The sequence below is a fragment of the Solea senegalensis genome, linkage group LG6 (genome assembly GCF_019176455.1).
Source record: "Solea senegalensis isolate Sse05_10M linkage group LG6, IFAPA_SoseM_1, whole genome shotgun sequence".
NCBI classification, from domain to species: domain Eukaryota; kingdom Metazoa; phylum Chordata; class Actinopteri; order Pleuronectiformes; family Soleidae; genus Solea; species Solea senegalensis.
Genome location: NC_058026.1, coordinates 8,166,968 through 8,310,391, shown reverse-complemented (window position 1 = coordinate 8,310,391; position 143,424 = coordinate 8,166,968). Strand labels below are relative to the sequence as shown.

The 143,424-nt window shown below is 41.6% G+C and overlaps 8 protein-coding genes across 16 annotated transcripts in view; 2 read left to right on the top strand and 6 right to left on the bottom strand.

Annotated features, from left to right (window-relative positions):
• The window catches only part of slx4 (SLX4 structure-specific endonuclease subunit homolog (S. cerevisiae)), an 11,890-nt gene extending 3,198 nt beyond the window's left edge, over positions 1-8,692 (bottom strand). For 2 of the 3 annotated variants that reach the window (XM_044027551.1, XM_044027553.1), the window contains exons 1-10: positions 7,808-8,692; positions 7,051-7,249; positions 6,371-6,583; positions 5,972-6,198; positions 5,120-5,418; positions 4,103-4,346; positions 3,655-3,812; positions 2,187-2,333; positions 1,760-1,929; positions 1-1,535 (exon numbers count right to left, since the gene is read on the bottom strand). The exon at positions 1-1,535 is cut by the window's left edge and continues 861 nt beyond it. In XM_044027551.1, coding sequence (XP_043883486.1) covers positions 1-1,535; positions 1,760-1,929; positions 2,187-2,333; positions 3,655-3,812; positions 4,103-4,346; positions 5,120-5,418; positions 5,972-6,198; positions 6,371-6,583; positions 7,051-7,249; positions 7,808-8,267 — 3,652 coding nt within the window. In that variant the 5' untranslated portion in view covers positions 8,268-8,692. The remainder of the gene's footprint in view (positions 1,536-1,759; positions 1,930-2,186; positions 2,334-3,654; positions 3,813-4,102; positions 4,347-5,119; positions 5,419-5,971; positions 6,199-6,370; positions 6,584-7,050; positions 7,250-7,807) is intronic. The other variant, XM_044027552.1, reaches the window with a different exon arrangement.
• Positions 8,693-9,928: 1,236 nt separating this feature from the next.
• Positions 9,929-46,596, bottom strand: crebbpa (CREB binding protein a). Of its 5 annotated transcripts, none has more exons than XM_044028633.1 (31): positions 45,678-46,596; positions 33,193-33,923; positions 30,232-30,396; positions 29,351-29,618; positions 28,840-28,953; positions 27,107-27,367; positions 26,230-26,329; positions 25,946-26,083; positions 25,672-25,789; positions 25,349-25,520; positions 25,121-25,183; positions 24,740-24,861; positions 24,023-24,235; positions 23,360-23,698; positions 22,892-23,068; positions 22,398-22,566; positions 21,581-21,699; positions 21,178-21,417; positions 20,382-20,470; positions 19,315-19,395; positions 19,026-19,082; positions 18,282-18,359; positions 18,117-18,184; positions 17,525-17,675; positions 16,298-16,444; positions 16,071-16,184; positions 15,811-15,976; positions 15,410-15,577; positions 14,449-14,610; positions 13,891-14,172; positions 9,929-13,485 (listed from the first exon to the last, which is right to left on the bottom strand). In XM_044028633.1, the coding sequence occupies exons 1-31, from the start codon at positions 45,763-45,765 to the stop codon at positions 11,230-11,232; spliced, it is 7,416 nt and encodes a 2,471-aa protein (XP_043884568.1). In that variant the 5' UTR covers positions 45,766-46,596; the 3' UTR covers positions 9,929-11,229. The 5 variants fall into 5 exon arrangements, with proteins under 5 accessions (XP_043884568.1, XP_043884569.1, XP_043884571.1 ...); XM_044028634.1 differs by having other exon boundaries at positions 23,360-23,695; XM_044028636.1 differs by having other exon boundaries at positions 23,360-23,671.
• Positions 46,597-47,449: 853 nt separating this feature from the next.
• adcy9 (adenylate cyclase 9) lies at positions 47,450-83,019 on the bottom strand. The gene is made up of 11 exons (XM_044028638.1): positions 80,603-83,019; positions 60,871-61,070; positions 59,505-59,612; positions 59,095-59,369; positions 58,367-58,469; positions 57,382-57,599; positions 56,595-56,754; positions 54,912-55,054; positions 54,275-54,304; positions 52,686-52,962; positions 47,450-52,488 (listed from the first exon to the last, which is right to left on the bottom strand). Exons 1-11 carry the CDS (start codon positions 82,503-82,505, stop codon positions 51,439-51,441), a joined length of 4,467 nt encoding a protein of 1,488 aa, XP_043884573.1. The 5' UTR covers positions 82,506-83,019; the 3' UTR covers positions 47,450-51,438.
• A 5,795-nt stretch (positions 83,020-88,814) lies between these two features.
• LOC122770949 (sarcalumenin-like) lies at positions 88,815-112,434 on the bottom strand. The gene is made up of 9 exons (XM_044028185.1): positions 112,377-112,434; positions 105,997-106,600; positions 105,253-105,608; positions 103,267-103,368; positions 102,501-102,596; positions 101,068-101,184; positions 91,296-91,529; positions 90,366-90,715; positions 88,815-90,053 (listed from the first exon to the last, which is right to left on the bottom strand). The coding sequence occupies exons 1-9, from the start codon at positions 112,432-112,434 to the stop codon at positions 89,553-89,555; spliced, it is 2,418 nt and encodes an 805-aa protein (XP_043884120.1). The 3' UTR covers positions 88,815-89,552.
• A 3,372-nt stretch (positions 112,435-115,806) lies between these two features.
• Positions 115,807-120,582, bottom strand: LOC122771524 (transcription factor AP-4-like). Its single transcript, XM_044029144.1, has 7 exons — positions 120,218-120,582; positions 118,199-118,364; positions 117,937-118,035; positions 117,649-117,819; positions 116,855-117,001; positions 116,590-116,751; positions 115,807-116,016 (listed from the first exon to the last, which is right to left on the bottom strand). Exons 1-7 carry the CDS (start codon positions 120,304-120,306, stop codon positions 115,861-115,863), a joined length of 990 nt encoding a protein of 329 aa, XP_043885079.1. The 5' UTR covers positions 120,307-120,582; the 3' UTR covers positions 115,807-115,860.
• A 3,086-nt stretch (positions 120,583-123,668) lies between these two features.
• mvb12a (multivesicular body subunit 12A) lies at positions 123,669-130,381 on the bottom strand. 2 transcript variants are annotated; one of them, XM_044028283.1, is made up of 10 exons: positions 130,253-130,381; positions 129,176-129,265; positions 127,438-127,521; positions 126,896-126,995; positions 126,616-126,745; positions 126,306-126,446; positions 126,102-126,211; positions 125,957-126,015; positions 125,750-125,815; positions 123,669-124,690 (listed from the first exon to the last, which is right to left on the bottom strand). In XM_044028283.1, exons 2-10 carry the CDS (start codon positions 129,263-129,265, stop codon positions 124,622-124,624), a joined length of 849 nt encoding a protein of 282 aa, XP_043884218.1. In that variant the 5' UTR covers positions 130,253-130,381; the 3' UTR covers positions 123,669-124,621. The 2 variants fall into 2 exon arrangements, with proteins under 2 accessions (XP_043884218.1, XP_043884219.1); XM_044028284.1 differs by lacking the exon at positions 130,253-130,381 and adding an exon at positions 129,468-129,524.
• Positions 130,382-132,096: 1,715 nt separating this feature from the next.
• Positions 132,097-138,595, top strand: LOC122771014 (pre-B-cell leukemia transcription factor 1-like). 2 transcript variants are annotated; one of them, XM_044028281.1, is made up of 7 exons: positions 132,097-132,965; positions 133,627-133,700; positions 136,508-136,770; positions 136,921-137,111; positions 137,201-137,336; positions 137,438-137,594; positions 138,135-138,595. In XM_044028281.1, exons 1-7 carry the CDS (start codon positions 132,781-132,783, stop codon positions 138,140-138,142), a joined length of 1,014 nt encoding a protein of 337 aa, XP_043884216.1. In that variant the 5' UTR covers positions 132,097-132,780; the 3' UTR covers positions 138,143-138,595. The 2 variants fall into 2 exon arrangements, with proteins under 2 accessions (XP_043884216.1, XP_043884217.1); XM_044028282.1 differs by lacking the exon at positions 132,097-132,965 and adding an exon at positions 132,972-133,394 and having other exon boundaries at positions 133,456-133,700.
• Positions 138,596-139,329: 734 nt separating this feature from the next.
• On the top strand, positions 139,330-143,220 carry LOC122771013 (basement membrane-specific heparan sulfate proteoglycan core protein-like). The gene is made up of 8 exons (XM_044028280.1): positions 139,330-139,457; positions 140,431-140,577; positions 140,674-140,808; positions 141,004-141,176; positions 141,266-141,452; positions 142,235-142,414; positions 142,496-142,762; positions 142,866-143,220. The coding sequence occupies exons 1-8, from the start codon at positions 139,409-139,411 to the stop codon at positions 142,868-142,870; spliced, it is 1,143 nt and encodes a 380-aa protein (XP_043884215.1). The 5' UTR covers positions 139,330-139,408; the 3' UTR covers positions 142,871-143,220.
• Positions 143,221-143,424: the final 204 nt, after the last annotated feature.

Below are 143,424 nucleotides of genomic sequence, written 5' to 3'. Positions count from 1 at the left end.
GCTGGACATGCTGCGGTGTATCTTGCTTTAAGGAAGCACTGAGGGGATGAGGCTTATGTTGAGGCATTGAAGACATTTCTCTGTTCTTATGTACGCCAAAACCGCTGGCACTTTTAGGAGAAAAGTTAGGATCCAAACCAGAGCTACAGGGAACGGTTTCTTCCAGGTTCAGCCTAGGAATGCTGCTCTCTGTTGGGCCAGTTTTGCTAGAAACTCGGGTTCCACTGCTTGAGTTGTGTAGACTGTAATGAGATGGTAGAGCGGGAGAGGAAAAAAGAGAGGAGGGCGAGGAAGTGCCGCCTTTAGGGAACAGCTGTGTCCTGCATGTGCTGCTTTTGGTCTGAGTGGAGCTGCTCTTGGTGCATCTTCCAGGATGCACTGGTGTGGACGGGATCAGCCAGGACACTTCCAGAGAACAGTCGACTGGACTCTGATCACAACCTAAACCTGGACGACCATCAGGAGGATCACTAGAACTAAGCTCTATACTACTGGACACTTTATTCTCCTTGATGGTTTCACTAGGTTTTGATATTGACTGAGGTCTGATCTGAGTGAATGTCTGCAGCTTAGCACAAGAAGAATGTGGACTATGGGAACTAAGAACAGCAACATCCACCTCCATCTCATCACTGGAGTCAGACAGAACTATGAGCTCAGGTTCCTTCTTTTTCAGGCATGAATCAGGAGAGGCGGGAACACAAATGCCACACGAGCCTCGGCTTTCTCGTTTCAATGACCGACATTCTTTAGGCACATCCACTTCAACAGCATCTGTTTCCACATCTCCACCACCACCACAGTCCCCCACTTGAGCAGGAGACACACCTGCCACAGGCAGGTTGGATGTACTGGGTGGAGGGCTGGGTGAAAAGTCATCGACAATGCTTGGTGAGAACTGAAGCAATGTTCTGACAGAGAGTTCACCTAAAGGTTTACAGGAGGACGGTTGTTTCTGGGGTTGAGAGGTCTGTGTTTTTGATGGACCAGGTGAAATATTCTCTTCCTCATAGACTCCAAAAGACTCTGAGAAGACGCGATTGTAGCTGGAATCCTGGCTGGGATGTGAATCAAGTTTTGAGTTTGGATTTAGGGGTATCTTACTGATGCCTCTTTGAAATTCTGTCAGTTTTGTGAAGGAGTCTTCCTCATCAGCTAACTTTTTATCTTCCTCCTCCTCTATGCTGTCATTCTCCTCTACCCTCTTTCTCTGAGTGGCGGCAAAGTTGTAGATCTCCTCCAACTCCTCCTCGTTCACTTGTTCCTCACACAACTCTCTCTCGCCAGATGTATCACCGGTTTGACGATCGTCTTCCAACACTCTCTCTTCATCTTTTCCGCCATCGGAATCTGTGCCCTCATCCTCCTCATCCTCATCCTCTTCATTCCACATGGAGCGCAGGAGCTCCATGAAGGCCTGGTCTGTTTGGTCATTGACATCCTCGCCCTGGTTTGCGTAGTCTGCCTCATCCCCTTGAGGTGGCACCTCCTCTCCGTGGAGCTCACAAAGCTGGTGCAGCTCCTGCAAGTCAAATCTGAATGAAACGCAAAAGGAGAAGAATGAGGAATAATTGCAGAAATAAATGCATAATAAAAATCTGGGGTTACTAAAAATGGTTCAACATGAGAGGTCCCTCTTCCACAAAGAAAAACTACAGAAACAAACAACCAATTAAAGAGGAATACATGAGTGAAAAAGCTGGAAGATTAACAATACAGCTCAGCCAGAACAGGAACACCACACACTGAACACTCTCACCTGGATGCCAGCTCTTGTACATGAGGCCGCAGTGAGGATGGGATGGAGCAGTGAGCTGTGTAAAGGTACTGCAGTAGAGCAAACACTGCCTGTCCTGGGACGTCACTCATCAACACCCTCTGAGCTGCAGGCACTCCTTCCTCCTGCACCCCAAAACCACTTTCATGTACCTGACACAGAGAAAACAGCTCGTAAATGACAGAGAACGACATAGGGGGCAAAATAAATGCTCAATTAAATATTTCAGATATTAGATTCAAATAAGAAAGACAGAGGTCAGCTTTATAGTGCATAAATGACTAAAACTTTCAGATCAATTGTGAACAACAATTCATTTATACCCAACTGTTCATCTCTGGTTTGTAGCAGGGCTTCAGTTATGATTGCAACACACATCCACAAACACATACACAGTGATGACTTTTACCATTTCTGCCAGCAGGGGGCAGCGAGCATACACCATGAAGGAATGGGCAAAGTAGACCTCTCCACTGTCAACCTGGAGCTGCACATCGCTGAGCTGAGGGTTGTTCACCATGCTGTTCAGGTCAGATGATAGTCTAGAAACAGCAACCTAGAGAGGAAACACTGGACTCAGTTCACTGTAAAGCACTTTGTGTTGCATTTTATATGTATGAAAAGTGCTATATAAATCAAGACTGATTCAATATATTTTTTGATGAAATTGTAGTATTTGAGGTTGGCCGCAATCTCAAGAATTTCTTCAAGTTCTTGGTCTCATCTCGGTCAGACTTGCTGAGGATTAACTTTATTGTTGAACAAATACAGTACTCTCAGTCAATCTAAACTGTAAATAAACCTCAAACCTGAATATTTAACAAAGGAAAAGTAAGTTATGGCTTTGTCATCAGAATATCCATGTGTGCACAATTATTAGGCAAGTATATGAAAAACTAAAGTCTTCCCATTTCACTTTATTTATCACAGCACCGACTGTAAATCTCACATTTAAGAGGATTCCACAAGTTTTCCATAGGGTTTAGGTCAAGTGAGGAAGGCTGGGGTCATGTCAATATTCTGTCATCTTTAAGGCCTCTGCTGGTAGAGTACTTGGATGCATGTGCTGGAGCGTTGTCCTGCATAAAACATCATGGCCTTCTTGAATGATATAGACTTTATCCTGTACCACTGCTTGAAGAAATGATCTTCTAAAAACTGGCAGTAGGTGTGGAAGTTGATTTTAAGTCCATCTTCAACCCCGAAAAGGTCCAAGTAGTTTATTTTTATAAATAGCAGCCCATACCGGTACCGCACCCCCATCTATTTGACGGCTGACTCTAAGTGGAGCTCTGTGTCCATTAGTGATCCAGGCACTGGCTCATCCAACTGGTCCATCAAGATTCACTCTCATTTCATCTGTCTGAAGTACATTGCATTGCTGGAATATGACGGCCCTGGAGGTTAATGGGTTCCTGGTAGCTTTATGTTTATTTATTCTAATGTCTTTAGCAGTTAATTTGGATCTTCTTTTCTCAACACGTTTCTTATGACTATTTTTATTTACAACAAAATGTTTGACTGTGTGTCATTTTACATTTTTTGACTTTTCAGAGCTTGTTAAATCTCTTTTTGGGCCCATTTTGTCTGAGGTAAAGAAGCTGCCTAATAATTATGCACACCTTGATATACGGTGTTGTTGACTTTAGGTCACACACCTAATAATGTTTAAATCCAATCAGCATTTAAGTTCATATAGCTTGGAGTTGGGAAAAAAATGCACAAAAATGACAATAAGCCCAAAGTACTCGCCTAATAATTGTAGAACACTTCATTCTAACACTTCACACTGTTTGAATGAGAAAGATGTGACAGAGGGAAGATCCTCAATTTCTATGAAAAACAACTACAGCTTTTATGATCAAAACAGGTCTTACTGATTGATGGCTGCCGCGTTTTTTATCTCCTTTATCTCCTCCCTGTGCCGTTTTTGTCAGGAAGTCACTCAGACACAGGTCAGCCTTCTCCTCCTCCTGCTCCAGGACAAAGCCGCTGAGATGAAGGTTTGTGGACTGACTGGTGCTGCTCCGTTTGTCTAAGGAAGACAGACATAATTAAAACTTATGATCAGTTTGGTTTTTACCAAGCCTTAGATGTTTTGTACTCATGATCAATATAAAGCAAGTACTTGATGCATTATTACAACAGCTATACAAAAGAAATGCATTTTATTTAGGAAACCCATGAATGACAATATAATCTAATACATCATTAACAGTTTTCTATGACTCATTGACTCACCATGATGAAAAACTTGTACAGGTCTGCGTCCATTTTTGCATTAAACATGTTTAAATACTACACTGATATTTAATAATATGTAACCTTTAGTGTGGCCTGAGGCAGGGTATCTGCACTGTGTGAGGGTCATGCCGTCTTCTGCCAGCTCCATCAGGTCCCTTAGAGCCTGGCTGCCCACTAGGCGCTGCCCTGTCTCTGGGGTGGAGGTTGCTGTGTGAGTGGAAGATGGCAGGATGGAGGCCCTGGACCCTATGACAGGAGTCCCTTCGCACTCTGGTTGTAGAGACGACTCGGGCTTGTTACCAGCGCTGCAGGAGGCCTCATTAGTCTGAAGGTGGACGAGATTGGTGTTTTTATTTTCTTTATTTAACTCAGCCACTTCTTAAACAAATACTCAACACAACATGAAATTAAATTTCTTATTGTGCCCAAGATTCCTTTAGATATAATTATAATATAAAAGACAATTAATAGTACTTTTTTTAAACATTCAATAAAATGCCCATTTTCCATCAATTTGATTCCTGTTACATGTCATGCATAGTTTTGTGTGATAAACTTAACCACCATCACTAATCTGTATTGGCATCTTGTTCAGATTCACATGAGAGCACAGAGGAATCATTTTACTGGACGAAAGGGTTTATGACATGATCATCTGCCTCTCAACAAAATGAAACCTACACGTCCAAACCTACAGTATCTGCTGACAGCCAGGAGCAGAACAGGCTGCAGAGAAATCCATATCCAGGTGTGTTAAAGAGACGACCTAAAAAGTCAATACTGGAATGCTACTGTTGACATTTGTCCTGGTCATAGTGGGATAATTGAGTCTCCATGTAAGGACACAGATTATGTCAATATCCAGATACCACAGACGTTGCTGTGTTTTGGTTGCACTGATTTTTGTACATGTTTTTTGAACACCTACTGTAATTGTTTTTTTAATGCGAACACTTTGCAAAATATTTCTCTTCCACAGACACTTAAAATTGAGCTGCACAATTTTCGTTCCTTTGCCATGACCAGACGTCGTTTAGTCTTATCTGCATTCTCCATTGAGTTCAAAAACGTGACAGACATAATTGTCACATGCCTCACCTTTGCTGTCTCCCAGGGTGTAATGAGCTCTCTGAGCTCTGGGGTGTAGAAATCAGACAGAGTGGTGGAGTTGCTGTTCAGCAGAGCACTTTTCTGCCAGAGGGAGGCAACAGCGTTCAAACCACACAGCCTGCTCGGGCAGCGGGTCGGCGTTGGGGGAGAAGGCGTCCGGTTACGTAAGAGGAGAGCAGAAACGCGTTCCTGCAGCTTCACCAGGGCCACCTCAGCATCCTGTACAAGGAGGATCGGAGGAGGACGAGGGACAACTCCCCTTTTCTTCTTTCCACGTCCTTTAGCTGCTACAAGAGAAGAAGACGGGGTTTAATATGTTGTCCGACTCAGCTGGACTTGCTTGAGGTCTGTGAAGACACCTGAAAATGCCATGACTTGGAATAAACTGTTATGTCACATCTATAGATTTTTTCTGCAATGAAAGAAAAATTAAACAAGCTGTAGTTCTATTAAAGTTGCATTATTTTGCTTAGTTCACAGATAATAAACACAGTTCTTGAACTCAAAGATTTTGATGTGTTTTGTAATATGAACATAAACCAATGATCAATCTGAACTGAGGAACTTATAGTAAAATGCAAAGTATACAACAATTAAAATAATATTAAAACGTTTTTTTTAGATAAGAATTAATGCCAAGTTTGAATCAATACAGTCCTTATTTTGATATGTATGTATGTATAAACGTGATGTGTCTAAGACAGTGTCAATATGTACAGAAAAAAACTGTTGTATCCTTGCATGTTCAACACTGAGACCTGTCATTTTTCCATCAATATAATAACATTATTGATCAATGTTTTGATGCATACAGATGATGTAGTGATACTACAACTATACCTCCATCTGGCCTCCACTTCAGTGCTGTGGTCACTGCAGTGTGAGAGACAGCAGGCTTGGTGTTTAATTCTCTGTGTGCCTCCTTCTCCTGTTCCAGCAGGGAGGAGGACAGAGCCAGAGCAACCATGGTGTCTTCATCCACAGGATCAGCCTTCTTCCTGGGCTTCTTCTTCACTGGGAGGCCTGGCTTCGAGGGGCCTTTCCTTTTTGTCCCTGCCGCCTGTGCACTATATGGAAAAAAACCCCACAATGGCTAGAATGTAATGTATAAGCTGGAGGACAAGTGGTGAAACATGACATGGCAACATTTTCTCTTGATTAATAAACCTGAAAATAAAAGGTCAAACACTTGGCATGTCATTGTCTTGTGGCTGGACTGAAATAGTGAGGGTGACTCACGCTGTGTTGACAGTGGGGACATTTGGAGTCTCCTTCGCCTGTCTCTGCAAAGCTTGCAGCAGCACCGCTGGAGGTACGCCCATCTCCGAGGAGCAGCGCTTCAGGTGGGTGGAACGACTCTTTTGGGACTTGAATGTCTTACCACAGATGGGACAGTCAGGGATACGAGGAGGAGGAGGAATCAGGCCACTGTTCTCACTGTCATCTAAACACCTACAAAGATGGATGACTCTCACTGTCAATGTGCCAAACAGGATACTTAGAGTGTACAAAGGCATGCGCATCCAAATTAAATAAACACTGGATGCTTGACAGGATGGAAAAAATGTGTCCACACATCAGGTGATGCTCCCAATAACTCCCAATTGAATACTGACTGGGAGACATTTCAGGCCGAAGCCCTTCTTCAGACGATCAGTTGGACCATCTCTTAAGAAATGCTTAGGCCTGACATAATAAAAATACAATTGGGGAGCAGTAACTGGTGTGGAGACACTTCAGCAGTCATCAAGAGCTGGTAGTAAAGAAGGGAAAAGTCACCATAAATCAAGTTAGAATGGAAGAAGCCTCTTGGATGAGATGAAACATCAGCTAAGCACTGAAGATGACAATGACCTGGATGTATGAGAATGTTCACAGATCCCATCAACCACCAATAATAGGAATAAAAACGTCCATACCTGTTGAGATGTTGTGTTCGTCCCTCAGGAGTCATATGAGACAGATCTCTGTAGCAGATCTGACAGAAGAAAAGACCTCCATCTTCCAGGTCGACCATCTCAGCCTGTGCTTCCTCCCTGTCCAGCTCCTGCTGCAGCCGCAGAGCCAGTGCCTCATCACTGTTTATGTGGAGACCAGAGCTGCAAGGTTCTGGAGAATCTGCACAAAGAGAGCAGAGTGAACCCGATTCAAAACACATACAAAAGAGAGCTGCACAATATTAGGAAAAGAATGCAATAACAAAATTTTGATACATAAACAAACATTATGGTGTTAATGTATTTCTTTCGTTGGGTACCATTTGTTGACACTGAGGACAACCATGAAATGGCTGATTTTTTTTCTTTATTTTGAATCAAATAAAAACCACTTCCGTGATTTCTTTGCTCCTCTATGACTGAATATCAGTAGTTTGTGGACAATAACATATGAGTATATTGTCAATTTGTTTGGGAAACACTGGTCAACACTATATTTTATGGATAAAAATACCTGGTAAATAGAGAAAACTATCACCAGACTAAGTGATAGTGTTAGTTAGATAGTGTTGTTACAGCCATAAAAGATACATTTTGGAAAACATAAATATCTTACATTACAGAAGAGAAATCTATAACACTCGATTTACAATTATAAATCGCATATATAATTAGGAGTTACAATACATGTCACAAAGATCACAATTGTATATTGTTACCCAAATCGTTAATTCCTCACCTTGTCTTTGTGGCTGTGGACCGTCTAGGTTCATCTGTTGTCTCATGTCTCTGTGCGTCATCCTCGGAGGACTGGTTTTCTTGAACTGCTGCATTTTGAGGAGAACTTTGTCCTTTGCTGACAGACCTCTTTCAAATCTGGGTCCTGCTGCTGTTGTTGAAGTGGCAGCAGCCAGAGGGTTAGCATCTCTTGAATCACCTCCTGTCTCTCCAATGGCTGCATTTTGGCCTGTTCCAGTGCAGACAGACTGGGTTCCGGTGAAGACAGACTGGGTCCCAGTGACCTTTGAGCCAGAGTCTCCATCCTTCTTGTTTTTCTTTCTTCTCTTGTCGCCTTCACTTGTCTGAGTGGAGGGCTGATGCTCTGCACTCTTTGGCGGCCTGTTCTCACCTGGTTTCCTGCGGACTCGTTTCAGCAACTTAGAACATAGGTCTACAAAATCCTGGTCCGAGTCATCCATTATGGTTCACTTATCCTTGAATAGGAAGGCGAAAGCGACATGTCCTCATTTGTCCAACATGGACCAAGTCAGCTTCAGGGTCCACAAGGGGAACAACTTAAGTCCTTACTCGAAAACACAAACGATATCATTCATTTCACACGCGTGAGTTCTACTGTGATACTATTTCTTGAGAAATTAGCTTTAAACGCGTTTAGTTTGCAGAGAATATCAGGTAGTCAGCTAGTTACTCGGTTTTGTTTTTTTAAAGTATTGGCTCTTCGGTTTCAGTTTTCCGCATCACGACGAGTCTGTTACTGTGGCGACTAATTGTAAAATACAACTATAACGTTGTTTATCGTTAAGCTGGTGAATAAAACGGTCAAGTATCTGACGAGGCTCGGTTTAATTTTAAAAACATCTCACTTCTTCATTTCGCGCTTCCGATCACGTGACGGCGGTTGAACCAATGCGGGGCTGTGCAAAAGGACAGTGGCGTTGCAAGTAAAAGGCTCGTGTTACACAAATTACGTTGACTGTGGTCCTAGACATTCACCAAAAAGAAGAAAGAACATGAATGCATTTAAAATGAAAAATCTGTATATAGAGATGGGGCCAGTTTGTCCAGAGATGTTAAGTAATGCATATGCTCCTAGTGTGTTGCAATGTTTCTGGAAAAACTGGATTTTCTATGCCCGAAAATTATATTGCACTTGGGCTAGTGGCCAAAAGTCGGCGTGAGAACTTGCCATAGTTAGCATTTACTAATATCTGAAGTTTTTATTAGGTACACCTGCTTAAATGCTTTTCAACTTAAATATCGTATCAGCCAATTGGTTATCAGCATCTCAATGATACCAATGAAGACGATAAGATCAAACCGAGAATCAGAATTTTGAACGTGACCTAGTTGTTGCCAGATGTAATGGTCTGAGTATTTCAGAAATTGGTTGGGATTTTCATGCACAAGCAGGGTCCAGATAATTCAGTGAGTAGCAAAAATACCTTGTTGATGCCAGAGGAGAATGATTAGACTGGTTTGAGATGATCAAAAGGCAACAGTAACAACTCATTATAATCAGTGAACCTAATAATGTGGCCAGTGAGTATGTATACCCCTGTATAGTGGAAATAGATTTAATAATTACAAGTCTGTAAGAAATAGCAAAACGTAAATTGTAATGCAATTTCAATTTGTTCCTTATTAATCTTGATGCACATAGTTGATTTCAGCAACTATTTTAGTCGTGATTACTGCAGTGGAGAAGCTTTCCATATTACAGCATGTCAAGGGAGGAAAAAAACAAGATCATGTTGGTCAGAGTAATCATGTTCAAATTGTTCAAATTTTGTACATTTACCATTACTCCTAGACTCAAACATTCGTTATTGTTGTTGCAACAACATCCCTGCAAATAACTGATAACAAAAACTTACAGAATTTACCTTTTTTATGAACTCCGAGAACCTCAGGCAAACTTGCACGCTCTGTCCCACCTGGAGAGCAGACAATCTCTGCCATCTCACAACAAAAATGCTTTAATTAGAAATGTTTCTACAGTGTCTTCAACCCAGACCATTTGTTCTCACACCCGTTGCAAATTTTTCTTCTTACTGTTGCTCAAACAGATGATTAAAGCACTGTGCAGTAGATACAAATAAACATAAACATGAGTGACAGCTCATTATTTAGTCAACAGAGTACTGGAGTTCTGTTGCACACAGTTTATTTAACAATATGGTATATAAGTAAGAAATGAGTCTTTTACCAGTTTATACAGTGATTTCATTCTCTCTTTTCCTTATATTTATAATATTTTGTTTAATAACTTGATTTACAATTGGAGAAAAAGTTAATCCCCCTAATTCAAGTTTCTGCAAGAGAGGAATGAGGGTTGTGGAACATTTAAATTTTCAGGGTGAATCTCAAACATGTCCTTCATCCCTAGACAAAACACAACTTAGTGTAAAATTTAGAGGATAGGGCATCATCTGAGATTTAGCCTACAAACAACCGGTGATCATTCCACCTCAGCTTAGGGGACTGGTCTTTTTCTCACACTCTCTTTACACTTTACAACATTTGTATGACAAAAACGTATGACAAATTCTTTTTTTTAATGTCAAAGCAACAATTTTCTACACCTGCAAGACAGATTTATTAAATTCCAGGCCACTGAGATGTAGGTTGCAGTCCTTGTGTCTTTGTTGGTGAAACCAGGTAAAGCTGTGTTTCTCTTAGTGACTGTGAGGGTTTGTGTCAGTGTCTTCATGTGTGCCTGCATACATGCCTGTGTATACACAACCTGGCGCAGTCCATTTCCTACTTTAATACAAGTGAGTGCTCTTCATACACACAAAGAGAAGGGAGCAGTCTCTGTCCCTGAACGCATCATCATCATGGAGTAATGATACAACACTAGATTACAACTGTTTGAGAACAAAAACCTGGCCCAATTCCCAGACAACTTATTTTACAGTTTCAACACAAAAATGCTTAAAGTCTTTTTCCAAAGGTACAAAATAAAAAGATATGAATATTATAATGAAATTGTACATTTTTGTTTTTTTTAAAAAAAGGAAAAAAAGGGGGGAAAAAATATGTGACAGGCATGAAACATACCAATAACAAACCAAACAAAAATAAACTGATTATTGAACACATTTGGTCACAACCAAAAATATATTCTTTGTGATTTAAATTTCAATAAGAAGCCTCTTGCAAATTCCTCATCATCCTAAAGAGGAAATACCATTCCACAAACAAATTCCAATCCCTTGATGCGTTGACTTTTTTTGTATTTTTCCTTGACCAAAATTTCTCTTTTCTTTTCATATCATAACATGTTTACCAAGTAGAAAAACCACTCTAAAACTGAAAGGAAAGGAACAAAGCTAACAGCATAACAAGTCCAAGGGAAAGGAGGAGTGGAGGATGGGTCCCTGGGAGCGAGACTGTGCTCTTCAGTTCCCAGCAGAAATGCTACAATCCCTCCACAAACTTCTCCAGAGTGTCACCTGTAGCATCTCCCACCATCCCCAAGTCACTGTTCAGGCCCCCTCTACTGGGTGTGTTAAGCTGCGGGAGCATGGCACTCTGTTCTGGTGTCCCCAAGTGTCCCTGCTCCATGGACTGCAGTGAGCCCCCGAGTCCTGGGTGGGGGGAACCCGAGTGTGGTGGAGGTGGGTGTTGCGGTGAAGGTTGTGGCTGATTCTGGACCTGTGGTGAGGGACTGGAATGTGGTGGCTGTGGCTGCTGTTGCGAAGGCGGACAGGGGGACTGGACGGGTGCAGGGGAACGGACCTGGTTGCTGAGGGTGTTGGCGAGTGTGGACTGGCCAGGGAGGTGAGCTCCACCCTGGGGTTGTCCGGCCAGTAAATGTGTCTGGGGGCTCATTGGGTTGGGCTGGGCAGGAGAACCCATCTGCTGCTTGAGGATGGCCTGCTGCTGGGGAAGCTGTTGCTGCTGGAGCATTCGCTGATGAAGCAAAGTCTGGGTGGAATCTATCCCCATTCCAGGCTGGGACATCTGAGACATGGGCGGGAGCTGGCCCATAGGTCCTCCTGCTGCTCCTGGGGCCGTCTGCATGGCTATCTGCTGCTGCTGCTGCTGCTGCATACGGATCTGAGAGTATGTAGCTGCGGTACCCTGCGTCTGTGCTGGGAACTGGCCTTGTGGCATCACTCCTTGTTGTTGTTGTTGTTGTTGTTGCTGCTGTCTTAGGAGTTTCAGACGGTAGAGTTCCTGGATCTGGGGGTTTGTGTTGTGTGCGGTGTTCAGCAGCTGCGCTTGAGCCCCTAATGCTGCCATGCCTTGTGCTGGAGGCTGCTGGGGATGCTGTGAGGGCATCCCTGGCCTCTGCACTGCCCCAACTGACATGGCCATGGCCTGCATTGGGGGCATGCCGGGCTGCTGTTGCTGACCTGCTTGTTGCTGCTGCGGCTGGTTGGCATGATACTTGGCTGTTCGCTGTTTGATGAAAGCAGCCATTAGCTGAGGGTTGGATTTGAGGATGTTTAGAACCTGTTGCTGCTGCTGGGGTGAGCTGGGAGACTTGAGGGTGCGTAGAAGGTCCTGCAGGGCATTGGGGGCTATAGCACCAGGTCTCTGTGGAGTTTGTGGCCGGACACCAGGCTGCTGTGGTATAAGCATCCTCTGGACTTGCTGAGGTTGCTGCCCCGGAGGCATCATGGCTCTCTGCATGGTCATGGCCTGCTGTGGGGTCTGGCCTGGGACAAGGCCTGGCTGTTGAGTCTGAGCTGCCTGCATGGGGCCTGCAGCTCCAGGCCATTGTCCTGGAGCCATTCCAGTTGGCATGACTTGTGGACCCCGGGGCCCAGGCACCATTTGCATGGGTGGCTGCATTGGTCCAGTCATGCGCTGCTGTGGCTGCTGGGGGTTCATGGGCAAGCCATTCATATTGACCCGGTAATTCTGTTGGTTCTGCTGGGCCTGCGCCATCATCTCGATGTGCCGTGCCATCTTGACTGCAGCAAGGGGAGGCTGCTGCTGTAGCTGCTGAGGCGGTTGGGATGGCTGAGGGAGAGGAGACTGCTGCTGGTGTAGAGGGGAGGCCTGGGGCCCAGGTTTGCCCTGGGACACTGGTGCTTGAGGCTGGCCATTGCGAGGTGCACTGGGAAAAGATGGGGACATGACGCCTGTTGAGTTGGGAGTCTGTGGCTGGTTTGAGAGAGGCTGCTGGGGGGTCTGGGGAGTGTTGGGCAGGCCATGGGAAGTGGGAGTACTGGGGGCAGCGGAGGCCGGTGGGGAAGGCAGCGGCATTGTTCTTCCTTGCATGGTCGCCATTCTCCTCCTCATTAGCTGTGCCTGCTGAAGCCTGTGCTGCAGCTGCTGCTGGCGAAGCTTGTGCTTAATATTCAGGCAGAACGGGACGGGACATTTGTTCTCCTGACAGTGCTTTGCATGGTAACAGCATAAAGCAATAAGCTGTTTGCATACGGGACAACCACCGTTGGTTTTGCGCTTGCATCCCTTGGTGTGTTGAACCACTCGCTTCATCTTCTGGCAGGAAGGCAGCGAGCAGTTGGCATTGCGACACTGACAAGCGTGGACCAGGGACTGGATGCAGCGTTGGATACTTAGCCGCCTGCTCTCTTGTGGGCTCTTGGAGGCCTCTCCACTTTGGCTGTTGCTGTCGTCATCCAGGCCGAGTCCCCACTTCACCATCTGATGCTCGTGGCCCTTCGTGTTGTAACAGCTGATGCAAAGATCAAAGTCCTGAAAAAATAAAGAGAAAACAAGGTCATTTAAGAATTTAATTTTATCAATCGCCTTAGGGAAAGTATTCCTCTGCATTTGACCCATCCTAGAATTAGGAGCAGTGGGCTGCCACACCGAGTAGCGCCCGGGGAGCATTGGGGGTTGGGTACCTTGCTCAGGGGTACCCCAGCCCTTTTTTGGGCGGGTGGGGATTTCAACCGGCGACCCTCCAGTTACAAGTCAAGTTCCCTTTCTACTTGGCCACGGGCTGCCCGAGGAGTTTCAAAGTTTGATCATTTATCAGAAATTTAGAAAACTGCATCTTTGATCATTTTATTCCATCCCTGTTTTCATTTTTAAAAAAACAATAGACTTCCACTTAATTACTTACCTAACAAAATAAAAAAAATAGCAGTAACTTACCTCACACACAGTGCAGTGCCAGCGTGTCTCCACATGGTGCTTACACTCGTTACAAGTGTAGACAAAGCGGTCCTGGCCCTGGTTGTGCAACTCAACCAGCATGCACATGGTGCTCCACTTGCACCTCCTGAGGGAGCTAAACTCCCAATGCTTGTCCCTGGCTAGAGTCAGGAAGGCATCACGGCCGTCCATTAGGTCACACGACAGCATAGGGTCTGGGTCAGCAATGGGCGGCAGGGTGTTCACCATAGGAGCAGAGTGGAGGTGAATGACAAAGAACACCTTCAGCAGAAAGTGAAAAAGACACCATTGAGTAAAACAAATACAAAACACAGTGAAACTGGTGTTTCAGAAAAAAATAAATCATTAGTAGCATTAGTATATTATTGATTTCAACCTTTAACTTTTGACTTACTATTCATCAAGGTTTACATTTCAATCAGTTTTGTTAAAACATTAGTTCTTGGGAGCAGGAGTAATAACATGAAATCACATTTGCCAACCTGTGCAGAAGTTTAAATACATTACATCATAAGGCAAAAAGCAATGGATTCTGACCTCTTTGTGCTTCTCCATCGTGGCGTACAGCTTCTGGGATAAATCATTGGCTACATTCGGCATCCCAGGCTTCTTCTTACCAGCTCTGCTCAAACTGCTTTTGTTTTTGTTTGTCTTTTTGTTGTTCTTCTTTTTAGCGTTTTTGCTTTCACCTGGTGTTCCCTGAAGAAAATATGCAATGACAGAATTAAGAAAACAGCTCATTACTGGGGAGCATCGTGATTCACCAAATCCATGATTCAAATTTATTTTCAATTTTAATTTTTTCCCCTCTCGCTTAGTGTAGATGGGTCTGCGATTTTTAGACTTGTCTAGTTTAGTCTAGGATCATTAATTTTACGTCATGTACTAATTTCATTTTTTAATTCCCATTTTGATTGTCAACATGGTGTCATGAGTGATATAATGTCCATTTGCAATGTACCACACTATGGCCTTATTGTCAAATTTAAATAATTTCTTAACAATACGAATGTAACAACCACCAAATAAAGTTGCATGTCTGATGCTACAAAAATGCCTATAGCGCTGGTTATCGCTTTAGCACGAGTTGAATTTTGAGGAAGTTTAGCTACAAATGAGGATGGGTTACACACAGTGTGGTATTCGTTGAACGTTGTAGACAAAATTTTAGTGGTAAGAGGAAACTGGGGTTGTGGTTACATCCTCGATTCCACCTTTGCTTTCGAAGGTCGAGATTGTGACGTCATTTCAATCAATATTCGGTTTAAAATCGAGATTGTGACACCCCTACTTATTAAATAATTACATTTTCTCACCGTGTTGATGACAGACTCAAGTCTGTCAAATACGGGTGAGGATGTCAGTTCTTCATCTAAATTTATCAAAGTCAACTCAAAATCTGGTGAACACAATAGTCATAAATAAAAAAGAGAATCATTCTATAAAAGAACATCTACTCTTGTACCTCATAATCAAATCAACTATGTAAATGTCTAACCTCAGGTGTTTCAGAAGTAGCTGTGTTCTCCTCTTTCTTCCTCTCTTCCTCCTCTTGCTCCAGCTCCTTGATGCTCTCCTCCAGCACGTTGGGCCAGAAGTCGCCTTCAAAATAAGGAAGCTCGTTGGCGCTGGTCAGTCGGTCCTCGGTCGCCTGTTTGAAGATGTCCTGAGAGTACGACAACATTCATTCGTGCTGTTACAAACGTATTTGTATTTCTTGTTAGTGACAGACATGTTAAGAGTGTGGTCTGATTAGAAGTGCTGCAATTCACACACGAACAACGATAAAACCGAACAAGGATCTGAATAGAGACTCTTTAAATCAATACAATACCATCAAAGACGATTTAATAGTTTGAATGTGTATGTAAAAACTAGACCGACTATTTTTCTCCTCACCTTGTAGTCATGCAGGATCCTCTCAGCAAAGGCCTTGTCCAGCATCTTCCTGTACCACTCCTGTAGTCTCTTAGGCTTAGGGATCTTCTGATCAGGAGGATGGCAGTGGAAGATGTAGTCGTCTCCTTCACTTGGAGGGCAGGCCCAGATATGGCCCTGGGCGTACCTGCAGAGACAGCGTAAGGATCAGGACATCTGTTTACCTAGAACTGGATCCTATCACCAAGTTCATTCCTGAGGAATTGATGTGAGGGGCTTACCCAAGCTTCTTGACATATTCTAGATAGCCAATGAGGATTTCATGGTACACTGCTGTTCGTAGAATCCGAGGTCTGAAGAAGTGAATACTGTCAAGGTATGATATGTAAACCCGTCTGCAGGCGTAGAGGGAAAAGTGGATAAAAGACACAGGTTAGATGCAAGCTCAAATGCTATTGTCATTATTGCCATACTGTATACACTGCATGTGTGAATGAGATGTATAGACCTAGTGTTGGGGAAAGGAGACTCGGAGCCATACTCCTGCACGTGCATGCCAAAGAAACAAACGTCCACGCCATCAATCTCCTCAAAGGCAAAAAGTGCTTTGGTTCTGTAGGGAAAGGTCTCAGGCATTTCGCCTGTGTCCACAAACCTGTTGAAATGGACAAATGAGTATTACTCCCTCACAGCCTCTGACAGCTGGTTAAAAGCAGCAGTTTTCATCAATGTCTGATGCAACATTTACACAGTGAAATCTTTGAAAGTGTTGAGGACATTGTACTTGTTGTATTTGCATTCTTGAGTTATGGCCAAAACATGACTGTGAGGTCACTTTGACCGTGACCTTTGAGTCTTAAACATCAAAAAACATTCCCATAAGGTGTTCCTGAGATGGTTTGTGTACCATGGCTGTCAACAGTACAGACGTATTAAACAATTATCACAATGTGTGAAGGGTTAAATTAAGATTTAATTAACAGAAAAAGCTCATCTGACTTTAATAAAAATAAATTGTCTTGAAATTACAATTTGCAGCATTAGGCCAATCAGTATTTCTTCATAACTAGTCTTTTGAGACCTTATGCATATCAGCCATGGTGAACATCAATAAAGATTTTTTATTATTAGTGTTTTCAACATTATTAATGAGTTCTAACTCACAACATCAATCTGCTTTCACTGAGGTGTCTTAACTGTCTACACCAATTATCTTCATTATCTGAGAGATTGGCACTATTATCTGTTCATGTCAAAATGATGTATCCAACATAGACACAAACTATACAAATTGAAAGTCATTGAATCATAAACTTTTGTTCATGTGAACTCTTTTAGAAAAAACTAAATTTATACTTAAGATCTAGATAAACTATAGATATGCAATATAGATAACAAAACAAGCTTTTTGGGGCATAAAGGCTGATGATTTTTTATTACCATTTTTGGCAGTGACACAAAATAAATTTTTTAATTATCTACTTGGCCAAGACGACTCTCACAAGTAGCTGATCTAGGTCTGGGAGGGTTTTCCAGTTTAAACACTTCTACACATACAGTAGCGAGTAAAACAAAAACAAAAAAACAGATTCCTGTTTGAGCGGTGAGTCACACATTATTGATCTCAGAATACTGGGCGAAATTAAGGAGTACAGTTACGTCTATGCCTTTATCAACTGCAAACTCATTTCGTCAACCAGATGACATGTCTTTCTATGATTGCTGATCTCCTCACCTGGCTTTCATGCCTGGTTTGACCTCCACCGTTTTGTCGGAGCTTGCCACCACTCGCACAAACACCTCTCCAGCCTCAGGGTGGTTCTGCCTTTTCAAGTATTTATTCACACGGTCCTCTATGTACATTCCCAATCGAGTCGACTGCAGCCCTACAGTTAAACACAGGAGGAATGTTTCAAAACCATCATTTAATATTAAACTTTATAGTATGACCAAAGAGCAACCAGCAGAAGCCAGAAAGTGCAGACAAAACTGCATTATATAATGATATTATTAGACATGCAACAATTATTGTTTGCATACTATTTCCATTATTTTTAAAGAAAATGTTAAATGAATAGGCTGCTTAGCAGCTCATTGTCATGTATATAATAAAAGACTAGGCTGCAACTAATGATTATTTTCATAATTAATCGAGTACTTGTTTGGTATATAAAATACGTTGATGATGTCGAATGTCTTGTTTTGCCCACCAACCAATATTATTCAATTTTAGTGATTTCTTTGTGGCAAAGAAGCCAGAAAACATTCACTTTCAAGAAGCTGAAAAATCAGAAAGCTTCTTCTAATTATTGAAAAATCTCTCTTACTTTTTGCAGAGAACTTGTTTTCCTTCCGTGTTTTTCCACTCTTTTTCAAACAGTTGTCACAAATGAATCTAGACAGGGAGAGCAAGAGAAGTCAGACATAATGTGAACATCATATGTCTGTAAAAGAAGATGTGTATCTTGGAGAGTCTTAGTTTAACATCTCACCCAGATGGCCAAATGACTTCGTAGTGTAGGACACATATCTGGTGCATTTTGCGTCCACAATCTTTACATTCAACAAACCTGAAAGAGACCACACAAACAAAGACTTGGCATTGTGGAAGCAGTATAAAATCAAAGAGCAAGTACACCAGCCAGTTCCCTGCTCTGACATGGATGACACAAAGTGATCATGCATATAAAGCATCAATGCCAGACACATTGTTAAGTACTTATTTATCATCGTAATTCATGTTTCAGATTATTATTTGTATGAATATTGAGGTCTTCACTACTGAAACAGTAAGCAACACAAATCTCCAAATCAGTCTTCTCCAGTGGTTACACACTTGCAAGCCAGCCAATACAAGTGTGCCTTTGTTGGAAGTTAGGTAAGGATAGTAACCTGCATCTGATTTAACAATGTCACCATGAGAAAGGTAATCGGTTCAAACTTAGGTTCTGTGCTTTGAGTAAGAAAAACTCTCATTGAACACACTGTTTTATGTTCCGCTCAGCAGGTGGCGTTGCTGAGTTGTTCTCGGCCTCAGTGAAACTGAAGTGATTGATCAGAGAGAAACTATGCAGACTGCACTGAATGTACAAAAACAAAGCCAGATGTGGGTGGCAGAAAATAACTTTTAAAGATGTGATTCGGCTCACAAAATTAGGAGACTGATGTAACACAACAGTTCAACAAAAACCTGCTTTGTGTTAGCTTCTTTAATTGTGGGGTTGGTGTCTACTTACGGTTCAGGGTCAAGTATGTCATTCTTCTTCCGTTCAAACTGATCTTTTGATATCATCCTGAAGTGTGCAGAGAGTAAAAGTAAAAGTCAGGGAAGAGTAAAAAATGAACACAAGCTTGGGGATTCCCCTCATCTTATTGTGTGATTGGTCCTAAGGCTAATCAAAACATACAGACATGTTTACCATCATTTGCAGAGAGACTTTTGCTGTGTTTGCTGCCATGACAAGGTTAACAGGCCCGACTGTTTTACCTCCTTTAAAGGGGTAAAACACCACCAAGTCTACTTACGTTTGTGGTTGTGCAGGATCATCTCCGAGGGTCACACTCTCCCCCTGAATCTCATTGAAGCATTTCTCACAGAAATGGTACCTGTGAGAACAAACATGTAATGTTCAGCACATAGAAAACTACAAACGCAGCTAAACAAAAATGTTAATGCAGATGCTTGTGTTCTTTTTCACTGAAATGCAAGGTTTAGCGTTCAGACCGTTGTTTGCCTAATACAACTGTTTACAAAATAACACTTCACTTTTTGAGTTTTATAACAGAGACCAGGGAATCCCTGAGCACCCATTGAGAGAGTAAATGGACTGCGCTGTAAGAGCCTCATGCTGTCAGTCAGGCTGTGTTACACTGCTGCCGCTGTTCTGCTCTGCTCTTTAAGTGCCTCTGCCGTGTGTGAAAAAACGGCTGCAGTTGCACTCTGCATGCAGCAGGGGGTGCAAGGGAACAGAGTGTAAACCGTTATCTGCCCGCTTTTGACTTGGGAGGAAAAGGCAATGATGGGCAATGCTGTTGTGGCCTTCACCAAAGTGTGATATTTTCATCTATCACACGAGACAGTACGCAGCAAAACTGAATGCACTGACTCTCTTGGTAGACACTAAGAGAAAACCAATGCACAGTCTTGCCCTAACATAACTGCAATGCTGCTAGTAGTGTTTGATGCTTTTTTGGGTTTAGCATCTTCAGTGATTCTCTTTACAAGCCTGGGATCCATTGCTGTAACCTGGCTGTTAATATGTGTTGTGAGTAGCAACATTTAGTCATAACACTCGGAGAGGCAGGGCCATTAAATCAGTTCTGTATATGTCAGGATGATTTGGACCACGGTTGCCTGTAGAGCTACAGGATAACAGATCAAAGGCTGTAAGGGGATGGATACTATATTGCAAATAGCTGCATTTATTGTCTACCAAACCACAATAAGCAAATGTCCTTGCAAATGTGTGGTGTGTATGACATGATTTTGTAAGATTTGAATTACTATTTGCACAGTTGAGTTCAAAGCCAACCCGTAGTTAGTAGCAAATAATAGCAAGTGGACGTGCACACACAAGCGCACCCATACATACCTGTTCTGGTAGCTGTAGTATGTTCCTCCAGTAGGTATTGTGCAAAGCTGCTTGCCATAGCAACAGAGAGTTTGAGGAGAGAACTCGTACTGTAGACACAAGTGAGACAACAAAGGAGGTCAAAACATTTCAAAGAAAATCTTTAAAGAAATCCTTCAGGAGTTTAGTATAAAAGGTCAGTATTTTAAGTTTAGTGATTCAAAAAACACAATCACAGGGTGAAAAATAAAACATATGATCATACTTTCTGGCAGTTTTTCGAACCAAACTAAAGAATTTTCAGCAACTTGGCAGCTTGCACTTCACAGCCTCTCAAACCTCCCAACATGAGACAATACAACACCTTCATGTTTTTACTGCAGTGTAACTGTGCAACATATTTGTTATTTTAGAGTGAAATTGACATTTTTAATTTTGATTATCTCTCTCAAATGCAAACGTCGGAGTAAATGATTGTGGGGTTAAATTAACGTATGTTGGATGAATGTGTACGAGTACATGTATGTATATATATGTAATGTATGTGTATATATGTAATGTATGTGTATATATGTAATGTATGTGTATATATATGAATAAATAAATGAATGACTTGAGGTGCACCGTCAGGATACACATTGTATATTCTTACAATGAATGAAAATAAAGTATCTAATCTCATTAATGGCCGACAAGGAATCAAAGCTTTTGCAGTCAGTAAAGGTAGATTTTTGAGGCGTCAAATGTTTTCTTTCAGTTTTTTCTTCTCCACTGAGTGTATCTTTAACTTCCCCATAGTCTGATCCCTCCACCTCACCTTTCTCCCACAGCAGTAGCCCAGGCCCTGCATGACGGGGTCAATCTCTGACTCAAACACCTCTGCCAATTTGGAGCAGTACTTGTAAACACGAGACGTCTTGCGGTTGTAGAGCCAAGCATTGTTGAACATCAGCCAGACGTCATCAACATATTGCCAAGGTTCTTGGTATTGGCCGGTGTCGAGCTTTCGCTTTATTGTAGACAGATCTATCGGGTTCTTAACAATATCAAAGTAGTCCTAGAAAGAGAAGAGGGGATATTGATATTTGTACATCATACCAAAGAACTTCAACAGTGAAACTGAATTATGAAGGTCAAGGCAAGTCTATTTTATTTATATAGCCCATATCCACTGATACGTAAAAAAAGAATATTAGGTGACAAATGTTAACGCTACCTACCGGGATACCAAGAAGCAAAGGGTCTACTGGTTGTCTAAAGGGCAGCGACTCTGGGTCCTGCCGATAGAGCGATTCTAATGTTGGCATCAGAGCCTGACGCAGCTCCTCGGGCTTAAAGACTGAAAAATAAGCAACAAAAAGACAAGTGTTCAATAGTAGCCATCTCTCCCATGAAACTCTCTGTCTCTTTTCCCTGTCCCACCATTTTGGGACAAAAAGCAACTTCTCCTTCACAAACACATCATTGAGTTTCCTTATATATACACACACACCTGCATTGTGGGATGTGTAAGTCATTGCCCATTTCAACTGGAAATTGGAATGGCTCAACAAAACAGGTTTTCCATTTAGTCGGACTAATGCCAACTGTGTGGCAAATGACCAAGAGTTTTGATTACTACTTCAGTATCTTTTCAGTAGTTCATCCCGATTGGCAAGAATATTCCACAAGTAGTCAGACAACCAATTAATTACAGTGCTTAGTGCTAAGCAACTAATAATGTTGCTATACTTGTTTATTATAACAATACAGCTTTCTCGAAGTTCCTATGAAGATCCAATGATGATGTCAGTTGAGGAAAATGGTGCTTCTGTAGAAATTCTGGTAAATAGTGGTGCTACTACTACTGCAGTTTCAGCTAATGAGCAAGTGTGTAAGCCAACTTTTTTTTTTAATTTGGTAACTAAAAATTAGTCATGCCAGTTGGTCTCACAGTTGGCACAGTGTGGGTGTGTTGAACATTACTAATGACAAAACTGAGTGTTGCTTGTTTTGAGTTTGTCAGTTCTTCTTTTTTTGTCTTGGCTTTAAACTCACTTTTCCTCCGTGACTGCGAGGGAGATGAGGTTGTGCTGTTGGCTGCACCCTCTTCCTCTTCTTTGGGTTCTGTCTTCATTTCCGGCTTTTTCTCCTCCACTTCCATAGGCTCTGGCTTCACCTCTGGCTCCTCCTTCTTCACCAGTGTTGAAGCAGAGTCGTCCCCAGTCTACAGAGACACAGGCACGTAACTCATTATGCCATTGTCATGTTATTAAACTTAAAACTCACGTATTTCTGTCATACATTCATGGTGTGAAAGATCTGTAAGTATGCTTTACTTTTCACTTGAGGTAAACTGTGTCTTCTCTTATCCTAATGCTATCTTGTCCACTGATGGAAAGATGGTTTGCTCCGCCCAACTCTTAAAATTAATCAACTCTTTGGAATCGACTACTGCCAATGAGAAATAAGTTCATTGGCTCACATGCTGTTTAACAAGCACTTTCTTTTGAAGCATACGAACACCTTTAGACTATGCAGCCTTGACCCACCTCCATCTTGGGCTCAGTTTTGCCGCCAGCGGCCTCAAACTCCTGTTGGTCGTGGTGCTTCTCTGCTTTGATCTCCTGGATAGGCAAGTCTCCAACATGCTGCGAGTGCAGGTCGGCACTAGCAGCTGAAGCTGGTGTGGGCACTCGGTTATCCAGACTGGCTCCTGGCTGAGACAGCTAAGACAGGATGGAGGATGGAGGCAGAGAGAGAAAGAAATAGAAATATTAGGTATGTGCAATAGCCTCACTGCTTTCTTTCATGCAAGAATGGAGCCAAGACTAAGACGAACACCTCCCATGGTTATTTTTATATCTAACGTTCCCATTGTAATGGATGCTGTGAAGGTGAATTTATGGGAGAGTATATGGATATGGATGGGATGGACTGACATGGTAATCAGAGGGATGGGAGTTTACATAGGTGGGGGGAGTTCAGAATGCAGGGCATGCTTAGGGTCTTAGTCTCACCGGCGTAGTAGGGGGTTGAGGCGGGGGCTGCGTCTGTGCTGCTGTGGGGAGCTCCACCTGGGGTTGGGGCTGAGTGGGGCGGGGTGGGGTAGTGCCCTGGCCTGGGGCAGGGCCAGGGAGGGTGGGGGTGGAGCTGCGACTGGAGGACTGGGTGTGTGGCAGGTTAGTGGCCCCCCCAGCCGTGGAGGCAGAAGAGGCAGCAGGCGCAGGTGTGGAGTGCAAGGGGGTTTGGGAGGAGGCTAGCTGAGGGCCCAGCGAGGGGCCAAGTGCATTCATGGGGAGGTTAGCGTTCTGTTGTTGCTGCTGCTGCTGCTGCTGCTGTTGCTGTTGCTGCTGCTGCTGGAGAGAAGGGGACACACAAAGGGCAGGTGGACACACGCGCGCACACGCATACAAGAAGCAGACAAACACACAGTCATAAGACCAAACAGACAAACAACACCACACACAATTTGGGGATTACAGGGCACCATGTGATTGATATGAGAACAATTTTAGAGCAATTAGTGTGTAGGATGATATGCAAAAGTTACTTGATTTAAGCTCCCAGGAAGCTTGTTGTAATTAACACAACTTTGAGGCATCTTTATAAGCAAAATACAAATAAAGGACTACCTTAAAAGCTAAAAACAACTCCACTCCACTCCTCTCTTCATGTCTCACCTGAGTGACAGCAGCTTGAGCCTGTGGCTGACCCATGCCAGGGCCCACAGTGACATTCATGGTGCCTGTTGCAGTAACTGCAGCAGAACCTGGAAGGAACTGGGTCTGAGTCAAAAACTGTCCCTGGTTGGCTGTCTGACCAACCATGTTGCCACCACCATGTCCGGCCATCATGCCCTGGGCTTGAGGCATTCTGGAGGGAGATAGGCCCATCTACAAGACCAAAAAAAAAGGTGTTACAATGAGCATAGCCACTGAGATTCTTCCAAGGGTTCACTAACAAATGACCAGTGCAAATGACAATACATGTTCAATAAATACTGGCAGAAATTATTTTATATATAAAATCTAAATAAAATTGAGGAGCTTTCATTTCTGCCTTTGACCTCATACAAGTCCTCTTACATGAGGTCTATTCTACAATTCTAAAATATTGACTAATATTTAGTATTAAGTTCAATCATTGAACAATGTTGACACATTTGTTGATAAATGACGGGCAACATGAGAAGAGTAAAATCCTGGGTGATTTAGTATTGTTTTAGATCACAGATGAGTTAAATAATCCAACGGATTCTAAATTTAACAACAAAAAACCCAATTAATTTTTTTCACTAACCATTTTATCACATGACTTATTTTGGGTCTGTGTAAATGCATGCATGCGCTGTAGGCATACACATGTACTGTGATTGTGTGATTGAGTGCCCTTCTCACCGCTGGGACAGAGCTCATGTTCATTTGCTGTGGATGGTTCATAGGTGAAGCAGCTCGTGCTCCAATAGGTGCCTGGGAAATCTGGGCATTAGGCAGAGCCATGTGATTGAACTGGTTGATTCCTGGACAAAAGAACAGGCAACAATGTTTAACAGTGGACACACACAAACACAACACAGTACTGTGGGAGTGGTGAACACTCATAGTTTACCATTTTTTTTTTTTATTTATTTATTATAGCTAAATTATCATTTATGTTTCACCAACAACACTCTTTATTCTATGCCTCGTCTCCCACTCGTCTTTTCTGGCTGCCAAATGTTTCATCAGATTACTCAGTAACTGAGTCAGTATTTACCATGGGCAAAATGTAAGACATACCTTGTGAAACCTGCATGCGATTCATGATCTGATTTGGCATGTTTGGTAGAGGAACAGGTCCATCTATTAAAAATATGAACAAAGATACACATGAAAATGTTAACAAATAACCACCACAAAAAAGCTGCAATTTTTATTTTATATTTTATTTTACGCTAAAGCTGCTTGTTCAATACTATCTGGGTAATGTAAAATTAATTGAAACTGTGTTATGATACTAATGCGTACTCTGTGGCCTTGGGCCCATGGAATTGGGCTGGGCGAGTCCTGGCTGTTGGGTCCCTTGGGCAGCCAATGGTGCCTGGTTGATGATCTGCTTCTGTAACCTAGAGCGCCTCTTCTCCTCCAGTTCCTTTTGGATTTTATAGATTTTCTCAGCCAAGAAATGATAGTACTCATCCTGTGGTGGAAGTAGATTGTTCGGTTACTAAACGTAAAATGTATTATTATTGTGTTTTGTGGCTTTGCTACAGTAAATTACGGCAATATGCTATTTAAGCGTGGCCTTGATAAAATGAGTCAAGTAATTCAGTCTTTAGTTAAAAACCTACCCGGCTGTTAGCCGACTCGTACATGTCTCCCTCCACCTTTCTGGCGTAGGCCACCAGGTTCTCCATTCTTCGGTCCTTTAAAGCTGCCGGGTCAGGGGTCGGGAATATGGCTTGTACTCTGCCACAGAGGAGAAGAAATTAGAGCCATGAACATCTCTGGAAATCACTATAGTTACTTCTGTTTATAATACAAAAACCAGAGGGGTTAGTAAATAAGAAAAGGAAAAAAAAGACTAATTTCAAACTGCAAGATCAGGCAGGATAATGTGCTTACAGTTTGTGTACGAGGTGATTACGCAGATCCTGAGTGACATGCTCATGCCAGGCTTTCCTGGTGCCTGTGGCGGGGACAGGTGCTGCTGTGGGTGTGTTGCCCATTGATCCCACAGCTGATCCATCTGACAGCAGCTGACTGGATGTTGAAAAAGAGTTGCACAGAAGATTAAATAGGGAATAAAATTTCCCATCATTTGCAGTTTTAGTAGAATGAAATTTTGCTAAATTCATAAAACCATCAGATCTACAAATGCAAGCCACTACTTATTGGTGGAGACTGACTTGTTAGTGTTGAGCGTGTTGGGGAGGGAGTCTGAGTGCAGATTTGTCTGTTCTGAAGTGGTCACACCCATGGCCGCACCTCCAAGAGCCATCTGGTTGCCTGTAAAACGGAACAATGTGACCAAAGAGCACTGCCTGATTTCAAAGTAAAACACAGCACATACGTTTTAATTTTGAATGGCCGCCCTGTCTGAACAACAGAAAGCATGTTAAAAAGCCTGTTTGTACAACAAGTTTAAATGATTCCTTTTATGTCTGAACTCAGGATGGGCTTGATTTTAAAATATTTTAAATAGTTGTTGGATTATAAAATAAATGAAATAGTGAGAGCATCGTCTTAAAATACACACAGCATAAGGTGTCACAATCTCCATTGTTAATCGAATATTTAACGAAACAACGTCACAATCTCGACCTTCAAAAGCAAAGGTGGAATTGAGGATTTAACCACACCCCCAGTGTGATGTCCTGCAGACGTGCCAGGGGGAAAACAGTGTTGTGGTTGTAGCCAATGTAGCACAACTACATGTTATCTACTCCTGCTAACCTGAAGCTGATGCCAACCAATAGTAACCATTGTAACTGCTAATTTGGGCGACACTTCGACCAAACATCCAACCCCCTCCCAATTCTCTGAAATCAAAAATGGCAGACCCATCTGTGCTAAAAAAGTTAAAGAATTGAAAAGTGATCTGAAAATCGAAATTCAAATTGATTTACGAATTTTGAGAATCCTGACACCCCTACATGTGCTTCCCTAATCTGATGATATTATAAACTAAAGACACTAATAATTCAGTACTCATGAAGTATGTTCAAGACAAAGCAGTATATAGCATCCACAAAATGGGACTAAACCCCTATTGTGTGGCTTTACCAAGTGCATTGATGGGTCTCATCTGCTGAGAAAGCTGTTGTTGCTGAGTCTGTGCGTTCTGTGGCCCTGCTGTCTGTCCTGGAGCCTGTTGGGCCTGCCCAGTGGCCTGACTGCTGTAGGGTAACCCAAGAGCCGCATAGGCCCTCTGCATGGAGCTGGGGTCTATTGGGGCTGAGGTATTGATGGTGGGAGCACTGGGCTGACCCACACCAACTGAAGACATAGGGTTCTGGAGGCCTGTATTAGGTGAACTCAGCATAGCTGGAGAAAGAAAAAGAAAAACTTATTAGTCCAACACACTCCCTGCAATTGTAGTGACTGTACAGTTAGCAGGTTGCAGTGCTGAACATGTGGCATACTCCATTGCTACACCAGTTAGAACGAATAAACAATATGCAAATTCTGATGTTTTGTGCCAAGCTCAAACAATACAAAAGAAATTTTGGTTGGTAAAAACAGAGCAAAGACACAGGTAAAGCAAAACACATGCATTTCAAAACAAGGACCTCTGGCAAAATGAAGTCATACCATGGCAGTGCATTTAAGGTAAGGCTAAATTATCTGAAAAGCAGTGGACTGAATAAATACATAAATCCCTCCAGGGGACAAAGCATTAGCATATTTTTCCTGGTTCCAGCATCAGTTGAGCTAAAATAGCACTCAGTTTGTGCAAAGACAAAAAACGGTGGAGGTAGAACACAGTAAAACTGTACTCTGTTTGCATTGGCAGGAGACATACAAGCTCCAGCATCATGTTCTTAAACATGGACGCCAAACGGGGACAGAGCAGAACGATCTAAGTGATGAATGCTCTAAGTGATGAAAGACGCAGCGCAGACTAGTGAAATAATTTTAAAAAACAACAAAAATGAGGGAGAAACCTTCACGCAAATCATGGAAATACTCTTGCAACTGATAAAAAGTTACACAGAGAGATGGTGAGGAGCATAAAACATAAAAGACTGTGTGTCCATGGCAACAGTTACATGGTGAGCGTGAAAAACAGAACAGAAAGACACACAGTTTTAATATAAGCAGACCGTATTAAACTCAGCTCTGTTCTGTTCTAGCAAAGAGCCGGCAGCTAATGACTGTGCGGGACATCTCAAGCACATGCTCTCCATTTCCACCCTCTCTCCTTCCATCACACTTCTGTCCCTCCTGTGTGTCAGATTACAAACCCAGCAGGACTACACTTACTCACTGAGTGCTTTTAGCCATTGGGTAGGAGCATATGCCAAGAAATAAACTGCCCGACTTGCATGAATGGCAAAATGTAAACGCAAAGCGCATTAGAACATCTTCGGTTTCAGGACAGAGATATGCAAGTCCAATTATTGGTTGGGAATGCTGAAGCAGCATTTTTCCTTATTATTATTATTATTATTATTATCGTTATCATCATCATCCTCAGTCGCAAACATCGTCAATTTCAACACTATCATTCTGAAGTAAAAATTTGCCATACTGTTCACAATTTTTTCTCTCCAATTTTTAGTTTTTCTGCAACTTTTTCAGGGTACAGAAAAAGCAGGCATGGAAGATTTTTGCACCACGCATGACTCAGCAGTCCCCACTGCATTTCTTTGGGGAATTATCTAGTTTCTACAGCTGGACTGCATGGGCTCAGGAAACAGAATGTCCTGTCAAAACTGTGATAAAGGTTGCTGTGTTTGTCGAACAAACTCAGAGGTTGAGATTTGCGCGACAGTGCACCAATGCCTTGTACTTACGCTGCTGAGTACGCTTGTCACTGGCATTCTTAAGCGGCAGGCAGACGGGACAGTCGTGTCGCGTGCAATTTTTCCAGTGGGAGATAATCTGCCTGGACGACGCACAGTGAGCCACTAGAAAGAAAAACAGAGAGAGAAAAAGTAAGCATCAAGAGATAAATATCATTATGCTGTCAACTTTCTGTAGTAATATCAGGGATGGGCAATATTACCAGAAATCAATATAATGGTTATTAAATATCGTCTTCAACGTGTGAGCTGGTCTACTCATGGTAAATGACTTCACAAAAGATAGTCATGATTATCCAAAAAACCCTGTTAACTAAAACTCAAGAATGCCCTGTATAAACATGATTAAAAGGATAATAAAAGCATAAGGACATAAGCATATGCCAAAAAAGTGAGGCAAAACATGAAAGAGAGCATTGAGAGAAAAGAAACATAACTGACCAAAACATAAAGATTTCGGTTTAGCATTAGAAGCACTGTCCATTCCAAGACTGCAACTTACCCTGGCAGGACTTGCCAGCCTGGCAGTGGGTCATGTGGTTAAGGACGTTCTTCATGGTGCGGCAGTGTGGCAGGGCGCAGGCCCTCACCTCCCCATTAGCCTGCTCCCGTCGCTGGCACTTGTGTGCGTGAAGCAGCAGGACCAGCTGCTGCTGGATCAGCTTGCGCTTCTCTGGGTCAGCTGTTGGTCCTGCTGAAGGCACTGCCACACCGCCACTGCCAGCCAGGGGGAGCATCGCTGCCTGCTGCTGGGGCTGCTGCTGGAGCTGCTGTATGGTTGAAAAGAAAGAGAAAATGTTATGGGGTAAAAAAAAAAAAAATACAGATGTCAATTACTTTTTGCTCAGAAATTGTCAAAACCGGTTGTTAAGATGCCATTTGATGCCATTTACATAAGAGGGTTCTCCATTTATTTTAAAACTTTATCATGAACTTCCATTTTGTTAACACGTACAGTACTACTGTTCTAGTGGCAAATCAGACACTGTATATCGAACCTTTATTATTACATGAAGTAACTTCTTATCAGTTGCCGAAACTTTCAATAAAGTAGAATGTAATAAACAAACTACTTAACTACAATTATACATTAAACAATCACAGTTCAATGCACATCAATCAATGCCAGAGTGGAAACATTTGGCAGTTTCTGAAACAGTTGAATTAAAATAATAATAATGATAATAATAATAACAATAACAATAACAATAACAATAATAATAATAATAATAATAAATAAAGCAGCAATAAATTATAAGCTTGTACTATAATTGTAGAATATAATCAGTCACTACTGGCAAAACTTAGCAGTTCAAGTGTCTTGATGACAGCAAAATGTTAGAATCGGAAAGCAATGTCTGATTATGCATAACAAGCACTAACCATATTTGGCACGCTGGTGACAGCAGCCCCTTTGAGCTCACTGGGGAACGGTGGCAGACTGTTGGCAAGGGCAGCCTTGTTCTGGAGCTGCTGCTGGCCTGGTCCTGCGGCACTCTGACCATAGGCCTGGCTGCCAAATGGACCTCCATTGCTACCAAGGCCCATCTGCAAAACACAAACAAGTTCACAAAAATGTCAATAAAACTATTTTTCACAGGAAAAGAGGTAGAACCCTAATTTTTCAAAGGCTTGACTTAACTTGTTCAAAGCAGTTGTATGTTTAAGGTCTTGATAATTCTAGATATATTCTTGAATGTAGGGGTTATGACATGATGTCATTAAGTTTGCCTATTTCTGTCAACCCAAAGCTGTTTCTGTATTTTGAGAAGACCACATCTTACAGGATTATGATTTTCCTGTGTGATCTTAATCAGCTATCTTCTGCCAAAACAGGACTAATGGCCCAGCTAAAGCACAGCCACTAATTCAATGCCAATTTGTCATGACAAGACCCCTATCAGCCACAGCAGACCCACTGATGCTCTGGCACCATAACACCTCAGCATGACACCAGCTATTGGCAGGATGGACCTTTGTCTCCTTTTTTTTCTTCAACCAAGCACTTGTTTACTTGTTTGTTTTTTTTAATATTACACTTGAGAAAAACAGTTACATTTTTTTTAGGAATGCAGAAAGAAGGTAAGGGGTTAGATAATTGAATTTTACAGTACTGTGCAAACAAGGGCAGCAACAGCTCTGTTGTATTTATGTCTGCAAAATTCTGTGACCATTTGAAAGATACCTCAAACCTTCCTCCTGCAGGGACTTAAACTTGGTGCCCACTTCAAGGGAGAGAGAGACTGCTGCAGAGGCAATTGTCATTAGGTCCCCTGTCTATGACTCAGGGAGCTCTTCAAGAGAAGCTCTTCAAGAGGAGCTCTTCAAGAGGAGCTCTTCAAGAGGAGCTCTTTAATGCGCTGCTAGCACCCAGATAGCAAGACGCATAGAGTAAGGTGCGAGGTTGGAGATGATGCCCAAATGTTCCGAGGAGAATTTTTTTTTGATAGATTTAAACTTAAATCATGTATGAACTTAAATGCATACATGATTGGTACACTAATCCTCGTGTGTGCGCAGCTTTTCATATACCAGTCTTGTAGTATATATGAAAATAAGTACCGGTTTTCATTATGAACTGGTATACCGCCCAGCACTAGTTTGTTACATTCAAGCCAATGTCGAATGATTTTAAACACTGCTGATTAAACCCATGAGCTACATACCACTTTCTGTGTATTTTAGAGAAGCATGGTTTTGTTCTCATGTCACCCACAGGAGGTGACTTCTTTAACATCACAACTGATTTATATTTTAAAACGATGCCCAGCCATCATACAGTGATTCCGACAATACCGTCCGACAATAAACATTTATTAAAAAGGTATTTAAATTAAGAGGAGTTGAAATCTAAATAATACAAACATGCAACATAAATAATTTTTACCTTGTTGGAGTAGAACAAAGTTTTTTCTGTAAGGTGTACAAAATGTGTACAGAAATTACTGTGGAAAGGGAATTAACCATATTACCCACATTCAAGAATAATAACATTACATTACATGTCATTTGGCAGCCGCTTTTATCCAAAGCAACTTACAATAAGTGCATTCAACATAACAGCATACAATATTATGTGAGGTGCCAGGAGAATCTGTGACTGCCATGCTTTACACACTGATCATCTTGCTACTCTGCTGGGAGACCAGACCAGACTCTGACATGCTAGGCCAAGCTGTATCCCCTCAGGCTGTTGACACCGCTCCAACAGACTAGATAAAAAAAGAGCCAGCTGAGACGACCAGACACTGGCAGCCTTTCAACACAGCTGAGCAGGCGAGCGTACACACAAATACACGCTCCCTTCGCTTCACTGCTCCCATTCAACCCACCCTCCCTCCCACTCGGACACACTTCATCTGGTAAGACAGTTGCCACCTATCACCTTGCTGCTTGGCTACCAGGCCAGACTTTTCAGTAGAGCTACAGCCTCTTTCTTCCTCACTGCGCTCGTCCTCTGTCATTATAACTGATTAAGTGGTTTACAATACCTGCCTTCCTCTACATGACTGACAGGGCAAGCAGCCGTCCAATAAGACAGAAAGTGAGGGGGAGTGTTCGCACAAACACAATCACAAAAGGAGCAAGAGGCATGAAGGAGTGACAAAAGCATCTCACTGACAAAGATGTCAAGAAAGAGATTTACAATCTGCGATTAAGGCACAATAGAGGAGGCCACTCACAACTATCAGGTCTTGTGGCTTTCTGCTCTTGAGCTGTTGGTGACATGATAATCACAACAGAACTGAGCTTACAACACACTCAATCACTTTCCTTTTTGAGTAACTTACAGGCAGTGAAATATGGCTTTTTACTGATTTCCTGTGAAACCACAACAGTAGTAAGCATAGATATGAGAAGTCAACGCCGCAATTCTTTATCTCGGTCTCACACCCACAAACACACTTGGAGTCAAGTGTGGCCAAGAGAAATCTTAACAATGAGTGAGCAGCTGACACACATGTTTATATAAATGTACTGTCTTCATTACAGTTTCAACCAATCATAGAATTGAGAATAAGTGAATATTATCTGATTAGCTGAATAATCACTTCAATAATCAAAAGTCAACTGATAAAATTGTTGTTATTTTTGCCCTCATACTGACACATGACCAGGCCGACTACTAGAGGGACTGTTGTTGACAGATGGCTCATGTTCATTTGTGACCACTGTTATGTTTTTTCACTCCAATAAACAAATCCTATAAATTATAAATTGTCAATTATTTACAAATGACTGGATACAGGGCCTTATTCCAAATGATATGATACACTGCAGGCCCAACATCTACAGGCACAAACACTACACAAGACTGTTGATGGAAATGCAGCTGTAACTCACCTTGTTCATGTTGCCTGCTTGTTGGGCTGCACTGAGGGTGGCATGAGCTCCCATCTGCTGCCCTCCTTGGCTTATTGTCTCTGCCAAAGCACTAGCTGGTCCCCCTGGTCCTGTTGTGCCTCCTGGTATCTGTCCTTGATATTGCATGCCTGCTACTCCTGCTCCTCGTCCTCTCCCAGCTCCGGGTCCGAGACCACCGTTCATCACCTGCCCAGCTTGGGGCTGCCCTCCCTGTGTAAGTAGCCCAGCGTGTCCCTGGCTATTGTTAATCATGGCCTGGTTGAAGCTGGCTGTGTTCAAGCCCATTGTTGCAGTATTATTGTTGTTATTCTGTCCTGCTATTCCAGTTGGTGTTCCTGCTTTTTGAGCCTGAGGGGATGGGTGGTTGTTGGGGGAGCCTTGGCCAAGGGGGCTCTTACCCAGCGATGTGCCCAGCTGAGACCCCATACCACCTTGCTGAGGGCCAGCCGAGTTCAGTCCTGTGCCTGCAATACTGGAGGTACTACCAGCTCGAAGGAGCTCCGAGAGCTGCTTGTGCTTGGCGGCAGCATCTGGAACACCGGTGGTTCCACCACCACCAAGGCCAGCAGGGACACCACCTGGCCCGCCAGCTCCAGGACCAGTCCCACCATTTGAAGGCATCCCACCCATCAGGCTTAGATCTCCACCATTGGGGATAAGTTCGTCTGGGAGGTCATTCTCTAAATCATCCCAGGATAGTGATCCCAGATCTAAGAGAGAGAAAAAAAAGATAGAAAAATAAGTTTGTTACAGTGAAAAGGATGCTGATCTACATTTCAATAATGTGTCAGTGGGTGAGGAACAGTTCCCTAAACCATGTGGTCCATGAAATTGGCGCTACACAGTGGCCTTAGACACAGTGTGATAATAAAAGTGCTGCTTCTGGTTGACAAATACAATGTGACAACGGAGACAAATCCAGCAGCACTTGGAGTTCCTGCTGGGTGGTGGAGGATTATTTGTGTCACACAATTGAGAGGTGTGAGCATAATGTCGACTGCCTGTGGAGTCATGGTTTGTTAAAGAAAGTGATTGCAACAGCCCGAAAAATTGAGGTGTGCTCATCAGGGCTGTCCCCAAACACAAAAAACAACCTGTTTGACTAATCAATTGGTGGGACTTAATTAAAACTGTCTGTCTGGGTGCTGTTGTTTGTATTTGTTGTGGTTTGAACTCCATCATTATTTCTGTGAGTATTACCATTTGAATTTAGCCACACTGTGTACAACAATTGTGACCCCAATCACTGAAGTCTCTAGTGTGCCGGGAAAAAAAATATTTTGTGATTGGTTGGCCAACCGGTGTCCTTGCCAGACGTGACTGCAGAGCAAAATCCAATTGCTGGCAGACTCGGCTAGGTTTACCCAGACTAGCATCTCTTCACAGTCAGCATCCATATTACATCAGTCATCTGCAGTGTTTGATTCCTGTTTGACAATTACTAGCCCATTTTGAAATGATTCTCAGTTTTGGTGGGGTCATGTCACATTTGATTTTTAAATTTAACAGTAACAGTGCATTGAAATTTGTTCTCCCTACAATCCTCTGCATTTTAAATGCTCTTTTGTTCTAAATAGATAGATTACATAATTGTGGCTCAATATGTACCACCTGTTAAGTCACCAACGCAGCTGCCACAGTAAATTCCATGCATTTTCCTAAATTTGTTGAATGACTTATATGATAGTAGGTTAACTGTTAACAACTTAGTATAAACAGCATGTCTCTTTTTTTCATAAAAATTTTAAACATAGAACATTAGTGGCACGTACGTATGAGATCCTAATAAAACAACGCTGTTGCTTGAAAAGGAGAGTTTGTCATGGAGGACACTTTGACAATTTCGATGCTAATAGCTGATTGTGAAAAGTAGTGTTCCGCAAGCCTTTAGCCACACTTTCCTCTGCCCGAGTTGTGGTGCTGTGTTCCACCAAAGGTGCAGCTCAGAGGCTGCTACAATGTTCACTGAACCATCAATAGCAGGTTCTTTCTCGTGAAAATGAGCATTCCTTTTTCTTTTCTCATCCACAATGTTAAAGACTGTGCTGAACAGTCTCTCACTTTCTACACTAGTGTTGCTTTCATGCTGTCAGCTAGAAGTTTTTTTTGTCTTTGCAGTGCATCAGTCAAAGTCAGCTGCTTTGTCATCGTGTCTCGTTCTGTTTGTTTTTACATGAACTCAGCATGCTCTTTAGCGTGATGCTTTTGGAGGAGCTTCATTAAGTTTGTAGTGTTGTATTTCGATCTGGCTAGTTAGTCAACATCAGGGCCAATATCCAATATCAATCAGATTGGGGCATCCCTAAACATTTGTGCTTTGGTTGATGTGCACTCTCTGCTGGTATAAGCTGAGGCCACACCGTATGCGAGGACCAGGGAAATGACAGAAGTTAATTAAAGGGGACATATTATACCCCATTTCCCCCATTAAAATAGTTCCCCGGTGTCCTAATGAACATGTCAGTGACGTGCGTTGGTCAAAATACCATACGGATGAAGCACCATAGCAGTTCAATAACCCTGCTAAACCCGCCCCTTTCAGAAAGCTCGGTTTTCGTGCACGGTCCCTTTATATGCAAATGAGACACAGGCAAACACACACCCACTTCTTCCAGGGTGTTTCTGATTTGTCCTCTTTACAGCGCTCACTCGCTCAGATTCTGTTCTCTCCGCTCCATTCGTCCCCCCCTCCCTCCACTAGTTCTCTGACAATATCAACATGGCAGCGTGCGCAGAAAACAGCGAGAGTGCCGTCACAGGAAGAGACGTCCTACATAAGGATCACCGCTGATCGCCAGCAGCGCGCGGCGAGTTGAATAAACTGCCGCTGTATGTGACTGTATCAGACCGGTGACTGTGCTCCGGAGACCTCACCACCGCTGTGCTGTCCCTATGTCTTTTTAACTGATTTTCACAGAGAGTGCAGCACCGCTGATCGTCACCGCTGATCGCCGGGGCGAGCTGCATAAACAGCTGCTGTATGTGACTGTATCAGACTGTGCTCCGGTCATGGAGGATGTACAGAACAAATATTTTTAATTAGGACGTGTCAGAATTGTCAGATATGAGCTCTATGTGACCTTTTCTTAACAATGTGTGTGTTTGTACGTGAAATACATTCGCTGACTAAATACGACGACCACTGGCCGCAGTGACCACTGGCCGCACTCTGATGCAAAGTTTGTGTAAAACACTGTCCACTGTGCAGCCACGAACAGCACACTTGTCCCTCCGCGTTGACATAATACCGCTCTTCCTCCCTCGCCTGCACTCTCGCAGGGACAAGGTGGAGCTAAGGTGGAGCTCTTGAAGTAAACTTACTGGTGGGTGGTAACCCACCAGGGACAGCTGACTGGTTGAGCAGTTGCACACTGCAGCAACTTGAGTTTACAACAATGACACTCCATGTTTGTACAGAATATTGATATAAATGCTCTGGTATCAAAACACCTTTTCAACATCAATCATTTTAGTCACAGTTTAACAACATGTACACAAACACATGCTGGTTCAGCTAAAAAAAAGAGCTGGTGATCCCCACCTTTCTCTCGTAGCAATGCAGCAGCAGTGGTACAGATGACAGTTTATTCTTCTTTCTCTCTAAACCTCAGTCAAGAATTTTATTTTTAATAAATATAATTATTTACTTTTAATAACAGTTTTCTAACAACGGTGTAATGTGCAGCTCTGTCAACTAGGCAATTTTGAGTATCAACTTGTCAATCAATAGCAAAATGATCAGGTAGATCAGGACATTACTAAGTGTGATATTTTTGCATGACAGCGCTACCCACACCTCAAAATTATGATGTTCTCAAATGTCAATACCAAAATGTTAATGATATTTAATATATAGTAGATATGAAAAAAGGACACTAAAACCATTGAATTCGTTTTTGTATATCCTCGAATCAGAGGCCTTAGAGCTTAATTGCGATTAATTGTTTCAGCTCTTAAAGGCCTTTCACTGGTCAACAAATGATGAACATGGCTCTGGTCTTATGTTACAGGATGGGAGAGGTTAAAGCAGAGCAGGCAGAATGAGGCAGTCACTCTCCCATCTGCTGCTGCTGGATATCTTCATTGAGATTCAGTCTGGATCCTAACTTTTAATGAGGGCACTGGGCCTATGCCGAGTAAACACAGCCTTTAGGATCTGCCTTGCTACCCGCTGACTGTCCCGAGCATTGGGTAAAGCAGGTGCTCCACAATGTAGAGGCTTGCTGACCGATTAAAGAATCATCCATCATTTCCTCTCAGCCCTGTCCTTCTAGCCAGCAGTGTCATGAATGCGCATTGAGCAGAGGCAAGTACAGCCGCATGTCTTGTTCGAATTTCTGAATGGACACATACAGACACAAGTAAACAGCGTGTAACCTTGCCCCAAGGCTCCTTGGCTGGAGACCAGTAATGGAAAGCTATGTTTTGGTTAGGCAGTGCCACATGCAGTCAGGGGAACCCCAACCGAGGGGAGGGGTGGGGGTTTACAATTAATGCTTCAGCTTTATGCATGTTTTAAACTTAATTATCCACAATAACTGATTGACTGCCACAGGGCTCTGTAGTATTTCCTGTTATATCCCCCTGTGGCTCCTGTCTGAGTTAGTGGCTATAAATACCTGCAAACACAGCTCTAGCAGTGGTCCACAATGGAGACATCCATCATCTTGCCTTAGGGCTTAGTGTCTGACCCTGAGGGACAGGTGCAATCACATGCAGCCTTTCACTTAATGTTCAGTATCACACTAGGGAGGGGGTTTGGTTTAGGTGTGTGTGTATTAGGGCTGCCACTTTTTGATACCATGTTCAGATATCTGTTCGAACTTGAAAAGCAAAGTTTCAAACTCAAACCTTTATGGCGTGTTTTCACCGGCCCGACTCGCCTCGCCTCACCTTGGCGCGGTTACTTTTCGTTTCCACTAGCGATAGTACCTGGTACTCTTTTTAATACCTGCAATACTATGTGTGACGTTGACAGACTGCCGGCCACTGATTGTTCAGAGTGCTGTCAGGTGCAAGACATCCAACACAAGAATCATGCCGAACAATACTGAACTGTAGGCGAGTTAAAAAGGCTAAACAATCCTAAAAATGTGGGTTAATCTCCAACAATTACCAGGGAAATTTTTTAAATCTCAATATTTAACAGCACTGCGGATCACAATTATGTTCATCATTTCAGTACAGTGACTGTGTAAGTATAATCTGCCTGGGAGAAAATGTAGTTCGCTGGCATGTTCAACATTTTGACAGATGGCTGCCCAAAAACAGCATAAGAAAATTAGTTGGATTTCCAACTAATAATACCAAAAAACTATTGTTAAAAAAACAGCATTAAATCCAGGAAAATGCATTCTATCAATGGCACAGACAAAAGCATTGAGAGACATCTAAGGAAATTACCACACCATTATCATCAAATTACCAATTAGACCATACAAGGTAGAAGAGTCAGTGAGTGAGTGAGCTACCTAATCAAGCAAAAAAGGATTGTGGGTAGTGATACATCACCCAGCTCCCTTTAAATACTCCTTTGCTCCACCTCATTTTTTCTCAGGGTTTTTCTGTTTGTCCAAAGACAAGAGCATAAATGGCTCAATTAGCGTGTGCGTCATGATCTTATGGTGTATTTCCACCGGCTTCTACTTGCCTCGTCACCGCCCAATTAGGTTGCATATCCACTACAAAAAATACCTACTTAATGTGGGCGGAGTCATCATTGCACAGCTGAGTGAAACTGCACTGACTTTGTTTTATACACGACACACACACGAGTGACTAGTGAATTTACACCAGACCCCTGTAGTTGTTGGAGATTAACCCACGTCTTAATGATAGTTAAGTAATTTTAACTTATCTACAAGTCTGTGATGACACTCGCGATCGCCGCCGCTGTCCCTAAATATACCAGACTCCTCTGTTAAATATAGAGATTTCCCTGGTAGTTGTTCGAGATTAACGCATTTTTAGTTTGGCGTTGTTCGACTTGATTTGTGTGTGGGACATTTAACAGGAGTATTGTGTATTTGGCGACTGCTCTGCTGAAAGCCACAATCACATGGCAATTTCATTTACTGAGTCGAGGGCTCTAGGACTGGGCAATATGGATTAAGAATAATATCCCAGTATATACGGATATACCCTCTGATGCAGCCCTCCAAAGTGCTCCTTATTCTCATCCTCATCTATATCTCCCATCTTAATCATCATATATACTATATACAGCAAATCATCCTACAACTGTACTTCTGAATGCACATGACTACATTTTAACGAAAAACAGCCACTGTTCCAAGTACAACGGAGTGACTACAATGTCAATACATCTTAATAAAACATATTTGCACAACTAATGACGGGGGAAAAGGGAGTTTAGGAGGGTGACATATGGTCTTAAATGGAAGACAGGGAGCACGTGTTTGTTCTCTGCCTTAACAACAAAAGGAATCTCTCCAACACAAAAACATCACAGCCACCACAAGCATACAGTATATGCTTCACAACGCACACAAGTATGCAAAGCACAAACACTGTGCTACACACTCCTTACACCAGGCTCTACTGCAAGAGGTAAAGGCCAAAGGTCGGGGTCATAAGGGTACAACTCCCAAAGCACCAGGCATGGCAGTAATGAAAGAGTCTAAGCCAGCTCTTTATCTACAGTAATTTACAGCTAATGATAGTGTTGCCCAGTGCTGTCCCACAGGATCTGTTTTAAGACCCAGTTGTAACTGGCAAAACCTATAAAGACCAGGCGGGGCAAGTTTAATGATTGATCACTGCAGCCATGTGGTGCCTTTGCCATACAGTGCGAGAGGTGTTATAATTTATTGTTATTGTGTCTGTCTGTTGAGAGGCTGTCCAGCTTTTTATTTCTTGTAAACAAGATAAAATAACTTGAATAAAACACAACACCCATGAAGAAAATTAGCTTTGCTACAAATACATGTTCAAACAAATATCCAATTCTGGGTTTTATACATGATCGGTTATGGGTTCTTCAGCCTTACAGTATTAGATATGGTTCAAAAAATACTTGTGATTATGTGTGAATAATGAGAATCACATTATAATTAAAGCTACAACTACGCAGTAGGCCTAGCCACCATTGTCAAACTTGATGACTCAGACTCTAACTCAGGCAACAGGGACTTAAAACAGTTTTGCACAGTATTTATTCAATTTGTGCATGTATGACAGTGCAAACACATTCAGTTGACTGTTGAGTGTGACACTGCGCTGGAGGCTGCTATCGGACGTAGGGCTAGACGATATGGACCAGAGGTTTTTTCTCTTTATTTTTTTAGCTAAATAGCAATATATGACATATATATATATATATCAACAAATGTTTTTCAGTTATGAAATAACAAAAAGACAGTTATACGTCAAAGGTGCCAAATATCACACAGGCCAAATGTCACATGCACTATTATTACTGACAGTTGCCCAGTATCAACCAGTGTTGCCAATTCCTCACTAACGAAAGTCACTATTGGCTGTCCTTGAGGTCACAAAACGATGCCATTGCCTACTTTGCACAATTGGCCATGTATATGTAATTGTGATGGACACTGGAGGAGAGAGGAATAACTTTGTGGAATAGACAAAAAGTGAACGACAAATGAACAAGAAAAACAAGAAAATGATTAACAAGACCAGGACGTTTGCTCTGAGCAGCAGCAGCTGTGCGTGTGTGAAGCCTCTTCTGGTTGCAGACCGGCCGCGATGCGATTTTGTCCCACCCTCATAATTTATTAGTTTATTTGCTTTGCGCTTGATGGCCATGGGAGGGTGCATTATAATTCGCATTTCCGTTCCACCCAGTCTGCAAATACCTTTAGAAAGATATGTGCCTTCACGTCATAGTCTCCATAAGTCTCCAATAACACTTGATTTGGTACTAGTCGCTTTTTTGAAAAAGGGTCAGTAGAGGGTATTGCTGGGCAGGATGACCAAAAATGTATGTCACTAAATTTTTCAAAATTATATCGGTTTCACTGTATTTGATGGTATTTTCATGCAGGACTGGGTGTTAACCTAATTTTCTAGTAATTTAGAGAATAGTTACTGCAATAAATTGGCTTAGAATGACCTATTTTACTGCCATGATGAGTGAATGTTTCATTCTTGTCGTAGGCAGTCCCCCTAGCAAACGCGTATTTGAGTGACATTTGACTTGTCTTTTGTCTTGCAGTGCCAACGTTACCTGCAGACATGGACGACGCAGATCTTAGTTTCATGCATCCTTGATATTTCAGGACATGACGTTTTGTATCCTACACACTCGCCAGTATTGGGGTATATGTAAAAAAAAACATTGGTATGAAACGGTATACCGCCCAGCACTAGTAGAGGGGTCTGACTACTTGCTTCATATAGCAACAAAGTCTTTAAGTTGGCAACACTGAAACTCTTTCAGATAAAAATGCTCCTTGATAAAATAAAATAAAGTATGTTATTGTCCTGTACAACAAAACATACACTGTATACATAGCGACGTAAATAATGTTCAGGTGCTCCTCAGACACAGCGAGCTGCAGGGCTCTCTTGTCACACCCAGGGATTTTAAGAGGCAGCCCGTGGCCAAGTGGAAAGGGAACTTGGAAGCCGGAAGGTTGTCGGTTCAAGTCCCCACCAGGTTGAAAGGGCTGGGGTACCCCTGAGCAAGGTAGCCAATCCCCATTGCTCCCTGGGCGCTACTCAGTGTGGCAGCCCACTGCTCCTAATTCTAGGATGGGTCAAATGCAGAGAAATAATTTCCCTAAGGGGATTAAGAAAGTATATATTCTAGTCATTCTATGTGCCTCCCCCTCTGCAAAAATCCAGCTTTTATCTTTATATAAAACAACATATTCTAAAGAGTACTAAACTCAGTGAGTTTGATGTTGGCAACTGAAACTGCAACTTTACGCTACTACTGCTCAACGAGAGAGAGAAAGCAAACAAGCGAGACCAATATACTGAATGCAGAGGGCGAGAACCATATCGGAGCAGGGAATCAGACACTTAACACATTTTTCTTATCATTCCTCAGAGGTTATTGAGCATTACTAGCTCACCGGTGTCTGTGTCCGTCTCCATGTGTTTGCTACATGCATGACTTATAGTGAGTGGGGGAGGGACGGGTTGTGCTCACTGTTCAGGCTCAGGGAGAAAGTAGGAAAGAGGCAGGCCAGGCTGAATTTGAATGTGAACCAGAGGGAGAGGAGAACTGGCTACTCTTAAAAACTTGATATATCGTCCAGACCCAATTGGAAGTTAACAGAGCCATGTCCATTATGGATGACTTCATGGCAAGAGTTGCCTATTTTGTTTAAGATATGTTGATGTGGTGTCTGCAGTTATTGGGCGTACACTATCCAACAAAAACACCACAGATAGTACATCAAAATACAACAGAGTGAATGGCACACCTGTCAAAGCCTGAGTGGTCCACATCCACTGCAATGGTACTACGGAACTGGCATCATGGCACAGAACGGACTACAAAATTTGACTACTTAACAGCATATATCAGTTGCCACTTGCTAAAATGACAAAGCAAACTAAGTTACACAGGTGGAGGTATTTATTTAGTGGATGTCATGGCAGAGGCAGCACAACAACCGAAAAGGGTTATGGTTTTGTCAGGAGGAGAAAAAGAAATGAAAGCCATAGAGTGATAGAGTAAGAGGCTGGGGTGAATATTGCTTCGGCTATCACTCACTGGGGTGAGCACAAAGAAGTAGAGGGATAGCCGACCAATGACAACCTGGCACTGTTACTGTTGGACTAGTAAGCACACAGTGTTTGCTTGCCAACTTCATCTAGTGCTATTGAGGTGGCTGTGTGTCAGACCATGTTATTGAAGTCATCTATCTTCCATATAATATGCACATGACTACATCATTGCGCAAACAGCAATGTATTACAGTACAATGAGCAAAAGGTCTCACATAAAGCACTATCGTTCACTTGTTGTTTTTTCGGAGTTAGTTTTTGTTTTCTGATATCTTGACACATGAAATGATGCCATCATTTATTTAAAATGCTATAAAATACGCTTCAGAGATTGCCAGTATTGTTGGCTTGTCAACAAATGTATGCGTTATCGTGGCAACAGACAAAACCATTTCAAATAAAACTGTAGGGGGACCCCAAGAGCAAATCCTACAATGTGTTACTTTAAATGCCAAAACTTGATTTGATGGGCTAGTGCCTGTGCTGGAATATTTGAACAATGTGATTTAATTGTTAAGAGGAAACGAAGCAACAGATCCACAATGCAATTCAGCAATGTGTGACGCCGACGCATTAAAAGAGAATCAGTGTTTCAGTTAACGTTTCCACTATGTATGCAAGTCCAAAATCACACGCAACACAACCAGAGCAACAGAGAATGCTTTTCCTGTCTGAGGGAATGGCAGGTCTGTGACAACTTTGACTCTTTTACACGTGTCCTTTTGTTTAAAGAGCAAGTCAGTCATTAGGATCATGATGTGTTCTTTCCTTTATCCCTGAATTGCCAGGCAGGAAAATAAGGAGTTACTAAGCAGGACAACAGAGACATAGTAACACTAACCCAGTGAAGCTCATTTTAACTTCATCAGCCTTGTGTCGGATGCAAAAAAAAAGAAAGCCTGTTGGTTAGAGTGTTGTACAATTTGCACTCCCATGGACCTGAGTTGCAATGTAGCTCACAGAGAAAGAGCATTATATGATTCTCTGTTTTGCATTGTTTACAAATTAAACAAATGTTTCTTGTAGCATCTGATGTAACAATTCAAATGTTTCTACCATTATTACAGCAGAATCAACGGTTTAAGAAATTAGTCCATTAAAAATTTTAATGTGAATAAGTCAATATGCAACTCTCTCTTAATAGATATTTTGACAATAAATTTACAGGATTTCACTTGGTGCTTCTGATAGAAAGATAGAGTGAATGTGCAAGAGGGAAGAGTGCTGCTCACAGCTCTTCATTGAGGCAAGGACTCACAACACAAAGTTATACGCCATGTTTCCATCATGATACAGGTCAGTGTTGGTGCAGTTCGGTTTGGTCCAGTATGGTTTGAAAGGGTAAAGGCCCTGAGTCAGGCTTGGGTTTTCAAGAAAGGTACCTTCACTTGGTAAATGCTGTGTGGGCTGTGTCCGACAGCCATGTCAGCAAGATATGTTGTGTAAGGAGGACATCCAGCAACTTTGTATGAGAATAAACTGTGGGTGTTGAAGAAACACTGGTCGCAAGGGAGTTACATTGTTCTGTCGCCCAATCAGCTGACTGTCAGAGCCAGCCTTGCTCCTTCCAGACTGTACCATACCATAAACTCTTGGAGTTTCAGTTTCAGGACCCTATGGTTGGGGTCTGTTATTTTGACTGCTGTTAGTGCCAAAGTGAATGAAATTCCTATCCACACAGAAACAGAAATGTTTTCTTTGTTTTACGTGAATCCACCCAAAGATATGTGACAGGGAATGCAAGCGAGAGAGATGGAATTATGACATCATAATTTTTCCAAAGTAGTGCATTGGTTGTCTACAGGAAAAAAACGATGTAATAAAAAGTTAAGTCGATTAACCTAGACTAATTTTCATGTGGACAGCCGTAAAGACTCATTTGTCAAGCAGCCAAGAAGCTCATATTGCCTAATAATAGATCATCTATCAGAATATGTTATGTCTTAAGAAAGGTGTTTCAAAAAGGTTATGGCTTACTTAAGCCCTCTCAATGGCGACTAATACCGAACACAGAAGTAAAATTTCAAAGAACTGCAGCTATGTTAAACATTAGTGTGATTTTGGAGACAACTTTACAATAATTATGTAAGGGAGACCACATCATGAATGTTATGCATGTGTCACACCAGTTTTGCTACCCTCCTGACTCTCTGCAGAACAACGTGCCAGCTTCCAACATAGGACTAATGATTACTTCTTCTTTCAGAACCAAGCACAAACTTTACAGAACAGTTGGCTTGCACAAATACATACTGTATCCTCAAATTGACGTAAAGTACGATGTGCTGAAAGTGAAGCAGGCTGGATGAATAAACCCAAGCTCCACTAAAGCAGGGACTGTCAAAGAAATACGTTGCTTTTGGAATGAGGTCGTTTTAGTGGCTATTGTTTATGCTACCGTTTGTTAGTTGTGCTAAACTGCATTGTTTTTTTTAGATCGTGGAGGTGGAAGCAAGACTCTAATTAAACCAGCTTTAATACACACCCAAAAGAAGTGTGCCTAATGCATAAGCATTTGAGTGTTCGGGGTAGGTCTTTGAAATGACATGCTCACCACAGAACCAGACCACAACACTGCAACGAAACCACACCACCTACAACCAACAAACTGAAACGATAACCCTCAACTGTGCAGCACGGTGGCCAATGGATTAAAGAAACAACGTCGCAAGGGGATGTAAAGCACATTGTAAATAAATAATGCTGGTGTTTACATGTGCAGACAGTGTAGAGGCCTTTACCTTGTCCATCAGACGTTGACAGGGCAGGTGAATTCAGCTTCGGCCGCTTAGAGCTGGGAGGTCCGACGTCCAGCAGGTTTTCAGCCATGGTTATCTTGTCCGACTTGTTATTTATGCTGATGCAATTATGATTTCCTTAGGACATGGAAGTCGTTCTGTAGACCCGAACCTTACCGACTAGCACATTAGCGAGTTGACAGCCTGCTAACGTTAACTAACTGGCTAATAGCTAGCTAATTGCCTGCTACTAGCTAAGTTAACTGTTAGCGTTAGCTACTCCTTGCTGCGAGAGTCTGTTTCTTTCAAAAGAGATGCAATAGCGCCCCGCTTCGCCACCGCCATTCACCCCATGATAATCCAACACCCAACACCCACATCATTATTGTTAAATGCCGCAGAATAAAATATTCCCCATGTAAAACCCGAACTTCAAAAGACAATCCGGTAACATCTGGTGTATTTCTGCACTGCGGGGGGGAGTCGTTATGTCTATATGTACAAAGTGCCCATTATGCGTGACGTAAAATTTCTTCATGCAAAAATCGCGCGAAGCACCACAAAAATACACAACTGCACAAAAACGTCGTATTTTTGCAGATCACTTCGAAAGTCAGGGTCTAGTCTTCGCCTGTCCACGGTAAACAATACTGCTCCCAAACGGCGACAGGGGCTGAATCGCCGCACTCTGAAGGGGAAATCAGATATACGGAGCGTTTCTGCCCAACGACCACCGATCCAATTCCCGTTTTTTCCTCGCAAAATGTCTCCGACGCGATGTTTCGATTTCCTTTTCAGGGGAAGGACGCTCTCATACCGCAGAAATTATGTTCGATTTCTACGTTAAAGCCAGTGTTGGACCGAAATCCCAATTCCGAGCCACGACAAGATGGCGGCTGTTGATTCCTTCGATACAAAAAAGTTTTTTTTTTCTTTTCCAGATCGGCTGTGGAGGGGGAGGGGCCGCACAATCACGCCCTACGTGAAAACACCACTTCTGTTAACCACTGGGGGCGCTACTGTACTGTCACAGATCCGACCTGTACAGTCAGTGATGTGGAAATTATTACAATTCACATAGGAAATTATATATATATTTATAAGCTCCCAAATATAACCAAAACAATATGTACACAATACAGTGCTAAATGAAAAAAATATTTAGTCAAAACAAAATAATCAAATTCAATAATTATGGCAAGCACATTACAAAAGTAGGATTCTTATCATTGAGATTGAAGTAACTTAATTTACTTATTTCCTTTTGAATCACATTACTGATTATTATTTTAGTGCATTCTATTTTTAGATAACACTTCTCAAATTTCTTTTTGTTTGCTGCTAAAAAGGAATAAATACAGATATCTCCATGAAGTTATTCCCTTGTTTAGGTTCCAGCAAAGACTTTTTTGTCATAATATGCTGAAGATTATCACTCAGTTTGCTGGCTGATCTGACTTCCATCCTCCTAACATTGAGGGAAATTCAGTCTGATCATCTGGCTGATGTGCATATACAGTTTCACAATGCACTTGAACTTGTTTTCTGCTTTGAGATTTATTTCTCTCATACTGGAAAGAAAAAGAGAGTAATAAAATAATAACACTCAAAAAGACACACATTGAATCCGTTTGATAATATGTGTCTCTTTTCATTGTTTTTTTCTGGCAAAATCTGACTCATGCACATGTATAAAAAAAAAATCATATGTGACATAAAATGACTGCATATGTACAAACACTGAGTGCTTTGTGCAAATGTGTACAGATTATGATCATGTGTTGATAAATGATACATGGGTAATGTGCACAAAACATACATAATACATTTCATCCATGAACTTAAAGCAAATACACAACAATTTAAAATCAAACAACTGTCGTCTAACTTCTGCCCCAGTGTAATTAGAAACACAGATGAATTGACTTAAAAATCTGTCAGTGACACAAGGTGGAGCTGTCACCATCAAATGAAATGACTCATTTTCTGTGATTCCTTTGACACGTGCCAATTAAACACATTCTGAGACAAAATGAGACACACTCAATTACTTTACTAATTGCTTTCTTTTCTTACTTTTTTTTGTCATTGGAGCACAGCATGGACTTCTATGGGCACTTCTGTCCCTCTGCTAGACGTAAAATACATACAAACACATCTGCCACGACACTGTGAGAAGTAGGACACACTGAAATTCAGACAACTTAAGTGATTTGAGGAATTCTGTTTTGGCTATGCATGCTTTATGTGTGATATACTCTGAGTGTAGGGACAGAATTACACTGAAATTAAATTAAAGGCGGCGAGTATGGTGCAAAGTCAAGCTACAGACATAGTGTGTCCAGCAAAGACGAAGAAAATTGTTCATTCCCATGCAAAAAAAAAGACCAAAAAGATCATACCTCTTCTTCTCCGACTGCATCACAGATCACAGAGCCGGCAGTGTTCACTTTCATATTTTTATTTATACGCGTGTACAGATGTGTGCTATTGGAGAGGTGGTGCAAGATGTGGATGAATATAGTGCAATAGCCAAAAAGGATAATCTTGTGATGTAATGTGTGCCTGTGTTGGGAGGGAGGGGGGCAAAAAATTTGCTTTTACAATTGATACATTATATTCTAATTTGTGTGCTGTTGTATATTAAGATTGGCCAACATGAGCACGATGACAATATTCAGATCAAGAGTAGAGCAAAATATGTGCTTGTTATCGAATATTATTTTGTAATGTGCTTTTCTAAGGGCAGTGCCAACAGCCACATCTTTGGATTTACAGGATATATATATATATATGTATATGTATATTCAATTCACTTCTTAAACCTTATGGCAGCTCTTCTTTGTGTTTTCTGTCACACTCCAAACTGTTTTTTTTGCAGTTGTCTCACTTTACTAACACAACGTTGCTAATGTCTCCATCTGTCTTGACATATAACACATCACTTCCTGTGTGCAGCGCAGGAATGTCGCCAGGCAACACGAGATCGAAACACTCACACAGAAGAGAGTCGTATGAAGTTGACAGACTTCATCTGTATTGTGTGATCTCGTGTGATGGTTTGAATGTAACAGACATTGATTTATTTTTTTAAAAATATACAAACTATGTTTTTTTTTTAAAGATGCGGTGGTGATTCACTTGCAGTTCATTAAATGATAATTTTACATAATTTCAAGGCTTTACTCCCTTTCACATACAACTCTGTGCATGTAATTCCCTTTCATATATAGCAGTGACAGCAAAAGCACAGTTCATCAATGGTCATGTGGTTGATTGATTTCCTTTTGCAACAGTGATCTCTTATGGTTTACCAACTTGGCGTAAAAGTTAAATATTTTCACTCTCTCTCACTCACACACACACACAAAGTAAAAAGGAAAAGGAGTTCTTTCAGGAGAGAAGACAAAGCATGAAGTGATAACAGAGAATTAAAGAGGTGCCAAGTATTTTGAGGGGAACACCACTGTAAAGATCAGGCAGCCTAATGGACAAAATTAAGGAGGTTGGAAAAAGATGAACAGATGGAATTTTGTCCAGAAAATGCAGCAAAACCTGCAACAATGAGCAGGATTTCATCATACAAACAATCATAATCTATCCTCATTATGACAAAAGCATGATTAAAAAAAAAACAACAACTTTCTGAAAACCAAAGTACTAAAAAAAAAAATACAGTCATAATTTTAGGCACCACAAAACAATCCGCTAGTTGAGGTTGCACTGCACCTATAGATCACTCAATTAAAGTGGCAAAATTTAAGTGTATTGTTACAGTAGAGGCTCCTCTAAGTGAAGAGGCCATGACAGGATCAATGTTTGAAGTCCCACCACTTCAACAACAAATCACACGGCTAAAGGCAGACAATACTGAACGACTGAAAACCTCTACAACAATGAACTGACAGATGCTTGTTTTTATTCAGCAAAGAAGGCCAAGAAGGTTATCTACACAGTATACTGCTGCTGCAGTCGATGCCTTAACCGAAGGCAACGCAGACCAGCCCACAATTTACCAAGAACTACACCGTGATTGTCCCTCACAGACCTGAAATATCTCACCCCACTGTAGATTTTAAAAGGATAAGTCTGGTGACATTCTTTATTTTTATGCCTTGAAAAGACCTAAAACTAACCATGAGTCTTTATCAGTCTGTGTTGACTCCTTCATAGAACAAACGGGGGGTGTTCTATGAAGCTGCCCCGCTGCCGTGAATACACACTACCGGAGCAAATCCGCCGCTGAAAATATGACATTTAAAAATAGTCCCCAACAAATACACTGCTCGCTGCCCTGTGGCCACAACGTCCACAACTTCCCAGACACATTTGTTGTGTGTTATTTATGTCATCAACTCCATTTCCTGCTATGTTTTTATACATTATTGGTTTTGGTCTTTTCATGGAATTTCATTAGACGTTTTTATTACAAGTTTTTATCCCTTGATGGAGTTTTTAATGCAAACACAGTCCAATGCAGTGGCTCTGACCCAATGAAAAAGCACACACTGGACCAGTACTTTGGTTGAAAAGAAAAAAAAAATACATGCACAAAAGCAGAAAAGTGGATTATAGTGCAGGATTGGTTTGAGAAGTTTCCAATTTAACCAACATCAACCTACGTTGATCACAATTGCCATATGGGTTTTCTTATTTGTTATTGTTTTTTTTGGGACAAACCTACATTTTTACAACCACCTTTCAGGCCTATGTGGGGTGAGTGTTTCTTACTGAAATGTAGAGCATTAGTTCAGGTTTAGGTTTATTAGGTATATTTAAAGTGCCTTACTGGTTTCTGTGAAGTGATGTCACTTTTTTTTTTTGTAACTCTAAAATCATTTGTTCTAAATCTATATTCCCTTATATGATTTGATTTTGCGCTTTTGATTGCACTTGTTGTGAAAGACAAGAACTCAAGAACTGAAAATCTTCAAAGCCTTCTCATGGTAATAACTACCAAATACAAGTGGTCGAGAAAACACTGTGCAAGACCTGTGCTTAAAATGTGCATTTAGCTGCTACACACAAACTAAAATCTATGCAGCCTGCTTTGTAGCATTAGACTCAAGCACAAATGAATAATGTATTAAGCCCTCGTGTCAAAGCAGTCAAAGCAGAATACATAAATTAACACTGCTTCATGTGAGTCCCTCATCTTCCCTTAGTTCCCTGCTAAGCCCGTCATGCTGCACTGGCACTTATATAGAATCTAGACTTATTTTCCCTTATGTAAGGTCAAGACTGATCAAGTTAAAACAAATGATATGGCACAACAATAATGATTTTTTTTTTTAAAGAAATACTTGCATTGAAGATAAGAGCATGGAGTAAGAAACCACAGCACGTTCTGTGGCCTAAGATTGTTAAAACTTTGTTCAGCATTCATATTTGTTTGTTCACTGCTCTAGTCCTGAAGGCACTTGATAACAAAAATGAATACAAAAAAAAACAAAACAAAACAAACCATCATCAACAACACCAACAAATCTTCTTTTCCCTCTTGTTTCCTGTCAGCCGGTTCCCCATAATAAACTGTGCTCAACACAGGCTGAACCTACCCCAACACTCAGGTAACGTTCCCATTTAAGATGTTAGTAGCCATTTTCACAGTTGACATAGCCACGGTTGGTGTTGATATGACTCTTCTTCATCCATCTACAGAAGACACTTGCCTAATGGGAGGGACATCCTGCCCATACCTGCAATCAGGCCTGGAGAGACAGCAGCTGAGGGAGTCAAGACAGGGGAAGGAAAGAGGAAGGGATCAGAGACGAGCATAAAACTCCTCATTGAGTTTCGTCAGCTCATTGACCTCCTCATCCTCCTCCTCCTCCTGAAGAGCGAGGGGAGCATGCTGCCCCCGGGGGGTCATTTGTGCGGCACCAGGTTCTGTGCCTAGTTCAGAGCAGGGAGTGGAGTGAAGGTCTGTGGCAGAGGACTGTCCAGGGAGGTTTGGAGCGTCCCTATATCCTTCCTCCCCCATCCCTGTGGACTTAGCTTGGACAGGCTCAGACCCTGCTCCTGATGGCCTTCCAGCACTTTGGAGTTGAGGAGGGTGTGTGGATAGAGAGAGGGAAGGAGGAGGAGAAGAGGGAGGAAGAGCTGCTACCTGGGCAACAGATCCTGTAGTCTTATTGGCTGGCAATGCTGCGAATGAGGGTCCGAGTCCAATGGCCTCCTCCATGTGATCTTGACATATACTTCCCCCACTTTTTGGGTATAAATAGGTCCTCATTTGACCTTTGCCTTTAACATTCACGGTACCTCTATAGTCAAACTCTAAACCCATAGTGCTGAGCAGAGCGTGGCTCTCCTCACTCACCTGCACCCGACACTCCACACCAGTGGAGTCCATGCGGCTGGCAATGTTTACCGTATCTCCCCAGATGTCATAGAGCAGCTTGGTGGTGCCTATCACCCCTGCCGTCAGCGGCCCATGGTTATATCCAATACGGAGCTTGAAACCAAAACCTAGCATGTTCTTGTTGAAGTCATCCAGGACGCCCATCATCTCCAGGGCAAAGTTGAAAAGTGCCCTCAGGTGACCGTGGGGAGAGTCATCGTCGCTCTCAGCCGGCTGCCGGACATTCAGCCCCGACGCTGCCATGTACGTGGCCCCAATTGTCTTGATTTTTTCCACACTTTCGAATTCAGGTTTGCGAAGGAGCTCATCGAAGTCTCCGATGAGCTCGTTGAGGACGCGGTAGCACTCTTTTCCACCTTCGTAACTCTCTTCATAGAACTCACTGAAGTTTACAATACTGGCAAAGATCACACCCACGCTGTCGTGGTTCTTGGAGTAGCTCTGCGTGACCTGAAAACACAAAAAGAGAGCTATTTTAACAATTGAATGTGTGTAGTACTTAGCAAATATTTCTCTGTTAGGGTTAGGGTTAGGATGAGAAATGATACATTGCTCAAGGTTTGCACCTTTGTATCCTTTATTAAAGAACTGAACAGAGAATATATGCATGGTAAGTTTCTTATTGCTGCTTAAACAACAGTGAAAACCTTGAGCTGGTCAGCGACGTGAATGGGGATGATGTTTCCCAGTAACCACTCAGCCTGGTCTCGCATCATCTGAATCTTGGAGCGGTGTTTGTCAGCCTCCACGTTGCCATGGTAATGGAGACGGTAGCTGACCTCGAACTCGCGGTTGAGGAACCAGACCAGGAGAAGGAGCAGGAAGAAGGCCAGGACAGCCTCTGGGAGCAAAAGGTCAAGAGGGCGTGGTGGAGGGTCAGGGCCCAGTTCTGAAGCACCGTCACTTGATGTGGAGATGTTCAGTCTGAGGGAGGGGACCGGCAAAGAATGAGACAGCAATCAGAGTCATGTGGGAATAAATAAATAATATGAACATGACGTCACAGGAGCAGGAGGAGATGCAGGTTTCTCCAGTGGCCTCAATAAATCAGACTAAATGTTTACAAATGTCTGACTAGATCGGAACTTTTATACTATTTATTTCACTCATCTGTGGTTGCTTTCAATCAGTGACACTGGCGTGGAAGGTGGACGAGGGACAAAATTATGATCTTCCGTTTGTAAACGCAGTCTTGTTATGCAAGCAAAGCAACAAACAGAACAATATACAATGCCCGGCCAAAGAAAAGTCACATACTTAAACTGTTAGTGTCTACTGTACAAGCATGTGTTACTTCACAATCAGGTTTAGCAACTGTACCAACAAGGAGGTCAGCTGACCATATGAATGACCAGTTTTTTTTTAGGCATATTCATGATGATGCCAAGAATCATCAGGTTCAAACTGTGAAAGAATGGCTCAGGGAGCATGAGGCATCAATCTCACACATGGATTGGTCGCCACAGAGTCCAGACTCTGCTGAAACTCTCCATTCATAAAGTGCAAGAAGTTCAGTAGCTAATTACAATCAACCGCAGTTATCTCACGTTTCAAATCCTATTACTTTGCAATTTTCTACAGCTTTTAAGAGCTTTTTTTATGAACTTGTCTTTTAGATTTATTTTCTTATTTCAAAGCCAAAGAAGCACAATAAGCCTAAGAGGTAACATGATGTCTACTTCAGAAATATTAATACAACAGCATTTGCTCTTTGCAGGAGTTCCAGTTAAGTCGCCTTCTTGTCTTCATACAGGCTGTGATTTAGGGTTGAGGACATGAATCTTAGAATCTTAGTGTGTGCCACACAGCAATCACCAGCTGTTAACTGCATGCGATTAATGCAATAAAAAAAAACGTGTTGTGGTCAGCCCTTAATTAATTGTAATAGCGCTGACAGCTCTCATCACTATTAATAAACAATGATCATTACACTGTGTATTATTACACTTATACACAGTGTACAAGCCTTCTTAATTTAAGAACCTGTAATGGCTGTAATGATATTGACTAGAATTTCCTCTGACTGCAACATAAACTCAAGGCACAAAGACTGTGGCCTCAATAAGAAGAAGAAAAATTGCAGGAAAACTTTTGGTTTTAATAAAACTTTCCAGGCTGAGTAAATGCCACATAACTACAGGTATAGTTATGAAAAATATAAAGGCGAGGCAGCGCTCATGTTAACCCTTTAAATGTCACTCATCCATCAACCGTCTGTTTCCACGGAAACACTCACCCATGAACCTGCAAGCTGTTATTACCGAAACTGAAAGAGAGAAGAGCGGTGTCAGTAAGGAGAAACCGTTGGTGATGCAAACACAAAGACACACACTATATATATATCATTTTAAGACTTCAGGTGGGTGGAGGTATGTCATAATGAACCATGTGAGAAAAATTCATTCATTTCTAAAAAAAACAAAAACATATTAAGGACAAAGAGTAGAATATATTAAATGTACAAGCCAAACACAAGCCTGTTTTTGCACATTAGTATGTCTTTAAGTTCAACATTTCCCACATGCATCTAGATACGAGATGACTTTAAGTCGTACTCCGACCTGTTTGCACCCGGTCTGCTTTACTAACGCAATGTTGCGTTAGAGGTACCGTGAATGTTAAAGGCAAAGGAGAAGCTGTGTTTTCGTCTGGTAATTGTCACAAATACCATTTTGAAATGGCAATGAAACCAAATCTAAGCCATGCAGGAGTGAAAAATGAAATGAAATCTGCCTTTCTTTCACATCTGGAATCAAATAACATAACAGACAGAATCTGTTTGTCACAGGTGGGGGTTTTGAACCTAAGCATGCTCCTGCCCTTAAATTTCTATGTACTGTACATACAAACAACACGTGTTGAGTCACCTGTACCTGTGTAAAGGGCTGTACAACAGCAGCAGCAGAGCAACTCCAGTAACAGTGGCCAGGACTGAACGCATCCAGAAACTAAGTTGACAGAAGTTACAATACTGGATGATGGCCAGGATGGTGGCGCAGCACAGGAACATGGTCACCTGGAGGGGACAAAAAAGAAAAATTCAAAGTGACTAAGAAACAAAGGGAACGATAAACAAATGTGTTGAAGCTGTCGTGTGTTAACCTTTCAGTAAAAGTTGAGCTTCGAGCAGGGAGTGAGATCTGACTCGTATATGTATTTGTATTCAGATAAAATCTCACTTTAGACCTTGGTGCTTTGACATGTTAGTTGTAGATATGGTTAACTCAGGGTTGGAAGATTACTTTTTGCACCGCTGCTCACCAAGTTCCCCCCCCAGCACTGTTATTGGGGTTTTAACGTGTTCAAAACGTCCAGAAAACAGCATGTCTAATTAACAATTCTCCATGAGAGTACAGCTTTGATCTGTACGCCCAGGAGAGAAAACTGAGAGGGTGGATGATTGAGACGGAGCACGGTAGAAGAGAAGTCGATAGAAAAAACACGAGGTGATAGAATCCTTGAAAAACAAGATATCAAAACACTGCACATCTTGCAAGCAGCCGTTGGCTCAGCGCTGTAAGGCGAGAGTCAATCTTATGGAGTTATGGCCTCGACTCAAAACAGCGTAACAAGAATACACTGCAAAGCATGGCTGCTCTCAATCTTCTCAAATGCAGGATTCATAGAAGGAGAAATGTCAACATTTCGGGTGCCAAGGTCCACAGGCAAAGCCGTCTGAAACCTCTGAGCTGTTTTCCTTCTACAGTTCCTATCAGCGCTAATGCCAGCTAATGGCTCTGCTAGATCTCTGGCTTCAGAGCCACCACGGGCAAGGTTTCAAATCGCCCAACTCCTCTCTGCTTACTTTAGCTTAGAGATATCTGTGAGGGCAAACTATTATAGCTTGGTATTAACACTGCCACAGTTAGCAGTAGTAGCCACTACAACAGCGCAGTTGTACTAAGAATCGGAGTTCTAGTAGTTGTGTTCAGTTGCATTTAGTTTTATTTTGAGATATAACGTTGTAAGAGAGATTTAAAGACTGCTTCAACACATCAACCAACAACAGCTGAGGTTAAAAAAAAAAAAAACACCCCAAAAACAAATACAAATGATCAATTTTCTGATGAAAAGATGAAGGGAATATAAGAGATTATGAAATGATTTCTACTCTGCTGGAGATGTGCTGTATTTAAATGTATAATAATACATTCTATAATTTTCTAATAATTTATTTACAATGTCTATGTGAGGAGAGAGGGCCGCCCCTGGCTCTGAGCCTTCATGAATATTAAGTTAACCAAAAGCTGGACACAGTATATAGTATATACAGTATAGTATAACAGTATGGATGTATTACCCACAACTCTGTTGTTTCATTTATCTGGTTTTACTTAGTTAAGACAAACACATTAAGATAAGATCTTGTTGTATCTAAGAAATAGATACAACGTTCAGTCAGATCAGACTCAATCTGGACTGGGCACTGTGAGCATGTGCCACAGTACTCTCTTCCCCAGCTCAAATCCAGAAATTATAGAAGAACCCAATATGCACAAAACGCACAGAATGTGGCAAAATTCAGGCCGGGTACATTTCTTTGGACTGAAGTTTACCTGGAGGGGCAGGTGGATGCTGTAGGTGAGGTGGGATAAGACCGAGACTGCTGGTAGGGACACTAACACGGCCCCGATCACATGACGGGGAACCCATCCAGAGACCACTAGGAGCAGGATACGGGTACAGTGCATCACCTCCTCCAAATAGAAGGCCATACTGCAAGAGAGGAGAGGAAATCATACTATGTCCTCACCTCTCGCTTACTTTGTCACCATGTTTATGAAAGAAAAAAAACTTCAGCAGATTCTCATCTGTCCTAAATGAATACACACCACTAATAAACAACTTAAGCTGCTCTATAACCAGCTGCAATGCAAAGATTTATAGTCCATTTAGGCCTGGCAATGACAGAATATTAATTCATTTTGAAATAGTTTCCACACACCACAAAATAAATCACAGACAGCAATTGCCAGGTAAATCTGACAAGGTATATTAAGCCAATGTGGTGTATGAGCCAACAAACACATACGATTATTATCATCATTATTATTATTATTATTACTACCGTTATTTTGATTTCAATGGGGAGTGCTACACATTGCTACACAGTGCTACATGATGGTCTATCAGTGATGTCCCATATTGCACCACTGGGGCCCAGTTAAATCCAATTACAGCACAGGCTTAACCATTCAGCCAGGAAAAATGCATCTGTGGAAAAGTAATTATGTTTAAAGTTTGAGGCAATAAATATGTTGTTGCATAAATATGTCTGTCTGAAACCTCTCCAACACACAGCAGCAAAACCACAAACGCAAAGTCCATCTCAGGCCTCCTCACCGTATGGACAGCACCAGGGAGGCCAACTCCAACAAGCCTGCCAGGGGAGCCAGGACCAGGGCAGCAGGAGCTGGAGGGCCCACAGTGGCTGGGCTCACGAGAGGTGGCAGGAAGCAGGCCAGGGTCAGGGCCAAGAAGACAAAACAGCTGAGGAGAACGTCCAAGAAAGAACTGAAGGTGGAGCTTGCAAATGTTTGCACCTGAGCCTGTTTTTTCACCTGGAGGGGAAGAGGGGTCATATTTTAACAGCACTTGTATGTCTACATAGATATGCAGAAAGAAAAATGGACCAAATGGAAACTATGTACAGGTGTTCTTCCAACTCTCTCTCAGATTTTGGCGAGTGGAATTTCCGTAACAACCACATTTTGGAGATTACATTGCGTCCTTGTTTTCCTATTTTCAGTGTGGCTGTAATATCTACCAAATTTGCAAAGTTTATCAACAACCCCATTAAGTATATAAAAAAAAACTCTTTAAATTTCTTCATAAACTAATATTTCATCTGAAGCCACTGATTTATTATCATATTTAGTTTTACTCTTTTATTTGTAAGACCTGGGTTTAAAAAAAGTCACAAAGCTCGGTTTGCAGCCACAACACAGTGGTTTGTCAGGCTTGTAGTAATACTGGTGTAACAGCAGAGGGCCGCACGGCTGTGAGGTCAAAGCCCGGCCAACTGGACCTGGTCCCAGGTGTGTGAAAGTGTGGCAGCTAATGTGGCATAACATTTAAGAAAAAAGGAGGGAGATACGCAGAGAAAGCAACAAGAATTATGTCCTCATTTATTTACAAATATGCATACAAACAATGGCTAAGAGCTTTAAATGTGTGACTATGATGTGATTTGAATCCATGTGGCGTTTTTTCCCATTCATGTACTTAACAAACATCAGCACATGGATGGGAAAATCCTGAGCACTTCTCTTGCTTTCACACACCAGTGTGTGTCTGTGTGTGTGTATGTGTGTGTGTATGTGTGTACCTCTTCCTTGTAGCTGCTGCGATATGCCATTTCCAGAGGTCTCTCTAAGAAATTGAGGCTGATCTTGTTGATGGGTGGCTTGAAAAAGTAATCCTTCATCAGACTGTGAACCAGAAAAAAGACAACATGTCTGCAGGTAAATGCATGTGATTTAACTTTTGGAGATCAAACAAACTAAAACTAAAAGATAATAACAAAATGCACAAACATTTTCATTGCATTCATTCTTTTAATGAAGGTCAGGTTACTGAGGTCCAAAGCTTCGTTGGAAGTAAAGTCTCTTTCTTGGGTGAACCAGCTAAAGAAAGGTGATTAACACCATTCCCATTGCCAGTGGCTGGTCTACCATGTGGTGTTTCTTGGTTGGGGTCACAGTTCACGCACAGCTATCCTTGCGTCAGCTGTGCGTGAACTGTGATGTCAGTTTGGAGGAGGACGACAACAACAACACAGTGTTGAATTTAGGGCTCGGAATGAGCTTTCCCTGTTTCAAAGACCAGCGACCGCCACTGATCTGAGTGCATGCTGGAATACTGTAAGCTCCAGCACTGCAATCCTAAACATGATAGGGGGGTTTAGAAAAATGAGTGGATACACACCCTGAGTAGAGAGGTTTATGTGAAATGGATGCCTGCCAAAGTAACTTTGGCGCCTTCTCGCCCTAATCCTACATGATCTGTCACGGGGCACAATCTGCCATAAACCTCAACCTTTAACTCTATGCTCACCTGTCCTCCCTGATAACATCCACAAAGTGGGCGTCGCTCTTTTCTCTGAAGTTCTTGGCACGCAGCTGGATGAGGGCGGAGTGGTCTATACCTGGACCCGCTGCCCCCGTGCCCCCAGTCATGCCTAGACTGGTGCCAGTTCCTGTGCTGGTGCTGGTCTTCTTCTCTTTCTCCTGGAGCATGTCACACAGGGAGCTCTGGCTTGCCTGCACTGGGTCTTCCAGTGGAGGACTCAGGAGACCATTGGCCGCCCTGGGGCTGTGACCCGGGATGAACTAGGGGAGAAAACAAAGAGGGAAATGAGTCAGGACATAGAGGAGGACAAGGAAAAGGACAAGGACAAGTTGAATAGTTCATTGACTACTCCTTGAGGAGTGCTTGTCAAGTGCACTTAAGCATGTGTGCTGTACCTTTGCACTACTAGTCTTGCGCTCCTCCTGGCAGCCATTCAACACAGCCACATCATCACCCTGCTCTGTTCCCACAGACAAGGCCACACTACGGGGCACACAGGGAGGCTGGAGAGGAGACGACAGTGACAGGTCACTATATTTAGGATACATCCACACTAACAACAACAACAACAACAACAACAACAACAACAACAAAACAAATCCGGCTCCAGAGATGCCTGCTGTCCACACTACAATGACATTTAAGAGCCCAGAAATCAGCTGTGAACAAAAGGCTCTCCAAAAACGTACTTTCTCTTTCAGTTTCACCCCATCATTGATCTTGTAAGAGCAGCCTTGTTGTTTCTTGTTAGTGACTCTTTTTGAAAGTAAGCAGAGGAGAGAATCTGCCCATGTGACGTGTTCATGAACGGTCATGTGGTGCATGTTTTCAGGTGTGTTACTGGTCATGATGTCACCCATAAGAATCTGAACTCCTGTTTCGAAGTGTCCAGAATCGCAATCTGACTGGCATCTGCAAAATTTAGAGGCATGACCTGCAACCAGACTCCTATTGGACGATACCAGCTGTCAATCACAGTGGTGTCCACTCATATGTGTCATATTTTATCATCTATTTTCCCCTAAATGGGAACAAAATTCACAAAGTTGACGTCATATTCTATTAAAGAAGACCCGAAACTAGCCACTGATGCCATACATGTATCATGGAAATGTTTACTGACATTGTAAATCAAGTGAGAAGTAGCCCCCAAATGGTTATTGAGTCTATTGCTACTTCTGGCTTGACTTCAGCGAGGATACTGGAAAGACCACATTCATTTGTTTTTATGCAGTCTATGGTATGGTCACTGATGTAAAGCTCAAATGGTTTTTGCATGAATACACCAGTTTCAAATTAATACGTAGTGGTACTGTTGTTGCCTCATGAAACCACAACCTTTTCCATTATTAAGTCACTCAGAAATAAAAAAAAATAACTGCATGCTTGAGCATAAGTTAAAAAGTAATGAAAAATTACACATGAAAAGCTACACAAGCGCACTATTATTGTCCTTATGTTGTACTGTGTGCAGTGGTAGAGCGAGTTGCCTTTCAACTCGAAGGTTGTGGGTTTGATTCCCATTACAGCTGGTCTTGGGCAAGGCACTTAGCTGGGCTGCATGAATAGGTGAATGGCAAAAACTGTAGTGCAAAGCTGCTACAAGACCCTTTACTAAAGTTTTCAGTGTGTATGTTTCTATGTGCTCACTCATAAAAAGAACATACAAAGTGGATGTGAGTTTGACTTACATGCCCATGTAGCCACACAGAAAATAGGGACCAGTGCAACAGTAATCATCGTTTTTAACCTTTAACTTACCACAATCCTGTCTGGTGGTTGGAGAGACAAGAGGGGCTCTGCAGCCTGTGCCCCACCAGGGATGAGGTCTGGTGTGTGTGGCTGAGGACAGGAGGACAGGCCGACCCTTCCAGTGTCTCCACCCGGCAGTCCCACCTGAGAACATTCACACTGCGCATTGTGCTCCGACTTCCTCCCTGAGATCAGGTACGTCTGCAGCCCTGCAGAGAGCAGAGACAAAATGGCCAGAATGTAAACAGTGTCCGCCATCTTTGCTAACAGGAGAAAGTGTCAGTGGTGGGCTCGTAACAAAGAAAAGAATGAAGATATATCTCAAATGATCAAATGAAAACTAATTTAGTTCCCGATCCCATATCTAACTTGAAATACCAAAAATGAAATGAATTCACAAGATTTTCCGACAGCCCCTCACTCACCAGTCCTTTGGTCTACCGCCCTTAGTTTCTGCACACTCATGCTTACAAGTAGTTGGTAGTGCAACACTGTGTGTTTGACCAACCGTGTTTGCTCAGAGCTCTCGCTGTGTCCACACTGCCATAGGACCAACAAGGAAATACACAAACACTGGATTAAAGAGGTGGCCCATCGCCAGCCGCTATCAGCCTGACAAAACACACAGTAACCTGTGGAGCTGTCCGCTTTGATCAAACACACTCACATTTTTGTCTGACTCGAGGCACACATGTGGGCAATAAAGGAATGTCAAGGACTTTTTATGGGTTTACTGCGACCAACTAATTGCTCATATATCTTACATTTCATGTCATGTGCACAATGTATTCAGAGAAGAAAATGCCTCATTTGGCATCCAGGGCTTCATTGACATCATGTGTTCCTACAAAACAACGACGATTTGCAACACTACAAAATAATTGACTGGATTATCACTTCTTTTAAACTCTGTTCCCTTTAATGTGTGAGATCAGGTCAATTGTCTGTTTTTATTCAACACAAACAGGAAAAATGAGTATAACGGCGTGTCAGCATATGTATATAAGTGTGTATGAAGGCATCACATCTGATGATGAGGTGTAAGCACCTCAAAATATGAAGACCTATTATACTTATTACGTAACTAGTTTAAAACAAGTTTATTTTGCCTCTTATAATACAGTAATGCAAGTCCTTTCTCAGTGTGTAGTGACAAAAACGATCAACATTTTCAACATTTTATAGGGCAGGAAAGGTTGGAGCTAGTGATACGACAGCGAGCAGGTACTGTCAGCATTTATTCTGAGATCTTTTGTCTCAGGGCCTCCTTAAAAATAGAGCCCTCACCTCTCTGTGAGCCCAACATGGTTCAGAGAAAAAGTTTCAAAGTCTTTATCCGTCAAATACATCACAAACACCAACACTTTCTTTACCCATTTTTATTGTGAAAGCATTTCTGTTCCCTCAATCCATTCTTTTTTTTTTTTTGTCGTGAAATATTTGAAGGAGGAGTAAAAGCATGACTTCAGACCATATCCTGGTATTTACTGTAGTTGAGTACAAAGGCGTATTTAAAAGTATATTTTATGGCATTTTTCAAAGCGGCAGCTCCACAGCAGACACGCAGCAGGCACACTCCCTGTGTAAACAACAGAGGTGCAGCAGAAATGCAACCCATACACACTCCACACGCACCCAGTTTGACCCCGGCTTTAGCATTTGTCCTCCTTGAGCAACACAATGGTGTTGAGCTGGAGATACAGAGTTTAAGGTACAAAAGATAACGACATCACTAAGAAAAGTGGGGCGTTGGGGGAGGAAGAGCCCGATAACACTTTGGAGGTCACTAAGTTTAGCATGCCTCACATAACACACATTCCCCATCATCTTCCATTTTGGCTTTCTAACTTTATCAACAGCCTCCTCTAAACTCTAAACTCTAAACTCTACACTCGACAACCAACAGGCCTCGAAATATGCGGACGTTTAAAGGCTCGAGAAACAAAATGTGCAGTTTCCTAACATTCCAGCGACGAAAGCGAATATGTGTACGCTCCAGGACAAAGGTTTGAGGTTTGTCAGCTTCCTTCCAGGTACAATGAAGTGCCACATGCATCTTCTGTGTGATAATTCTCGCTCGAGGCAAAACAACACCATTAATCCAATTCAACTGAGCTACTGTATGTGTGTTTGTGTGTCTTTGCATATTGATAGGACAGCACTCTAGGAAAGAAAGTGACAGCACTCTGAAGACTCAATATGGCTTTTATTGATATATTGATACCAGCTGGTTGGAGAGGAGAGAGTTCACCTGAGGACGACTTCTATATATATGACAACTGCTACTGCAACCACTACTATTACTACTAGCACCACAGCTATTACTACAACTATTAGTGTACTGCCTCGCTTTATCTCAGTACCTCCTCAACGTGGGCGGAGTCATCACTGCACCGCTGCATGAAACTGTCGTGACTTTGTTTTATACGTGACACACACACAAACTGGTGACTAGTGACTTGTAAAACAGTTATTTTCGATGTATTAAATCATTAGAATCAGTTAATTAAAAAAGATTTGTTCAGTTCTTTGTCCATGACTAGAGCACAGACTCCCCAGACACTGAACTGGAATACAGCGGCAGAATTTGTGATGCAACTCGTCGCTCGCGATCGCAGGCTTTCAGCAGTGCTGTTGCTAAATACACCAGACTCCTCTTGCTAAATACAAATCGGTGAAGTAGTCCGTGTATAAGTGAGGAGATTTTAGACATTTTCCTTGCTAAATGTTGGAGATTAACCCACCTTTTCAGGATTGTTAAATCTTTTTCAACTGATCTACAGTTCGGTGTTGTACGGTTTGATTCTTGTGCCTCTCCCAGTGACGGCACTCTGACCAATCAGTGCACGACGGTCTGACGACATCACACATAGTGTCGGCTCAGCTCGCTTGGAACCTGTTATAGGTCACATCTTGTTCTCAGTTTTTATTTTATTATATTTTTATTTCATTTAACAAAAATGTTTTTTTCAATTTTAGTTTTCATTATTTTTGTTTGCTTTCGTTAACTACAATAACCTTGCACAAGATTTTTTGACAAAGTTACTTATTCATGGCTATTTGGACGTGAAGAGGATTTCAACAAATGCCATTAAAAGGTGTTTCAGACAAAAATTACAAAATTATGTACTAAAATCTTTCTTTCTGACATTCCCACTGGATGGTTTTCCGTGAGCTGCCAACATTTTCAACATAAGCAGCGCTGTATTAGACTAACTACATATAAGAAACTTAAGATGAGGTTGAACATTAGACCTGATGTAAAATGAGTATATGCTCTATCACTTAATATACAAGACACAGAAGAGACATCAGACAGGTGTGTATTCATGTTCACGTATATATTTGTGTCAGTGCAGAATAAAATCACTCCCAGTAATGACCTTAACTAAATACATACTCAACCCAAGTTTCACCCCAATTCATGAGACAGTCTGCACTTTAGCAGTTATAATCACATCGCTGCTCAACCACACAAGTGCATCAAATAGCATATCAGAACCTTCTAACCCTACAAATCCAATTATGGCACAGTCTCTCTCTCTCTCTCTCTCACTCACTCACTCACTCACTAGTGATCTCATCCTCTCACACAGACACACATGCACTGTCATTATTTCATTACCTCTATTATGTAAGTCTACCTATTTTCCATGTCATATAAAAAGTGTTTCTATTTGTACCGTCTCTTTACTAATGTATTGACAAGATGCAAGTGATCCATATGCACAAAGTCATATGAATATATATATATATATATATATATATATATATATATACATATATATATATATACATATATATATATATACATATATGTATAAATTATATATATGTATATAAATATACATATATTTATTGAACATACAGTACAAAATACAAGGTCATTCTTCAGGTTTTAAACATTTTCATAAAAAAACAGAACATAGGAACACAACCCTCTCAACCCCCTGACAAAATAGGTGAATAAGAATAAATAACTATAAACTATATGAAAAGATGGATAAAGAAATGGAAGATGGAGGAATCTACTGCACTGAGCCAAAAATGGCTAGGACTGGGTCAGGTGGAATGGTCTTATGATATATAGTCAAGAATAAGGTTCTCAGTCATAATCTTCTTCAGTAGTTAGCTGTGGGCAACTCAAGCAAGTCCAGTCACTAACTACAGAAGAAGGGACCAGAAAGACGAGGTTTGGACAAGACCAAACTGATGGGTAGGGGTTGAATTTTCTGGGTAAATGTCGTGGCTTTAGAATAGTGAAATCTGTGGACCTTTAAATTGAACCAAGGAGAGTCTGGAGTTGATGGAGCTACTGTGAATTTGATCAAGAATCCTCTCCCAAGCTGTTTCTGAAATTTCAATGTTAGGTTCCTGTTTCCAATCTTTTTGCAATTATTCAATAGGGACCACTATAAAAGACAGCAGTGTACTGTACAATGAAGAGACTGAGCCTCTGGAGAACTGGACTGAGCTGTAGAAAACTATGCAATATGCCATGTTTGTGCAAACGTGATCAAAACGTGCCCTGAGTTCATACACGACCAACATCCACCAAAAGGGCAAAGGATACACTGTCCAGGAAATATGAAGCTTCTGTCTGCCTCATACACACTGATCTGTTTCTTACACACACACACACATAGCATTTTCTACGCGTGTGACTCATCCTATGTAGTGCACTGCTGTGCCAACGTCTTCGCCCCCATATGAGTGAGTCTGAATGAATGAATGAACAGAGGGAAGGATGGATGGAGAGGAAGCAAAGCTGACTCGTCAAATTCCACATACACACCTGAAGACCATGATCACATGTGAACACACCCCAAAATGACGTACCACGCGCTCCCACCTTCCTGACACGCTGACACACATACACATGGACTCAGGGTGAGATGACTCGTGAGAGAGCTTAACGATTTTGCTGATTTCATTTTAAAAAAGTGTTTTTTTTTCAATTATGTGATTATGTGATTCAGTTTTTATTCAATATTTTAATGCATGAAAAAGTGAAGATATTCCATTTATAATTACTGAAGCAGCATCAACCCTATGTCAGATGAGCTGCACAACATAGATCTTAAATTTGGGCCTTTGGAAAAAGTGTCTACTACATACAAACCCTGACACGTCCACCACACATACATCGCTGCAGAACTGTAACAACAAACACAAATTCAAACTCAGGGCCCTGAAGAGCCATGCTGCTCTATGAGCGTCTGGGTGGACATTTCAGATATTCTCCAGAGTGTAGATCCCAATCCGGACTTTGCAGTTCCTGACAAATGCCCTGTGACCTGATGGCGGCTTCCAACCACATGATCAAAACTGTCCCCAGTGACCCAGAGGTCACAAGCTTCCCTCTGATCCCACAGACAGAGCAGTGAACATGGGCATTTACTCAAAACCAGTTACACATCTGAATGTCTGGAGTCAACCTCATGACTGAACTAGAAAATGACATGAGAAGGACAGACAGGGACTAAACTTCCCTTTCTCTCTCTTCAAGCTTCATCTAACCTTCTCTCACATTCTTCACTTCCATCAGTCAGAAAATAAACAACTCCAGTACTAAAAATAGAGATCAGCATGTTTTTCCTTTTCTCAGATTTGGCCTTCCTGCTGTGCCCAACTATCTCTAACCTTCATCTTTTACTTTCTCTTTTTTGTCTCACCAAAACCTTGCATCTCCTGCCACCTCTCACTAACTCTCTTCATATCTGGCCGCTCTGTCTTATCTCTGCCGTCTCTGTTCTTTCAATTTTCAGCCATCTTCCTTCCACTTCCTCCCACCCACTACCCTCTGGTTTTCTCCCTGGTCAGTGGTAGGTCTTGACTACAGGCCTCATGACTCCATATTTGGACACACTGATGGAGCTCAGGGATGAGCCTCTCACACGCTCTCATACGATCCTCCTTCGAAATAACCTCTCATTCCTCCCTGCCTCACATCCATCCATCCTTCCCTCCCTCCCCCCTTTCCCCTCTCTTGTGCCATCATTTCAGTCCTCACTCTCTCTCTCTGTTTTCCCTCTACCTTATTTATCTGTCTTTTTTTGTAACTCAGACTCAGGGAAACTCAGTGGAGCATCTATAAGCTGCCTGGGGAATCAGTAATCATCACATAATGTAAATGTAACCATGGGTTTGTGGGTTTTGGTCAAAAACAATATCTTTGTCACATTAGCCTTAGAAAAAAGTCAAATATGAAAGAACTTGTTGTGAGTGGAACCAGTGACAAACCAGCGGGAGAGTGAAACACAATAAGAAACAAGGGCAATTAGTGGTAAACAGTTGTCTAAAAGTAAATAACATGACATGAACTGGAACCAGGATCCAATAACTACATGCTGATAACCAGATTTTATAATGTCAACAGATAAAATCTTCTGCTAATCTGTCTAATAAAGACAAGAGGGTGAAAAAAATACATGTCCCCTTTTTTCAAACGTTTGCATCTATATATCTGTGGCTTTACTCTCAGAAGGTCCGGTAAGTCTGTGTGTGTGTGTGTGTGTGTGTGTGTGACATGTGGAGCAGCGGGTTGACAAGAGCAATGACGCACTCCAACTATCACTGCGTCACTCTCATAAACACACACGCTCACAGCTGTTAACAAGGCATTTTAGCGTCTCACTTCACACAGGCTCTGGGTTTCTCTCCGGGAGGCCGTTGCTCAATGGCAGAGGACAAGTCCTTGAACAAGAAATGACCAGCCTTGGTCCTGCCGCAAAGGGGACACTCATGACGACTGGCGTGTCACTTTGTTTTACACGTGTTCACACCCTCGGACAAATATTAACTCTGACCATATCATCATTTAGCAGTGCACCCAGCTAGCACAGCTAGTAAAGCCAATAAGGAGTTAACATAACGCCTTAACTATGTTAACATAATTATAGCAACCTACCTAGGTCTACTCACCAGCTCTGTGGATACATTTGCTAACTTAACTTGTAAAGTTAATAATTAACACTGCATAAACTTAGCTGATGCTACTTAGCTCCAGCTGACTGTGATTGTTTCTCTCTCTCTTCGACTTGTACAGGATCAGATTTATGTACTAAAATACATTTTTTTAAATTAACTTTATTGCCTCTATTTGAAAAATCTCATACAACGAAAGGGAACAGTCTTGAGATGGGGCTACAATATTCCGATCCTATAGAAATAACACAAAAACAGAGCACACATATGAATAAAGAAAGAAAGAAAGAAAGAAAGTTAAATAATTAAGAAGCAAGATGTGAAAAATAAACAACATCACATATCCATACAATTCTTAGAAGGTTAGGGTGCAAGGTCCAAGATCCTGGTCAGGATGTTGAATTACTGGAGACCATTATCTCAAAAGAAATTGGCACATTTAGCTGTAACTGGGCTTTAAGTATTTCATGATGTGTAAATGTGATTTACTTTCAGTCTCCACCGTACAATCGTAGGAGGATTAGGTTTCATCCGATTAATGGTAATCATTTTACTTGCTGTCATCAACGAAACATGCAATACATTATTTTCCTAACAAGAAAAACAACATATGTTAAATGGTTGGTAGCACTTTTCTAGTCTTGCTGACTACTTGATTTGCCATTCACTCACACTTTCTATGTGCAGTGCATTTTCTATTATAGCCAGTCACACGCTGTCAGCACAGCAGGGGGTTGTGTCTTGCCCAAGGACACACTGGCATGTAGCCTAGTGGAACTGGGAATTGAACCCACAACCTCTGAGTTTGAAAGACAACACACTCTACCACTGACAAAACTGCAGGGTTTAATTTAAGTCATACAGTTGTTGCATAGAGTGATTCATTCTGGTGTATAGCATGGATTAAGGGCCAATGACAATACATTATGATGATGTCAGTTTCATACTGACTTTGTTTTAAAACAATACAGATAATTACAAAATGATAACTACTCTCATACATTTAAAGATTAAATTACACGTTTTAACGGGCGTGGAACAATAAAATATGTGATGATTAAATTGCACCCTTTGTGATTTGCTAATTGCCTTGTTACAATTTGTGATTTTGATTTGAAAACAATTAAGTGTTTAGCCCTATATGGATCAACAGCGGCGCTTGTCAATCAGTCTCTCGCTCTCTCTCTCTCACACACACACACACACACACACAAACCTCCCCCCGCTGCCCGATGATAAACTGTGGGAAATCCTTGGGAAAGGGTTATGACTAGAAAACATGCTCCTTCTTCTTTCTCCCTCCATGTCTTCTTCCCTCTAATGTCACACAGTTCTCTCTTTCCACAGATCACCAGGGACCAATGCTTTACAGGCTTCTTTTTTTTCATAATGGGACTTAACTGCTTTCACTGCCTGGAAATGCAGGGATATCTGCACGTTAAAGCCAGAGTGAGGTGTTACTGCCACGTAATTGATTAGTGTTTCATATAGACACTGATCAGATCAGCCACAAGATTTACTTTTTTTTTTCCACAGTTCTGGAATGAACTTTTTCAAAACAGGCCACAGATATTCACAGATCAGGCACAATAATAAAGACAGTAACCAGTTTTAATGTTGAGGCAGATCGGTGTGTATTTCACTTGAAACCAAAAAAGAGCTGTAGTAACTTTCAATGCATTTTTCTAAACAAATGTCTGCTACATGTTTAAATGTTTACATGCACAGTTTAATCGAGCTAAGGCCAGAGTCTGACTCAGACAGCCAACTGGGCTAGCCTACTTAACTTAGCCTACGATGGATTGTGCCGTTTTGTACCAGCTGTGCATGTTAATGGTGATCCAAATTAAATAGATCATGGCTCTTGTGGTTGCTGTGTTGTCCAAAGAAGTGTATATGTCGCCTCCTTCTACTTCCAGGTCTAAGACCGGAGAGGAAATTATGAACGTCATGTCTGACTCCAGTCCGACTAAGCATACATGCAAGAGTAATCAGACTATGAATCGTACTATCCAGGTATGTTAGTTCAACTAAGACTAGTTCGATATTAGGCGGACTTTTAAAATGCACACATTGTCAGGGAAATGAGTTCACACAATGCTGAGAATATCCAGTTCTTTAAGGTGACACAGCATACAATCGTCTCCATATTAACTCATTCTTCTGTGTGCCAGCTTCTTTTTTGCTTTCCACTAAAACAACTTACAGCAAATCAAATCGCAAACCAGGATATCTGTCACAAAATTCACACTTTGATGATTCCACCCAAAAGTTTTGTGTTTGAAAACTTAGCATAAATGATTCATATTTACCATTCAACACGGAGACAGTCCAATGTAATGTAGTTGAAACCGATGTTCAAAATACAAAAACACACAACCAGCTGCTGTTGCCACACTGACACACACAGCTGTCATTAAAGTGGAATTTGAAGGAGATGCCATTTTGCACACATTCACAGAAAACACAACTGCCAAGTAAACAGAAGACACTCATGTGAAATATGCATGGCCCGGTGTGCTCAATTCTAAAATGTCTTGAACCACACACCCACACACAATCAAGTTTATACCTATTGTTATTATAGAGTTACGCATTAAATACAGGCAGGTTTATTAGTAACAGTCTAGTAGGTGTGTCAGAAAGGCCTTTGTTCCCTGAAAGTAAATTACAAGGATTTTTTCCGACATTTGCTGACCAGTCATGTGCAAGACAAAGGCTGAGCTCAAAGTTTCGAAATCTTGCCCACTTCACTGCACATTTGGTGGCCTGAGCTACTGATTTCCATGTGTGTTTTCCAAACCTGTCCTCACACACACACACACACTGAGACAAACGTCAAACCCACACTTGTTTGTCTTCCTCTGTTCTCCATGCTATGAATTGAAAGTTATATTATCTCTAAAAGCACTGACAGAACACAGGATTTTGATTGTATTGTCATATTCTCATTGTATTTATCCAAGCCAGCTTAATCAATGACTACATGATGATTCAAATATTATTTAAGTATTTGCGCATTTCCTTGCCAGACCTAAAACTTTGGGTGGCAACTCAGAGCGAAGTGCAAGTCATCCTCCTGTGTGTAATAAAAATGAATGTGAGACGTGAGTGAATCCACTGTAATGAGTCACTTTTCAGTAAATCATTACATGACTTCATCATGAGTGCAAAGAATATGTACGTGTGTGTGTTCAATAGAGGCAGCATCCACGTACATGTATAGACTGGAAGTAATGTGCCCAAACAGTGTTATGTAATACTCAGCTTTCCATGAAACGCATTGTGCTATTTTTGGTAGAACTTGTGCGAGTGTGTGTGAAACAAATTTTTGACTCCAGACCAGTTAACTGGGGCTGTCTGGTTGGTCAGTGACTTAGAATAGAATGAGGTTTAAGTCAGGCAAATTCTGTTTGTGGTAAGTCTTTCGGATATTAATGCAAGTCTACGCTATAAACCGTTTATGAGGTCAAATAGGAAGTGGAAATAGATTGAATAGCCAGACGTCTCCACTAGTTGCAAAAAGAAGTCAGTTTAAATGAAAATCTTGCCACACAATTTATTACATCAGTAAAAAATATTTCTGAGAAGTTAATGGTCTCAATTGCTTTGATGTTGATTTGGTAAATGATGTAGTATGGCAAACATAAGTGTGACTGACAGCTGGTTTTGTCCAGTAGGACTCTGGTCGCAGGTGACACCTGTAAACTTCCACTAGCAAAACGTCGCCATGGTGTTGATGATCGTGACCACTTCACTACACTCACCAGCCACTTTATAAGCAGTACGTACACAGAATACCTGCCGCCACCATATGATTTCGACAACAACAGTAATCTCTTTCTACATCTGGGTGAAAAGACCGAGGAGGAAATGTTGATGCATGCGCAGAACGCCAAGTCTGAAGCGTATACATGCAGGAGTAATAGGACTATGAATCACATTATCCAGATATGTTAGTCCGACTAAGATTAGCTCGATTAAACAATCGTGTTTATATGACATTAAGAAAACAGAACTAAAATCGGACTTTTAACCCACTGAATTACTGTTTCCTATAATTTTGTCCATATTCCTAGACAAACCCCTCTGACCTCTACCATCAACAAGGCATATTCACTAAATGGATACTGCATTTACTCTTTTTCTGGCCATTCAATAAACCCTAGATGTTGTTGTGTGTGAAAATCCCAGTGAATGTGCAGTTTCTGAAATACTCTAGCCTGTCTGGCAAACTCAAACTCACTAAACACACCTTTCTTCCTATTGTCTTTCTGACAATGTCTTCACAACTCAACGGACTGCGTTGCCCCCAAGTGACTGGCTGATAAGATATGCTTTACCAAGTATATGGACAGCTGTACCTAATAAAGTGGCAGTGAGTGCATAAGTATGTCTTCAAATGAACTGCGACAACATGTGTTTATGCACACGCCTCTAATCAGACTAGGACAGGGCTGGGCATGCTTATCAATTATGAACACACACACTCACACAGGGTTGACTCAACACATTCTTTGGCAACAGGAATGACAAACTCGCAGTGTGAAACATGTGGCGTGGTTAAATAGACAGTAAATGGGATGGCAGTGCAAATGCTTCAAGACTAGTGACTCAGGTGTGATTACAGGTGTATTAGGAGAGCGAGACCAAGACAGAGCACAACCGGATTACTATTTAGACTTTTCTGTAGCAGTACTGCTTATAATTGCTGCGCTCCTCTCCTACATTTTTCGTACCATATCTTTTCTCAAGAAAATACATACTGCAATACTATAACATAATCAGGATGCACCCCCTACAAGACTATAATGTTAATAGTTCTATATCCACACGTGTAGTCGTAGTACAACAATAGAAAATCAGGTGGATCTACTCTAGAAGTTTGTTTGTGTCTTGGTGTGAAAGAGCCATTATTTACTCCATCGATTACATTAAAGGTGAATTTAACATTGTGGCAAGAACAATATGAATATGAAAGTAAGGGGTTAAGTGTATGTAATATGTTTAGCAATTTTGATACTGATGTCCCATTAAACAGAAGCAGCAGCATCAGCAATAACCCACTGGAACTGTGTGCAGTGCAGGGTTTTTCCTGTTCTCTGCGTCCTTCGGTCTCAAACTGCCACACTTTTATCTTGGCTGCCACAGAACACAACATACAGTACAAAAAAAGACCCCATTAGTGTCTCTCAGTAACACACGTAATGACAAAACAATGTTTCCCAACACTGTCATAGATTTTGGTGAATCTTTCAGGTATGTTTCAGCCAATGTGTCATTTAAAGTCAGACTGACAGTGGAGAGACAGTGAGAGATAGAACATGAACCTGGTTCTCTTTAACTGCCTGCCATGACTGTAGGATGAGACGAAAACAAACTAAACAACAGTCTTATTGATCAACACTCAAACAATCTGTTACATTTAAATGCGATTTAGAAGAGATCAACATTTTAGGTTCCTCTTCTACCTCTTACTACCGTAGGGGAACCAAAAGTGAGAAGAATCTGGTCTCAGATTACCTTGTGTGTAGGGGAGGACAGGGCAGGATGGCTGTGTTGGCCACTCCCCTGTAGCCAATGAAACTTCATTGAAGCTTTTTTTTTTTAACACCTGATTAGGGTCTGATTGGTTACAGCTGTGTTGGCCACTCCCATGTAACCAATGAAACTTCACACCTGGTGATGGTGATGACTCAATAGAAACTAGGTCATAACAGCAGCATTCACAGGAGGTATGCAGTGGTCAAGAAGGAGCATAAGCCTGAATAGTGGCGTTCACATAATGTAGGTGCACGCCCACTCTGCAGGTAAAGTTCAATGAGCTTGATTCAGGCTACCATTGGCAGCCAGTGAAGTTTGATGAGTGGAATGACATGTCTGCTTTTAGGTTGGTTTTAAGACCAGCCACACAGCTGTGTTCTTGATTATATGCAGTGGTTTCACTGGAAACGAGAAGAAGGTCATTACAATAGTTGAGGTGGGGGATGACCATGGCCTGTACCAAGACTGGGTTTTCGTCTTGAGTCAAGTTCAAGTAAGAACTGTTTTCTAATGTTGTACAGTGTGGAGCCACATGTCTGGACATGGTCACCATGAGACTATATCTTGGAGAGGTTTAGCAGAAGCAAGATCCATGTTGCTATGTCTGCAAGACAAGCTGAGATCAGCACTTAGACTGAGATAAAGCTGTGTGTCAACAGCATTGCAAGGGTATGAGAAACCATGTGAGCAGATGAATGCACCCAAGGAAGAAGTGTAAAAAGTATAGAGGAGGGGCCCCAGTACTGCGCCTTGGGGGACTCCAGTGGGAAGCAGTTGCGAGGCTGTAAAGGAGCACCCTGTGAGGTAAGATCTGAACCAGAATGGAGCAGTGTCTGAGATGACCATGTCAGACAGATAACAGGATGTATCAAAGTATCATACAAATGTATGAATCCCTATTAAAATCGTCTCATGTCTCCTTACTGTGAATGTGTATCATGCCCGGATTTCTGTTTTCACATGGAAACTTGCACTGTGACGATTCTGGACAGCATTTTCTTGTCATTCTATTATCATACATATAGGGCTGCATATTTCAAAATAATTGACATTTGACCAAATTCTACAGTACTGCAGGAATTCAGGCTCAAAGAAAAAGTTTGGTTTGTTGAAAAAAACAGAAAAAAGTATATCTTGATGACCATATTGTGCAGCTCTAATACACACAGTCAGCCAGACTCACAGTGAGAAACACAGACCAGCTACTACTACCTACACTAGTGATGACAGTTAACCTTGAACCTTACAGTGACAGTAAATCTGTAAATCAGTGAGGTAAAAATAGCTCCATGATGGGTCACAGACCTGAAAACAAGCCTCCTCCAAACTTTATACAGAGCATCATAGCTCTCTCACAAATGCACTATGACAGACTGATTTGTTTTCAACATCTGTGTCTGTTTAAGTCACACAGACTTAAATCAGTCATTTTGTTTAATATATTATCTTAATTATAAAACCACATCGCAGCTCTATGACTGAAGATCTGAAGAGGTGATGCATAATGTAATGTAATGCAGCAGAGAGAAAGGACACTTAAGCTGTGTTTTCATCATGGAACAGTCTGGTTTGGTACGGTATGGTGCAGTTTGGTTGGCGTTTTGCGACAGAACTTCCTTTACATGATAGGCTTGGTACGTAGCGTGACGTTGTACCAGTGTACCCGACAACGAACAACGACATCGAACACAACACAACAGGCAACAACACAGCAGCTAATTTTTTTCTGCTTAGTTTGTGGCTGTTTGTCTCAAAAATACACCAAACTTTGTATGAGAATAGACTGCAGGTGTTGAAGAAACACCAGTCGCAAGGGAGTCTCGGGTCTAGCTCTACCCTACATACCATTACTCTCGTACTCCAAGGAAAGGGAACCCGCAAAAGGAAATGGTTGAGCCAGTTATTTTGGTACTATTACTAATGCAAAAGCAAAAAAATGCATACCATTCCAAACCCTACCATTCCACTCAGTGGAAACACGCCATTAAACGCATGGAGCATTGATCAGCATTAAAAAACGCTGATCAGAAGATGTCTTGCTGAGAAAGTGGTCTCTAACCAACGTGAAACCATGTGGTTTTTGTGATTGGATCAGATCGCATTCAGTACGCATTACGACTGTTCAGACCTGTAGCTCGATACGGCCACAAGGACGGATGTTAATGGGGTCCACACTTCCAATTATTATTTACTGTAGTGTTCCAGTAAGATAGCGAGTCACATGGATGTAACTCAGCCATTGCTCATTTTATTATATACACACACCAGTGTTTTATACGGTGACACGTCAACATGGTGTCTGTGAGGAAAAGTCTGAACAGTACAAGGCTGATGAGAAACTAGATAACAGACGTCCAGACAACCTGAGTCAAAGTCGTAAATGTATAAACATGATGTGAATGAATGAGGGATTCTTAACTCTGTGCCTTGACCTACTAGTTTAATACACAAACTTGTGATTGCATTTCCATTACGTCTGGTACTCAGATCAGGGTCAGTGGACTTCTGCTAGTTTATTATGCTGACTTAGATGATGAATTTACTTTACGTGACTCCAAAGGATATTTTCACTGTCAGGAACTTGTCAATCAATAGACAAAAAAGTGCTCAATCAAGTCAGACTTGATTAATCAGCCCAAGGGCATGAACTTCACACTACACCACACTGCAATGTGTTGGTTTCTACATACAAACAAGAATTACCATCTTGTGATTGATTATCACCGCCAACTAGTCAAATTCCAGCGAAAAACGTTCAAAATATCTTGTTGAGTTCTGGATTATGGTTGAAACAATGGCAGACCTGCAAACATGTACTCAATTTATCATTCTAAAATATGCAAAAACGCTGATGACTCCTGAGTTCTACCAGTTGTCACAACCGAGCATGACTGAAAAATGTGTAAAATCAGAGCTACCTTAACTATTTGACTACCAACTATTGTGTTCGGACGGAAGATCAGGAACACACAACGTGAAACAAAACACATCTGAAGTAAATCTGACTCCCCAGATTTTGAATTGTAAAAGCCTTTGAGTTTTCCATATTTCCATATCTAATTTTCACTTTTCACATTTTCAATTTGTATTTTTAAATGTTAAAAATACGATTCAACATGAGCAGATTTCTGTGGAAATAATTTACAGGCTTTTAAAATTCATCATCTGGTGAGACAGACTTAACATGACTGTCGCCAGCACAGAAAATGAATATAGGCAGGATATAAAGACCAGCTAAACAAACACCAAGGGTAGAAAAGCCACCACCTGCACTGAAATATGTGCTTGTGAATAAGAGAGGATGGAGGGTATGCAAGAGTTGGGCAGGGGGGCAAGCAGCAGCCAGAGACCCAGGTGATTCAGAAGTGATCTGCATCCATACTGACATGCCGTATAAAGACATATATCACATCCACCCACAGGTATACCAAGCATGTGCATACTAGTAAGAACTGGATACTTTTCTCCTCTGTAGTTGTTTGCCCACTTTCAGAAAGTACAACTAATGAGAAACAAGAGAAAAAATTCAGCGCAGGGATATCTGCCAACAACACGCTGGAAGTGAAACTGAAAGTAAGGTATCAGAGCTTTTCTTCCACAACTGATGGTCTCACCAAGGCCAATAAGAACCTATCACAGACTGAATGAGCTCAACTGCATCGTTATTTCTAAAGGTCTCACAATTCTTAAACTAAAACAATGTCAAGGTACTGTGGACAGCAGGCATATGGCAGTAAAGCAATGCAGAATCTATACATTTTCAAATGGAAATGCAGTAGTATGTATGTAGCTGCCACAGTGAGAGCACCAAACTCATCAGTTACCACATCAAATCCAGACAATTTACCTCTGAACAAGGTACCCAATCCCCATTGATTGGAATAATTGGGCACTCTCAATTAACCTCAGCCGCAAGGGCTACATCCAGTGTCCACCCAGTGCCGGTCCCAAGCCTGATCACATAGAAGAAGAATTTAATTTTATTAATAAATAGGGAAAGTATTCCTCTGCATTTGACCCATCCTAATAGTAGGAGCAGTAGGCAGTAGAGCATGCTAAACAGTTTGAAAACACACAGCTCAGACACAACGTAATTAATAAACTCATCTGTAATAGACTTCTGTGAGACTTTGTTATTTAAATTCCTCACTGCATAAATGCATAATTCACTCATTTGTCAACAAAGCTATGACTCATCCCTTCCATGTACTGCACCTTGATGGGAGACTTGTTTGCCACCATATTATCCTTCCACTATCGCTCTAGAGCAAATCCTCGTCCAAAGGCAGACCAACAGCTCTAAAGCAGTGTTACACAACAGACCATATGCACAGGCCTGGGTGACAGGTGAGAGTCTGAGGCATTAAATGTGATAACATAACCAGGATAATGAAAAGCAGAGGGGGGCACATGGCGTGTCAAAGGGACAAGGCAGTGAGAGCAAGGTGAAAAATGAAACTGGTGCATTAGCATTATTCGGCCTTTCACTCATGTTAAAACTAAGCAAAGCAAAAGACAAGAGGAACAATCGGCATATACGGCATATACTGTCCGAACTTAAGCTTTTTCTAACTTCAGCGCAACTTCTTTTCTAATCAAATAATTGACTGGTGATTTTGAGTTTCAGATAGAGGAGAAGAGGATGGAAAGAGATAGAGATGTATTGTTTTATCAATGTGCATTTTACTATACAGTATAGGCCATGGAGTGTAAAAGAAGTTAGACATGACAGTGGGTTTAGTTATAAGGTATCTACACAAAGGCTGAAATGTCACATGAAACTAGTGAAGAGTGTCCAGCAAACAACAGAACAATTCACAAACTGTGAATTGAGCCACTTTCTTGAAATATGTCTATGGAGGCTCTCAGTTATCCAGGTCATCATAACCTTGTCTTCAAGAACACTGAAGCAAGTCCAGAGGCCGACTATCTAGACTTCTGAGGGAGCTTGAAACATTTTTTTAAAGTAAAAAAAAAAGGTTTTCTGTTGGTATGACCTATCCCTGACAAACGGTTATAATTATAAAACAAATATGTATTCCTCTTACTATTTAACTATTCACAAACCTGTAATACTGCAAGCTTCCCCATTAGGACTGTTACATCACTAACTATTATGATAATTATCACTGTCATGTATCTCCAGAAACCTGTCAAACCCCATTTGTCTTTGCCACAGAAACAAATATTCAAAAGGTCGCCTCTTGCTCTGAGCAGGAAACTGTGAGCCTCTGTTTCAGCGGGGAAACTAGATGCTACTCTCCCCCTTTTCTCTCCCTCAACAAAAGCTGCATGTCAATCTCTCACTCTGTTGCTGTTCACCAGTCTGTAAATAGAGAGTGATGGCACCATTTAGAGCCAAGTGTGAATGCACTCTGACATAAGGCCTGACAATAGAACAGACAGTCTCTGTTTGCAAGTGACCTAAGTTCAGGCGGCCCGCGAGGAATTCCCTACTGGCAAGATTAGCTCCATTGATGCTGAGTATTGAGCCAGACTAAGTGTGTATGTGTGTTTGTGTTAAGACAGAGACACCATTTGGACAGAGAGTTGACTTAACCCACAGCAAAGAAAAGCAAGCAAACGTTGGTATTTTAGTTACGGTACCCATCTCTGTTTTCTTTTTATTGTACTAAATGTCCTATTATGTGTGCTTCTTCTTTTAAAAAAAAAAGTTCTCTCTTGAGTAAGGAATATGTTAACTGCATGAATTACTTAACACCACTAAAACAAATTCCTTTATTGCCACTTAGCAAACGATGTGCGCCGGGACTGAGAGTAGACTGCGGTGTCAAATTTCCACCCACATTTTCAAGCAACTGTCAATCTATTCTCTGCACCATCACACTACTATTCTTCAAGTGATGGGAGCAATATGGTGATCAGCTGTTCAATCCAATGGAATCCATAACAATACCTGCCTCAGCACAGTAAAGCCGGGCAGCCCTCCTCTTATCAACTGTGATCTCTAGCTCCAACAACAAGCCACAAACAGAGACAGCGGGACAAACAGCCCATGGAGGTTATAGCCTTAGAACTGGACTAAGAATATATGATATAATATAATATAATATAAGGACTATATGAGACACAATCATATATCATAGCTATCCATGTAGTGTGGGTATATACGTTCTATGCTATCCTTGTGCCAGAGCTGTCCATGAGTAGGCAAGTCCCCAGCAAGCATCTCTTAGGACAGGGGCCAGATTTGATAATGTGAAGAGATCCGGAGGTCAGTGGTCCCTTCAGACCTTTTTTAACTTTTAATTTTCATTGTCACAATTATCATTCTTAAATGGCAATGTAACCGAAAAAAACAAAAAAACAATTTTCTTTCACATCATGGAGTCAAATAAAATAATGACATAATGTGAGATGAGTGCATTAATCTGTCCCTCACAGGTGGGTTTTAAAGCCGGGACTCTGGGTTCTAGATGCAACTTTATTAGCTGATATAAAGGGGGTGACACGTGACTGAGGCCGATTTCCTGTTTGACTCCACCCCGGGCTATAAATAATACATACAAAGCCGGAGCTGCGGGCCGTACACAATCTGACCGAGGGCTGGACTTTGGACATGCCTGTCATCATAGTTGAATACAACCTACTTTCTGTCCACTACATAATAATAAATTCATTATTCATTAAAAGTCTGACACAACTAACAGCTTAATTAGGAACCTTACAGAGAGGGTTACATACATCAGTGAGGAGTTCTATATCTGAGAAGATCATTTTGGATTATTTACAGATCAACATAAACAATCAAAGGCAGAGTAATTATTATATATTGACTGCTACTGAATGTTGAACGAGAGCCAGCTGATATGAATCCAAACACACCGCTCTTCCTGGATCTCTAATCTTATGTTGTTTCAACAGGACAAACTCGTCAGATAACATATTTCGATGCCGCCTCGGCATGTCGTGACCCCACACAACCCTGTGACCATGTTTAGACAATGTAGCCCATCAACCTTTGCCCTATGCACGTCTGAACAGTCTCATCGTTATCGTTTATTTTTAGCACTGTCCAGATTTTTATCACAACTTTGATGCTCAGCATGTTATCACAAACTCAGTAAACTTTCCTTTTTTTCACTTTGATATGGTTTTTAAGGTCAAATCAATGATTAGCGGAACCTGCATTTAAGACCGGTGACAGTCTTTGTGACCATCTTGTGTCTTTACCATTCAGCTCCTGTAAAGTAAGATTCAGTTCATTCAACAAACTCATAAACAAGTCAGAGGTGACCAGCTGACTTACCCTTGAGTTTCTCCACCACACTCAGCCCCGCTCTCTCCGCCACCCGCCCATCCTCCCTCTGGTAGCGGTCATCCAGGAATCGGGCAGTGGCCTCTGACAGGTGGACCTTTCCTGCCACGCCCAGCTGCTCCATCAGGTTAGCCAGATTGACATCGTTCGACCACACATCAAACTTGAAGCGTTTAATTCCCAGGATCCCACAGAGAACAGTGCCTGTGTGGACACCAACTCGCATGTTGACAGTCTCACGTGTCTCCTGACAGAACTGTTCGATGGCCTGGATCATGCCCAGACCCATCTCAACACAGCAGTAGGCGTGGTCCGGTCTGGGCTCAGGGCAACCTGCTACGCAGTAGTAGCAATCTCCCAGGGTGCTGATCTTCTCACAATGAGTTAGTTCACAGAGCCGGTCAAAACGTCCAAACAGGTCATTGAGAAGTCCCACCAAGGCTGGTGCTGACTTATTGGCAGACATTCTGGTGAAACCCACAATGTCTGCAAAGAGGATGCTCACAGGCTCCATGCGTTTCATGTTGAAGGGCCTAAATATTATCTGTCCACGAGGGATGGAGGTCTTCTTGCGTTTGTGATTGTTGTGAGGGTGATTTTTGGGGCTCGTGGTACTTTGGGCTTGTGAAGCTCCGCAGTTTCCTCCACCACCCACAGAGATGGCTGAGGCAGAGCAAGCACCAGAGGAGTAACGCTTGCCGGAGTTCTCCCCACCACCCTCATCGTCGCCCTGCTTCATCAGCTCGTCTGCAACTCTCCGTGGCATGACTGAGTGAATCATGCGTTCCTTCAAGGCCTTCTCCACCTCCAAGTCTTTGCCATGCATGATAGCCTGGCCCACTTTGAGGAAGGTGCTGCGGGAACGAACCTCTGACATGATAAACAGGTGGATGCCAATGACATGGGCACACAAATGGAGCAGAGCTTTGGCTGGACCAAGCCAGCGGAGTGTGTCTCCTTCCCAATCGGAGCCCGAACCCTCTGCTCCAGTATTCCTTCTGCCAGATTCATAATTGCTTTGAAGCAAGGGCAGCCATCCTAGTGCTTCAAATAAAATAGAATAGAGAAGCCCGAGCATCACTGAGGCATACAGACGAACATGGAGGACACTGTATAACAACAGCAGAACTTCCATGCACAGGGAGAAGGTGCCTACAGGGGAGATGCAGTGGGTTATAGTTTGTACTATTTCATCTGGTGAGTGATATGAGGCATTCCCACCACCGGCCCACTCCAGCTCAGTGTAACCAGCAGTCTGTATCTGTGGAGCTAAGGTAATAGCGAAGGTGACCGCTATCAGGAGCAGGGAGGTTTGGTTGTACAGCCACGTGTAGGGCTGTGTGAATGTGAACAAAAAAAGGAGCACTAAAAAGACCAAGAAGGAGACTGTGGGTGCTAGGAAGGTCAAAGGGCTGCAGCGGTCGTTATTGACCCCAAAGTACACCCCCCAGAGTACAGCTGCCACTGTAAGGTAGAACAGGACATAACGGAAGCGCCTCTGTGTCTGAGGAAAACACCTCTCTTGACACGCCTCTTCCAGGATGGCTGAGTCAAATTTGGGGTCCCAGCATTGGGCTGCAGAGCGTTCAAACAACGGTGGTGCCTTCCTGTGGACCCTCAAAGCAGAGGTCACAGCTGGCCTGGACTCTGCTGAGCTGCAGCTGGAGGAAATGCTGTATTTGTGGGGGTCAGGGTTCACAGTACTCGCAGTCCCACAGCCTCCAGCTCCTCCAGCTCCTCCAGCTCCACAGTTGGCAGCCCTCAGCGGCTCATGTCGATGCACGTGTGGCACGCTGTTGGTGATTCGCACGGTCACAGCTCCGTCTCCGCTGGAGTCGCAGCTGACTTCGGTTCCAAGCATCAGGAGCTGCCGGTGCTGTTGCAGAGTGGCCATATTGAGTGACGTGACGAGAAAACGAGGGGGCTGTTGAATATTAATAGTGTCTTCTGATGGCTCTCAGGCCACTACAGACGTGGGTGCGTGTGTGCACATGTGGCACGGCGAGGAGGAGGAGAGAGGGAGAGACACAGACATAGACCGAGAGAGAGAGAGTGCAGAGGTGCTTGCTGGAACGATCACACTGCATGAATGGTGAGCGCCGAACATACGTGACGTCTACGCACACAGCAGTCTCCACACTCACTCACACATCACGCACCGTTCCAGTTTCTTGAGCAGTCCATTATCCGACCTCGGGTTTTGCGTCAGTACTCACATTACACGCATCCCTCTCTCCAAAGAGGCTCTGGGTTTGAGCCCGGCGTTCTCTCCAGCTGCGGTAAAAACACTGTCATCACTCTTTCTGCCCCCTGACTTGAACATCCTTCTCGGAAAAGGACTAGTTCGTGGTGATGCAACGTGTGTGTGCGCGCGCGCGTGTGTGTGTGTGTGTATGTGTGTGTGTGTGTGTGTGTGTGTGGGGATCAAGTCGCTCCTGACGTTACATGACTGGAAATGACCTCCTCTGGATGTGCGCGGTGTGTCGATGCTGCTGGCATCACACAGTCAAGACAGCTTCAGGGAAATACCCAGATTCTTTCTTCATCCCGAATTCGAATTGTTGGCATGAGGCAGGAGGATAAAACACACACACACACACACACGCGCGCGCGCTCAGGTCCGGGGTTTGAATGAATGAGCAGTTATTGATGCAGGCTGTCAACAGCTGGCTCCAAAAGTCACTATGTCCCTGTGTTTCCACGACGTGTTCCCTTTGTTTCAAATCCCCCCTAAAGTGCTATTAAAATATGAAAACCCCGCATCAAAACTACAAAAAGTAAAAATATATAGTCAAAAGTAATAATTTAATCACTTTGTTGTAACATCGGTTTTTAGCTGCTATATTGTGTGTTCTGAATCAGACTTAGTCTATCATGTAGATAAACTTTTCATTCCGTTAATTATGCAAAAAGAAAAGAAAAAGTGTGTCATTTGAAATTCTGACTACTTTAACTTCCACTACATCCTCTCATATATAACTTGGTGGGCGATGGATTTTGCATTTCGCACCTTCACACACTCTTCTTCCATCTTTAATCCAGCGGGTCCTTGCAAATAATCCAGACTGAGTTATTTTGGAGTCCTGTCCAGTCCAGGAATGGGATCATGAAAGGCCTGACAGGCAGGCCTGTTCCCACGGATCCAGCCCCGTCCTTTCCTGGACTGCCTCTTCGGATCTCCACGGTTTATTCCCCCCTCTGCCTTCCAAAGAGGGGGTCGGCGAGGGCTGTGCGCGATCCACAGAAGCGTAATCCGAAAAGAGAAGCGCAGAAAATACCATCCACTCGCCCAGTTTAGCGAAGCTTTGCATCTGCTGGGAGTGTCTGCAACTTGTTGCGCGCAGTTGGCAAAACATAGGCTACAGCTATGAGGAACAGCCTCGTTCGGGACAGGCTGGTCTATAAATAGTGATGATCAAAAACGCCTGCAATAACAACACCAACGGCGTGTTAACATCTAAATGCTCGTCTTCAACTCACTCCGTGGAACAACAGGAGCGCTTCATACAAATACAAACACGCGACACTTCAAAACCAAGTCGCAAAACGCGTGCAAAACATAAACAACTGTGGTGGGGAGGTGGGGGGGGAAAGCCCCCTTCTCGTTTCCAAAAGCTCCCAAACTTTTTTTCCCAGGCCGTATTTCCTGCGTTTGAAGAGGAGACCCAGTTAGGAGTCTCTGGTTATTTGGAGCAGAGGCTGGATTTCCTGCCCTCGCATTCCCCCAGAGCACAGAAGTAGAAAATCCCCAGAGCAATGCAGGAAAGCCCGCGGATATCTCCACAGTGAGATAATTAAAAGACGCCCCCCTCATAAACAGCAGTGTCTCCTTATCGCAAAGCCATTCCTTGGGTCTGGACAGCACTAGTTTTCGCTGGCATGCATGTGTCCAACAAACACAAGGCTGCGCGCTCTGGCTGTGGTGCGTCCTCTTCCGTCCGCCGCTGGTTGCCACCCTTTCCCCTCTCACACTCAAGTCTCTCTGTCTGCTCCAGGGCTGGGGGGAGCCACAATAAAAGCCGAGCTGCAGCCGGAGTTCAACGGCTACTTTGTGCGTCTTCTCCGGGAGAATTCCTCTCCCTGAGCCTCCACCATCTTCGCTCTGACTGGGTCGGAAATCCTCCCCCAGCCACTTGTGGCGGTGTGGGTTGTTGGGACCAAACTGTCAAGTAAACCACACTTTAGAGAAACACTATTTCCGGTGAGTTAAGAGATTATATATAATCTGTGTGCGTGTGTGTGTGTGGTAATAAGATTAATCAATAATACCAAATAATTATTGGAACAAATGGAGGATTACAAGTGTGTCAGGGAACTACGGTGGCCTTGGTGTACCTAAAAGGATGTCTTACTTTATTTTTTTTAGTATGCATCCTCTCTTCAAAATGCAGCACAAGATGGCAGCCTCCACATAGCAAGGCCCTTGCACCATAGTATAAAAATAAAAATCGTACTAAAACTATAAAAAAAAACAAATTAGTTTTCAAATTAGTAGTACACACGCCTACAAATACACATGTGGGTAGTATATTTAATTCCTGCCAAGAAATCCTCATTTACATTTAAAATAATGCAACATATCAATGTTCAAAATGCATTCTTGCAGTTAAAGATTATAAACAAATTCCCTTGGACAGTTTTTATAGTAGAACACAATACAGCGATGCACAATAATAATGTGTATGTTATATTTTTTTTATTTGTACGCCAAATGATTTCAAACTTGTTGAAACTGGGACAAAATCAAACGATTTAAAGTGTTCTTTCATTGATTTTACTTCAACGAGGTACATTAATGTCGGGGAAATATATAGATATATGAAGGGAAAATACAATAAAAGACTATAAGAATATATATTTGGATAGAGTTGTGATAATTCAGTCTTTAAGTTCAAGCAGAAAAAAGTAAAAACAAAGAGGAGAGAAAGAAGGATGGTGCTATGTGCTTTGTTTGTATTTCTATAAACACTGTGTTTCTATGGAATTAAGTGATGAGATTATGATTAGCAGATGAATGAGAAGAAGATACATTGCTGATTCAGTGTGTGTGTGTGTGTGTGTTACTCCTTTGAAGAAGTAATAATGATGAAACACTAAATCCAATAAAACAAATAACCCCCATTGAATTGTGTGTGTGTGTGTGTGTGTGTGTGTGTGTGTGTGTGTGTGGTGTGGATCTTTTGTTGAAGAGCTTACAAGGGTCTGTTTGCAGAGTCGATAAAGCCACACTGATAAGTCTGTGTTAACAACACTGTGACCGAAACCTGGGAGTACTGCTGGTCACCTCGGCAAACACCGATTACACACACTGAATATGAGCTCACTGTACATGCCCGAGTGTGTTTGTGTTGTGGTGTCATATGTTATTGATTGCTCTGGGAAAGTTCACTTCAGGGAAACCTGCAGGTTGTCGTGCACTTATTTGATGAAATGTGGTGAAAAAGGTCAAGGACTACTTAAAGCTCCTGCTCCTTGCCACAACATACTGTTATGGCACTTTTCCACTATACAGTTCCAGCATGACTTGGCTCTACTTGGTCCACACACTTTAATTTCCACAAACTATCCATCCATCCATTGGATACCGCTGTATCCTCCACATGAAGGTCATTGTGCCTCAGCTGACATAGGATGATTGGCAGGGTCCACCCTGGACAGTTCACCAGTCCATCACAGGGCCATATAGAGACAAACAACTATTCACTCTCACACCTACAGAGTGTCCAATTTACTTAATCCCCATATTGCATGTTTATGGACTGGACGAAGCAGGAGAACCCGGAGAGAACCAGGAGAGAACCCATGCACACACAGGGAGAACATGCAAACTCCATGCAGAAAGGCCCTGGGTTAGGGCATTTCTGCTAACCACTACACCAGCCGTGTGGCCCTTCCACAAACTATTGACGAGCAAAGCAGTTGTTCTGGGTGTAACCGAATCATCGGAATCAGTTAATTAAAATGATTAGTTCAGTATTTCCTGCATGACCGGAGCACGGACTCTGTCTGTTACTGAACTGAAATACAGCTGAACGGTTTGTACACATGTTTTCAGGATGTTTAAAGTCTTTTTAACTGATCTACAGTTCGACATTGTTTGGTTTGATTCTTGTCAGACGTTGCATATTTTATTCATTTATTAATTTAATAGGGAAATTGCAACAGACATTAAACTATTAATATGCCAGATTATGGCCATCGACAAATGTACTGTACATCTGTACTGTAAACTTTTACAGTACATGGTTTCAAGCTGAGATGTGATAACAGGCGGCCATTTAGTCCATCAGCTGACAAACACAAGGAAGTTTGTAAGCAAATTAAGCAGCATTTCTTTGAGTCATCTTCTGAATTCATAATTTATACGATTCTTCATCCAGAACATCCTGAACTGTTTTGCTCAACCTTACGTTGTAAAACTTACCTGTAAATCCATTTATTTACCAGTCATTTTTAGATTTTTGTTGTCTCTTTAACTCTGTGGGGCTTCTTCTCTCTATAGACTCCTGTCATATTTTTTTTAATCATATGGTCATGGAGATTTTCCACTAATAAATGCAGCTGTTATAAAGACATACAACTTTTTTGTACCATTCACTGTTAAGCAGTCACTCCAATAGAATGTGCCTTCAATGCCGGAGACAGTAGTTTCAGGCGACTACCGTTTGCGCCACCTAACGACGGTCTAGAAACTGCAGCATTTTTTTGTAAAGGGTTATTCCACCCAATCACCAACTCCATGATTTTGAAGGTTTATTAACAGGCAAATACTACGTTGTGCGTTACTACTTTCTTTATATATTTAAAGGTTTATTTCACTCAAATACTAATACTAATGTGCCCAGATTTGTGTAATAATCCTCATAATTACCTCATTTTCAGGTCAAGTCAAAAATCATAAGCTATGAAATTTAGAATGACTTTTTTTTTCATTTTACGTGACTGTGAACATAATGACTTTAGCACTCCAAATGTTCATGCATTTGTTTTATTGTTATTTTATTTTTTTTACAGTAACACAAACACATGGATAGAACTGAAACAAACAAATCAACAGGGTTCCCTGAACATTAGGAACACAGGCATTCCACACCTTTTCTTTGCTGGAGACAGAAGAAAAAGAAATGAAAACCAAACAAACAAAGAAGGCTATACAGCACACAACAGCATTTGACATGCAAGCCGACAGAATAGATCTAAATACTGTAACTGACTAATACAAATCCCAAAGCTAAACATCGAACTTTTGAATATTGTAATCTCTGATCTTCATTATACATTCATAGTTTACACACCTTTGTAAATGAGAAAACTCGTTTTCCCTCCCGTTTTAACCAGAAAGAGCCACCAAATAACCAAATATTTAATCATCTCAAATAACAATGTACATGTTCTATATCAACAAATAACCAGAAACTCTGGTTTGGTAAACACTTTTTTAATTCGTTAAATGACCGTTTTGAACTTTATAACAAAGTAGTTTGAGTACCCTTAGAACAGCTAACACAAAGTTCCTCGTGTAATTCAAGCATTCATACCTCTTTTCACGTCGTCAATCCGGCATTAACTGCTCTGCTGGAGCCATGATAATTAAAGCGCTATATGCCGTCGTGTCCAACAGGTGGCGCTGTTAAGACAAAGCGGTAACCGCCTGAAACTGCTGGTGCCTGAAACTACTGCCTGCGGCATTGCAGGCACCCGCCTTCTCAGTCACTCTGATTGAATAAAGACGCCTCCCCGTGGCTGTTTCTAGTCACTGCATGCAGGAGATATTTAACCAACAGATGTTATTTTTTTCCTGTAATGGGGCTTTTACTTTACTTTATGAAGCTGTACACAGGCAGAGACGTACGGAAAATACAGTATAATACAGTAAAGAAACAACTGTATTTTCTTGGCTTCTGCACAGGCTGAAGTTAAATTGAATTGCTGATTTTTATTTTTTCGTTTAAATTAAACGTTAAATCCACCTTTCTTGTTCTTTTAATATGGATGTCATAACATATGTCTAACATAAAGTTTTGGAAACGTATAAACGATATAATAGGAAAAAAATTAATAATTAAGATAAATACAATTTGAATAAAGATGTGTCTAAGTAACAATCCCAGCAATAATGGAGTTTAGATGAAAATACCTGTCGACTATTCACAGAAGATAACAATAGTGGTTGATTCACTGCTGAATAAAAACACACAGAGAATTCCCCTCTCTCCTCTTTTTATTGTTCCACCGCTGGAAATACAGTGTGTGCCCACAGCAGATTCGACAGATTCGTCAGACTTTGCAAACGACACAGATGACGTAAGAGCATTTTTAGATCTTCTGTGTTTATGTCTAAGGAAAGACACTTGAATAAATAATGTACAAACTTGAAAACAGACAAAAAAAACATAAAATAATACAACGACCATTCTTAGATTTCAGTAATATACTGTATCACCATCACTCCTGTGGAAATAAAGGCTTTATTTATTTATTTTTTCTGAGATCAAAGAGTCTCTCAGACAACAAGAAAAAGTCAACTCTTCACACACTTTTTAGTCACACACTGTAGTCAAAAATACTCACACTCTTTCCTTTGTTTCTTTGCACCTACACAAGTACTAGCTGTCATACACGACAGTGTACAATGTGTCGCAGATCATTATACAGTCATAGAAAAGTACGTGTCAACTTTTTCTAACATCTAAACATACCACAAGTGTCCCACTGTGGAAATGGTCAATCTTACAGATAAAATACACATTGTTAAATACTATCTGACCCAAGTCTGCTTGCCACGTTATCTTTTTACATTTCACACTCTTTTCTCTCCCATTCTCTGTTCAGTCTCCCCACATCCACTCTTGGAAGTCACAACATGTGGGGATAACAGAAAGACCCTGTGGCTGCTGCTGCTGCCACCACCATCTGCCTCCTCTGTTCCTCCTCCTCCAGCTCACTGCCTCCTCCAACGATTCTTGGGTTTCTCTTCACAACTGGGACCATCACAGGTGCCAGGGAGAGGTGGAGGGGTTGTTGGTACGGGTTTAGTTGGGGCAGGCGCGACCATAGTCTTGCTGATGCCGCTGAGCAGAGCTGGGAGCTCGTGCGAGATGGCCTTCTCGATCTTCTCCAGCAGGCAGCCGCCGGACCAGCTGCAGTGGGAGGAGAGCTGCTTGAAGCTGGAAATGGGGTTCACGCCAAAGAAGTCCTGGTAGGCCTCCTTGTTGGGCAGATCGAACTTGCTGACGTTGGTCTTGGCCAGGATGGACTTGAAGATGTAGTACTTGTCTGGGTCATTGACAATGTCTTGGAACACTTCGTAGGGGTCGCTGAACCAGCCCAGCTTGTCGTAGTAGGTCTGGAGGTAGCGGTCCACCAGCAGGGCATGGATGCGCACACGGATGCCATGCTGGCGGATGAAAGCGATCTTGTTCTCCATCTGGTTCTCGATCACCTGCAAGAAGAAAAAGAGAAAAAAGGAACATATTAACCCTGAGCACTTCTGTGTTCAAACGTACAGTATATACATTGGCTATAAGAATGTGCAATAAAGAGTGTCCTACATCCTTTATTTCAGCACAACCTAGGCCATCAGATTTGGAAATTTAAATCTACGTCACAGTTCAAAGTTTATGAACAAAAATAAAAGAAAAACGGTCTAATATAAACGTCAATTTACCATGGTGCACCTAAGCACTGAGGGTTAAGCGAGAGAGAAACAGAGAAGCACACTTATAATAAAGCACACTCATCAATGTTTTTGTACCTGGTTAAGGTCCTCGAGCAGAGAGCTCTCCTCCTTCATGAAGAGCTCTCGGCTGGTGTCCGCAGCATAGTCCTGAGGCCAGAAGGAGCTGACGTAAACCCGAGGCGGCTCCGTTACGTTGATTAGTGGTGCCATGCTCCAGAACAGGGCCCCGTAGACCCTCATCAGGTCCTGTGTGGTGAGACTGTCGGCCTTGTTGAGGATGAGGCGGATCTGGGACTCGCGGCCCTTCATCTGCGTGAAAAGCATCTCCAGCTCGCCACCCACGTCCAGCTTGGTGGGGTCAAACACCAGGAAGATCAGATCGGCTCGATCGATGAACCACTGGCATACCTCATTGTACGGGTAACCTAAGGGAGAGGAGGAATGTTTGTGTGTGTGTGGAGTTCAGGTTTTCTGTCGTTCAATCAGCTGGTTGTCATGGGTTTAGCTTCACCCACACCGTACCATTACCCATTACTCCCAAGGGAAGGGTACCGATTATATTATATTGTATTTTGGTACTATACAAAAATGGAAACACGCCACACTGACTGTCCTGTCACACTGTGCTGAGGATTAGCAGAAGCTTGCGCTCGCCATTTAACAAAAGGTTCACCAAATAAAATGTATGGCAGCTTAAGTCTACGCTATCTTAAGAATATGTTTTCTATGGGTTTTTGTAATATGGCGTATGCAAGACTCAAAAAGCACATTTTCACTACAATTTTAGTTTGTTTCAGTTAATTTTATAAACAAACCATTCAGTTTCAGTTAGTTATCGTTTTTCATTTTGATTTCAGTTGGCAAAAATGTTTTTTCAATTTTAGTTTTCATTATTTCGTTAGTTTTCGTTAACTATGATAACATTGGTTGGTACCTCATACAAGCACACTTCAAAACAGCTGAACCATCACTGACATGGAGACATTCACCACAGGTAACACTCACCTCTTTCCTGCTGCTTCCTGTTTTCGATGATGCCGGGTGTGTCCACGAAGGTCACCCTCTCCAGCAGCTTGTGTGGCATCTCGATGCCCACCAGCCGCTCCAGGAAGCCTTGGCCAAACCTCTCCAGTGGAGAGAAAGACCGTGAGCTGTCTGCCGCCATAACAATGCCCTCTATGGTCCGAAACTTCTCACCATGCGTTATGACGGTGTACTCAGAGGTGGTGGGCTCGGCACCTGGTGGACGCATGAGATTATTTATTTAATCAAGTCATAATAACTATTTAAGCAAAATCTCAGATGATCAGCTGCAACCACCTGCGTCAAGATGAGAAACGTGGAGCATTTCGTGAAGTTACATTTTAATTGGTTTTAATTTTAATTTCACAAATACAAGAAACAAAAGAAACACTACATCTTTTTGGCACATCAGCACCACATTATCTTTAGCATGGGCTGGTGCCACCACCAAGAGGCGCTGTTTTCAAAATGTACAGTTTTTACATAGAGGTCTTCAGCATTGGCCCATCATCGATCATTGCAAGTTTGGTTGAGATCGGACCTTCCATTACGAAGTTATAAGAGTTTCTTTGTGTGTCGCGAGAACTTTGAAATTTTCGCCAACTTTGCCGGCCCTGTTCTCGTACGCCATGTGGCATTTTTACTAACCATAAGCATTGTAAGCTCCTGAACCTGTCCACAGTGACCACACCAAGTCTGAAGGTGATCACACAAAAGCTGTAGGACAAATACCATTGGTGCAAAATGGCCAAAATCCCCTGACCTGTCCAGTCCTCTTCGTGGTGCGTGTTTGATTATGTGTGGGACGCTAGAGGGCGACAAGTGCTTTTTTTTCACTGTGTGCTGTCATAAAACCTCACCAAAAGGAACGTAGTAATGCAGCGTTTAGTAACGGAAACGGAGTTACTGAATTTAAAAAAAACAACACATTACATTATTAGTTACTGAATAAAGTAACAACGTAATATGTTTATGGGTATCAGCACACAGTGGGGTTAAAGGGAACGAAATAGCAGACAAGGTGGCAAAAGCAACAACAGGACATAATAATACAGATTTAGCAATAAAATTAAGCAAAAAGTAAAGGAGAGATGGCAAAAACAATGGGAGGAGGAGAGGAGAGGAAGATGGTTTTACAGTATCCAAAGAAAAGTGAGAGCGGCTAGGCACACGGAAAGAAGCAGGAGAGAGGAAAATATAATATCGAGGATCAGATTTAGCCATACAGAATTGAACAACGCATTATTTCTCATCAATAAAAACAATACTAATATATGTGATCACTGTGGGCAGGAGGAATCCATTCATAATGTTAGAACACAATGTCAGAAATACCAAAGGGAGACAGAAGTAATGATTAAAATATTGAGAGACATTTATGAGGAATTGGAGTTGGTAGATGTATTGCGGAAGAACCTGAGTGAGTGTTGCAAGATATTACTTCAGTTTCTTAAAACCACATGATTGATTGGGAGGATATAGTGTGTGTGTGTGTGTGTGTGTGTGAGTATAGGTGTATGTATATGTATGCATATATAGATGGTAGTTTTTATGTGTTTTGTAGTATGTATATATATAATTATTATTTATTTTATTATTTTTACTTTTAAGTAATAGTTCAGTTAGATGAACATTTCGATCCACACTCCGAACCAGATGGTGGCGGTAATGCACCCAATCGTTGTTTGCCAACCGCCACACAGCACACCTGCTCGTCTTCACGCAGGTGGTTTTCAATCAGCTGATGACCGCTGATTGCTTCCTCCTCCTCTTCTTATATAATCTCCCTCCAGCCAACACTTCCGTGATGTTACTTTGAAGAGAAGCTGCACGAGCCGTGGAAGGAAAAGAAAGACGCGAAAAAAGTGTCGCTGCTTAGCTACTGAAACTGTTCCGGGAGGAGAGAACTTGTGGCGGTAATGCACCAACCGCCATAAAACCTCAAAAAAGGAGGGAACTTTAAAAAAAGAAGAGGAAAAAAAAGAAAGCTACCGCGGCGTGACGTCAGACGCCGAAAATGTGGCCGCGTGCATCAGCTCCTGTATTAAAAACACAGCAAGGCGCTCCAAGGTGGCGTGTTCGACCTGGTCCAGATTGGTGGCCTATCCAGAATGGTGAGTAACCTTTGTCAAGTTATCTTAATGGTGACTCTGTTTGCTGAATTATATGATCAAAATTAGCCTTACCTCAATATTAAAGCTGTGCCTCATTGTCAGCCAGTAATCTGAATTGGCAGCCGTTTTGTCTGGTTACAGCAGTTAAATCATTGGTTTAAATGGGGCTGCAACTAATTTCTATTTTCATTTACCTGTGATTTATTTTAATGGGCTACTAAAACTCAGGATACAGAATAGCATGAGATATATGTATACATTTATAATAGGAATATGACTAATATAATGCAATAATTTGAAAAATTTTTATTATATAAATTAAACAGTATAATAATAATGATATTAATATATTTACATACATATATTTATAAAAATCCTATATCATGTATCTTATTATCCTGTTAATTATAATTTATATTAATTTTTGTGTGTGTGTGTGTGTGTGTGTGTATTCATTAATGGATTCTGTTCTTTTTGTTAAGTTCCATGTAGTATCATAATAACTTCAAAATTTTTGGTTTTTAAAACCCCTTAATCGGTAGAAAAATTAAGTTTTTTATTTAAAAAGTCCAAATAATGTAATAAATGTTATGTAAATACCGTTCACGTTGTTGCAATATAGTCCATTCTAGTCAGGAAGCTACTTTGGTCTTTTCAGCACTCCCACCACACATATTAATTATTTACGTTTTAACATACTGTGCAGAAGTCTTAGGCTACCATTAGATACAATTAATGTTAATAACCTTAGCTGGCTGCTATACTCGTGGAGGAAATTCCTTCATTTTTAATATTACTTTACTGGAACAATAGAGGACAGAAAATATGTATGTATGCAGTTTTTTTTTAAAAAAAAAAAAAAAATCAGAAAAAAAAGAATAACATCCTCTACAAGTGTTAAAGCACCTCTAGGTGTCAAGTATTTAGCATGATCTACCCTCACACTTGAACAATAACACAGCTCTGTTAATACTGGAGTGGATACTGGAGCTCTGTTAATGTTACTGGTAAATCCTGTGTTTGTCATTCATTTAAGATTGTTCCCTTGCTATGTAAACTGGGTGGCCATATCTGCAAAAGAGCAACAGTAAAACATAAATGAATGCAAACAGGGAGGATTATTTGTCATATGTGTATGTATATATAGAGTTTTTTTTAAAGCGTCAGAGTCCTTGAAAAAGTTGATATTTTATCTTGAAAGTGCTTGAATTTTACTCTTAAAAAGCTGTACGAACGCTGTCATTACTATTGAGTTTTTCACTGGAAAGACTTATTTGGTTTTTTTTATGTTAAATGTTTAAAAACAGATTCAGGGTTATACATGTCTTTTATAATTGTAAACTTTTAATGTAGTCATTAAAATACAAACTTTTTTTTTAAAGGAACAACCTGCTTCCTGCTCACGGAGACCTGGTCGGACCCGCCATATACAAAAGCCTGAGGCTGTCAAAAAAAGGTGAGTGACACCTTTTAGAGATAATTTACTACGTTAAAAATGTTATGGCTAATTTTCATAACGTATTTAATTGATGACAATATATCATTCATTTAATCACACACATATGTGTATATGTGTGTGTGTGTGTATATATGTGTGTGTGTGTGTGTATATGTATATATGTGTGTATATGTATATATGTGTATATATATGTATATATATAGAGAGAGAGAGACATACATAGATACTTGAATTTAAAAGGCATTCCTAAAATCTTAATCAACTTTATTCTACATCACTTGTGATTATGTTAATGTCTTTGTTTCACTGTTAGAATAGAGTTTGTGCTGGCAGCAATGTTTTCACTGAAAGCGAGTCTTTATATCCCAGGCTGGGTGAACCATGTCTGTACCTCATACAAACACATTCTAGAACACCTTAACTAGATATTTTACACCTGTAACAATATGAACTTGAACATTGTCGAGGCTGGAGACTGGGCTCTAACATTTTTTTGTTTTTGTTTTTTTTTCCCCCAGATTGATCTTCATGAAGATATTCAAATAGTAGGTGTCATGATTTAATTCTGGGTGGCCGCTGTGTCCCCACTCTTTCTTGGCCGCTGTGCCTACATCTCTCTACTTTGTCCAACATGGCCACGTTCTTTCTCTTCTCTCTGCTCCTTCTTCCATCTGTCAAATAGCTGAGGGTTGTACATGGAGCATTTGCCACAGGTTGGTTTTGTATGTTCCTGTCCACTTTATTGGGTGTTCTGAAATCTGGTCCTTGTTGGTTATATTTTTGTGGAACTGCTGAGCGATGGTGACTGATGTTTGAGATTCTCTCTCTGAATGACTGGGTTGTGTGGGACTGAGATGTCTGGATTGAATAGTTAAGATGGTCTGAGAATATGATTATGTTCAGCAGTTCACATTAAAGTAGATATGGTGTCTTGAAGGGCTTAGATGCTTGATAAGTTATAATGCACTAACATTTCCTTTTTAGGTCTGTCTACAAAGGGTGAGTCCATATTTTTTTTATTTCTTCTCTGGGGGCTACCATCTTGGCCCCCATGTGTGGTAGGTTTTTGCAGAGTAGGGGAATAAACAAAAGAAAACGTGTGTGTTTTTCTTTTTAAAGTGATGGTACTTAAGTGTTGGCAACTGACTTGCTAGTCTGGCTGCCCACAGCTAACTACCGAATCACACTGAGAATTTACATGCAAAGGTAAGAACACGCCTCTCTATGGAGGCGTTTTCTTACCTTGCCACTGTACCCTTAACAACTTTTTTTTCCAACTGTTTCTTAGGACGGTAAGTGACACACAGGCCGCGGGCCATCGCTCTTCCGGCCGCCGTGCCGATTTGTCCTGGCTCTCTTGCCTTTCCTCACTTCTAAAAGGAAGTGAACTGTTTTTTTTAGCACTAAAATATAGTGATGTTGGAGGACCAGATATTAATGAGGTTTAAATGGATGTTGGTGTACAGTTAAAATTAATGTTGTGCCTTGTACACTCTGTCACAAGGCTTAGACTTCTTGGCCGCCGTGCCTTTTTTAAAATTTTATTTTCTCTCTCTTTTCCATCGTGGCCATTAATCTACCGTTAGCCCTAGAACGTTAAAATAGATCCTAGTGATCTACAAACACAGTACCTGGCTTTGAATGGCAGCCCTGCCATTGCCTTTGTATTGCCATACGTCCCTTAATGCAAGTAGGCCATTATCGCTAACTGTGCCCGTGCCTTCATGACATACTTGTGTTATTGTGCGTCTGGCCTTGCGCGTATAGTCATTTTACATAGACAAACATGGGTGCCTTCCGCGTCCATGAACAGTAAGTGAACTAACCTGTACTTTTCTTCTAGCATCAGTCAAGAGGAGCACCGACATCACTGCATGTCCATCTTAATTAGATTGCGTTTTAGTTAAGGTAAAATTTCAAATGTTAAGTTCAGTTTTTCCTTTCTTGCTTGGCCGCCGTGCCATTAGGTGTGTGTGTCGGAGTGTGTGTGTGTGTGTGTGTGTCGGAGTGTGTGACGGAGTGTGTGTGTGTGAGTGTGTGTGTGTGTGTGTGTGTGTGTGTGTGTGTACGACGGAGTGTGTGTGTGTACGACGAGTGTGTGTGTGTATCGTGTGTGACAGGAGTGTGTGTGTGTGTACCGCACGGAGTGTGTGTGTGGGACGACGGAGTGTGTGTGTGACGCAGACGGAGTGTGTGTGGGACGGAGTGTGTGTGTGTACTGTGTGTGTGGGTGTGGACGGAGTTGTGTGTGGACGACGGAGTGTGTGTGGGTGTGTGGACGACGGAGTGGGTGTGTGGGTGTGTGGACGGAGTGGGTGTGTGGACTACGGAGTGTGTGCGTGAGAGATGACTGACTTCGACTGACGTTAATCTGTGACGTTAATCCGACCTTTGGACCAAGACTAACACTCCAATTGACTTTACTGCACCAGAAAGGTGAACAAAATATATGCTGCAAGACTGACAAGATGCACACCAATTAGACAACAAGCAAATTCAAATTCTTTCAAAAACAGGTAGAATTTTTACCTCTCTGGTAAGTATTAAAGGCCTTTGCTACATGATCTTTGTGGGTAAATCGTGTCCACTCAATTTATAATGTTAATTTGCATCTAAACATTTACAATGCCTGACACAATGGCATTTCAATAATCTAATCTTTTTTGTTTTGCGTTACTGAGTGCAAAGGCCTTTATCTACACACTGACACATGCCAAGACTGCCATCATGGCATGTGTCACTGTCTCTCTCTCGTTGTTCTGTCTGTCTCTCTCTCTTGCTGCTCTGTCTGTCTCTCTCTCTCACTGGTCTGTCTGTCTTGTGTGTCGTTCTGTCTGTCTGTCTGTCTGTGTGTCTGGTCTCTGTCTGTCCTGTGTGTCGGATTTAGTCACTTTTTTTAGTCTCAACTTAAATGGATGATTTTAAAGTTGATTAGTCTTGAGGCATCTGATTTAGCAGGAAATTGTGGTACCTTATTTTGAAATGGCTGTAATTTAAATATTACATTTTTCTTTCATCTCAGTTATCATAGTTGCAACTTGGACTTTTGACAAACGTGGAAGCTGATGAATCAGTAAATGTAGTAAATGCATCAAAGTTTACTGTAGCTTGTCTAAAGTTCTTTCAAAGTGCTGTAAAAATGGAGTAATTGATTATGACGAGCTAGACCAGGTCTTCCTTTATTCTTAACTGGTAATTGCTTTGATAAGATAACTGGTTCCTGATTTGAATATGAAGCTAAACTTTTGATTTATATGCAAGTGTAGTCACATTAGATTCTAGGTGTTTTTCAGCCCATGGATAATGTTATGATATACTTTAAATCTGGCATTTGTTGGCACACTTTTGATATCCGTTTAAGTCTTAAACTTTACGCACTGCCATCAGCCTTTGTAGTCGCTAACTGAAATCGCCTTCAATATTAATGCTGACTTGTCTCACGCTGCCATGTTTATTTCCTTCTAAAGGAGTTGAACCATATTGTGTTCATAGTCTTTTTGCGCTTCATGTTGGGAGGCCTCCCAGCAGGGGATTTTTAATCTTCCCCCTGCAAAACTATGTGTTACTCGCCTTAGGGATGCAGGGCTATCCTGCATAGTTTCTTTCAAAAATGAGATTGTAGGTTGCAGGATTAGAGCGCGTTTCTTTTCTTTAGGAGGACACAAACCTGGCAGAGAGACAACTCGAAATATTTAAGTGAAAGTTGCGCTAAGTGTTCTAACTTTTTATCTTTCGATATGATGACATGAAATAAAACCTTTATTCTGTGGGCTGAATTCAGACAGAAATCAGACAGACGTTGGCTTCATGTTAAAGACTGTTGTGCAAGTACCCTCTTCTAGCAGGAGTGAGCAGCTGCAGCTTTTTAATTTATTTTTCATTATTTGATTTGTTTCTTGGATTGACTTGGTGTCTGGAGCTTTGTGGTTAACAGTGATCATGTAAACGTGTAAACACAAGTGGTCTTTTGCCTCTTATTTGTGAAGCTGGCAGCTGGTTGAAATGAAAGGACTTAATGACTTGCCCAAAGTGGGATTTTTGATAGAGCATATGGTTAACACCTCACCATACACTTGCTATTTCAGCGAGCAAGTGTCTTTAGTCTGCTATTTTCCAAGACTTTTTTTCAAATTTCACAATTTAGGCAGCTTGTAGAGTCATTAGGAAGATGCTTAATCCCAATGTCTTGGTTGGTTGCATGAGAAACTGCTATCTCTTGGAAGTGTTGGCGAAGTTCCTCCTCTGATTTTTGTAGACTTGCCCTAAAGTTTCTCTCTGCTTTAACTCTTGTTGAGCTATGCATTAAATGATTCCTCCAACTTGTCTCCATATCAAATGTTTTTCTCCCTGCAGCCTTCCACCACCCACTGCTGCTGTTGCATCTGCTAAAGGTAGCCGTATCCTGATTCACTGCATCTTCATGTGTTGGGTAAGAAGTGTCATTAGACTACTAACAATGTAAACACCTTTTAAATGCTTGATCTAATTTACCTAAATGGTTCATCAGTTTAGGACAAGAAATCATTGAATTTGACATTCTTGGGGTCAGTAACCTGACCTCTAAATGTTTGGGAAACCATGCAAAAGATTGTGAGCTCTCTGCATGACCCAACAGCATCGATGTTTGAGTTATTTAATTGCTCAGTTTTTAAATCGGTCAAGATTTTATGAGCTGGGTCTTCTTCACACAACAGAGAACTAGGTAAATTGAGTCGACTCGTAACTTGGTAAGGCATTTCGTCTTTCCCCTTCTTCTCTGTGTGTGAGGAAATCTGGCCACGGATCCTGACTGAATGGCATACCGTGGCTGTGCAGTTTCCAAAATCAGACAAGGATCCATCTGATTTTGTGACTCGGCCTGTCATGATATGCATGTATCTCCCTTTTGAAACAAAGGATTGGAATGGACAGGTTTGTAGTGTAAATCACATCACATCACTTGTAGATGGTGATGGTGTACAGACACTGCTACTTTCAGCCTGTAATGTTAGACATTGAAAACTTGTATTTATTGCCTTCTTTATATCAAGTAAAACTTTTGTTCTTAACTTTATGGTTGACTTGTATTTTTTCAGTGATTCTGTGATGAGTGTTATTTTGATAAGTTAGCGCTTTGGACTTAAAGATGTGGAATTCTTTTAAAACGAATTGCACTGATCTGTTACTGTAGACTTGGCACCTTTTGACACTGCTCCAAGTGTTTGGTTGATCTTAACCAGAAAACTCAAACCCTAAAAGGACTCTAAAGCAGGGAATGCTACAGTGGATGGTGATGCTGCTTCTTGCCTCCATCTCATAACTTCCTTACTTCTAGCCACTAACACTAAATAGTTTTTTTTGTGTCAGTTTTTGGCTCTGCCCACTTAAATTTTCTGACGCGCATTCCCCGAACCACTAATAGACGTAATTTTTCACAAGGTCTGATTCGGTTGCAAAAATCGGTGAGTTTTGGGGTATGTTCAGGGCCTAAAAAAGCGATTCATTTGGAAGAAGAATAACTCTTACGATTTTCTACGCAGTTCTACGCACCTTGTGCTCAAACCCTAATAATGAATAATTAGGCATGAGTTACTGCTGAGTGAATGCTAAAATATTGGCCAGTTAAGCATGTAGTTACACAAAAACCTTCCTCAGTAACTACCATGTGAACAGATGTGTTCCTAATGTTTAGTTGCTGCAAAATAGTATGTTATTCACAATTTCTGCCAAACTATGTCACAGTAGCTTGAAAACCGTTTCAACGGTAGATTATTGTTATTATTATTATTATCATTATTAGCATAAACTTTACATAAAAAATGTGTGATTCAGACACCAACTCCCAAATAACAAAAGAGGAGGATTAGACAACATGCTCATTCACTCATAGAACAAAATAGAATAGAATAAAACCCCAAAAAGTACATATAAAAGACTTACTATAAGGCTCGAAAATAAAAAATACTTCGTATTCCACTGGAAAAACCTTTCTAAATGTTGTATGTACTTTTGTTTTTATAGTTGTCGCTTGTGGATATGCTGTAAACACTGCTGTGCAGTTATCAGTTATCGTGGTGAATAAACACGACAAATGAACAACTAACTTGTGGTTTATGCATCACAGCCCCATTGATTTACACTTGTCATCACTGGATAGTGTTTGCATTTGTTTTTCAGACGAGTAGAGTTTTTTAGTACGAACCTGTGTAGAGCTGTTGTGGTGTGCCATGAAGACCCAGCAGGTAGTTGATCATGGACGACTTGCCGACACTCCAGGGTCCCAGAAACAAAACCATGGGCTTGGACGTGATCTCACCATCTGCAAGAGAAGGATTGAGGCAAAAGGGAACAAGGCTTTACACAGACAAAGGATGCTATTTGCTGAATACAATGCTCTTGATGTCCAAAATGATTGGATCACTGATTTTGAATTAGTGGATACACCAAAATCAGCATGACTGTGCTACCTTAAGGCCAAATTCTGAAGACGGCACACAAAAAAAAAAACCCAAAACCTTGAAGCAAAACAGATGTGAAGTTGCCTGATTTTTGTTTTGCAAAGAATAGAACATTTTGGTTTTAATTGTAGAGTGCTAAACTCACTGATGTGTAAATGGCTGCCTTTTAAACACCCTACCACAAGATGTCCCAGAGCTCTAATACTCTGTCTGCCCTCGAGTACTGGAACAAAGCTGCTGGGAGTCTGGCCAGCACAATGTTCCCTTTTAATTTTCAGCAGACACAGACCTCACAATGCATCGCTCTCTCTCTCTCGCTGCCTGAGTAACATCAGCTCATGGCCCTCGTTCCTCTCGGCAATGACTTGATTTGGACTTCACTGTTCAGTCTGTATTTAACAAACGATACGTGCATCAGTATGACGCCGATCGTGTGCTTGTGTATTCATTCACGAATGTTACTTGTTTGAAAAGAAAACTGGAGAAGTAAATGATAGTAAGGAGCGGAACGACAGCAGAGCAGGAGCAGTATCTGCTGTATTTGTATTTTCCAGTTGTATTTTATTTCTGGTTGTGGCAGTTGAGGGATTATTAATAGTACATGAACAGGAAACACACTTTATTTAACCCATTTCGGCTGCTTTTTTAGTATATACAGAATGTGGAATATAGTATATATGTCTTATCATTTTTTTCAGCACGTGGAAGCAATCTGATGACTTTTTTTATTTTTCAATTTTCACCAACTATATAAACACACCTGACCCAAAAGTACTCAAAATCGGATTGAATTTGTGAAATTTGGAAATACGTCACAGCTTTAAAGTTTTTATGAACAAAAAGTCTGTTTTGTGACCTCTGCACAATCTTTGCTCCTTTATGTCACTACTAAAAATGATCTAAAATGAATCATAACTTCATTTTAGATCAAGTAGATGCATTTTTTAAAGCCTGAATATGTGACCTATAAACACACACCCCCGGGACGTCCATATAAGGAGTTGTGCATTATTCCCACGGTGCACGCGTGAGCACTAAGGGTTAAAAACAAACAAACAGATCATTAAAGGTTTGTTTTTTCTCTCCTGTGTCTGACGCCCTATAGAGCATTTATGTCCTCTTTGCCATATTTGACCATATTGCATATGTTGTTTAAGCTTTAATAGGAACCCGTTACCTGTGACTTCATGTTGCCTCAGCTCGTTGTACTTGAACGCTTCCTCCATTGGTTTGATGGCTGTGTGGTAGCTGTTCAAAAGCGTCTTCATCGCAGCTAAAGAGAGAGAAAGAGGAAGAAGTGGACTGTTATAATGGGGATATAAAGCAGAGCATTCATTTAGAGGGAAGAAAGGGGATTATTAATGTTCTTGCTACCATTACTGATTACGGCAGTCGCTTTGGCAGTGTGTGATGAATTACCAAGGGAAAAAAAAAGAATGTTTATCGAATTAGTCTGAGGTGAATTAAGAGACACGCTCTGCTGCAGCACGTACTTGGCCTCGCATAAATGAGTCAGTCTTAACAGGAAAGAGACAGACTTTGTACATATTTGCACTGATTAATCACCTGCCGAGGACAAACACACACACACGCACACAAATGCCTCAAGACCTCGACATCCTGAAGCAATTTCCAGAACAGTTTCAGCAGAGAAGCTCTGAAAATAGCCTCAAACCTCCAGTCATTCCCCTCTCAAACACATCTGTTTTTCCTTTTCATTGACAAAGCAACTGTAAACACTCATGCATTTTCATCTCAGTCTGTGACTTCAGGCATTTCCGCAGCAGCAAAAAAAAAACAAAAAACACACATTTAAAAAGGTGAGCAGTGCAGTGCAGCAGTGCATGTTTTGGGTGCACGTGTGCTCTTTGCGTTCATCGGACAGGACATTCACATTCCTCGTGTCAGATGTTTGACGTCGATGGCGTGAAGGTGTTTCTTACCCGTGAACTCTGCTGAGGGTTCAGAAGTGGCCAGCTGAAGTGTGTTCTCGATGTGGGAGCGGTCCCTCAGTTTTGGACCTGTTGCCTCTTCCTCCTTAGGACCTGGTGAGATGATCAGACTGTCAGTTTACGCTTATAATGTCATGCATATATCTCAGACACAAGAGAGTTAATCCACAGAACACAGAGCATTTAGGCTGCTTTTCCCCCCACACCTTACTATATTAAAATGCATATACAGAGTCTATAAGAATGTGCAATATAGAGTGACTTATCTTTTACATTTTCACCAACTATATTAACACACCTGAGCAAAAAGTACTCAAATTCGGAAATATGTCACATTTCAAAGTTTGTTTGGCTCGTTTTTATTTTGGGATTTCTGCACAATTATCACTACTCCCTGTCTTTTCTAAAGCCTGAATATGTGACAGATAAACGCTGTGAAAACAAGTTTCCTCACATTTTTATGGCACATACTGACAATATGAACCACAGTTTTTTTTTTGTCTATTGGTTAGTTAAACAGGGACCGTGCACATTCATAAACATCTCTGAAAATGGGCCAGATTGAGCCAAGAGGCTATTTGTCATCCCATGGACAAGAATAAAACAATTTAACCCTTAGTGCTCGAGCAGCACGGATCTGTGCCGCAGGTGCACCCAATGGTAAATTGCCGTGGGAACTCCTTATATGGACGTCCTGGGGGTGTGTGTTTATAGATCACATATTCAGGCTTTAAAAAATAAACGTGTCTTGTGTGTTGCTGAGTCAAAGTTATGATTCTATTTTAGATCGCATTTTTAGTAGTGATAGAGAGTAGCAATAATTGTGCAGAAGTCACAATATAGACTTTTCTTTTTGGACGTATTTCACAAATTCAATCCAATTTGAAACATTTTGAGTACTTTTTGTTCAGGTGTGTTTATATAGTTGGATTGCCTATAGGTTGCGCTGAAAAAAGCATACATATATTGCACATTCTTATAGCCTCTGTATATACTGTATGTTTTAAAATGGTAATGGAAAAAAGCAGCAGAAATGCACACTGTGTTCTCAGGGTTACATTACAATGTTGTTAAACATTATTCCAATGTGCAGAACCCTGATAAAATATAAAGAAAATCATGCTACGGTAATACGGAATGCGCGTCTTCTCCCAAAGGGATAAAGCAATCGCCTGATGAATGAAATGTGATGGCCCAGGTAAATGGCCTCCTTAGGTTTGAGTGACCAGACTGTATGGGCCGAGTGCCGGCTCCAGCTGTTATGTCATGCTGTTCATTTCCTCTGCTATTTCTGTGTGTTTATTTCTGGACCAGTGGTCGTTACTGATTGCTCCTTAGCTACACACAGTGTCGTATTCGAGGTGTTCAGCATGCCTGCAAGACCGAGACAGAGAACTTTGCCGTCCCATATGAGTCACGTGCGTATCCAGTGAAACAATGATATTAATAACTTCATAAAAGAATGACGACTTTCAGATCTAGCTCCTCCTGTACCGTACATTACTCTGGTAGCACAAGGGAAAGGGTGCTGTCGTTTGAGGCTGGTTATTTTGGTACTTTTCACCAAACTGATTTTGGCATCACCCATCATCAAGTTGTGGGAAAAAGAATAGTATAGTATTCCTTTCTTGGAAATGTGCTCATTTTTGTGATCAGTGGGTAAATTCTTACCACAAACTGTAGACAGGACATTGTTAAGAGAAACTTCCTGGGTGGGAGGTAAATATTGACACCATCTTCATTTTAAGACTCGGCCATCATTTTTTATAGCCGGTGTCAACACCCAGACACCAGCATACATGCTTCCTTGATTACAGGGGTGTATCAACTGTCCTGCTTTACTCAGAGACTGAAGGGATTGTGGTGTCAGTGGAGATAATGAAGTTACCTCTGTAAAGATGTCTGAAAATAAACCTGAGTACTCGCTACAATAACAGAGCGATACCTTGACACCGAATTTCAGATGTTATTTGATACCTTTGATGTCAGACTCTAAGGACTCCTCAGGGGCAGCATGAGCTTTCTCCTCCATTGCTTCCCCCTCAACAACATCAACAGGTTCTGGCTCCACCTCAGGACTCATAGCTGGTTCAGGCTCTGGAATAATCTCAGGCTCTGACTCTGGTTCTTTCTCTGGTTCAGAATATATCTTAGGTTCAGCATCAGATTCTATTGTGACCTCTGGTCCAGAATCTGCTACAGCAACCTCCTCCAGTTCTGCCTCAGCAGCAGCAGCAGCCTCTTCCTCCTCTTCAGCATCCTTCAATTCCTCCACCTCCTCCTCTTCCTCAGCTTCATCCTTAGCAACAGCAACTTCCTCCTCCTCAGTAGCAGCAGCTTCCTCCTCTTCAGCTTCATCCTCAGCAGCAGCAGCAGCAGCAGCAGCTTCCTCCTCTTCAGCTTCATCCAGTTCCTCCTCTTCCTCCTCAGCTTCATCCTCAGCAGCAGCAGCTTCCTCCTCTTCGGCTTCATCCAGTTCCTCCTCCTCCTCAGCAGCAGCAGATTCCTCCTCTTGGCTTCCTCCTCCTCAGCAGCAGCAGCTTCCCCTCTTGCTTCCTCCTCCTCCTCAGCAGCAGCAGATTCCCCTCTTGCTTCCTCCAGTTCCTCCTCCTCCTCCTCCTCCTCCTCCTCCCTCCTCCTCCCTCCTCAGCAGCTTCCCCCTCTTCGGCTTCCTCCTCCTCCTCAGCAGCAGCAGCTTCCTCCTCTTCAGCTTCATTCAGCTCCTCCTCCTCCTCGTCTTCATCCTCACCAGCTGCTGCCTTTGTGTCCTCCTCTGTGTCTTCACCTTCTGGTTCCTCAACTGTTTCTAAAACTTCTTCAGCATCAGCCATCTCGTCTTCTACAGCTCCTTCCTGAGGTTCAGTCACTCCCTCTTCTTCCTCATTAGATAATGTACCCTCTGTTTCATCTTCCTCTGCCTCAGTATTCTCCTCTGGTTCCTCTTCAGATGACACAACCTCAGTTAATTTCTCCTCCTCAGCACTTAGCTCCTCCTCAGATATCACCTCTCCTTCTTCTCCCTCCTCCTCTTTTACCCTCTCCTGGGAAGTGGAATCGTCCTGCTCCTCCTCAGCGGAGGCTGTTTCCTCCTTCTCCTCTACCTGCTCTGGGGTGGAGGTTGCCTCTTCTTCTTCTTCCACAGCTGGTTTTGGAGTGCAGGGCGGACACATGGCCCTCTCTGGGGCCGGGGTGTCGTTGGAGGAGCTCTGACTGGAGTGTTCCTCTGATGTGTCACACCCGCAGGAGAAGAGTTCTCCCTCTGACTGCTGGAGGTGCAGCTGCACCAGAGGCTCCTCATCGTGGATGGAAGAACCTGCCAGGAGATCTGTGAGGGTGATAGAACAGAAGACATTTAAACATGTTGTGACTCCCACACAGGTTGGCATCAGTTATATGTCAAGACAAGAAACAGATCTTGATGTAAAATTGTACAAAAATTGCATCCTGGATCGCTGAATGCCCATTGTTTTGGAATGGGTGAAATGGTGAGATGTCAGACTGCAACACATGGAGAGCTCACCCCTCCCTTACCCAAGCACATGAACTACTTTGTTCTTCTTCATTTACATAAAAAAGCTGGTTAATTTGTTTGTTTTGATAGAAACATGGTGGCACATGATGGCGGCCTCCATAAAGCAAAGCCATTGCCTGTAAAAGATTTATTCGAAGACTTAAAAAAACAAATAATTGTAATTTTAAAGCAATTATACCATGACACAAACACACGCCTGACCAACAACTGAAACGGTAGATGAGATGTTTTCTACAGAAAGCAGAAAACCCAGCGAAACATATGTCCTGTGTTTCTCACTGATCAGATTGCACAGTGTCACTGGTTCAAACAGAGCAGGTGAAATGTTCAGCACATCCCAGAATGAAGACTCACATGTCAGCCCCTTGAATGGTGACACCGTGGCATGGACTATTTGAGGCCACTGTAGAGAGGACAGTTGTGTACACGATCAGCAATAAGACAGCTGAGCCGGGGATATACAGTACATATTACTAGTGTTGTGTTTTTATTTAATTCAATAGACTGAAACAAATTCACTTGAATGTTTGTTTCTTTTAAGTATAGATTCAAACACCACAACTCTTCAATGTAGCACACTTTTTGTGCTTAGCGGTACGAGTGTGACTAATATATGATATAATATAGCCTTTATTTTACAAAACATATTAATTAATTTAATTTATTTTTTATTGACATAATACTTCCTAAAGGGCACAACCAAAGACTTCTGGTTTAGGTTAATAAAACACAGCAGAGCTCCGATCACATGAACAGACATCGACGGTGTCTAATGGTCACTATGGCTTCAAAAGCTGTCATGGCTGAAGCAGGTGTGTTACACCTGTGTGCATGTACTGTACATTAATAGACGGCCTTCACAGCCCCGTGGGCAGAGTGTGAGGAGCACAAGGTCATGACCTCTGTTTAATTATAACCGCCTGTGATGTGTTACGACAGAGGGACGCATGGTGGCACACAGTGATATCAGGCAGCTAAATGTAAGTGTGCGCTTCAAGTTACGCACAGGGCTAAAGAGTGCGGCTCTTGTACTTGCCCAGCAAATGACCGCTTGTATGTTAATATGCTAACTGAGATTGTCTGCTGTCGCTTGTCTTGTGCTGAGCGTGAGGAGCAAAGCGAGTTTCAGAGCTCTGCGTGAAATATGCGGCGACAAAGACAAATCGTTTTTATCAACACATTTTTTTTAAACTAAGGGAGGTATTGTTGATAAGAATTTATCTTAAATGAATTCAATTTCCAGTAGCTTTATGTGCAATTAAATTCCCAAGAAATTGCAATTGCTTCTGCCGCTTGCAGTAGCAAAACAAGAAACGTACCATCAGCTGAAGATTTACCCTTATTGCACCTATTTAGCTTTAGGTTTGCATGAAACTACGAAATCATGACTACCTGGTTTCAGAACTCTTCATTATTACATCTTTGTGATTCGTTCAACAAAGTAAAACCCAAGTGTCAGATAAACCAAGATTTAATCTGGGTGGATGATGGATAGGGGGAACTGAAAGAAAGAAAGAAAGAAAGAAGCTCATGATAGATCGATAGAGTCCACACACACACTCAATGAAGTATTCTGTGATTTTAGCGGGACTCCGTGTACTCTCCTGTTCCTGTACAATCCTCCATGACGGTTCCATTCTGCCATGTTAAGGTCCTGAATCACATAGCAGATAAACATTGTTCCCATCATCGTTTTGCTTGTCACTTGTGTAACTGGAGGCTTCGTTGGCTTATCACCTGCTAAAGGCCTCGCCAGCATTGGCGACCGAAAGCTGCAAGGTTCCATTCCATGAGCGCGTTCCGTGTTGATTACGCCACAAAAAGAAAATGATTAATTAAAGTTCTTGTTCTGTTATATTTTGTGCTTTGAGATATTCCTTACTAGTAATAACGTGGTCATGGCAGACAACAATGGATTGCAATACTTTTGATACTTCACTGGCTGAGGAGTTAACGTCTTGAAATCATCAAATCATTAGAGACAAATGATTAAGTCATGCATTTTAAAGTGATTAAAACTATTTTGCTATGATTGCCATCTGATTTTGAATGGCACTGTTCTTTTATGTCTTTTAATCTTCTCATGCATGGGAGTATATAACGAAAATAACAATTAAGGAATCTTGAATTGTTCTCTGTTGCTGTAACTGACGTACTTAAATATGAGCCAGATATTTTGTGTTCTGTGGGTATCAATAAATCAGTGCGTTTATCTAAGGGTTTGCTGAGAAGGACAGTAAGACTGTGTGTGTTGTAACACAAAGAGAAGGCCACTGGTCAAGATTCTGAGGTGAGAGAGTGAAGAAAGGTCAGAGTTTACTAGTTTGTCACTGTTTTACCTGATGATGAGGTAAATTAGCTTACGTCAGAAGCAGCTACACTTTGATTGATATCATACTGTAACTGCCCTATGTCTTACTCACTGCTGAAAGAGCAGACAACACTGGGTTTAAAACAATTGCCATTCACATGAATTATATAAACTCAAGGTCTTAGAAGATAAATTTAGTTCATTGGTTTCTCCCCCAGCGCTGCATGCCGTGAGATAGTTATGAAGATAAACTACAGAGATCATTTTCTGCTGGGCTGGTGCAGTGGCCAAATTGAATTACAGCTAACAAAATTAGGAAAACGGGATAAAAAAAAAAGATATGCCAGTGGAGGAGGGGAAAAAATGAGACGCAATACATGTGAAGATAATATTGTGATAGTTTCTGAGACGTCAGCATCATGAAGAGGGAAGCGATTCACAACCGTGTGAAACAAAACAGTAGAGGAAACCTAATCGTTGGATGAATTTCCGTTCAAATTTGGTGCGCACATTCAATTCCCCCGTCAGGATAAATTGAGGGCAGGATAATTCAGTTTGGGAATCCCTTAACTTTTCCTCTAGCGCCACCATCAGGTCAAACACGTTAGTTTTTTATGACTAAACGCCTGCAAACATTCTCATGTGCCTCAGCTACACTTTGAGCACACCGACATGGTAAACTGGGATTTGAGCACGAGCCACGTTTCAGGTTCACAGGACAAAGATTAGGATGAAGAATTGAAACAACTATGCCTCAGTCACCCGCTCATCTTCTACCACTTTATCCTCCACAGGACGGTCGCTGGTGCCAATCCCAGCTGACATCACCAACACAGGGCCAAAGACAAAGAACCATCCAATCTCACACTCACACCTGCGGTCAATTTAGTGTCCAATTGACCTAATTCACAAAACTGCATGTTTTTGGACTGTGGGAGGAAACCCACGCACACATGGGGGAGAACATCCAAACTCCATGCAGAAAGACCCTTGTTCTGACTGGGTCGCGAATGCAAGAGTCCATGCCACATTCAAAGTCACTTAAATCAATTCCCGTATTCTGATGCTCAGTTGAAACTTCAGCTGATTGGCCAATTAGATAGTTGCTTTGCCGAGCAGGTGAACAGGGCTCGAGTGTAAGGTGGTTCCTCTCTCCAGGACTCTCTGCTGTTGCTGCAGTGAAGCCTGTGTAGAGCACAGTGTCATGGGGACAGAGTGGGACAGGTGCCTGGGTGCTGGATGGTACCTCTTTGAGACGGAAATAGTCCCACAATGAGTCAGTGGGTGAAAAGAAGGAGAGATGATTCCACTCTATTTTCAGAGAGGGGGGTGACGCTCCTCTCCTCCCTGTGACTGTCATGAGGCCGGGCTGCAGCTCTGCTGCACTATTGCTCACATTCCTGCAACAGCGTGCAGCTGTGCATGACCCTGGATCTTTTCAGAGACCAGGAACACTGAATGGATTTGCACTGGGAGTGATGACATGCACAAGCTCCTGGGTATTTTAGACCAAATGAACGATCACATCATATGCTTACGTACATGCACATTTCCCCTTTTAAACCCTTTTTTTTTTCATTTCTTTTAATGTCTGATGTGTACTTAGACAAAACAAGCGATTCTGATTCAGACAAGTTCTTCATTTGTTGTTTGTTCTTTTTATCGTCGCACAGATTTATTTCCGATTCATTCTTTTATTGATGCTTATATCTGTATTATTTGCATGTATCAAACATGCAAGCGGCAGTAAGTTCTGGCCTATTTATGGGGGAGGGGGATTAAGATCTGCATTTATATCAGCACCTTCTCAAATGAATTGCGAATTTCCATTTCACATCAACTTTCGCCCTCTCCAAGACTCACGTTCACGCATATCTTTCGAGGAGCGCTCTGCCACTATTCCCAATAACAGTGACATTGAAAAGCACTTCATCATTTAGTTATGTAACTTTTTAACAAGCCCGACTGTTGGGCTACTGCAGTCTGGTCCCACATGCCGTCTGCTGAGCTCTCATGCCTGTTTTAGCCGGGACATCCCCGGCACACTGGAACAACAGATTAGCAGCTCTGCAGACGGAGCACAGAGGGAGTGATGAGGCTTTATTGAGACATCACATGCAGCTGTGGCCTAAATGTGAAGTGAAACTGTGCTCACAAACGTCTCTGTGATTGTCTTATTGTTTCAAAATGTCAGGTGAAACGTTTGTATTAATGCACGAGCAACCCGTGCTTGCTGGTGTTTACACGAGAGTCTTTAAAATAAACGTGTTTAAGGGTACGGCATTGGTGGCTACAGTATCTGGTGACGATGTGAGACAGTAAAATGAGTCAGCACAAGGGCAGACAAGGGTATTTCTCTACTTTAAGTGTCAAAAGTCAATATCCTGAAACCATTTTGGAAACAAGCAACAGTTATTATGTCTGAACTTCAATGAGTACGTCACCGGCTGTGTCACCGAATTTCCCATGTTCCTAAAAACACCTCAAGTGACTGTAAAATGCCAAAAGCTCAGACAAGTGCGGTTACATGCATGCAGGAAACTGCTATGAAAGCACGGTACAACTCTGGAGACAATGAGTGGGGAAAATGAACTGCAACCAGTTTTATAGCTTTGGCTGCAGCTCAGGTTGCGACTCTTTGTGGAGAGTCCAAGTTAATCCGTCTGTGCCGCCGCTGTGATTTTGTCTCCAGGACAGAGGGAACAAGCAGCAGGCAGGACAGTTTCCATCAGCTGGTGTCATGTCGCAGCTCAGGCCCTTCCATTTACACATGTGCAACCAATAACCTCACACATGTAGTATACTGCTCTGTGTATAGCCGTCTGTCAATCTGCTTCAACACAACAGCCATGAAAAGGCTACGGCACACTGAGTAACTGTTGTGCAAAGCAAATGGCATAAGCTCAACATAAGCTCCACAGCATTGGTAATAAATGGAACATAGTCATGACCTCTGGGACGTAACAACATTTGGAGCATTAATGATGTCCTACAGTCTTTGTCCTCAGTCAAGCAAAGCATGATATCTAAATACAGTGGAGCAGCATTTCAGTTTACTTCACTCGGTGACCACGAAATAGATCAAATCAAACTACAATTAAGAAATTGTCTTCATTCATTTGTTACCAAATGAAGTAATGCTTTTTAAGTTTGTCAATCTTTTCTTTTTTCAGTGCACACAACTGTGTTGAAATAACACATAAATGCAATTAATAATAGAGCTAGTGAATACTTCACTTGCCCTCTCGTCATAAATACCTGCAGCAGACAGGATCAGCAGAGAGAACAGGCAGCACGCAGACACCGGGGACTTCATTTCGACTGCCAGGAGCTGTTCCTTCATCCATGCGGGTTATATATACTGCTCCGGCTGAAGGTCAGAGGGCATGCCAGAGGGGGTGGGGGCACAGCAACTGCACCCATATCAGACATTGTGTGTCACAACAACTGTGTGGTTAATGTCGAGTGCAGTCAAAACAGGAGGAGACAGGATGGATATGTTGTAGCGTTGCTGTTTTCATTATTTAAAAAAAAAAGGGAGTTTGCAAAAGTGAACATCTGCAGTTCTTACCTTAAATTATCCATTCATAACATGACAGATAAGATTAAAAGGATTTTCCAGTATGTCTCTGTTCAATACCGAGCTGCTCAATATCACCACCTGCTGGACGGGATGGGTTAATGTCTTGTGCAAAATAATAAACGGCAAACAGCGGAGGTGTAATAAAAAAGTACAAATTTTTATTTATTTTTTCATCTTTACAAAGGCCTTTTTACCCAAGTTTTTTTTTTATTAACAAAATATAACAGCTTCTCATCGACCTGGACTGATGGAGAAAAAAAAAAAAAAAATCACACAAAAATATATATAAAAATGCTTGTCACCAAAAAAAAGGATAACAGGACAAATAATGACAAATGAAAAATAAACAAACAGAAAAAAGCGAAAACACAATAAACAGATGTTAAATTGCGTCACAGCAAAAGGGCTTTACGGAAGAAAAATAAATGCCATAAAACAAAAGTTCCTCGTCACTGATTCAGAAAGTACAGAACAGCAAGTGCTTCATATCGAATATCTGAAAATACCAACTACTGACAGCAGTGCTGCTACACAATTTACAGAAACGCGTGTTTTTCTGACCGACAAACTTCACCCAGACTCCCACTGCGGCCGCGCCAACTTCAGTCAGCAGAACGCCAAACCCTTTAAACAAAGCTTCACTAACAATAAGCCCCGCTCTCACTCCGTGTGGTATGAAAATACTAATCTAACCAGACATAGAACTGATGTCAGCGAGTGTCCACGCAACGCCAAAATGACAGTATCAAACTGAATGCACCAGTCATGTGATTATAAAAAAACAACATGAAAAACCCTCAGAAAAGTAAACAAATGTCAAAACAAAAGCTCACTTTAGACGAGAGGAAATGGCAATTAGTAACATGCATTCAATTGGCAACAGAACACGCGAGAGATCAAAAGACAGATACTAATCCAAACAAAAGGGAATGTTTACAGCATCAAGTCAGCATTTCAAATAGAGGACGACAGGAGATGCTCGGAGCAAGAGATTTCCAGTCAAATTCCCGGGATTAATACAAGCAATGTAACATGAGGTGCACAGATTTGGTGTGTTTTTAAAAAGAAAAAAGGAGGAGTGGAGATTGTTGGAGAGGATCTGCAGTTTCAGTCAAATTTCAGTCTCACTGAATACCGATTGTGCACTCTGTGGCATTTGATGCACTGAAATCATGTTGCCGATTGACGTTTGTGAACTTGGCTTCACAATTAAGGTTGCAGAACACTTTTCTTTCCAGTTTTTTTTAAGAGTTTGGAAAAGTGAGACCCTTTTTGTGCTGTGGTTTTACATTTTCAAAAGCAAGAGACAGCTCTGGGTGTTGCCATTCGTTATCAGACAAACTCCTCGACGCTTTCCCTACGTTTGCGCAATTCCAAAATGTGGAAATGACAAATTACCCCCCAAAACAAGAACAAAAAAAAACAAATCAAGTGTGGAGTTATGTGACGAGTTTCGGCCTCGGTTCACTGCTCGTCTCTGAAGCACCAGGTTGACAGAGAGCACCTTGCGAGTAGAGGCGACTACATTCTTTTGATACACGCGTGTCAAGTTTCAGAGATTCTGTAGATGTAATGTGGACACCTACCAACGGTGCATAGATAACTTTGCCTCGTGTATAAATGGCACCGACACATACTGAACACGTACTGAAGATGGGTTTGCATAAATTGCAAAAAACTAGTGCATAGTCACGGAAATCAACAAAAGCAAGACCAGAAGACTGACTGAAATCTGGAGGGAACACTGGAAGCCTTCAACGCGTCATTGGCCTCACACTAATTTTCCATATATATATGTATATATATATATATATATATATATATATATATATATATATATATATATATATATATGAACAATCGTATGAAATTGATTAAAAACTGACACAAAATCGTCACAAAAGTGGTCAGCGAGCCACAAACATTTGATTCTCTTATATATATATATATATATATATATATATATATATATATATATATATATATATATATGAACAATCGTATGAAATTGATTAAAAACTGACACAAAATCGTCACAAAAGTGGTCAGCGAGCCACAAACATTTGATTCTCTCCGTTTTCTTAAGATGAGAACAAACACCATCACCAGACGGGTTGAAACTTCATCAATTCATCTGAAGGCCTCCTGTTCCCGACGAACACCTGACAAACCTCCAATTTTAAAGTTGTCAATCTCAACAGGTTCACCTTCAACATTCAGTAACAATGACAGAAATAAAACAAGTTGATAAAAACATGAACATTTGACACCAAAAATGATTAATATAAATTGTTCAGCTTATTTTTAAGGGCTTATTCATATCAGAATAGTTTCAAGTAAACCTGTTTTAGGGCTGCGATGATTAGTCGATTACTAAATTAAGTGTCAACTCATTTTAATCATCGATTAAGTTCCTTTTTTTCTGCGTCTTTGCTTCATATAACAAAGAAATTATGAGACTGAATAATTTGCTTATATTTCGGGTTTTTACAATTACTAAATTAATCGGGAAAATAATGGTTAGGTGCAGCCCCACCTGTTCTCCCATGTATATCGTCAAACATAATTCGCAGTCTAGTGCTTTTCATTTACAAACTTTAAATTTTAGAAATGCCCTTGGTTGTCGTTTTGAATCGGGTTTGCCAGGATGAAGAACACTGCGACACCGTGTCCCTTCTCAAAATCAAGAGTTGCTTGGCTTATTCTGTTGTTACATTCAACTCTCCACGACACGACGTCCACCAGTTTGTAGGACAAATAATACTGTCAGCGTGCCAGTGAGGATGAGCAGATCGATGAACACATAAAAACACAAATGAAGGACAGACCGAAACCGAGAGCTGTTTACATAAAGGAGACCCTCCAAGTTTTCTTTCAAGTAGTGACAGACCGGCTCAGACATTGATAAAACCGCCTCTAGAAATCCCACAGGGTCTCCTGTACACGCTGACCATCCTATGTTTCGATATTCAGAGATTTTACAGTACAAGATTGACACTGAGCTTAACCACTGGATTTAGGAGTTTGGATAATGCCAGAGACAGATTTTCTTTTAAAAAGTAGTCAAGCTCCTTGGGGGAATCTTACAGTGAGTAGGCATTTTAAGTGTTTGTTTGTGTGTATGTGTGTGTGTGTGTGTGTGTGTGTTCATAGGGCAAATCAGTTCATTGAGCAGTCCTCTCCCTCTGTGTCGGTGTCCGTGTCCGAGCAGGCCGTGTCCATGGCTGCATGGGCCGGGCTTACAATGACCGCTCGTCTCTGTTCCTCCTCGGCACTGGCTCTCCTACCCTGAGTGCGTTCGATGTGCTGGATGGCCTGAGGTGAGAAAAGAGGACATTTTCGACTGTTAGACGCACATTTCTGCCACTAGGAATCTCGCTCTCTCTATCAAAATACCCGTTGACGATGCTGGGAGCAGCCTGGGATTATGAGCTTTAGATCCCGTCCTTCAGTAATTCTTCCTCTTGGTCTTTTTTACAAAGTCCAAAATACACCACAACAACTATGAGTGTTTGAGTGCACAGCCATCAACTGAACAGGGGGTCACAACTGCTTTGCCACACGTGATGCAAAAACACGTCCTGTCGCCATTTCAAAGTAAATGTGTTTCTGTTCCGTTTCAAATTAATTTCTTTCAACAAGGCTTTTATTGTGAAATATTTGCAGGACCAGCAGATGCACAGTTTCAAATTGAGCCCTGGGATTTTATTACACAGTACAGCAGAGCATTTAAAAGTTTATTATTGGACTGGTGTGAAACCCTGAAGCTAAAGTGGATAAATAAATGAAACGGTCCGTTACCTTCTATGTCTTTACCATTTCTATGGATTAAAAGACTGCCAGAAAGTAATACTAAAGTAATACATTTCAACGTTAACAACAATGTACCTGCACAATGGTGTCCAGATTCTGCCTGGATGTGGACACAGTGCTGGTGTGGCCAGACGGGCTCATGGTCACCACGGTGACATGATGGTGGGCGTGCTGGCTTAGTGTTGGAGCTGGGACAATGACTGTGGGGTGATGGGTTGGGGCAGGGTGCGCCAGGACCTGGAGGACAAACAAAATATCAAAATATGTCAGATAAAATGAAAAAGAAATAGGTTTTCTTCTCACAGATGACCAACATCATTTGTGTGTGTGTGTGTCTCACCTGTGGACTTGGAGTTTGTCTGTCAGCTGCGTGGATCTGCTGCAGCCGTAAGAGTGTCTGGCTCTGAATGAGTGCTTGCTCCTCCTCGAGCTGTTGGGTAATCACCTTCAAACGCTCTGGGTGCAGCTGGGTGTCCAGGGAGCGCACCTGCACACAAAGACGCATATTAATCAGAACTCAAGTACCAATGAAACATTGACGTACACCTGCACAAGCCTATGTATTCTTTAAAAACAATAATTACTCTAATTTTAAGCAATATCTTAGCCCTATAGTTTACATTTCTCTTTCAATTCTTATTTGTCTTTGTCAACTGTCACTTCCATCAAAACCTGCTGTTCAGGTAGATCCAGGATAAAGGCTGCCAAGCATCAGTTAGTGTCCTGGTGAGGTTGTCACCACCATCAGCCCTTCACATTGCTACGGTGACCTGTGGTCAACTTCTCATCACCTTTTGATGATGAGCATGGTCAAATAGTAAAACTTGTTTGCATTTTTTTTTAGCTTCCAACTATTCTGTGTGACAACACCACTTTGCAGCCTGGAGATGTGGAGTTAAAATTATCTCCTTCTACATTCAGTTTTTAGTCATTTATTTCAACCTGCACTTCAACAATGCAAACTTTTTATTACTTTAAAATGATGAAAATGTATGTCTGGCAAAGAAGAATCTAAGTTGCAAGAGGTCTATTTACATGCATATTGATACACTATGTGTCTTCATATGGCAAAACGTGCCATCACGTGAGTCATAAAGGAACCTCCAGAAAATCCAGCTCCTGCTGTTTACTGACCTGCTCCTCCAGCAGCATACGCGCTGATCGCTCCTTGTCCAGTTGCTGCCGCAGCTCTAACATTTCCCTCCTCACCTCCTCCACCTTCTCCTCCTCTAGTGTGTCTGGAGAGCCGATCCCCTCATCCTTCTCCTCTGCTCGCCTCCTCTTTGGAGATGAACCGCTGAACTCCTGCAGTGATGCAGAGTTAAATGTAAATCACAGCTGATGACGACGGGCATATTTTCATTTTCACAACATGGTTATAGCCACATGGACTTAATGACTAACTGTGGTACAGGCTGTTACCTGGAGGAAGCGTTTGAGCTGGTTGTTCTGTGCCAGGAGCTGTGTCTTTTCCTGCTCCAATGTGAAGATGTAGTCAGCCGTCTGCTGCAGGATGGCCGCCTGGCAGGGATTAAACCAACAGTACAAAGACATTTCACTTCAAATCCAATCAAGAACATGTGTATAAAAAGTCTTATATCCTGCCAGGCATTACACGTGTACTGCAAGTAACTTGAAATCTTTATCAAATGTTTTAACGTGAAATCTTGACTGTCTGCTTCACCTTGCTGAGCTTCTCTCCATCTGCATGTGGCAGGAGTGTTTTGAGGGACTGGAAGCCTGCATTGATGCTCTGCATGCGCCGGCGTTCATTGCTGTTGGCGATCTCACGGCGGATTCGTCTCTCCTGGTCCTGGGCCGTCTCTGGACTGAGGGGGATGTTGGCCAGACTGAAGAATAGAGAAGGAAGATCATGATTTGTCCATGAAAGTGTTGTGCCCAATGGCCCTCCGTAATGGAAATAAGAATCAAACAATCATTTTTTTAGTATAGATTATGATCATGTGTTGATTGTGTGAGGCACCAATATAGCTGGTAATTAGTTTTATGGCCACACAACCTAAAACAAGGCCACAAATCTGGGCAAAATAAATAAAACTGATGATCAAAGAATACAATCTTAAGACTTAAAACCTTTAACCTAGTACTTTACCAGGCGTTAACCCTGACCTCTCTACATTCCTCAGGCACCCTGCCTGGTGGTCTTTGGGTTTGACTGAACTCTGTGCCCCCTCACACAACTTCCTCCTCCTATGAGGTTGGATGTTATGGTGGCAATATCTTCTTAACATATTTACTCAGGCTGGAAAATAAGTGAACCATTAAGGCAAAAAAACGATGGTCATGGGACCAAGAGGACAGACTTGAAGGACCAGATCTGCGGTGTTTACAAAAGTCTAACAAGAGGGCACAGTTCACACAGCTTTCTACAAAAGGATGATTGTGTGGTGGAAATTGCAAGAAGTCTAACTTGATCTTAAGTTTCGTGTTTAGAGACTGCTTTAGTTGAAAACCATGAAAACAGACAAAAACCCTGATGAAAAAAGCATAAAAACATAGCCACTCTTAAATTTCTCTTCTTCTTGCTAAATGTAGTGCTTGGACTTCTACCTGATTTTGAGGGGTTGTGACGGTCACAGACTGTATCTAATAATTATTTTCGTTATTGCAAAGCATAAAATGATGCCCTGCTTTTAGTCGAGATATTTAGTTTACTGTAAGAAATTTTTAATATTTAAGAATTTGAGAACACAAAAATATACATTTTATCTCAAAACTTACAAAAACAGATTAACTGACTATCAAAACATGTGGCGATTAACGTAGAAACTACAGCACACAAAACAAAAGCATAAACACAAAGAGGTCAAATCAGCTGTTGTCATTTATAGCCTCCAGGAGCTGCGGGCCTCTGACATGGCCGGAGGGGGCGCACCTGAGCGGCGACAGGAGTGAAATGTGACTCCGCAAGAGCCGCAGGCCCCCTGGCAAGCATCGTGGAGAACAATGCTTTCCTCTGCTAGCAGCGAGCTAACACTGGTACTAACCAGCTGCCGACACAGAAGTGTCCACTGACACAACGATAAGACTGTGTGTTTCAAATTTCAAACTCCTTAGCTCATATTCATGCGTAAATATACGGAAGTTGCGTAACCTTCACACATTACACAGTGCATAGTTCCAGCTATCTAGTTAGCCACGCTAGGCTAATTTTAGCATACGACGCAACCACGGCAGCTGCTCGGGAGCGTTGCTCAACGACGCAGTAACGAGCAGCGGAAGCCTCAACGTACCGCCTTTTTATAATTAAATATACAACAACGCATTGCCTCGGAGTAAACGGATAAAAATACAAATGAAATATGTAATAGAATGCGTAGTTATGTGCACAGAAATGGGGCGGCGGGCAACACGTTCACCACCACGTGGTGTTGGTTCAGCTGGACGCAAATGTATTGATTTCACCCCCGCGATTTACATACTCATGCGCCGGATGGCTGCAAACGTGCCCCATGTGTTATTACGTGTTAACGGCTCAGTAAATAACGCCGCGGATGAACGCAGCATCATTCCCCGCCGCCAGCAGTGGCAGCAGCTGCTGGCACAACAAACTGCTAATGTCTACAACCAACCAAGGTGCTGCCAAGGTATCGAGGCTAGCATGCTAAACGGAATCGGGCTGCACACAAACACACACACACGCGACAGTCACATGAAAGAGCCGTTGGGTACAAACACACACCTGCATAGTCCTCCTATCACATCCTTTTCAGTCTTCTTAAACTGCTGTAAGGACGCGATCTTCTCTGTCGGCATCATGAAATATTCCATGCTTTCTTTCACAGCCTCCTCCTCCACCTCCTTCTGGTGCTGCTGCTGTCCGTGTTTTCTCTTCTCTCCAATGCGTCCGTCCTGCTTGTTTTTGCCGCAGAGCTGTAGCTGTTCTCAGTGACGCATGTCTGAAATATCAGCTCTTAGGGGAAAAAAAAAACGACGAATCTACAGAGCGGAGATGGAAAAATAAAAGTAAATTAAAGCTGTGTTGCTTCACACAGCTGATGGGGTTCCCTCCAATGTGTGTGTGTGGCCTCGTGCCTCCGCCTACTACCTTTGTGTGTGTGTGTGTGTGTGCTTCCTCCGCCTACTACAGTGTGTGTGTGTGTGTGCAGCTGATCTGTGTGAGGCGGGAAACAGCTGGTTGGAATCAGACCGTTTTCCGGAAAGCAGAACAAACAAACCAGTAAGTCACTGTGTAAATGCAGTGGAACAATCCTCACCGAGCACATGAAGGCAAGAAGCGCACATGGACACAAAGAATGAAATAATAAAATACCATCTATACAAATATGTAAATAAGAAAGTCTAATACACATCTATACAATATATATATATATATATATATATATATATATATATATATATATATAAATATATATATATATATATATATGTGTATATATATATATATATATATATATATATATATATGTGTATATATATATATATATATATATATATATATATATATATATGTGTATATATATATATATATATATATGTATATATATATATATATATATATATATATATATATATATATATGTATATATATATATATATATGTGTGTATATATATATATATATATATATATGTATGTGTATATATATATATATATATATGTATATATATATATATATATATATATATATATATATTGTGGAACACCACTAAATACGAGAGAATATAGTGATGTTGTTCATCATATTAAACATCTGGTACACAAGGGCGTTATAAACCTATTTTAAATGTGAATGACTACATATCGAACTTCTATGTCTAACCACTCGCCACATTTCTGGATCTTAACGCTCAGACACTTTTTTTCTGAACACACTCCACACAGCTCGCATGAAAGCAGAGGGTCCACGGATTCTGAGGATATAAGTCAAATCACTCTACACCAGAGCACCACGGAGATAAAGACAAAAAATAAAGACAACAGACTGTAAATTTGGCTTCTACCTTTGATGTTTCTCAGTCATGTACATGTATCAGTAATGACTTACATTTAGTCCGTTACTGTAATTGAGTCGTTTTCGTGTATTTGTAATTTTTTTTATTCAAATTTGTAATTTTACTTAAGTATGTGTTTTAAATCACATCTGTTGCTGAGTAAAAAATGCTGAAATAAAAAATACATACATACATACATACATACATACAAACAAAACATGTACCAGAAACTTTGGAAGTGAATGATGAGGACAGGTGAATGATAAGGACAGATGAATTGGTGCTAATTAAGGTCCCAGAATGAGTGAGAAAGTTAAAGCATTTGTGACCCTTGACCCATTTTGACTGATTTTTTTGGGTTTAGATATCTTAATTTGTCAGCACTTTAACTTGTAAAGGTTTGCCTATAAAAAACAAAGTGACATTTGTGTCCCCTCGTCCTGTTTTGCACAACACAAGAAAGAACCTTGTTTAAAAAAGAAGTAACTAAGTAACTTTTTAAAAAAGCTACTTTTTTTATTTTAACCTGAGAGCATTTTTAGACCAGTATGTCTACGTGTACTTAAGTAAAATGCTATCAAAATAGTGGCACTTTTACTTGAGTAGAGTATTTCAGTACTCTTTCCACCTCTGCATACAATTTGGGCCCAATCACCGACTGGTGCTAAGGCCCCTGAGTCCCCTGACGCTGTATCTCAGTATGGAAGGCAACGTACAGTACATGCTATAGTGCAGCAGGTGGCAGTAATGCAACATAAGGCTGAACACCAACACTCCTTGAAGTAGGATTCTGAATTACATGAGATACTATTAGGTATAGGGGCCACACGGTGGTGTAAGCACTTCGCCTTGCAGCGAGAAGACAGCCCCGGTTGGAACAAGGGCCTGTGTGTGCGTGGGTTCTCTCCGGGTTCTCCGGCTTCCTCCCACAGTCCAAAAACATGCAATGTGGGTATTAGGTGAATTGGACACTCTACTATTAGGTATAACTCTAGTTGTGTGTGGCCCTGCGATGGACTGGCGAACTGTCCAGGGTGTACCCCGCCTATCGCCCGATGTAGCTGAGATTGGCACAGCACCCCCCGCGACCCTCTGGTGGAGGATAAAGCGGTTAGATGATGACTGACTGACTATTAGGTATAACAATATCAATAATAATACATTTCTTTGAATTATGTTTTGGCATGTGCAGCAGAAATTAAATGGCATGTTAAGTATGTTAGTGCAGTACCTATTCAATGTGTGTTTCTTATACAAACCACATCACACTGGTGCCCTGAGTTTGAAGCCTGTAAACCAGACACACAGGTGTTCCTTGACTTTACAGATAGATTATAGCAATCGTGAAGGGAATGGATCTCAGTTATGTATCATTAACTGATGAGACAGAAATAGAAAACAAACAAACGTTAAAGCCAAATCAATTTAATGAAAGTGAATTCAAATCTGCAACAATAGGCCAAAAGGGCCGAAAGAGGAGCTAGTGTATTCTTGACTTATGACCAAAATTCAATGAAGTCTGTAATTGTAATTTATAGTGATTATGTTATTGGGGAAATGAAATGTAGAATTTAAAGACAGATTTCCAATAATTTAACAGTGATTAACACTGATTTTAAAAAGAGCGTAAATAAGTTATATTATTTATGTACTTTTTAAAATCAGTACAAATAAACCTGCTGCTGTCAATGAAGATCGAAGTGAGTGGAGTTGTCGCAGTGTCTTCTATTGTGTATATTGTGTCTACCTATGTTGAGTTATGGCAGACATCGATGAAGAAATAACTCAACAGTTCCCATCAAAACCTAAATCAGACAGATTGAGGTAAAGGTTAAAGGAGGTAGTGAGGCAAAAGTACGGATGCCAACCGCAGTAAAATGGTAAAGAAGAAGTGAATGTTTGTGCCAAGTTGAGAAAATTCTCTCAAGGTGTTCCTTAAATATTATCGTCACAGTCAGTGAAATGTAATGTGTCCAAATACAGCTACTGAAGCTGTAGGGGCATAAAAAGTGTCGCATCACACCCACGTCCACCTGCTGGTCCATCTGGTTTTCCTCAGTATGATACAATGGTTGTTTTCCAATGACTCCAGGGTGGTGTCTGCAAACAGTGTCTCATGCAAAGCCTCTCAGAGAAACCGTGTGCTCAATGGAGTTCATATAAATTAGGCGAAGACATGTTCTTCTTCCGTGAAACCACTGCTCAGACTGGGCCACGACTTTAATTGTATTCTACATTACAAACACTTTACACTCAAGATTTCCTCGCAGCCTTAATTTGTTCAATATTCCTATTTGTTCTTCAACATTATACTAACAATCATAACAGCCGGAGTTACGTTTCTGAAGAAGTTTTTATTTTTTTTGCGATGCAATAAAACTTTTTTACACTGTCATAAACAATAACAACATACTATGTTCAAGGAGATATATAAATATTTGGCCCTTATTCTGTGAAAAGTAACAAAGCAAAACAAATAAAAACATCCGTCTCCATTTCTTACCACACGACTTGTTCTAGTAGGATTAACATAACGAAATAGCAAAATATATAACCGTCATCCACGCACCTTAAAATAGGATATATTATTTTTTTTGGGGAATAACACAAACTTGATAGAGGGCTACTCTTCATACAGGCGAGGCACTGTATCCTGCATTTCTGTTTGCTCATATACCAACAAAGCACTGAATGAATAACACAACACCACCCATGAGGCTGTTGATAAACAAATGGTCAGGTGATGTGATGTAGGATATCAGGTTAAAGTATCATATTTAACACACAATTATTCTGATTTTTGTACTCAACGCCTGATGGGCCCAAACAGCCGATACTGCACAGGATACTGCACATTTCCTTTGGAGAGCAAAAAAAACTGGAATGTTTAAAAAAAAAATAAAAAAAGGCAGAGAAGAAACAGGACTTGCAGGAAAAAGCATAATATTGAGAAATGAATGTTAGTATTATAAAGGAATGGTAGTGCCGACCCCACGTTTACACCCAAAGTCCTGTAAAGCTTAATCGTATTGACCCAAATGTCTCCTGTCATCTGAAATACAGTATGTACATGATTTGGAACGTCGTCTTTTTGACAGAGCAAAAAAACCTGAAACTCTTGATAGTGTAATTTTAATCACTGGACAGTGATGGCCTGGTCCTCTTGGTGGCTTTTTCCTCCACAGCAAATGTGTAGTTATACTAAAAAAGACACACACACAAAACAAACAAACAAATGAAGAATTAAAGCAAAACAGCGACTTGGTTGTTGCGATGCACACTGTCGAAACAACTCTTGTCATAACTACACCATCATGGTGTCATACCTTACATTTTTGCGACCGTCTATTTGTTACATTACATTACATGTCATTTTGCAGACGCTTTTATCCAAAGCGACTTACAATGGAATTGAGTACAATCAGCCAGGGGTGGAGTCGAACTTGCGACCATGATGTCTTGCGCACACAGGGTACCGGTCTTAACCACTGTGATTCTCGTCACTTCCACCATCTGTTTTGTATTTATTTCTCCTTAGCACACTTTCTCCTGCGCTCTGTGCTGCACTCACTCATCGGCTGTATTGATGAATTGTTCAGCCCGACTCACAGGTTTGCACAGCATGTTCTTGACTTTTATGAACAGCCTAACCTAAACCTGATCCTTAACCATAACATAACAACTTAGTGCCCAACACAAAATTTAACCTAACCACAATTCACATCTTAGTCCAGACCAGAGCCTAATTGGGACAGAGCTTTGGCCTCTATCAGGACAAAAAACTCAGTGTATATTAGAGCTGAAACAATTCATCGATGAATCAATTAATAATCGATTACTAAATTAATCGACAACTATTTTGATAATCGATTAATTGGTTTGAAGCTTTTTTCATGATTAAAACATGATATCCGATTGTTTAAGCTTCTTAAATGTGAATATTTCCTTCATTTCTTTGCTCTGGATAACAAAGAAATCATTAAAAGTGAATCATTTTGGTTTGTGGACAAAACAAGATAACGTCATCATTTCCAGGTTTGACAACATTTTTTAAGGTTTTCTGATATTTTATGGACCAAACGATTCATCGAGAAAATAATCGACAAACTAATCGATTATGAAAAGAAAAGTTAGTTGCAGCTCTAGTATATGTATGTCAAAAAGGTTCCTAAGGATGCAGGAAAAGTGTGTACAAAAAGAGAAACCCACACCCTGCCTATGTAATGATATGGATAAAGATGGACACAGATGTGGACCTACCTCATTTTCAATGTCTTGGAGAGACTTTATACGAATGTTGTTTATTTGAGAGTTCAGCAGATGATTCTACGAAAGAAATGTGGGAAAAGAAAGAAAGAAATGTCACTACATGCTTTAGGGATATCTTAATACTTGACGTGACACAAGGAATGAATGAGTTGAAATGAAACCCGTCACTTTAAAATGCATTGAAAATGTCAAACGTACCGTCCCATTCGCCTGGATGTTAAATTTTGGGTGCAGACTAAAGGGAACTCCATCGAGAGCTGCAGAGAGTCAGAGCAGGTTACAGGTGAGTGAGCTGCTTCCGTTGACAAAAATTCTGAAGTGTCAAAAATTGCACCTGGAGTACCTGTGATCCCATGGATACTGCTGTCAGCAGGCTTGTCCAAGTTGTCCTTGATTTGGAGGCTGTGGCGTCTCTGACTCAGTTTACTATACGGCGCGAGAGGAGGAGGGTTGCTGTGGAAACAAATAAATGGATATTATTGACAAGCATTAAATAAACTATACATATATATAGAGAGAGGAAGAAGAGGAAGAAGTATAAGAGTACCTGGGTCTGAGGGGCAGAGGAACCGATGTTTGGTCTAGGGAGAGTTTGCGGATATCCAAGCTCACACTGCGGGGTTTGGCCTGGGGCATGGGGTTAGAAAAACGTCCCTTTCTGCACCACAACACGTAGCCATGGATGTCCCTGAGGAGAAGGCACACTTGACGTTACAGTCGTTACTGTGCTGCTCACCAGAAATGATCTTTTAATAACACCTTACCAGATGAAGACCCACTGTGTCGATGGGATTTATTGAAATACATTAGACAAAACAGGTGCAAGAGAAATGTTTGTACGTGTGAATGCTACCAACCCCACATATGTGTAATGCTGCAACATCATTTTGCTTTTGGCTGTCAGTTTGATATCCAACACAGCTGTGTCCACACTGCCGACGGGAACGACTCGCACGCACACGCGCTTCTTCTTCGAAACAGAGGCCTCTGAGCACACGAAAAACAAAAAAAAGACAGAAAATTAAAATACCCCCACGGTAAATAAGCTGTGGGTAAATCAAATAAAAACGTTCCTATGATCTGCAGCAAATATATATATGAGGAATGTGTGTGTTACAACTCGGTGTGTGCACTCACTTGCTTCGAGGTGCTCAGCGATGAAGCAGAAACCATGAGGAATAGCATCTTTGTCTGAGAGAAGCTGAACGTCTGAAACGACCATTCCACATGTCAGGTCCTAGAGAGAGAGAGAGAGAGAGTGAGAGAGAGGGATAAGAAAGGAGGAATAAGGAGGTGTAACATTTGTATTATCTTATCTTAGCTTATAGCTGTGGGCTCGATTGCCTCTTGGGAGTTGTTCTTCAAAATCTAATCATTCCACATCATTTATTTCTACAGTGAAAAGACACAAGTAACAATGGCCAATGGTAATAAAAAAGACTTTTCTAGTCTTGATGTCCAGTCAAAGCCTTAGCACTGCAGTTTTGCATTTCACCCATTCACGCGCCACACAGAGCATCTGTAAATTCAAATTCACGCTCCGTACAATCACCAGGAGAAACCTCAGGTTAAGTGTCTTGCTCAGCAGAGACTGGGATCTAACCCCAACCTTCCAGTTGGAAGATGATCCGTTTCACCGCTGATCCAGCCGCCCTAAAAGATTATCCAACCATTGTTACCTTGCTGTAACAGAGGTAATATCCAGACTTTATTGCAAAGCTGCGTGTGAAGTTTGCTGCGGATCCATCTTCTGTGATGTTGATCTGCAGAAGAAAAAACAAGGGAAAAGTTAGACAGATCATGGACACTGACGCACTTTATATTCATTTAACTAGTCTCCTTGAAACACAGCAGTCGGACAGTGTGAATGAAACTAAGTACATAACTGTTGATTAAAAGCAAACAGAGGTTAATTATCATTATTATCATTATTAATTATCCTTAATCATTGTCTTAATTCTGTTATTTCATGCTATACCTGGAGCTTTAGGAAAGGAAGTTTACACTCAGTGATGTAACATTTAAACACCAAAAGTGTTTCTAAAGGTCAAGTTTACAGCTCATCAAAACACTACATTTAAGGCTCCAGTGTGAAACTTCTGTAGACAAAACACTGCTGTTGTTGCTACCCGCCCCCACCCCAGATATGTTGCTGATCACAGAAACCACCGAGCAGGGTCGTCCTCTCAGGGCTGACCACTCCTTGGGACGAAACAGACGAGATATGATGAGCTAGTGGAAGAGTGTCGCAGAAACGGGTGGCGAGCAAGGTGTGAACCTATAGAGGTGGGGCGCAGAGGATTTATTGGTCATCGCCTACAGCAGGCTGGGCATCGAAGGCACAAGCAAGAACAAGGCCAACAAGCTGGTCACTGTGGATCCAGCGAGGAGAACCGTGGGTGGAGTAGTGCTATCTGGACATGATTTGGGGCTTGATCAACCCCAGATGGGTCGCCCGGGTGAGGGTGTATGATGCTGGAAGACCCGAAAGACACCAGGAAACGTCACTGGGGACGTGCCCAGATGCATCAAGACAATGTATGTGTGAAGCTCAGCAGTTGACGTTCAAAATTGAGTTGCTGGAAGTAAAATCAGACACAGACACACAGACACACACACACACACACACACAGGGTGTCTGTGAGAGTCAGGACTGTGAGGATTAAGAGGAAAGTGTTCTTGGTGTTTTCCGCCAAGGAGGTGGGCAGTGACATCAGACTTTCCTCAGCCTGCAGAGCTTTCTGAAAGGGCGACTCTAGGTCCATATTCCAACCATTCACTGCCGTCTCACATTACCAGCAAAGCTGTTACGCTTCCACCTTCCCTCCATCAGCCGCTAGAATGAGAGTCACACTCCGTGTGCAGCGCAGGAATGTCACCACAGACACAGAGAGAGTCGTGTGGAGCTGATAGGCTTAATTCAACTCCATTTAATGAAACTCTAATGTCCCAGGAGGAACCACTTTGTTTACAGTATAACTGGAAAGACTGTGGGAAAAAATTCTCATACAACCCGTTTTTCGAATTTTAAGGTTGAACTTGAGATGTAAAAATCTAATCTTAAAGTGTAAACATCTCCCCTCTCTATTTTCAAAACACAACCCAAGGAACACTTTCCCTCGTCACTCCCACAAATAATCTTCAAGTTGTTTACACCTCAGCGAAACCTCACTGCAAATACAGCCCGCTTGCATTGTTTATAGGACTTTATTATTTACGCAAAGATTGGTTTCTGCTTCAGTGGAAACTCCAGCGAGTCTATCGATTGATTTATTCTCACCAAACTCCTGCTGTTCATGTGGTGGCTGTCAAAATGGTTGAATGTTGAAAATGAAAATTCCAGAGGAACCAATGACTGTAAATGGACATTTAGGTCATTGAATCAGTAGCAGGAGCAATGGCCATCTCTCCTCTTACCATAGTAAAGTCTTTGGGGCAGGTGCTGGTGTTGGAGGTCCATGCCACAGCTGTGATGGGCCGTACGCCAACATGTTCCATCAACGACATCTAACAAGCATAAGAAATATCTATAAAATTGCTGATACACACATAAATAAAATCCCCTTCGTTTTATTCAATGAAATCATTTTTTATACCTTTAGCCCAGTCGTGATTGTACACATATATAACAATATTGTGGTGACAGAGGTGTCTTATCAGAATTGTGGTGTGTATAGTTTTAGCCACGTGACAAAAAGTGAGGACTCACTCGGGGTAACAAGATACGATCCAGTCTTAATGTGTGTGTTATATCAAGGCTACACTGTCTGGGAGAGAAAGATCCAGTTTAGTTTAAATGGTTGCATTTTTGCTAAAACGTTCAAGGACAAAGAGATTCTGTTCAACGCAAGAACGTATTCCTAACTGCAACAGCAACTTAGTTCATGAGAAAATGACAGATGTTTAGTTGTTCAATTTCCAAGCATCACCACAGAAGCATCTCTTCATGTTTTAGGTTCTAATAAACTGTTTCTGACCATTAACACAAATTAAATACTCACTATTTTATGTATAGTGGTGAAAAACTGAGATAAATCAAGTTAATTAATTCAGTCCAAGTAGTCCCAAGTAAAATGAAGAAGTGTGGTTGATTCAAGTTGAGACACATTTAACACATTATATTACTACACTATTACTCAATAATGTTGAGAAATGATGCATTTCCTTGTCTATGGACTTACATACATTGGAAAAACATGATGTTATTGGTAACTAACTATTCAGGTAAATACACTCTGACTGCATTTTGACAACTTAGCTTCTTCAGGAAAACTTGACACACATTTAATTCCAAAGTTATTTATTTATTATATAAACCATGAATTATGAACGAGAACTGGTTTTGAGTCATTGTCTACGAACCTACACAACGAGTCGAGCTTACCTTACAATAGCTGCCCCTGTTCCTATATGACAAAACCTGACGGCCTACAATTTTAGATAAAATCCGTTTGTTTTGTGAGTTAAAGGATAAACTCATACACATAAACTTACTTTTAATCTGTGGTGTCTTCTGTCTCCCCGAGCTGTTGCGGTTTCACAGGCAAACAACTTTTTAGTCACCAGCCGGAGTCTTCCTCGTCAAAGCAGGAAGCGCTGTGAATCCATTTTGACTCCAACTCCCGTCAAATCCCGGGGCGATACGTCACAGGGTCAGACGTCATTACCAAATAAAGTCAGAACCGGGTCTGAACGCTAGAGGGCAGCACCACATCTGTATGGCCGACGGTTGAACAGGACTGTCAACGTCGTCTGCCTTTGTTTACTGCGGTCAAGCTATCGGACACTCGTCTGTAGGTGGTCGAACTATCTGACACTGAATTATAACGCCCTCCCTACAAAGGCTTTTATGGTAAAAACAAAACAAACCAACAAAAAAAATAATAAGAAAAAACATGTAATCCTATGACTCAGGCTGATTTGTAAGGACAGTGACATCCTGTTTTCAAAATAAAACATTGAGGACACCGTGTGAAAACACGTCTTGAATTGGAAAAATTCTTAAAATCTTAAATTCAATGTTTTCGAGAGAACTAATAACTGGACTTCGAGTTCTGCACATTGATATCTACTATAGTGTAGAACCGGATGTCAGACATTTTTACTGTACAGTTGAGATGTAATTAAAACAACAATTTAGAAAAGTTCTGACCAGGATTGACTAGGTTGTGTTCAGGATATACCATACTGCAAAGCAGGCATTTTATTGTACAGTGTCCCATATTTGCATTTTTTAATTGAAAAAAATGATCAATCTGGAGATGTAATAAAAAAGATCTGAACAAGACTGATTAGTGACAGTTTTAGAGAATTCAGAGAACAAGTCCTTAACCTAAAGTTCTCTTTCCACATTTGCTACACCTCAGTCATGTTTGAGAGAACTTGGCGTTAATTACTTAACCTAAAGTTAAAGTTATTATTAATTGTTTGAACGCAGCGGACATTCAATTATACTGAAAAGTTACACACTACAGCATTGTGTATTACACAAATGTACTGATGGTTTTGATCCTTCCTAAGGTTTGTTCACAATGAAAACATAACCCACATTTTCTAATGTGATATACAGTATGTGTTTGATAATATTATGTATGTGTGACAAGTCCCTGTTGGCATGGCAACATGCATCAGAGCAGACCACAGAAAGTGGTTGTAGGGGGAAGCTAGAGCAGATTGGACTATTACGTGTTGGTGATGAAGAAAATCTGTGTTAATTAGGAGCATTTAGCTTTACTGGTTAATTAGCAAATTACAGAGTGTAATTTTCTCTCTTTCTCTGCCGCTCTCGCTCTCTCTCTCTCACACACACACACACACACACACACACACACACACGAAGAGATGGCCTCTTTTCTTCTCTGCAAACTGCAGCATTTCCCGCAGCCCGAGAGAGAGAGAGCAAGTTAACCATAAACAGCCACGACAAGACCGGAATTTAATCATTCCTAATTTCAAAATAAAAGTACAAATAAATGTTTAATTTTTTTATTCGTTTTCAACATTTTTCCAGGTAATCTTTTTTTTCTTATTTTATTTATCTATCTATCAATGTTATTATATAGTATAGTATTACATTACATTACATGTCATTTAGCAGACACTTTTATCCAAAGCGACTTACAATGCAAAATGTAAGACTATAATACTATAGTATAGTATTGTAGTATATTTTTATTATTATTTTTTATTGTTATTTTATTAATAATGATGCTATTCAGCAGCTGTAATGCCACACATACACCTGGAAAATGTTTGGAGTGCACCATCAGTAGTGTACATCCTTACTTGTGTGATGTTTGAGCGGAAGTGCCTTCTAATCGTGCTGTGTAACTTGACAGTGGACATCGTTGTCCGTCGGTGGGGAGCTGGAGCCGGAGCTGGCGCTGGAGCTGCAAACAGAAAAACAGGAAACAGAGAAAAGCAGCCGTTTATCAACGTTAGAGCAGCGTGGAACCTGATGGACCTGAAGTGTTTTGGGGATTATCTTTCCTGTGCCGTGTTTTAGGTTCACACTTTTAATGGCCGAGCTGGTTTACGTGGCTGATACCAAAGGGATTCGTGGGCCATTTGATAACAACATTTAAACAGTCGTAAACGTTATTTAACAGTCATTGAACATTCTATCTGTTGTTTTTTGTTTTTTAAAATCAGATTTTAATCTGGATTTTCTCTGTGGCAGAGATAAAAGTCCACTCCCCAAATAGTAAATGACCGCCTACATTCCCACTTTGTTTTGAACCCTCTTTCCTTTTTGGGAGCCTGTTGTGTTTTTTTGTTTTTTTTCAGAGGAAGATTAGGCCTCCAAGCTTTTTAATGTTTTATTAACTGTGCTAAGAACAACCAGAAGCTGTAGAGCTTCTTCTATTACCTTTACTGTATGCTTTTATATAAACTTGCAAGCTCAATAATCTATAATCTCAGGTATTGAAAGCACAGAAAGCTCTAGAAGGACATATCTCCCATTGCAGTTCCCCTCCTCCCACTTCTGTCTCACACCAAAGGTTAGGAGCCACGCTGGGAATATGGAGGACCAGTCTCGCCTCATGTCGGGTCACATGGGACCAACAGGACAGTCCCGGGAGAACGTGTGTGACCCTGGCGGCATAAGGACACACCGTGACCTCGGCCAGACACAGCGGGACATTGGTGAGATCCTCCAGAAGATCATGGCCATCACAGATGAGAGTCTGGAGGAGGCCCAGGCCAGGTAATAAGTATAACACGGGTACCAGACCAGAACCTGACTGAAGAAAAGAACTCGTCAGCACGATATCACACTTCATTACACATTATACACTAAATAGGAAATGAAAACTACCTCCAGCCCCTGTGGACCACGACCAACATTAGAACCAAAGGTTTTCTAATCAGCACTGAACACAGAATACTGAGCTCATGAGTAAATTATTACACGTTTAAGTAAAAACCAGTTGTTCTGTTGCACTCTGAGTGCAATCCTTCACCAAGGCTTCTCCAGTTTCCCTGAAAAGTCCTTAAAAAGTTCACAATTGTTGTGAAAACAATACCATACTTGGATTACAACCAAAACTTTTTCCAGTTATTTTAAAGACCGCTTTTCATTTTCCAAATTGACCTATTTGGGATATGGTTAATACATTAAGAAGCACATTCATTTTTTAAATGTGAGTCGGTTATAGGAGTGTTTTCAGGGGACACTGTGAAGTGGACAAACTGCCAAAAATAGGAACAATTAAAAGTTCAAATGTGATGAGAAAAGAAAGAAAAACGTCCGCTACATCTTTCATAAGACTATTCTATTCTATTCTATTCTACCAAAAACAACAACAACATACCAGTTCATGGTTTTTATTCATCACCAATGTCTCTGCCTTTCTTCCCTTTAAAAGAAAACACGCGTTAAACTGCCACAGACTGAAGCCCGCCCTCTTCGGCGTCCTGTGTGAGGTGAAAGAAAGGACGGGTAAGTTGTTCATGTGTCAGAAAAAAGCCAGTGGAGAGAAGAGTTGTGCGTTAATGATGCGCTGCACTTTATTTTTTACAGTGCATTTGTGATTGTATGAGTGATCTTCTGTGCTCGGCATTATGCCGAAGATAACATGTCAGATTTAGGAAGCAGAGGATAAGAGTTGTACAAGAGTGATAAAATCCATTTAATGATGTTTGACGACTCCTAAAACGAGTCCTGTAAAGACACACCTGTGACAGAGACTGAGAGAGAGAGATTGGAGACTGATGAGCAGATTTTATATTATTCCTACCAAGTTTTCCCAGCTCTCCTTCATCTACTGTTATGTGTTATTAATGCATTGTCTCTCTGTCTCCCTCTCTTGCTCTTGTGCTCAGTGTGTCACACTCTCGTACCTTCAATTTTTTTGACGGGATTGTTCTATAAGTCAACCTCTGCTGGCTGGCAAGCTGAGTTTTTTTTTTTTCTGGTGATGACCTCCTCCAAATGCTCAGATGGTGAAAAGTGGCTAGAAGCACTCTACTGCTGGAGGAGCGTCATAACAACAGACACTTTTCACTGTGACATTCACGGGAGCAACAGGATCGTCTAATCTGGGTGATTAACAGTAGGAAGTAAAGATGATGTGGTGATGACGCAGCTCTGTTTATTCACCTGTGAGTTACAGAGCACTGCCAGTGCGGCCGACGCGAAGGTTTAGCACCATGAATATCCAAATATTACTTTTCTGAACATTTTCTTGGGCAAAAGTCACAAAGATGAATATTGTAGTACTGTAGACGTTGTAAAACAAGGTGTTAATAGAATCAGAATCACCTTTATTGTCATTATACAGTGTACAACGAGATTAGAGGACAGTTCTAGTAGTGCAAGTGAAGAGATAAGAGTAGAAGAAGAAAGAATGAAACAGTGCACCAACACCTTCGACAAAATTAGAAGGATATGTAAAAAAAAAAAAAGAAAAAAGTATTCATTTACAGTGGGAGCCAGTAAGGGAAATATGCAGTATATGATACAGTACATTGTACATTGTACATTGTACAGCAGAGTGGATGTATGTGGGGTGTGTATATTGCACAGATTGGAATAGTTCCTTAGTGTTAAGCACTCTTATTGCACTTGGACAAAAGGTGTTCGCAAACCTAGAGGTACGGGCTTGGATGGACCTGTACCTCTTTTCCTTTCTTCTTCTCCTTTTTAATAAGGGTTAGGGTTAGCAATTATCCTTGAAGGGGACAGAGCTGCAAACATGTGAGACAAAAAGAGGAGATGGTAAATGGTCTGTATTTATATAGTGCCATTCTCGTCTTGATGACCACTCAAAGCGTCTCTACACTCACACTTTCATACAGTACACTGTATCTATATGTTTTTCTATCGCTCATCTTTTACACCTATTCAACCCACTTGCCCAAAGACACGTCTGCATGTAAACTAGCGGGGCAGGGAATCGAACCCACGACCCTCGAGTTGAAAGACGACTCTAAGCGCGTGAAATAAAACAAGGACAGAGTGAGAGACATATGGTAAAGGAAGGGTAGATTAGATGGTAGAGGCTGTAAGGATGGATTGATCATCTCCTGTTAGCCTTCATTACAAGCAGAATCAGTGCAGCACAGCCAGGAAACATAATCCCACCTTGTCTATGCTGTTAGACAGACACACATTCTGCAGCTGTGGGAAACAGTTGTGCACTTTCAGCACATTTAAAATGACTGTCCTGGCTTCTTTTGTATGTATGTGTGTGTGTGTGTGTTTGCAGGTTTACAGTAATCTGAATAATCTGCTCCATCAGCGTAATAGGAGCAGTGTTCTCTAAACATCACTGCTGTTGTGTCGTTTGGAGCTGATGAATGGACATAATATGTGATCACATGGAGTGTGTGTGTGTGTGTGTGTGTGATTTCCTACACTGTAATTACCAGTCAATTTACATAACTGTGTAAATTAACAACCTCTCAAATGAGCCTTCAATTTTCACCGGGTCATTAGTCACTACTTAAGAGCTGATGTTAATTAAAAGGCCTCTGTGTGTGTGTGCGCGCGTGTGTATTTGTATTTGTTACCTCATTAGGACCTTTTTCTGGCACAAACACTGACCTTGTCAGGACCAGTAGTCCTCATGGAGACCAAAACCTGGACATAATGAGGCAGAACAATTTTTGAGGAACTAGTTAAAGTTGACCTTATGGTTAAAGGAACACTTCACTGATTTGCATTTAGCTTTGTATTACTAAAATAATAATTTTAATAATAATATACATTTTTTTTTTCAAAAATACTACCCCTTATTTTAGTAATACAACGCTAAATGCAAATCGGTGAAGTATTGCTTTGAGGTCAGGGATGACACTGTAGTTTAGGCTGTTCAAATGAATGGAAATCAATGCAGTGTCCTTGGAAGAATAGCTGCACAAACCCGTGTGTGTGCACGTGCAAAGATGTATGTCAATTTGCCTGGGTTTGTTTTTATGTCCCTGCCATACAATGTGTGGGCCGATACAATGTGTCCCCTGTGATCGATATATCTTTGTGACTGTGGACACGTGGTTGTTTCATTTCCAATGCTAACACGACAGTATTTTTAGTTTAATTACTAATTATGTTGGTGGGTGAAATTGTGCCTCATGATATTTCATGTTTAATGTAACTTCTATTCTTTTCTGTATTCCATGGCAAGACGTTTGACTTGGCCACATTGAGCACTTTTCACTAGTGAGCAGCAGATTAGACAAAAAAAGAAAAAGAAAGAAAAAAGTCACATCCGATGAAGCCATGACATATTCTCTCCATCTCCACAGCTCTGAACATGGGCGACATCAAGGATGAGACTCCTCCAGACCCTCAGGTCATGCGACTGGACAACATGCTGATAGCTGAGGGTGTTGCAGGTCCCGAGAAGAGCGGGGCCTCTGCAGTGGCGGCGGTGACAGCAGCAGCTTTTGCAGCAGCAGCAGCAGCTGGAGGAACGCCTGACGATGAGGACGCAGAGCAGGCAGACTACAGAGAGAAGCTCGCTCAGATACGACAGATCTACCACACTGAGCTCGACAAATACGAACAGGTTTGTTTTTCTTCAGAAAAATAATCTCAGGCTGACACTTCACTCGTCACACTGCAGATTTGTTATTTCAGTACCATATTCTTTTCCTTTAAGCGCTCAGCTATTGCAAATGTGAGTTTGCATTCTCCCTCATCCTCTCTTCACATGCAGGCATGCCGGGAATTTACCAGCCATGTGATCAACTTACTAAGGGAGCAGTCCCGTTCACGACCCATCTCATCCAAAGAGATCGACCGAATGGTGGAAATCATCCAGCGCAAATTCAGCAGTATCCTGACCCAGTTGAAGCAGAGCACGTGTGAAGCAGTCATGATCCTTCGCGCCAGGTTTTTAGATGCCAGGTTGGTTTGCACTGTTTTATTATTACTCCCCGCTCACGTAACTGTGTTTACTTGATGATTTCTTGCTGCAATGTACCCTGTTCCGACAGGAGGAAACGTAGAAACTTCAGCAAACAGGCCGTAGAGATTTTGAATGAATATTTTTACTCCCACCTGGCAAACCCCTACCCCAGTGAGACGACCAAAGAAGAGCTGGCCAAGAAGTGCTCCATCACCGTCGCTCAGGTAGTAACATAAAAGTAACAACCTTTAATGGAAATAAACTAAACACGGTGTCGTACACAGGCATGGTCACATAACTTTTTCCCCCTCGCTGACTCTCTCAGGTGGGCAACTGGTTTGGGAACAAGAGGATTCGCTATAAGAAGAACATTGCCAAGTACCAGGATGAAGCGAGTGTGTATTTCATGAAAGCAGCTGAGGACTCTGCAAGTGTGTCGTCCCAGGACAGTCAGCTCAACTCTCCTGTCACACCAAACTCAGGTGTGTTGCACAGCTATTCTTCCTAGGAAACTGCATTGACTTCTATTAACCAGTTAATGCCTAACCCTAACCATAACCAAACCTTACTATTACCATACCATACAGTATATGTGGCCTGATTAGGACCAGGCTGTCGTCCTCATGATGACTAGTGGTTTGTGTTTATATCAGAAAAGAGATAAGAAAACACACAACTCATTTCACTGAAATGTACCCTAACCATATCTATAACCACTACTTGCATAATCCTAACTCTGACCAATACACCACCTTAAAGATAACCCATTTGTTCAGACAACCTAAGATTCAAAGGCATTAAAAAGTCAGATTAATGACTCTAATTAATTGTTCCAATTTATATCACAATGCATAAATCTGGTTCCTGTACAACTGAAGTCATAATCTATTTAAATCAGTAAATGCAGTCAGGTAGTTGCAGAAATATTCACTGAACTTCATACACGTAGGACATCTGAAGGTATATTTTCCCCCATCACAGCTGACATCATGTCCCACTGTGGATGTGTCTCTTCTCTGCAGGTTGGTGATGGCTGGTTGGCGTGACAGTGGGTGATGTCCCTCCTCCCATCGCCAAATGATTCTGTACTTTGTCCCTCCCTTCATCCTCGTCCAATTAACACAAACTCTGTGGACTGACCTCCAGCTGAGCTGTGAGCAAACTCTACAGCGTTCATTGAACATATTGCTTCGTGGTGCTGATCGCTCATGAGTCTCCCTTTCACATTGTAACCACTGTTTGGACACTTTCAGATAAAACGGAACTATTGCTCTTTGTTTATCTTCATTAATAGATCAGTGATGAAGAGTCAGAGTTTGTAAATGGCCTTGAGTCACATCCTGGATTCAAGGTTTTGTCTCAGACAGTAAAGCCAGTCACTACTACAGTAGATTAGGGTCGAATTTGCATGTTAAACTAGTTTTTTAAGTTGAAGTAGAAAGTAGGTTGTTTGAATAAACACATTATCACTCTTTTACAAGAACTGTGACTGTATTTGTTTTTGTGTGAATGTAACGACACTGCTGCATATGAACAAATAATCAGACTTCTCGAGCAAAGGTAACTGGCCTAGATGCAGTCGACGTTGCTTGTTATTTTGCCATTCTTAATCATATCATACAGCATCCGTAGGACCACGTGTGTTGTTTATTCATCCGGTATTTGGGTATTTACAGACAACCGTGTTTTCCTGCTGAAGTCGTCCTAACTTAACAACAAAGGCTTTACTTCTTAATCTACTGTTAAATTCCCAAGACCTGAATTCAATTGGAAAAAGGTTTAAAATCCATTTCCGAATATTTTCCTGATAAGAAACAGGACAAAGACAAAGGGCAGCGATGTACTTTGAGAGTCCTTTGAACCCTGTTTGATTAGCCACTATGTGACTTTGTGCACACACGCATACAGTTTTGCTGAAATGAAATCATTTTCTTGGAAAGCAAAAAGATAATATGAGGACTAAAAGTGATGAAATCAGTGTCTGTAGTGTGGTGGGACATGTATGTGAAATCTCAGGGACGTGAGCCGTGACTCACAATTTATGACAAACAAACACAAATTATGCTCACTATTATTTTGTTGTACAACAAATAAATGTTCCCACAGTGAAACTTCTTTCTATGTGACTGCATCTGTGTGGACAGTGTTTAAAATGTGATGGTGGTAAATCTGGGTTAAAGGTTGAAAATGACGGTATGTAAAAGAGACAGTCACAGAGACTCACACACACACACAGAGACAGAGACAGACAGAGTGAGAGACGTTTTATTGAGGGGGAAAAGTGTGACTGTTCACCATGGATTTATCACCTGCGGCTCTGATCCTGTGCTCACTATTATGTTCAGGTAATAAATCTGATTTATTTTTATCAATAGAAAACCATCTGCCACGTTTTGCAGGTTTTGGCAGATGTGTTGGTTCGTCCCAATAGATTCATTTTTTCCATCTTCTTTAAGTCTGTAAAAATATTTTTGGACCTCATTTTGTTTGTTTTTAACCCTAAAATAATAAAAGAATGAAGCCTCTTTCATTCCCACTCTGCACCTGAACTTCTGTCCTTAGGAACAGCGAGCAAAGTTTGTCACTTCATCATCGTCTCTGTCACCAACTGCAAGAATCAGGACGAGCATGTTAAAGGAGCATGAGTAATTCTTAACTGGGGTCCGCTTTTTTTTATCATAGACATGACACATGTTCTAGTGTTGCTATAAATGTGACACAAACTGGTGCCTCAGTATACAAACCAGCAGCAGTGTCGTCCATAGTTCAAGAAGAGACTATTGTCTCAGCATTGGCAGGAGAGGACGTCCTCTTATACAAGAAGACATGAAGACAAAAATAGAGAAAAGATTCAAAACATTATTGGTTAAACACACGCCCCTCTGTTTATACGTTTAATTGAAAAAAAAAACTTACTACTGATGTGTGTTTGGTGGATTAAGCAGAATAATGGGGACAGTTTTATTAGTACAATGTTTAAACAGACGCTCCACTCTCTAAATGTTCAGAGATCAAACCAAAACTCTCTGCACAACTTCAGTTTTTTTGGGAGTTGGCGTAAAACTTTTATAATTTATTTTTTACTTTATATTATATTTCAATTCTGTCTTTTTTTGTTGCTTTGTCATTAAATAGCACTTTTGTTCAGTCTGTGTGTTTGCTCAGGTTGTTTGCTCTGGCTCAGTGTTTGTTTACACTGTTTAATCCCATGCCTGTCTAAAGGTTCAGGGAGTTGGCTGCGTGCGTTCTTGCATGCATGTGTGTGTGTGTGTGTGTGTGTGTGTGTGTGTTGCTACCAGCTGTAATCTCTTTGTACAGTTTCTGGCCAGGCTCCTGTGATCTCAGTGGAGCCCCGAGCTGTGACTGTGCGTCAGGGGGAGTCTGTCAGCCTCAGGTGCAAAGTGGGCAGCGGTGCACGGCCAATCCAACTGGAGTGGAGGAGAGCCAACAGCCCAGCATTACCAGGTCAGGAGTAATAACATGTACAGACAAGCGTTGCATCTTGACAACATTGCTATCTGTGAGGAGAAAATGAATTCTGTGTTTTTTTTTCCCCTGTAGACAATGCTAAGACTGGTCCTGATGGCTCTGTGCTGACATTTGTGAGCAGCAAACCTGGCAACCAGGGCCAGTACACCTGTGTGGCATCCAACTCTGCAGGCCGCAGCAGTGCCACCGCTGTGCTGAGTGTTAAATGTGAGTGTGTCTTCACACTGTAGTATCTCTAGTGTGTGTGTGTGTGTGTGTGTGACCCTTCTTGCTGTTCAATGTAAGCCACCGCACCATCGAATGACCACCTCTCCACCGTCCATTTAGAGACGAGATTCCATTTGTGATGTGACGACTCTTTGCCACTTGGTTGAATGTATAGACAAATCCTCTCTCTCTCAGATCCTCCCAAGGTGCGGGTGACACCTGCAGGGCCCCTGCATGTCAAAATAGGAGACCCTGCGTCAGTGGTTTGTCGTGCCACAGGCAGGCCGCGTCCCGATATAAGTTGGAAACGGCAAGGCTCCACCCTTCAGCTGTTTACCACTGAATCTGATGGCGCCAATGGCATACAGGTGAACGCATGCTCCAATAATATCTACATTCATTTCCACGTTGTAATTAAATTCATATAAAAGGCGACAATTATAACCTTTTTCCACAGTGGGCTGCAGTGCGTCCAGAAGATGCGGGGGTTTATATCTGCCAGGCGGAGAGCACTGAAGGGGTGACGGATGTAAAGGTTGAGCTCATTGTTGAGGCAGGACCGGGAGTACCAGTGGCTAAAGTGAGCACGACAGAGATGACAGTGGTGGAAGGACATTCAGTCACAATGTCATGTCAGGCCAGTGGTAAGTCAAGTCAAGCCAAATTTAGAGCACATTTAAAAAAACAACCAAGGTTGACCAAAGTGCTTTACAACATAAAGGTTATAAAACATTATGTGAAAACATAAAACATAGTGACGTGTCCCGGTTGTCTATATAAAAGTGATTTAAAATTTTCCATGGTGGGGGGCAGATTTAATTTCCATGGGTAACCCGTTTTAAATTTTAGAAGCAGCTACAGAAAAGGCCCGATCACGTCGGGAATTTGGCACATCTCACAGCAGCCACTTATTACATTACATTACATTACATGTCATTTAGCAGACGCTTTTATCCAAAGCGACTTACAAAAGTGCATTTAAACATTTGGGTACAAATAAGAGCTAGAAGTAAGTAAGAGCTTCAAGTGGATCAAACTATGAAGTGCTAGTCATAAGTGCGATGTACAAGTTGTTGTTTTTTTTGGGGTTTTTTTTAGACCTCAGAGCTTCAAGTTCCGAGAGGTGAGATGGTGCCAAACCCTTAATAGCTTTAAAAAACAATACAATTTTAAAATCAATCCTAAAACGATTAGGAAGCCAGTGGAGAGAACGCAACACAGGTGTGAGGTGGTCTCTCTTCTTTTTTCCTGTGAAAAGGCGAGTGACAGCGTTCTGGACCAGCTGGAGTCACTGGACAGATGACTGGTCTAAGCCAACATACAGAGAATAACAATGTTATAAAAGCATGCGACCTTGACCTTGGCGATGAGAGGCCAGAATACATATATAGTGCCACTGTGTCTTTGTTTCATCTCCACCCTCCAGGTTCACCACCTCCTGACATCACCTGGTCCAAGCTCAGAGCACCGCTGCCATGGAAACACTCAGTGAGTGGTGGCGTTTTGACACTGAGCAGTGTGGGCCGCCAAGACTCGGGACAATACATTTGTAACGCCACCAACATACACGGCTACAGCGAGGCATACACGCAGATGGAGGTAGAGAGTAAGTGGACGGCAACACAAATACTGTTTATGCACGTTCTTTTGTCACCGCACAGGTCTAACTGTTGTCTCCGTCATGCAGCTCCTCCGTATGCCACCTGCATGCCTGACCACGTGAGACTTAAGGCAGGTGAGGCCCTGCAACTGCAGTGCCTCGCCCACGGCACTCATCCCATTGAATTTGTGTGGAGTCGGGCAAGCAGGGCGAGGCTTCCCGCAGGATCAATGACCACAAAGGACGGAAAGCTGTATGTAGCCCATGTTCAAGTGAGTGACAGTGGGACATACACGTGTGTGGCCACCAACCACATTGGCTCCAGTGAGGCTGTGGCCAGAGTCAATATCAAAGGTGAGCTGTCATTTAATCGTGTTTGACCATGGTAAAGTCCACCAAAAATAACTCATATCTAACTTTTCCCTCTTTCTTTCTCTCCTCCTTTTGTCTCATTCAGCTTAATCCATTGTGTCTGATTTGTGTCTGTGCAATGTGTTCCCTGCATACATGCATTCATCCCTGTTGAAATGGATAATAATACTGCAGAAAACAGAAAATGATATTTAATACAATAGAACATTTTGATGTGTGAAGGTGAAGGCTAGTTGTTGTGCATGTCGGTTAATTTTATACTTTTATATAAAATCAATACAGTTGCTGTCGTTGCTTCTCTCACACATCGTCCTTTGGAAAGCTTTTCTCACCTGACTGAAATGCCTCTGCGCCACTTCACGTCTTCCTCCCTCGTTTACAATGCTGCACTTTCAAAATTGAAAGGAGGGCAAAACAAATAAAAGTCTGATATCATAGAACGTCTTGATTTTGCCTTTGAATTGCATTCTGTGTTTGCAAAAGGAAGATTCATGGGGCGGATTTTCTTTAATGACAGATGAAACCTGCTGTTTATTTGCTATTTACATCTATCCATTCATTTTCTACTGGGATAGGGTCACAGGTTTGTTATTTACATAAATAATTTAAACAGACATACATCACTCAAGCCTTTATAAATAGAC

Bases quoted from the DNA above. Each gene is read 5' to 3' on its own strand.
- crebbpa (XM_044028633.1), bottom strand. From the start codon at position 45,765: ATGGCTGAAAACCTGCTGGACGTCGGACCTCCCAGCTCTAAGCGGCCG. The intron at 26,330-27,106 runs GTAAAGCCACAC...TCCGTTTTACAG, and splicing joins GAGACCCATCAATGCACTTG to GCAACCAGATGGCTCTTGGA. The intron at 14,611-15,409 runs GTTAGACATTTA...TATTTTCTTCAG, and splicing joins CTACTTCTGAAACACCTGAG to GGAACACCAGGTGAAAGCAA.
- adcy9 (XM_044028638.1), bottom strand. From the start codon at position 82,505: ATGGCCACTCTGCAACAGCACCGGCAGCTCCTGATGCTTGGAACCGAA. The intron at 61,071-80,602 runs GTAAGTCAGCTG...TGCTCTCTGCAG, and splicing joins TGTGGTGGAGAAACTCAAGG to GGCTGCAGACGTACCTGATC. The intron at 59,613-60,870 runs GTAAGTTAAAGG...TCTCCTCTCCAG, and splicing joins AACCACCAGACAGGATTGTG to CCTCCCTGTGTGCCCCGTAG.
- LOC122770949 (XM_044028185.1), bottom strand. From the start codon at position 112,434: ATGAAGTCCCCGGTGTCTGCGTGCTGCCTGTTCTCTCTGCTGATCCTG. The intron at 103,369-105,252 runs GTATCAAATAAC...TCATCTCACCAG, and splicing joins CTTAGAGTCTGACATCAAAG to GTCCTAAGGAGGAAGAGGCA. The intron at 91,530-101,067 runs GTTCGTACTAAA...TGCGTCCACCAG, and splicing joins ACCACAACAGCTCTACACAG to GTGCCGAGCCCACCACCTCT.
- LOC122771524 (XM_044029144.1), bottom strand. From the start codon at position 120,306: ATGGAATATTTCATGATGCCGACAGAGAAGATCGCGTCCTTACAGCAG. The intron at 117,820-117,936 runs GTAACAGCCTGT...GCATCACTGCAG, and splicing joins AGCTCAAACGCTTCCTCCAG to GAGTTCAGCGGTTCATCTCC. The intron at 116,017-116,589 runs GTACATTGTTGT...TTCTCACCTCAG, and splicing joins ATCTGGACACCATTGTGCAG to GCCATCCAGCACATCGAACG.
- mvb12a (XM_044028283.1), bottom strand. From the start codon at position 129,265: ATGTCGTTGATGGAACATGTTGGCGTACGGCCCATCACAGCTGTGGCA. The intron at 126,447-126,615 runs GTTGGTAGCATT...CCTTCTCCTCAG, and splicing joins CAGCATTACACATATGTGGG to GGACATCCATGGCTACGTGT. The intron at 125,816-125,956 runs GTACGTTTGACA...TTTCTTTCGTAG, and splicing joins ACATCCAGGCGAATGGGACG to AATCATCTGCTGAACTCTCA.
- LOC122771014 (XM_044028281.1), top strand. From the start codon at position 132,781: ATGGAGGACCAGTCTCGCCTCATGTCGGGTCACATGGGACCAACAGGA. The intron at 133,701-136,507 runs GTAAGTTGTTCA...CCATCTCCACAG, and splicing joins TGAGGTGAAAGAAAGGACGG to CTCTGAACATGGGCGACATC. The intron at 137,337-137,437 runs GTAGTAACATAA...TGACTCTCTCAG, and splicing joins GCTCCATCACCGTCGCTCAG to GTGGGCAACTGGTTTGGGAA.
- LOC122771013 (XM_044028280.1), top strand. From the start codon at position 139,409: ATGGATTTATCACCTGCGGCTCTGATCCTGTGCTCACTATTATGTTCA. The intron at 139,458-140,430 runs GTAATAAATCTG...CTCTTTGTACAG, and splicing joins GTGCTCACTATTATGTTCAG to TTTCTGGCCAGGCTCCTGTG. The intron at 141,453-142,234 runs GTAAGTCAAGTC...TCCACCCTCCAG, and splicing joins AATGTCATGTCAGGCCAGTG to GTTCACCACCTCCTGACATC.